General features: G+C 40.8%; 7 protein-coding genes and 1 pseudogene across 10 annotated transcripts; 4 read left to right on the forward strand and 4 right to left on the reverse strand.

Moving 5' to 3' along the window:
• Positions 1-14826: 14826 nt before the first annotated feature.
• Positions 14827-48302, reverse strand: Heatr6 (HEAT repeat containing 6). Of its 2 annotated transcripts, none has more exons than XM_076870154.1 (20): positions 48051-48302; positions 45618-45725; positions 42903-43043; positions 42346-42461; positions 41469-41583; positions 39880-39981; positions 38808-38945; positions 36599-36897; positions 35561-35738; positions 29814-30020; positions 29318-29417; positions 27033-27388; positions 25973-26095; positions 25580-25666; positions 23046-23180; positions 21785-21907; positions 20982-21106; positions 19746-19842; positions 18451-18655; positions 14827-16847 (listed from the first exon to the last, which is right to left on the reverse strand). In XM_076870154.1, the coding sequence occupies exons 1-20, from the start codon at positions 48267-48269 to the stop codon at positions 16276-16278; spliced, it is 3546 nt and encodes a 1181-aa protein (XP_076726269.1). In that variant the 5' UTR covers positions 48270-48302; the 3' UTR covers positions 14827-16275. The 2 variants fall into 2 exon arrangements, with proteins under 2 accessions (XP_076726269.1, XP_076726268.1); XM_076870153.1 differs by having other exon boundaries at positions 38811-38945; positions 48051-48269.
• Positions 48303-53851: 5549 nt separating this feature from the next.
• On the reverse strand, positions 53852-57102 carry LOC143410416 (protein Wfdc21-like). Its single transcript, XM_076871278.1, has 2 exons — positions 57006-57102; positions 53852-53946 (listed from the first exon to the last, which is right to left on the reverse strand). The coding sequence occupies exons 1-2, from the start codon at positions 57100-57102 to the stop codon at positions 53852-53854; spliced, it is 192 nt and encodes a 63-aa protein (XP_076727393.1).
• A 27177-nt stretch (positions 57103-84279) lies between these two features.
• On the reverse strand, positions 84280-85654 carry LOC143410495 (WAP four-disulfide core domain protein 18-like). The gene is made up of 3 exons (XM_076871372.1): positions 85567-85654; positions 84843-84991; positions 84280-84366 (listed from the first exon to the last, which is right to left on the reverse strand). Exons 1-3 carry the CDS (start codon positions 85652-85654, stop codon positions 84280-84282), a joined length of 324 nt encoding a protein of 107 aa, XP_076727487.1.
• Positions 85655-103033: 17379 nt separating this feature from the next.
• Positions 103034-104397, reverse strand: LOC143409849 (C-C motif chemokine 4). 2 transcript variants are annotated; one of them, XM_076870407.1, is made up of 3 exons: positions 104322-104397; positions 103701-103813; positions 103034-103108 (listed from the first exon to the last, which is right to left on the reverse strand). In XM_076870407.1, exons 1-3 carry the CDS (start codon positions 104395-104397, stop codon positions 103034-103036), a joined length of 264 nt encoding a protein of 87 aa, XP_076726522.1. The 2 variants fall into 2 exon arrangements, with proteins under 2 accessions (XP_076726522.1, XP_076726521.1); XM_076870406.1 differs by having other exon boundaries at positions 103034-103121; positions 103699-103813.
• Positions 104398-111154: 6757 nt separating this feature from the next.
• On the forward strand, positions 111155-112517 carry LOC143409781 (C-C motif chemokine 3-like 1). Its single transcript, XM_076870287.1, has 3 exons — positions 111155-111298; positions 111997-112111; positions 112427-112517. Exons 1-3 carry the CDS (start codon positions 111223-111225, stop codon positions 112515-112517), a joined length of 282 nt encoding a protein of 93 aa, XP_076726402.1. The 5' UTR covers positions 111155-111222.
• A 3593-nt stretch (positions 112518-116110) lies between these two features.
• On the forward strand, positions 116111-117651 carry LOC143409752 (C-C motif chemokine 3-like 1). Its single transcript, XM_076870243.1, has 3 exons — positions 116111-116246; positions 116888-117002; positions 117342-117651. Exons 1-3 carry the CDS (start codon positions 116171-116173, stop codon positions 117430-117432), a joined length of 282 nt encoding a protein of 93 aa, XP_076726358.1. The 5' UTR covers positions 116111-116170; the 3' UTR covers positions 117433-117651.
• Positions 117652-123346: 5695 nt separating this feature from the next.
• Positions 123347-124721, forward strand: LOC143409805 (C-C motif chemokine 3). Its single transcript, XM_076870366.1, has 3 exons — positions 123347-123492; positions 124178-124292; positions 124631-124721. Exons 1-3 carry the CDS (start codon positions 123417-123419, stop codon positions 124719-124721), a joined length of 282 nt encoding a protein of 93 aa, XP_076726481.1. The 5' UTR covers positions 123347-123416.
• A 12770-nt stretch (positions 124722-137491) lies between these two features.
• LOC143409687 (C-C motif chemokine 3-like) lies at positions 137492-139293 on the forward strand (annotated as a pseudogene). Its single transcript, XR_013092671.1, has 3 exons — positions 137492-137685; positions 138340-138454; positions 138796-139293. The product of XR_013092671.1 is annotated as a C-C motif chemokine 3-like (transcript).
• The last annotated feature ends 4026 nt before the right edge of the window (positions 139294-143319 follow it).

Raw genomic sequence — 143319 nt, forward strand, 5'->3', positions numbered from 1 at the left:
CTTCTAGAAACCCCTCATAACACATCCTGAGCTCCCAGATGCTCACACATGTGCCCACCATTCACCCGCCATGCTTAGCCACACACACTTTCCCAAGTGCCAGCTGGTCCCTGACTCCATGCCTTGGGAGACCACTCCCCCAACCTGAAGTGTCTTTCCCCATCTTTTCATCCTCCGCTAGGAGGTCTTCCTGGCTACTCTCTCTTGGTGGGCTGGGTGGGATGCTCTGTCTCCTTAGCCCTGAGCCAGCCTCTCTGCCACCCCAGGGTTAGCCTCACTGAGCCTCACAGCCTCACTCTCAAGGCCAGGCCCATGTGTTATCCATCTTTCAAGCTGCAGACCTGCAGGTGGTGCTCCTGTTCACTGGTGGTGTGTGGGGGTGGGGAGGGGGAGGGGGAATGAATGGCCACTGGTCTACCTGGGAGCAGGGACCCCCTAGGCAGCCTTATCAGCTGTTCACTCACACTCTTCTGAGCTCCCAAAATAATCCTAGGGGATGCAGCTGGCCCCAATCTCCTCCCTTCCCCTGGACCACAAGTTCTAGCACATTCCTGTCCCAGGGTGACCTCTATCTGCAATTCCCCAGCCTCAGCCAGGTGCCAGGAGGTGTTGGCACTGCGGGGGGTCAGGGTGGGGCAGTCTTCCTGAAGCTAAAGACAAAGGCCCCAACCCAGACATATGGTGTACAAGTCTACCTTCAAAGGGCCAGACTGAGGTGAACGTCCTTGTCCCTTGGTCCACCATGAATTTCCAGGCTCAGGAAGACAATTGCCCTCCTCACGACAAAGCTGTAAAGAGCAGATATGAACATGGGTAGAGTGCAGACTGTCCCTCCGGGCGGGGCGAGGCCCACCTGCTCACTACCCATGGGGCTTCCTCTCCCCTGGCTCCCCACACTGATTTCTCTGTCTCTGGAGGGAGTTGGAGGCTGTAGGGTCCAGCTGCTGGTGTTGGAGGCCTCCATGGGTCTTTGTCCTGGAAAGCACTAGGTTCCTCCCCGCTGCTCAGCCCACATTGATGACCTCCTTTCCCCAAGATCAGAGGAGCACTGTGAAGGGAGTCCAGCCCTGCTGCCACCATGTGACTCTGGTGGACTCACTTCCCCTCTAGGACCTTCGTTCCCTTGAGGTTTAGCGGGTGGGCTGGGCTGGACAGCCCTGGAAGGCTTTGCTCCAGTGGAGAGCGCAGCTGAGTAAAGGTTCTCCTCTCAGGTCTGAACTAGCAGAAGAACCATGTTTGGGAAGACCAACGTCAAACATGGCCAAAACCAACAAGCCTGGCCATAACTACTCTTTGTATTTTGATTTCTTCTGTGTTTGGCCTCGACATAGCATGGTGGCAGAGCCGTGCAGGGGACAGCATTGGTCCAAGGAAGCTCCAAGACCCGAATTCATGCCTGCTCCACCCTCGATGAGCAGTGTTATCAGGGGTAAGCCACTGTTTTCTCAGAGGCCTCAGTTTGCTCATCCCTGAAAGGAGACATTTGAGCTGTGTGTGGTAGGGCATTGGCACATGCCTGTAGCCAGAAGTTGAGGCAGGAGGACCGCAAGTTCAAGACCAGCCTGGGCAAGTTGGTGATACCCTGTCTCAAAATAAAAGGGAGCTGGCAATGTAGGTCAGTGGCAGAGTGTACCTGGGGTCAATCTTCAGTACTACTGAAGAGAGAGAGGGAGAGAGAGAGAGAGAGAGAGAGAGAGAGAGAGAGAGAGAGAGAGACTCTGATTGATTTAGTACTTTCCCAATTAATTCGACAGATTTCTCAGAGCCTTCGGGGTGCCTGGCCTGGGCCTGGGTGGGAGATAGAAAGGTGAATGGACAGGAGGAGCTACTTGAGGCCTGGTAGGAGACTGCCAGGTAACAGGCATTTGTGATGTACTGTTGCAGTATTAGTGTTCTATTTCATTAAAAATATTTTTTGTAGTTGTAGGTGGACAAAATGCCTTTATTTTATTTATTTTATTTTTTTTAACATCAGAAATTTATTAGTTGCTCAAAACATTACATTGATCTTGACATATATTTTATGTGGTGCTGAGAATCAAACCCAGTGCCTCATGCATGCTATGCAAGCGCTCTACCACTGAGCTACAGCCCCAGCCCCAGTATTGGTGTTCTTAAGGAACACAACTGGAATTATTAAGAAGGGTTGGTTCTACAATCATCAATACCCTCTTTCTTCTTGGCTAGAAAATGCTTGCTATAAAATTCAGTTCTAGGGCTGGGAATGTGGCCCAGTGATGGTCACTTGCAAAGCATGTTCAAGGACCTGGGTTTGATCCCTAGTACCACAAAAATAAAGAAAGAAAATTCAGCAACAAATACCTACAGCCCACGTTCTCAAGCAAAAGGTGGTCAGACTCTATCCAGTCCAGGAACCAAATGAGACCAGTCTAGTATAAATTGGTCACCTGGCCACTGAGATTTCTGTTAGGATGTTAAAGAAGTCTGGGGCTTGTATGAGAATACAAGTGCAGTGGAATGATCAGAGGGGGAAGGCCCACACAGACCTGCAGGAATGAGCAGGGAGACATTCCCAAGCCATGCGGAAAGGAGGGTTTGGGTATTAGATCAGCAGTGCAGACAGCTGGCCAAGTGCTTGGGAAGTGATGAAGTCACATCTCGGCCTCAAGTCCCTCATTCAAGGTGCAAATATGCTGGGAGCCATCAGCCAAGTAGGTATGACAAATTCCTTGCCAGCTTACTCCCATGCTGTCTAGTGGAAGGACTTCTGAAAGGTGACCTTGCTCAAGGACCAGGGCAGGATCCGTGTTTAGGGTGTTCCCCCTTTAGAATAGGGCAGTTTAGCATAATAGGAGAGTAGGGTGTTTCCCCTTTAGAATAGGGCGGTTTAGTAATAGGAGATTAGGGTGTTCCTCTTTTGGAATAGGGCGTATCCTGCTGCTGAGTTCCTCTTGAGTGCTTAGGGTCAGACAGTATATTTTGGGAGACAGAAGCCCATGCGGAGTGGATTTAGGCAGGAGTGGATTTGGGCGGATTGGATTTGGGCAGAGAACGTGGATTCCCCCAGAGCGTGTTTGTAGACGGCCGGTGTGAGTTCGGGAATAAAGAATTGCTGTTTGAATCTACAAGCTGTGTGGAGACTCGTGATTTGTGCCCAGCCGAGAGACTGCGGCATCTGGTGGCCCGTACGCGGAACGTCTGAAACTTGGAGGTAAGTGAAATTGCTCGCCCCTGAGGGAAGGCGAGAGAATGGGTGACCATTTCAGAAAACAATGTGTTCTTCTTTTGATTTATTTTGTTTTTCTTTCAAGCTGCCTATCCCTAGAAATTTCTCAGGCAAACTGGAAAAAATGGTTGACTAAAGGTTTGAAGTTTGTCGGCCCTGAGGAAGAGAAAATTGATACAACGATTTTTTATTCTGTTTTTGCTTCATTCAGTTTCGGTTTTGTTTTGTGTTATCTTATTGGGTTGCGTTATCTTTATAGTAGATTAAAACAAACTGAAAAGATGTTAAGTAAATTGTTAGAGGTTCAGAACATGGTGAAAGACATTTTAGATCAAGCAAAAGAGAAGGTCTCTCCAGCTAGTCAGACAGAGGAAGAAAATTTAAAGGAAAAGGGGTTGTTAGGAAAAAGGCCACAACAGGAGGCTGTTACTAACTCCGTTTTATCACAAGAGGGTTTAATTCAACCAACAGCCCCACCGATAGAGACAGCTGAGTGGCCCTCAAACCCCGTAGTTGATAAATGGAATCCTGAGACAGGACCTCAAAGATTAGCATGCCCTGTACTTGAACAGGTAGGAGGGCAGCGAATTCACCGTGCTTTAGATTTTAAAACAGTGAAGCAGTTAAAAGAGGCTGTAACAACCTATGGTCCCCAAGCTCCCTTCACGGTGAGCATGGTCGAGTCCATTACTAACTTGGACATGACGCCAGCAGATTGGGCTAGCATGTGTAAATCTGTGCTAAATGGAGGACAATATTTGTTATGGAAGGTTGCCAATGAGGAATTTTGTGCAGAGACAGCTAGGAGAAATGCAGCAGCCGGTTACCCTCAAAGAAATTTAGAAATGTTGCTAGGAAAAGGACCTTATGAGGGTCAGCGGCAACAAATTGAATATGATCCTGCTATATATGCACAAATTGCTGCAGACGCAGTTAGGGCATGGAAGACTTTACAAGGACATGGAGATTTACAAGGTCAGCTATCTAAGGTAATACAGAGAGCTAATGAACCTTACGCTGACTTTGTAGATAGGCTAATTCAAACGGCTGCCAAAATTTTTGGGGATACGGAACAAGCAATGCCATTAATAAAACAACTGGCTTATGACCAAGCAAATCGTTGCTGCAGAGAGGTTATTAGACCATGGAGACATGAAGATTTAAACACATATATTAAATTATGTAGAGATATTAATGAACAAGGGCAAGTCTTGGCAGCTGCAGTACAACAGGCTTTAGATACCAGGCCAAAAACATGCTATGATTGTGAACAAACAGGACATTTTAAAAGGAGTTGCCCCATAGGAGGAGGATTTAACAAAACTAGGTATCAAAGAAATAGAATACCGGGTATTTGCCCACGATGCCGTAGAGGGAGACATTGGGCTAATGAATGCCGTTCTCAAACTACCATAGAGGGTACTCCCTTACCAAAAAACGGAAAAGGACCAGGTATTTACCCACGATACCGTGGAGAAAGGCATCAGGCTCCGTTGCCAAAAAACGGACAGCCGGGCCCAATGCTCCGGGGCCCACAACCACAAATATACGGGGCAGTGGAGGAACCCAGCAACACCATCAGAGTAGTGCCCAGGACACATTGTCCATTAAATCCCTCATCAGACAAACCCGAGGGAGCGCAGGGTTGGACATCTGCGCCTCTGCCAGAGCAGTACTAACTCCAGAGATGGGAGTTCAAATCATTCCCACAGGAATAAAAGGACCTCTTCCCCAAGGGACAGTAGGCTTATTATTGGGACGTAGTTCATCTACATTAAAAGGACTTATGATAAGTCCCGGGGTAATTGATCCCGATTATGTAGGTGAAATAAAAATTATAGCTAGTTCTCCAAGAGGTATATCAGTAATTTCACCTGGAGATAGAATAGCACAGTTGTTAATAATACCCAGCCTACATAATAAATTTCCTAGTCATAGTGTAAAAAGAGGTTCCAGGGGATTAGGCTCCACAGGTGTAGATTGGGCTATGTTGTCTTTAAATTTAGATTCTCGCCCAATGTTAAAACTAAATATTCAAGGACACGACTTTAATGGGCTACTGGACACAGGTGCAGACCTTAGCATCATATCTAGTAAGGAATGGCCAAAACATTGGCCATTACAACAAGCCACTCAAACGCTTCGAGGCCTAGGAGTGGCTACTAATCCCCATAGAAGTGCAATGATATTAGATTGGAAGGATCCTGAAGGTTGTGAGGGAACTATACAGCCCTATGTATTGGATCATCTTCCTATAAATTTATGGGGACGAGATGTCCTAGATCAATTAGGTTTGACATTAACAAATAACATCAATCCTAATGCGCCCACTACTAGGGCTAGACAAGGTTTTAGGAAAGAAAAAAGATTAGGAAAACAAGGACAAGGTATAGCAGCACCAATTCAAATAGATCAAGGAACAGACAGACATGGGTTGGATTTTCAGAAAGGGCCACTGAGACAATCAAAATTACTTGGAAATCAGAAAGACCAGTGTGGGTTCCTCAGTGGCCCCTGACTAAAGAAAAGATACAAGTAGCCCATGATCTGGTCAAACAACAATTAGCGGAAGGACATATACAACCTTCCATATCTCCCCATAATACTCCCATTTTTGTCATTAAAAAGAAATCTGGTAAATGGAGATTATTGCAAGATTTAAGAGCCATTAATAATGAGATGGTTATTATGGGACCTGCTCAATCAGGGATTCCTCAATTGTCTGCTTTGCCAAAAACCTGGCATGTTTTAGCCATAGATATTAAAGACTGTTTTTTTTCAATTCCAATTCATCCCGAGGATAGTCCACGTTTTGCATTTACTATCCCTGCATTAAATCATGAAGGTCCTGATCAGAGATATGAATGGAAAGTACTCCCTCAAGGGATGGCTAACAGTCCAACTATGTGTCAAATATATGTTAATAAAGCAATCCAGCCACTTAGAAATCAAAATCCTGAACTACAAATATTTCACTATATGGATGATGTATTATTGGCACATAAAGATAAAAACATATTGCTGGAATGTTATGCCACACTTACAAACTTATTAAAAAATTATAATCTAGAGATAGCAATAGATAAAGTACAATTAAATTTTCCAATTAATTATTTAGGAGTTCTATTATCCTCAACCATGGTCCGTCCACCAAAAATTCAAATACGAGTAGATCAACTCAAGTCACTTAACGACTTTCAAAAGTTATTGGGAGACATAAATTGGATAAGGCCTTATCTAGGCATACCAACAGGAGAGTTGGGACCTTTATTTGATATTCTAAAAGGTCCATCAGATCCAAACTCACCTCGCATGTTAACTCCTGAAGCAAGAAAGGCATTGAAAATTATTGAAACATATATGGAAAATATACATTTGGATAGAATTGATATAAGTTTGCCTTTATTATTTATTGTACTACCAACAAAAAATATTCCTACAGGAGTATTTTGGCAAGAAGGTCCATTATTGTGGATACATTTATCTTATTCTCCTAACACTATTCTTACTAGGTATCCTGAGGCTGTAGGACAATTAATACTCAAAGGAATAAAAGCAGCGAAGGGAGTGTTTGGAATTTCTCCCAATAAAATTATTACTCCATATACTATGGATCAAATTGATGAGTTAGCTAATGAGTTAAATACTTGGGCAATAATCATGTGTAAATCTAATGTTTCATTTGATAATCACTTACCATCTAATCCTTTGTTGTCTTTTTGGTCTAAGCATCCTGTAGTTTTTCCAAAAATGACAAGAAAAACCCCTATCATGAATGCTCCAAATATATTCACTGATGGGTCAAATAATGGTACAGCAGCAGTAGTTACCCCTGATCAAACTTTTACATTTTTAGTACCCAAACAATCAGCTCAAAAGGTAGAGCTTAATGCAGTATTACAAGCCTTTTTAATGTTTAAAGATTCTGTATTTAATTTATTTTCTGATAGTCAGTATGTAGTTAATGCTATAGTATCTCTTGAAGATGCTGGTAGGATTTCCCCTTCTTCTACTGTTTTCTCTTTGTTTTCCACTATACAAAGTCTAATCTGGGACAGAAAAGATCCATTCTTTATAGGACATATTAGAGCACATACAGGATTGCCTGGAGCCCTTAGTTTGGGCAATGATTTAGCAGATAAAACTACACATGACATACATATTTTCTCTACACTAGAAGAAGCTACGAATTTTCATAAAAAATTCCATGTTAATGCTAATACTTTACAAAAGCATTTTAAAATAACTAAGGAACAAGCCAGACATATAATAAAACAATGTCAAAATTGTGTGACCTTTTTACCACAAGTTAATCTTGGAGTCAATCCTAGAGGACTGATACCTAACCATATTTGGCAGATGGACGTCACACACTTGCCAGAATTTGGAAAATTAAAATATTTACATGTTACAGTTGATACTTCTTCCGGATTTTTGATGGGCTCCCTTCATGTCGGAGAAAAAACTAAAGATGTTATAGCTCATTGCTTACAAAATTTTGCCACTGTGGGTGTTCCTAAACAGTTAAAAACCGATAACGGTCCTGGCTATACCTCTACCTCTTTTAAACAATTTTGCTCATCATTTGGTATTACTCATATAACAGGAATTCCATACAATCCACAGGGACAAGGCATAGTTGAAAGAGCTCATCAAACTATTAAAATGTACTTACTAAAACAAAAAGAGGGAATTGGAAAGGGGTATATATCCCCCAAAGATAAACTTAAAATAACACTTTTTACTCTAAACTTTTTAAATTTGGATTCATCAGGACTTAGTGCTGCGGAAAGGCATATGTATCCAAAAAATGTGCATAAGCCTAAAGTTCTTTGGAAAGATATTCTAACAGGACAATGGAAAGGTCCAGACCCAGTGATTGTCTGGAGTCGGGGCTCTGTTTGTGTGTTTCCACAGGGAGAACAGCAGCCGATTTGGATTCCAGAAAGACTAACTAAAACGATTTCTACAGATCGAAAAGAAGATGATTTGACTCAAATCCATAACAGCTGATATCCAGAACTCCAGCTTGGCCATTCTTACATCTGCAACAGTGATTAACAAGGATGCTTTTTTCAATATCTATTTTATTATTGCATTTTTCCCACATCATAAGGTTCTATTTTTATTTTTTGAGCTCATACAAACCTAGGTTAATGTTTTTCTGATCAGTTTTATTTTTTGACTGTGGAGTTTTTAAACATTGCAATGGAGATTTCACCTAGGTAAAGCTACAAGGCCTTTATTATTATCTTATGTGTTGTACGTTTGTTTGCACATTTGTGTTTTGTGTTGTATGTCTGTGTGTGCGTATTTCATATATGAGGAGCGCTCATGAGAAAATGGATCCAAATTATTATTATTTTTTTTTATTCACGTGATTTAAATGGCTTAATTTAAATTAGGTAAACAGCTGTTAAAGATTGTTTTTAAAGGTGCTTAACATATCTGCTTGTTTACTAATTTAAATCAGGTAAACAGCTGTTAAGGATTGTTTTTTAAGGAGGTTAACAGATCTGTTTGTTTACTTTCACCTTTCCTTTTCATTATATTTAATAATTCTTTTCAGGTTAATGTCTTTTTAGCATCATTGCCAGAATTCCTATCTTCATCCCAATGAATATAACTCAACAAGTATGCTCAATCAAGGAGCCAACTTACTTTGGGAGGCAACGGACTTTGGGAGGAGATGGACAGATTGATAGATTCCTCCACTTTGAACCGCTTGCAGAACTTGCCTGGACTATGTAACTACGTTTAGTGCAGCTATTGTGGTAATGCTGGCATATATTTGCTGATGGTGTCACCAGTGATCTTTGCTGATGGTGTCACCAATGATGCAATTTTTCCAAAGGAACTGTCAATTGGCTTGGTGTCGTGGCATTTCTGTATCCTCCTCCCTTCTGCTAGTGATGGTCTAAATTTGGGGGCCAATGGCTATATGCTGGACCGGCAGTCAGTGACGGGTATGATCCAATTGCAATGGTATCAACCTAAGACAGGAGGCTGACGCCTAAAGGTCAGTTACCTAAAGGTCAGTTTTCCGATGACGGGTAAGAGCCATATGTTGAATTGGACAACCTACCAGGCGCGGTCCTTAAGCCACATTAACCTCACTCCCCCACTGGCACCAAGGCCAAATTTGGGGGCCAACAGAGGTGAGGCAAAGAACCTCACCCCCCCACTGGTGCATAGACCTATCCACAAGTATGGCTGTATGCTGGACCGGTAGTCAGTGACGGGTATGATCCAGTTGCAATGGTATCAACCTAAGACAGGAGGCTGACGCCTAAAGGTCAGTTACCTAAAGGTCAGTTTTCCGATGACGGGTAAGAGCCATATGTTGAACTGGACAACCTACCAGGCACGGTCCTTAAGCCACATTACTTGTTGTTTAATTAATCAGAAGGGGGGAGATGCTGGGAGCCATCAGCCAAGTAGGTATGACAAATTCCTTGCCAGCTTACTCCCATGCTGTCTAGTGGAAGGACTTCTGAAAGGTGACCTTGCTCAAGGACCAGGGCAGGATCCGTGTTTAGGGTGTTCCCCCTTTAGAATAGGGCAGTTTAGCATAATAGGAGAGTAGGGTGTTTCCCCTTTAGAATAGGGCGGTTTAGTAATAGGAGATTAGGGTGTTCCTCTTTTGGAATAGGGCGTATCCTGCTGCTGAGTTCCTCTTGAGTGCTTAGGGTCAGACAGTATATTTTGGGAGACAGAAGCCCATGCGGAGTGGATTTAGGCAGGAGTGGATTTGGGCGGATTGGATTTGGGCAGAGAACGTGGATTCCCCCAGAGCGTGTTTGTAGCCGGCCGGTGTGAGTTCGGGAATAAAGAATTGCTGTTTGAATCTACAAGCTGTGTGGAGACTCTTGATTTGTGCCCAGCCGAGAGACTGCGGCACAAATAGAGATTAAAGTGTTACATGGTGGCACAGGAGGCTGAGGCAGGACAATTGAAAGTTCAAAGCCAGCCCTAGCAACTTAGTGAAGTCCTAAGCAACTTAGTGAGATCCTGTTTCAAAATAAGTAAAAAGGGCTGGGGATGCAACCCAGGGGTTAAGTGCCTCTGGGTTCAATTCCTGGTAGCCCAAAAAAAAAAAAAAAAAAAAAAAAAAAGAGTTACATGTAAATCAACTGAAAATTAGAAAACAGCATCCAACAATAGAGAATTGGTTAAATTATTGTATATCAATACAATGGACTATTATGTAGTTATTAAAGCCATGTTTTAGTAGAATCACCAATGCTTACAACCTACCATTAAGTAAAATAGTAGATTACAAAAAATAAATGTCTTATGACCACAGCTTTGTAGTTCAGTTCCCCATGAGATATATGAGATTGTGTGCTTGCACAAACACACATTTGAGGTGTTTATAAGGCCACATGTACACACATACAAAAGTCTGTAATAAAACATTGAAATGATAACATTGATTTTTCTCAGGAGATAGCAGGTAATTTTTACATACACACACGTCTGTGTTTTTCCCCAAGTATTCCACATTAAAGACAATCTACTTTTATAACACTGGAAAATACATGTTATTTAGAAAATTGTTTTATAATAGTTCTAATATTAAAATAATTAAAACACTTTGATAAAGGAAAGTGAAGACAAATTCAGGGAGCAGATCCTGTGAAGACCAGGAATCCACTGGATTGAGCCTCCTATTTTTCCCAGGACTGTTCCATGGATCAACCAAACACAACTTTGTAATTGCTCTGGCACCTGACACCTGACACCTGATGCCTGGCTTTCTCTGGAGAGGAAAATCCTGTCCCACTGTGGGAAAACCACCGCTGTGCCCAGAAGATAGTCTTGTATCCATTTCCAGAGGAAAAATAAAGCTGATGGTTTGTGTTCTCTCAATTAAGACTTTTCTCCTATAATATTTTTTTTTGAGGAGCTGGGAGTATAGCTCAGTGGTAGAGTATATGCCTAGCATGCAGGAGCTGATGTCCACCCCCTACCCGCCCCAAATTTCTTTAAAACATATGATACCTAATGTTAGTCTGATATGTTAGAACTCCATATGAGACTCAGACTTAGTACTGATTATGTATTTAACTATCTTAAGTTCTCTGTATCACCATTTCAGCAGACACTGTTTCAGGAGAATAAAGACTACAACAACCTAGGTCTGTGTTTCAAAGTTCCCAGGTGATTCTGCAACACCTCTGTGCACACAGGTTGAGACCACCATTGTAGCATGTTCCAAAGTGGCAGTTCTCAGACTTTGCTGCCATCAGAATCACTTGTGCAGTTTTAAAAACTTCCAATGGCAAGGCCATATCTCAGACCACTAAACTCAGAGGGCACCTGCCCATCAATGGGCCTTAAAGGTCAGGCAAGGTGGTGCATGCTTGTAATTCCAGCAGCTTGGGAGGCTGAGGAAGGAGGATCATGAGTTCAAAGTTCAGCAATTTAACAAGGCCTTAAGCAACTCAGTGAGACCCTGTCTCTAAATAAAACATAAAAAGGGCTGGGAATGTGGCTCAGTGGTTAAACGCCCCTGGGTTCAATCCTCGTACAAAAAAAAAAAAAAAATTCACTTGGATGATTTCAATATACATCTGGATTTGAACTAATGTTTTTAATGACAGCAACCCAATAAACAGCTTGTAAAAGCAGAATCTGAACTACTTTGTGTTCTCTGTCTCCCTCTGCTGCCTTTTCTACCACACTGCTGAAATTTACTGCCACTGGGTATCCAAGTGCTTGCTGGTACTTTTAAAAGTTTGCTAAGAAAATTAAAAAGAACCAAAGAGGACTGAAATTTTGAAGGAACTAAAAAGCTATAAAGTATATTCTTGTCTGTCACAGGATGTTCTAGGAGTTTTAAATGCATTAAAATAGGGCTGGGATTGTGGCTCAGAGGCAGAGCGCTTACCTAGCACACGTCAGACCCTGGGTTTGATCCTTAGCACCACATAAAAAAAGTAAAATAAAGATATGTGTCCACCTATAAGTAAAAAATAAATACTTTAAAAAAATGCATTAAGATAAAGCAGCTAAGGAAAACTTTGCAATATTTGGCAAATAAAAAGTAGCCAATAGATATTAGTTATGGCCATTCACAGTAAAGTACAAATTAGAGCCCATCTTTTGAGTATCAGTGATTCATTTTTAATGAATGGTTTTAATTCATTCCAAAATATTCTTAGTCACTTAGTCCTATTTGTCCCTGGCATACTGTTGGCTAAGGGTGACCAGTAGTGAGAAGAAAGACTGGTCTTCTGGCTAGAAAGACAGTTTTGATTTTCCTTCTTTGACTGCCTCGGAAAGCTGTTATGTTTTACTGTTTGTTTCTATTCATTCTATTATTTTCTGAGTTGATTTACTTTCTTCATTTCTGCACATAATCATCTGTGAATTCAGTCTCTCAGGGTGGTGTTATGTAATGATAATTTGGAATTGCTTGAAAAAATTTTTTAAATTTTATTTTTGGCTTATTTGATCACATTGGCTATTAAATTGTGTACAATATTGGGAGACAGTGATGATACTTAGGTTTGCTTATTTTGATTCTGAGTTTTTAAAGGAGAAGTCACTGCTAAGATATGTTTTATTATATTGGTGAAGTATCTTTTAAATTCCTTATTGTTTTAAAAGGAATTTTGCTTGGAAAAAGACACTATTTTTTATACTCTTGTAGCATCCATAAAAATGACTGTTTGGCTTTTTCAATTTGGTGTGATAGCATTTTTAAATTAATGTGATAGCATTTTATTAATAGAACTTGCCTGCATTTCTTTAGTAAATCCTAGCTGGACATGGGGTGGAAGAGAGCAACAGCTCTTATGACACTCCCAGAGAGGGTGTTCCACCAATGTCCTCCTCTCCCATTATAACCGTAAGCCTCTGCTCCTGATGGTGGTGGTGATCCTCAGGGATGTGGACAGAAATGACAAATGCACATACACTCATTATCTGATACTTGGCCCCCCGCTAACCCTGGCACAATGTCATCCAGTGGAGCTGAGGACCCTTTAGCACTGGCTTGAGGACTCAAGGTGTGCACTGGAAGCAGCCAGACCTCCTTCCTTCCTCAAGGTTCTCCGCAGTGTGCAGATGGAGACATCCCAGCCCAAGGACGATGCCAAAGAGCGAGCAGCAAGGGGCCCCTACCAGGCCTGAACGAGGTGCTTCTCATGTTGTGTGACTTGCTTCTGAACAACTCTGTGAGAAACTGTTAGCCCCACTTTAGAGATACTTGCCAGAGGACATAGTTACTAAGTAGCACAGCTGTCCTTTAAAACTGGGTGTAATTTTGGAGCTTGTACAAACTGGATCTGTAGATTCTGAAGACTGGCTCTTGGGATGGGTGAAGAGGCAGAAGCAGAAAAAGGGTCAATGTGGCCTATCCCTTGCTTCCCCTTGAGGAACTTGTGGGGACAGTACTGAGGCTCTTGTTGGCAGACTGGAAATCCTGTGGTGGCGCCTCTCCACTGATGGATCCAGGTTCCCCAGGCATCCCAGCTATCGCCTCACCTAAAAGTACAGCTGAGGGAATCCAGCTGTTGTCCTCACAGAGACTGCTGGAATGTTGGCAGTATCTCTGCCCAGGACACCGAAAATGCAAGGAAAGAAATGTTTGATATTTATTGAGTGCCAGAGATGTTCTAAGAACTTTCCATGTATTAATTAATCTAATCATTTTAACATCATTACAAAGAAGATACCATTATCTCCATTTCACAGATAAAAGATTAAGGCACAGAGGTTAGGGAACTTCCACAGACAGAAATCTAGAGAGCCTGGGTTTAAGACCAGGCTCTTCATCATTGCCATTTTAATGAAGTAAAGGCTGAATGAACCAAAGTAACTCACTACGCTCTTAGGTTGGAAAGATGGTGTGGTGTCACTTTGGTCAACATTCACCTATGACTACCAAAATCAAGGAAGCCTTTGTCTCTATGTTCAAGAGGAGGTTTCGATCTGCTCTCATCTCTGTAGGACACCCACCTCACTACTGACTAATATCACAGAGCGGGGTTACATGGATGTCTTTCTGGAATTTTAGAGGCAGTTAGCAGGTTTTATACTGATCTCAGAAAAGGTTCGAAGATGAGTCTCAATGCTGTTCATCTAATGAAGAAGGCTCCAGCTATTGTATCTCCAATTTTTCTTTTAAATATCAAAACGAATTTCAGAGTATAACATTTTTAAAAACTTCTTTATGGTGTTGGGGATTGAGCCCAGGATCTCATGCATATTAGGCAAACTCTGAATCACTGACCCACATCCCCAGCCTAGAATTTAATGTTTGAATTAGAATTCTGAATCAGCAGGGCTTTTTGCATTGAAGTAAGTTCTAACTCTATTTTCTGGGTGGCTTCAGTACTAGTAGTGTTACTGAGGCACCAGCCCAAGGTGTTGACAGGTGTCTGCCCTCTGATGCACACGCAGGAGGCCTCAGTAAGAAAAGCAGCATCCCTTTGAGACTGACGCCCAGACCCAACTCCTGGAATTTCTAGAGATGCTTAATCTTTTCTTTCCCTTTATGTGAACATTAACATCCATATCAGGCCTGGAAACCTTTGTAGAAACTACAGGTTCAAAAAAAAAAAAAAAAAAAAAAAAAAAAAAAGACTTAAATAAAGGAGATTTTGTTTGAGATAAGCAAAAGATAAAAATGACATTTCACAAAGATTTTATTAAGAAACCCACCAGTAAAAGCTCAAAAAACCCCCAGGCCATTAAGGTATATAAGCCACATTTTTACTTTTATGAAAGTGCAAGTCAAGAAGCTGCCATTTAATGTATTGAAGACAAAGAAGTTCCAAGATTTGAGAAGAATCAGAATTCCTGTAGGTCAGGACAGGTTTGATTCAGTTTCCTGGGTCCTCTACAGCAATCCTTATTCAGAATCATCTCCAAAGAAGGTTAAGTTTGAAAAATGTTCTTTGTGTTTTCACTGTGCCTGTGGTCTAATTCTTTGGAAACTAATTCTCTACTAGTGGAAAATGAAGACTTTAGGAAATCTGGATGCTGTGTCCCCTTGTCACTGCCTCGACAGCAGTTTTGAACAACATATTAAAGGACAGAAAAGAGCAACTCAAAGGCAAAGAGAAAAACTGAAAACATAAACCCTTAAAATAAGTATCTAAATGGTAATTAAGTACTAGATCACCAGAGCCCATTCTCTACATCTTGATTCTTATTTATCTAAGGTCAAAAGTAATTGTGGAATATTTTAATTGGTTCTTAAATGTCCTAAGTTCCTTATTGAAATAAATTCTAATAAATTGTTGGCAGGCAAAAGACAAATGCAAAATCTTAATGTAAATAATTGTTCTGTGAGAAATGACTTTCACCACTACTTGGGCATTATCAAAATATAGTTTAAAAACCCTTCTTTTCAACCACTGAAATTACACAAGTGATCATTTTTGAAGGCACAAATTAAAAGGTGGAAAAACCACTCATAAATTGAGGCTACTCTTCTCAAAAGATAATCTGCATAGGAGTCGGTGTTGTGGCCTAGGCCAGGGCTCCTGCATGCTAGGAGTTCACTCTGGCTCCTGAGTCGTGGAGAGGCTGGGGGGATCCTTGAGGTTGGCACTGGGGGAGCCTGGCACAGCAACTACTTACTAAGAGGAACTTTTTCAGGATTTTATCAGCTGATGCAGTTGTTCCAGTGCAGACTGACTAAGCATCTGATCTGCTCAAAGCTTTCTCTAAGTGTGACCTGACCAGAACAAGAGATTGTGGCCACACTATTTTCATTAGCTTATTATAAAAGAAAAAAGTTCCTGGAGATACACAACATTCTAATTCCTTCCTTTTTCTGGGACTAAACACCCTTCACAACTTCCCAGTGTGCTCAGCCAACACTACAACCTGACGCCTGGGGTACAGGTTGCCCAGGTTAGAGCTTTCAATACCCTGACATGACCAGTGCAGTGCAGCCACTCTCCAAAGCAGCTGAGCCCTTTGAGAAGACGTCAAATGGCTGCTAACCTATTCTAAATAAATAGTGGATAAACTGTTCCTGTCTGTTAAGATTAAATCCCACATAACCTATGCTCAAGCTTGCATCTTCCTATGACCATGTTTGACATCTGGAAAGTATGGTGAAATAGTCACCGATCTGACAACTCTAGAAGTGTCACTTGTGACCCAGAGGTATCAAAATAAATAGTCAAAATATTTTCTAAAAAGTCCATGATGACTCCTCTGGCTGTGTCCCCAGTTAGCGCCTGTATACTGCTTATATGCTTCAGGGCCATTTTGACCATCTGGTCTCTTTCTTGTGGGCTATGGGCTGCTCCAGGATCATCTCCCTCTGTTCCGGATTTTAAAAACTGTAGGAGATAGGACCGGATCATATCTCCATTCAGTTCAAGGGTGTCTTTGATGCAGGGCAGGTCTGAGGCGCTGGCCAAGCTTAAGAGGTGAATCAGGGCCTGGCAGATCTGGGTCCGTAGGCTGGCACAGTATTTGAATTCAAGAAAGTCTGTGGTGTCTTCACTCTTCTGCAGGGCAGTGACCAATGCATTCCAGATCTGAGCATACTGCTCTACAGACCCATACTGCTCTCTCTTGCTCGGGATGGAAAGAGCAGTGGCAGATCTGATACGCACTTTGAAGTTCTTGCATGATGTTACAACAGACGTCAGGGCATGGTAGGCTTGGGAGGTCCATGGGGCTGTCCCTAGGAAGAATATCGTCATTAAAACCACTAAAGGTATAGAAATAAGTTGGGGGGGTGCAGTGGAGAAGGCATGCACATTAATGCTCCTGACAGTCACCAAATGTGCCCATTTCTTTCTTATAATAATCCCATAAGATCAGGGTGGTGAGTGAATAATGGTGGGATCCTAGGTAAGTGACTGGATACTGACCCCCAAACCTCCCTCTTCACCTAGCCCAGCCTGCAGCATGCTTAGGACTTCTGCTACCCAACACAGGACTTTGGCTGATTTAGAAAAAGGTTTCTTCTCTAGGAAGATTTTCTCCAAAGGGGCAAGATTTGGAAGGAGCATGGAATGAATTGCAGCCCTACCTGTCCTCTCAGTTGGACGTTGTTGAGCAGTATACAACCCATACAACTGTATGCAGCAGCCCTGTTCATGCAGTTGTTCCAGTGCAGACTGACTAAGCATCTCGCCCAGATTAGCATACACACACTGCTTTGGCCACAGCAACTTTTGCATTTTATTGTGAAGAAAAAGAAAACTTCTAATTTCAAGATTTCTTTCTTCTATTCCCATAGGCTCAGAAAAATCTCCCTGCTTCCCTCCTCCCCAGTTACCTTTGCTTTGGGGTGTCCTTATTCTTCAGCCTGAAGTAGAATTAGACTTAGCTTCTTTAAGTCTCCCAGCCCTTCCTTATTCTTTGTTGCCTCTGAAGACAGGCAAATAGGCCCTTTCCAATTTGTGGATGCTATTGCTATTTACAATGGACCACTGTTTGAGGTCCTTGAATCTCACCATCCCAATGCCATCTCTAGTCAGTTTCCTGTCTCATTTTCCTTTTGTGGCTGCTGATAGCTCTACCTCCTCAATGGAAAATGTCATGAGGCTACTTCTCTACCAGCTCCCTCTGGTCCCTACTTGATGAAGGCTCTGCAGGCCCAGAGGATTTCCTCCTCTTTAGGAACACATTTTTAGATTCAAGTTTTGTCAGAGAGACAGACATATAAGGCAAATGCTGGCCTTCAAAGTGAGTGCTGTCTGGGGCTATAATCCATACACCTAAGCAGCTGCTGGCCCTGAATGGTATTTCCTGCTACATGTCATGTTGTGATGATATGACTGACGGACACCCTCCTTAGATGAGGCATCTACCTCTGTTCCGAGGGCTCACAGGATTTCATATTTGTACCTTTTTTCCCATTCCATTTTTTTGATATTTTTCTTGACTGTTAAAACCATATATGTTCATTGTAGAAAACTTAGAAAATGAAAGCAGAAAACAAATCTACTCATTATTCCATTCAGAGGCAACCAGTATTCATAATTAGGTCAATTTCCTTTTCATCTTTTCTCTACCCATCTGTTGAGATTTTACTATAGAAAGTATTTAATATTCTGCTTTAGTTTTTGTTTAAAAAACTTAGAATTATTTTCCCAGTTTATAAAAAAAACTTTGAAAATATAATTTTAAATGGTAACAAAATATTCTGTTGAATATACATACAATAATTTATTTTGCCATTGTCCCAAATTTGGGGTTCCATTGTTTTCTAATACTGTGACAAAAAACATTGTGAAAAAAAAGTTTGTCTGCTAGAGTGAAGAGGGTAACCTTCTTACCAAGAGGAAGGGCAGGATTTTTAAACACATTTCCCATGGCGTAACAGGCATTCCATCGAACTTTCATGGCAGCCTCGATCAGAACAGTAGATATCAGAGCCTGGATAGACTCCTCAATAATTTCAGCAAATATGGGTTTTTCTATATGAGAAGGTTGCAGAAAATGAAGCAAGTTTCCAAGGGCCCGAACTGCATTGCTTTTTACCTACAATAAAATGTAAAAGCCTTAGAAATCTGTTTTGCCAGAGATGTTTCAGAAAGTATAATTTTTGCTTTAAAAACCCCAGGAGACACTAGGTTTCTCAAAGCAGGAAGACTAATGAAATGTACCTCCTGTAAGGATGCAAGTCCTTGGAACTCTGCAAGGTCACATCTGGTTAATTTTCTGAGCCATCAGAAAGATGAGGTCTATACAGCTCCTCTCCTAGATTGCTGGTGCTAGACTGCACCTCAGAGAGGTCTGTCTTCCCTTATAGAGATGGAGCACCAGGCCCAAGACAACAGGACCAGGCTGCTTTGCAGCAAGGCTAGAAGGAGAAGCTAGGCTTCATCACTCCAGCCCAGAATTTTCTATTAGATCAGAATGTTTTAATTTTTGCAACATACTAGAATCATCCAAGGTTTTGTTTTTGTTTTTAATACCTATTTCCTGGACTCTAACCCAAAAATTCTGATTGAATTACTTTGAGGTAGGGCTTCCCAGGTGGTTCTCAGAACCACTGTACTAAATAAAGCATTGGTCTGGGTCAGGTACTATGCTAGGTGCTTTACCATAAGGCACCTCAGAGTCTAGTGAAGTATATGCAATGACTCCCATATTCCAGGTGAGAAAACTGAACTTCAGAGAAGCTAAAGAACACACCAGAGTCACCTACTATAAAAGGGGAAGCCAGGACTTGAATCCATGTCCACTTGACCTAAGGCCCAGGCCTATGCTTTTTAAGTTTATATTATGTAATAGGAGATATTCAAAGCCAGGGGCTCCTCATCTTTTTGATTTGTCAATTCCACTTACAAATGTTTTGGGAAATAATAATATTAGAAAAACTATGAGTATATTATGTAATATTACAATGGGCTCTGATATTTTTCATGACATTAGAGACAATAAAAAAACTGTACAAGGGTAGAGGGGACCTAGTTATATCCTGAGTATACTTTCCACCTCCTTTGAAGATGAGACATTTGCTGTGACAGTTTGAGGAACTTCACATCACACTGAGCTACCAGCTATGGTACGACTATAAACACCCAAGTATTTAAACAAGAAATACTAGGTGTTGTTCTGAGTCTACCTTGTCCTTGTCCTTGGAGGCTTCTATTGCTGACCGCAACATTTTTAAGAGCAGGAGACCAGAGAACTCTTCTTGGAAACTTGGGTCTGGTGTTTCCCTGTACCACCCAAAGCATACAAAATAGGTTAAAAGGTAAACCCCACTTAAATATGTACATATAAAAATATACTCACTTAGTATAACTACAAAAACTGTAGGAAAACAGCTTAACAAAGCTGTTCAGATCACAGCAAGAACTTACAGTATGTATGTATCTCTCTCTTGCTCTCTTTTTTTCCTAGTGTTACTATGGATTGAACCCAGGGGTACTCTACCACTGAGCTACATCCCCAGCCCTTTTTAGTTTTTGAGACATTGCCCAGGCTAGACTTGAACGTGTGATCCCCTTGCCTCAGTCTCCTGAGTAGCTGGTATTACAGGCATGTGCCACTGTGCCTGTTTCAATATGTACTTCTTGACTCAGCAGTTCGATACCAAGGAATGTATCCAAAGGAAATACCTCAAAAGGGAAATTTTATGCACAAAAATGTTCACTGTGGACAGAAGCCTACAAACCTAAAGTCTAAAACAAATGCTTAGGCATAGTGGGTTAAAAATTCATCACATAGCAATGACCAAATAAAAAATAAGTACTTATTAGAAGCCAATAATGAAGAATGCTTATACATGTGACTTACACATCACTTTTACAGGGTTAAGAGATAAAAAGCAGGATACCTGTGTACAAATAACAACAAATATTTCTGAGAAGGGGGATGTGGGTGTTCAGGTAGGAGATAGGTTTTATACTGAATATGCCTTTGTACTGTTTCAAACTTTTTTAACTTGTGAATATATTATTAAAAAAAATATAAACATTATATTTTAAAAGTAGAGCAACCATTACTAAGGTTTTAGATTTCTATTTTTATATTTTCTATAATGTGCATATATTTTTTTATATCAGCATACAGTATTTTTATACATGTAATTTTTTATGTATATAATTAATACATATATATTTTATACATACAAATATATATAAAATATTATGTATATTTTGTACATAGAAATCCCAATATGTGTTAAGAGCAGCTAATTAATCTTATTATTTAAAGGAATATAAAACAAAATAAATCAGTAATACCTACTAATATGGGGGAATTACTAATAATTCTCTCATAGTAGGGATAAAAGATACTCTCTTGGGACCTCCACCTTAGAAGTCACCCAGGGAAAACAGGCTGAGACACCTACATGTTGACAATCAGAGTGTCTGTCAGGTTGCCCAGGGACCAGGCTGCTTTGGCACGGACATTCAGAGACTTGTCTTGAAGTGACATTAGTATGGCATTTGCTGTGTCTGCAACAAATATGACATCCTGTAAGATGAACCAAACACCACATTACTTTGAGTTCACAATGCTGCTTCTGAAATTCTCAAATTTATTTTACACAAAGTTACAACCTTTATTGCAAATTTTGATTCAAAATCAAAATTCATTTACTCAATCAATTCATTTACTATTTTATTAATATTACAATTTGGATACTCAAGATACCCATGCCATGGACACCCAATCAGACTTTGGTTGAGCTCTTGTGAATGCCTTACAACTTGGCCTGTGACAGTTATCTGTGAATTCTGTTCTTGGGTTGATTTCCACCTTCAGGAAGCGTTGTTCTGACAATAAAATACATTTCCAAAACACACCCTATTCACTAGACACTTCTCAGTGAGAAGATCACAAATAAGAGTGAGGGAGAACTTCATTTCTTTCTTAGTAAAACCATCAGCTTTCTAAATTATTACTATCACATGATATTGTCTCATAGCCACTCATTAAGCATTCACTGAATACCTAGGTCCCAGGTGGTGTGCTAATTAATTTGAAATAAACGAACTATAGGCATTACCAAAATTTTGTAGCAATTAAAGAAATCAGATTACAAAAAAAGTTAATTTCCTTTACTGCCCAACTCAGGAGATTTGTATCCACAAACAAGTGGTGATATGGATTATAAATAGAAAAAGAAGAGCTAAATGAGCTCACTCTCACCTGTCTGAGACAAGGAAAAAGCACATAGACTCCAAGGGCCCGTGATGTCGCAGCTTTCACTAAACGGTTCTTGCTGTCATTCAGCCCGAGTAGCATTGTAATGCACAAAATCTGCCTGTCATTCTGCAATGAGAAGGGTGACAAAGGGAAAAGCAAAATGAAATAATTATGAGCCAAAGTTTCCCCAAAATGACTATGAAGTACCTGTTCATATTCAGGAGCTGAATGCACTGTGATCTCGGGGCAGGCTACCCTGTGTTAGCGCAGGTTCCATTCAGACTCAATGTTGACCTGAGAATCCACTTTGTGCAAGGCACACACAGCATCTCATCACATCCACACTTTCTACTGTGTGAATTAGGTAATTTTTTATCCTTTTATTCCATTAAAGTTGCATTTTTTATAAGAGCTAATTTACATGAATAAAAACAGATGCAAATTCTACTGAAGATTAAAGAAAAGCAGCAGTTTGGATACTGCTATGGTCTAAATGTTTATGCCCCTGTCACATTCATATGTTGAAACCTTACCCAAAAGGTGACAGTAATAGGTCCTAGGGCCTTTGGGAGGTGATCAGGTCATGGGGACAGAACCTTCGTGAGTGGGATTAATGCCATTTTAAGTGAGGACCTGAAGAGCTGTCTTGCCCCTTCCACCCCATGAGCTAGACAGGGCCACCTATGAATCAGAGATTGAGCACCTAACACCACCCAACTCTGTAGATGCCTTGATCTCAGAACTTCCAGCCTCCAGAACTCTGAGAAATAAATTGCTGTTTTTTAAAGTCACCCAGTTTATGGTATTTTATTTTAGCAGCCCAAATGGGCTAGGACAAATACCATGTGTTGGCATCATATCTAAATATTTTCACCTACTCTTATGTTATTTTTCACATGACTCCCATCTTAAGATAATAATATTAAGTTCTAGAAAAGTTAAGTCAGTCCCAGAGCTACAAAGACCCAGCATTTAAGCCCAGATCTTTTAAACTCTGGCAGGAAATCTTTCTGAAATCTCTTTGCCTTTGCAGCTGTGCTGACTCTTCTACCACCCGCCTTCTAAAGCACTGGGAGAAAGAGCTGTCTGACAGATTAAAAGTTCTTCCGTTTGTTGTTCCCACTGCCCTATGCCAAATTCAAATACAATAATCTCCTCTTCCTTACAGATAACAAAGAAAATATTTCAAAATTAAAAAAAAGAATCAAACTTGAGCTGTGATGCTCAGGGCACAGTTTGAGAGGAAGAAAATGGCTTGAGTTACCGGCAGACTGCTGAAGGCCTCGGGCAAGATGGAAGACAGGGCGTCACAGGCGCTCGCCTGAAGAGTTGGGTGCTCTGAACTCTGCAGGGCTCGAGGTAAAGGACCTTTTAGCATCACAGTCCAGAACATCACTACCTGAAAGAGGCACAGTTAGAACTGCAGCCTGAGATGCACAGTGGAACCAAGTGAAGCTAAGCTTACCACATGTGGCCTTCGCTATGACATGTTTCCTTAAGGTACTGGCTTTCTGTAAATGCTTCATTGGTTCTTCCACAGTGATAAAAAGGACTTTAGAAAACAACTAATCAAATCCTCGTATTTTATTGACTAAGAAACTACAGTGTAATGAAGTCAGACAGCCACGGTGACAATGAGGAGAAGGATGAAGATGACAGTAAAACAGCTAATGGTTTTCAGAGAGCTGATCACATTCTGGGCATTGCTCTAAGTGTCTTAAGTACTTCAACTGATTTTAACCCTCAGCATAACTTACATCTCTTCACACAAGGAATCTGAGGCACAATGAGATACTATAACTTGTTAATAGGCAGCAGAGGTCAACTAGAATCCAGATGAACTGACATTTAGTTAGGGCTCTTTCAACCTGATCCCCTGTAACACAGGGTGTCAAAATAGTCCAGGGGCCATGTATTCTAGATCAAGGAGCACAGGATCCAGAGGCTGAGTTGCATAAGTCCTGCAGCTGCTGCTTCCTGTCTACAGCCTTGGGCAAGTGACTTAACCTATCTAAACTTTGGTTCTTCTTCAATAAAATGGGGCAAAGATATCTATGTTGTAGAGTTTGAGATAATGATACTGTGTGCAAAGTTCCTTCCACAGGACACTCTTTTAAAAGTTCTTACACAGTGGATACTCTCAAATTGGGCAGTAGGCTCTTTTTTTAGCATTTCAAAGAATTATATCACTTCAAAGTCCCTCAGGTAGGCATCTGAATGCTTTTATTTCCATGCTTTATAAAAATCCTGGTATTTCACATTCATTTGCAAATCCACCTGTGGTTTTGGTAACCCCAGTTTCTGTCCTATATATATGGGCCTGGGTTTTGCTGTATATTCATGCAATAGTCATATCTTCCTCCTACTCCAGCTCCTGGAGTCCAGTCTGGACCTTCTCTACTCCAATCCATTATAATGTGGACAGGTGTGGTTGCCAGCCTCCAAGGTAACCCAGAGTTATTCTCACCTACTAATGTGTACACCTCTGTGCAGTCCCCTCCTACACTGAATACAGCTGACCTAGTAACCAATGGATGCTGTGAAGGTGACAATGTGAAGCTTTTGAAGCTAGGAATAAGACACACTGCAGCTTCCATCTTGCTTTTCCTCTTGGATCATTTGCTGTGAGGGAAGCAGGCTGCCATTTAACAGGACAGTCAAGAAGCCCTGTGGAGGGGTCCCCATGGAGAGAAACTGAGCGAGCCTTCTGCCAAAAGCCAATGTTAACTTGCTGGGTACATGAGTAAACCACTTTGGAAGAAGAGCCTCCAACCCTGGCAAGGTTGAAGTTGACTGCAACCCTGGGTGGCATCTTGACCACAGCCTCATGAGACCTGGACCAGAACCACATGGCTACATTAGACCGTGTGAGAGAATAAACGTATATCACTTAAAGCTGCTACATGGCTAGGGTTGATGTACTACTTAGTAGTAGATAAGTAGTATAGAAAGTCTGTCTTCTTTAGAGATGAGTGTGAACAGTTAAGAGGCCATCCAAAGCCACTTTCTAGCAAGGAGAGAAGTTTGGCTTCCAACCTAGTTCTGTCTGATAGCAAACCTCATCTCATCCCTCTGTGAATGGTTACATGAAATCTTTAATGACAGCCCCGAGAAGGGAGGAGGATTAGACATTATTAAAATACTCGAAGGATGATGGAAATTGTAAAGGGAAAAGAAGGAGCAGGATGAAGAGGGCACAGGGAGAAAATATCACTAACATTGAATTGATCTTGCTTTTGGCACTGTATAGAAACCTTTAATGGTGGCCTCATCCAAACAACTGGCACAGTGTAGGGACAACAGAAACAACCTGAGATCACAGGATTTTTAATAGGAATCATGGTTTCTCCCATAATTGGGGGTTAAGGAAATTAACATTCACTGAGCACCTACTATGTGCCAGCATCTTTACATTTCATTCACTTTTTCAGCAATCTTATGATTTAAGGATTATCCTTCCTCTTTATGATGAGGAAACTATGCTTATAATCCCACATCCATTAAGTGATGCTTTCTAAATCTGATCCTATGCCTTCTGATTCAAAATCTTTCCACCATTTTATGCACAAGAAACCCTGATTTTATTATTTTTGGTTGTACCTTAAGTATAATCCTACTACATACTAAATTACAAATAAAAACTATTCATGTTAGTTTCATGTCATGCTAGATTATAAACCATAGCTTGTGACACTGGAAGAAATAATATCATCTATTCCACTTTATCACTGAGGTGCCAAATAAAAGTATAACTGAAGCATTAAGAAAAGCAAAAACTATGAATAGATATGCATTTACCAAGAAGACTGGTACTCTCTGCTCAGGTGCTATGGTAGAATCTGGTTTATATTGCTGTATTAAGCCTGTGCCCAGTTCTTCCAAAAGCTGCCGAGGTAAAAGAAATAACTGTCAAAGCAGAGCATTAGAACTACAGAGGTAACAAATCAGCTCACTTCTGTTTGGAGATCACTTCAAATCATAAGGAAAAATAATTTATAAGCGATTTTCCTTCTTTTCTCATTAACTCTTATAAAAGAGGCATTCTTTTGAGGAATAAAATCAATAGCTATATGTTGTTAATTTAATACCAAAACAATTCTTTGGGTTTATAGGTAAGAACTGAAAATAGAGGAATGTACAGTTCCTTTACCTGACGACTCCTTAAGAAATCTGGCTTTTAATGAAAATTACCTTGGCTCCATGAAGCTGAATGGATGGATCTGCTTCTCCCATGCACTTGCAAATCACCTCGCCAAGTTCCATCAAGTAGACCTGAGCCACAGAAAAGTAGCCCCTTGCCAGGTGAGCCAACACCTACGCAGAGAGCAGGAAATTAATCTCAAAAATCTGAATGCAAGGTTGCAGTGTCTAGAAAACAATTTCAATATTTGAGAAATCACTTACACTTATCAGGTGACTGAAATCTGATGTGAATGAAATGAGAAACAACCAAAATCTTTATTTTATTGCTAACGCCAAGTAACTATATCATAATTCTATGATGCTTTATAGTTTATGATTGTTTTTCATTTAATATTATCTCATGTCTCTGAGTAATCCTTTGAGGTAGGTATTAACTCAATTTACAGCTGAAGAAACTAAGGCTGAAAAGGTTAAAGGATATATTTAATATTATCCAAATAATCAGCAGCAGTTCTAAGCCTATGTCTTAGACTACATCTGAGAATAGAAAGAGCAAATACTTTTATTCAGAGTTAAAAGTATATTCCTTTGAAGGAGCATTTATTTTGTTTCATTAAGCAGATGCAAAATGAGAGAATTTATTGAGAATTAAAGATTTAAGTTGCAGAATCCCAAGATTAACCGTATAATTCCTTTCAGAACTATTATACCTATTACACCCACCTGTCCCACCTATCATATAATACCTGAAATAACTACAATAGCTTTTACAATATTTTACAACCAAAGCCGCCCCCGCAACCTGATCAAAATACCAAAATAAACCACCCACAGCTAAAACACAACTCCCACTAATGTCATGTGGCTTTTTTTTTTTTTATATTTATTTTTGGGTGTAGATGGACACAACACAATGCATTTATTTTTATGTGGTGCTGAGGATCGAACCTGGGTCCCGCCCATGCTAGGTGAGCACTCTACCACTGAGCCACAATCTCAGCCCCAATGTGGCTTGTTTTTACAATATTTTATATGCCTACTTCTCACAGTCATCCTATGAAAGGGGAATGACCACCTCCTTTCAGAAAGGAGGAAATGAAATCTCTACCTGTAGGGCCTCCAGTCGCATGGGAGATGGTTCAAAAGTGCTTCCTGCTGCAGAGCCAGTATCCCCACCTGAATAGCAATCCTCTTTGGGCAGTACAACAGTGGAAATACAAAGTCGAATGAGCCAACAGGGCTCTAAAGACCCCTTTGGTGAGCTAACTGATGTTTCTTCCACAGAGGATCCTGCAGGGGCTTTCTTCCACCAATCAGCAGGGCTGAGGTGAGGAGTTGCTGAATTGCTACTGCTGAGTCCAGAAGAACAGGGCTGTTGCAGAAGTAGCTGGACTTCAGGTAAAGGTGCATGAGTGGACACTATAGCTCCCAAGAGTGTGAGACTTGACACACGGACATTGACATCTGTCAAAGGAAAGTCAGAGCCTATTACCTTAGGAACTACTCTCATAAGGATCAGTTACCTCTGCAGGTAGATAAGAATTATTAGATCCTTGTTTTATTAGGTCTAATTAAACTTCCAGACCTAATTTCTTTTTTTTTTTTTTGACTTTATTTATTTATTTTTTAATATTTGGCAGACACAACATCTTTGTTTGTATGTGGTGCTGAGGATTGAACCCGGGCCGCACGCATGCCAGGCGAGCGCGCTACTGCTTGAGCCACATCTCCAGCCCCTCCAGACCTAATTTCAAGTTCATAAGAAACACATGGGACAACATCATAAAGAAACAATCTGACACTGAGAAAATATTACATAATCCATAAGACAACTAACTGGGAATCTTCAAAAAAATCAGTATTATGAAAAACAAACAAACCAAAAAGGGTGGAGGGACCACACAATTAACGAAGACTAAAGTGATACAATAACTGAATGTAATGCACAAACCTTGAATGAACCCAGAATTTTTTAAAAAAAGCCATTAAGGCTAAAATGTCCAGCACCATTTGTTGAAAACAATATCTCTGCTTACTTTGTCATAGAGAGGTTGATTATATGAACATAGGTTATTTCTTGGCTCTCTACTCTGTTCCACTGATCTGTCTATCCTTTCCCAATTCTACACTGGCTTAGTTACTAATGTTTTATAATAAGTTTTGAAGGTGGGTAGTGTCAATCCTTCTAACTTTGTTTTCTCACCCAGTGCTATGTGGCTACTCTGGGATTTCTTCCTTTTATAAACTTTAGAATCAGTTGACATGAAAATAATGACTTGGGATTTTGACTGGGATTGTACTGAATCTATAGATAAGTTGAAAGAACTGACATCTTGATAATATTGAGTCTTCCTATCCTTAAATATGAAATATATCTTACCATTTGTTTAGTTCTTGAGGAAATTTGGGTTCTTTTAATCTTTTTGCCACTAAAAGTGATGAGAGGTCTTAAGGTAGGAGGAGTTTATTTTATCTTTCTGAGTCCTGCTTTACATACTGGTGTAAGGAGTGGACTGAACTTAGTTTACACAGCAGGATCTCACTTAGGCCTCATAAAAGTCTTATGGAGGGCTGGGGTTGTAGCTCAGTGGTAGTTGGGCTCACCTAGCACGTGTGAAGGCACTGGGTTCAATCCTCAGCACTATATAAAAGTAAATAAAATAAAATACAGGTATTGGTCCACCTACAACATATGTAAATCTTATAGAGTAGGTATAATTCCTGCTGTTAGGAATTTCAGGCTCAGTAAGGGCCATGGCAATGGAAGTGTGCTGCAGACTCTCAGACTGACTCTAGAGCCAGTGTTCTTCCCATTATGTCACAGAAAACATCTGTTTCCTTCTTGCTCTACAATTCTGACACAAAAAATCATCTTTTCCAAATGTGTTCTGATCTGAAAGCTTGCAAAACTTTCAGTTTAACAGAGTAAAATAGGAAATAAGAAATAAGACTCTGCACTTGGGATCTGAAGTTCAGGGATGTTATCTGAGCCTTCAGAAGAGATAACATTAAAGAAGTTATGTTCTGTATTCCAATTTTTGTTTCCAAGAAGATGATGATATCTGCCTGTCATTTCATCCATTTTCTACTTATGCCTAAAGCTAATAATCCACTTGCACTTGGCTCATTCCTAATTCTAAAGGAACACTCTAGTCTCTGCCATGAAGCATCAAAGGGGTATTAAACTTTACAATTCATTCTCCATCTCATTTTCTTCTTTAGGGGTTTGAGGGGGAAAAAAGTAGAACATCATTGGTAGCTGTGAAAAGCTGAAGAGAAAAAGTAGAGATCTCTTAAGAGTCGCAAAAATGCTCTGAATACTTTTTAAAAAAATTTACTAATACTTTCCACTTGACTAAATAAAGAAGTAATTGGTTTTAAAACACTACCAACCTTTGTGGCGGATATAAGGTTTTATCTGGTTCCAGACTTTGGTCAACAAGCTGAGTTTCAGACGGTTGTAAGGGGCATTTGATACTAAATTTGCAAGGCACTGTAAATCATAAAAAAAATAGCTCATCAATAGGCCTGACTAAATCACAGCATAGAAACAAAATTTCATAGCATTTAGTTTAAAAGGTCTTTATGCTTAAGGAAAATCCTTTTCTTTTTTTTTTCTTTAAAAAAATAACTTGTTTAAAATTTGATACATTGGTACAACTTAATACTAAAGCAAAAGGAGTATTTTTAGCAAATCAATTATTTGGACACAGAGATATTATAGATTATATCAGACAGGTAGGTACAATCTTCCAAATAGGATATCTTTAATAAATTTATTATTTAGTTATATTCTTAGGTTAAGTTACTTTTGGACTATGTAAGACGTTATACAACACTGAACCAGAGAAACCTTTTCTGGAACTCACAGGTATCTTGGAACATTTACCTTAATTATCTGAGTTAGGGTCTGTGAAGACGACTCTGCCACCAAAGCTAACAGAAGACATCTGTGCAACTCCCTAATGCTGGAAGCAATCATAACAGAGAAGGGAGTGAAAGCCCTTTTGTGGTCACTGGTATCTTCAGCAACAGACAGAAACTGCTTCGAGCCTTCCAGTATAGCAGATAACACTTGCAGAGCACAGGCACGTGTCTGAAATTTCAGGATGACCACACTCGTTAGTTAAAAAACAGGAGCCACAGTCTCTTTTTCCCACATATATTTAATGTTCAAAGTATTTAAGTCATCTTAACAAGAAGACTAAAGGCAATGAGATTATCTATCAAGTCCTGAAAGCAGCCATGAACTAGCCCCTTTGTACCCCACATCTAAAAATGAACCTTAAATCACATTGCTATTAGGTTTTCTTATAGTAAGGCATAAACATAAGTAACACTATAGCACAAAACCCTGAAATTTTAAACATGAGAATAATTTAAAGGTAGAGGCCTAGTTTATTCAGCATACAGCCAACTAAAAAGAGAGAACTAAAGAACCCTCAGGGTAGGAAAAATATGCATGACCTAAAAGCCTATTTTGTATCAAATTTCCTGAGAACATTCTGCTTTATATTCTATTCTGAAGCATCTAAGTGCTCTAAGTTAAACAAGACGGCAGGATCTAGTGTACACTCAGCAAGCACCATAAGTGATCCAACTTTTAGAAACACTCTCATGTGTAAGAAATAATATTGCTTGTAGTGAGAATATCTGATAAACAAATAAAAGCAGTCATGGGCTATTGTATGTCAGGAAAGTGTAAGAGAATCTTGACCAATTAAAAGTAATCTGTCCTCAGATGATTTTGTGGTACTAAAAATCAGACATGAAAAAAGAAATGAAAGCCAATTGAACCAAAACAGAATATAGGTAACAAATGCAGATCTATTACTACAGAAAAGATACTGTGCCCTCTTTGGCCAGTTCACCCCAAAATGCCAATTAAACACTTTTGGGTCACATTTGTTTTCAAAGCAGAGAATCAATGTTACAATTCTAGGATGTAATCTAAATATTGACTCAACATGAAACAAACATAATCTGAATTTGGAGTAAACAAAAATGTTTTCCAGAAAGCCTTCAACTATATTATCTTCAAATAACCAAATAATAAATCACTTCTGCAGGTCTTTTGAAGAGTGGCATCATAAAAAAAAATCTAAAGATTTATTACTCTGAAAACAAATATGAAATATGTAGCAAACAAATGTGAAATATGTAGCATGAGTCTTCAGAATCACATATGTCCACTTAAGTTAGGGGACTGAGGATGCATTAGAAAACTGTGCTTATGTGTGAGGAGCAAGACCATGAACACAAATTAGCTGATCCAAAACCTGAGATCAGGTGCTGGCAAACTCTTTCTGTAGAGGGCCATAGTCCATATTTTATATTTTATATTTGTAGGTCATACTGTCTCGGTCACAACCACTCAACTCCGCTCTGGTAGAATGGGCACTATGTAAAGGACTAAATGTGACTGTGTTCCAATTAAACTTTACTTACGTTACAGATAATGGAATCTGAATTCCACATATTTTTCACATATCATGAAATTTTATTCTCCTTCTAATTATTAAAAAAACATTTAACAGCATCTAAATCATTCTTAGCTTGTAGATCATATAAAATAGGTGGTGGGCTAGATTTGGTTTGATTACAGTTCATAGTTTGCCAACTGATGATTGGATAGCTGGTCTGTCCTGAAAAAGATAGACGTTATACTAAAACTTCATTTCTTTGGAAGGTAATTAAAACTCACAATTACAGAAGCTCACAAACCAAATGAATTAAAAATCAAGTTGTGAAAAGAAATGAACTGATGTTCAAAAAGACAAAAATTGTCGCTCAATTAACTTCAGTTATCTTAAGGAGGAAAACATCCATGATTATCACAGATGGAAACAAAAGGGATGTTATTGAAACTTGTTCATTTTTTTTCCCACTGAGGTATAAAAAATGCATAGAAAATTTGATACTTTTTATAGTTCTGAGTTAATTTCCTTTAAATCCTGTTTAATGTATCTTTGTTATCATAAAATTGTTACTTATGATACTGAATTTGGTTCAAGTTTTGCTTCATTTATTCTCACATCAATACATAATATCCTGTTTACCAGTTCCAATCAGCACTTCCAGCAGAAATTACTGGTGTACAGCAAATCATAATAGGTACAACTCTCCAGAGAGCTCATTTTGTTGATTATACTTTACTGTCTGAATATTTACAATGATGGATGACTTTTCAATCTTATAAACATCAGTGTGCATAGTTCTGCCAGTGTGTATTCACCTCCTTGGACATGAAGGCTTGTCTAAAGTTGATGAAATAAAAAAGTGTCACCCCCCTTTTTGCTTTTAGAATATAGCAGAAATGTTTGCTGAAATAGTTTAGTCAATCTTAATTTTCTTCCTTCTTATGTTTGTAAGTTCTCAAAATACATCTGACAAAGAAGACGACTCTCCTGAGAGTAGGTCGTATTAAGGTTTCCATGCAGAGAACCTAGCTATTCTCTTCTTAGGCTTTGTCCAAATATTAATTTTTTTTCAGTGCTACAGACTAAACCCATGGTCTTGTGCATGCTAAACAAGTACCCCACCACTGAGATATAGCCTCAGACTCAAGTACTAATTATTATTCACATGTTTCAGGGTTATTTTATTATGGATTACATTTCCAAAGTTGGTTGTCTTGAAAGTGAATGTACCTGAACCTTGTGACAGGGCTAGTAGATTTGGAGACATTCAAGTAAAGTTTAATTGTTCCTAGTTGGGCATATAAAAGTAACCTGATTATTTATTAATCCATAACAGTTAAAATTCTAACCTTTTCATTTTCTTATCTTGTTATGCTATTGTCTAGACTTTATTTGTATCCACTTTTCATAGTTATTTCAAAGAGAAATAAAAATTCATGATGGAATTTGAAAGTCAGGATAATTCCCAAGGTATTAAAAGAAAGGTCTGCCCTTTAGTTTGTTCTTTAGGTCAAACTCTTGATGTGCCTCCATAATATGCCTTTATAATCCCTGAGAAAATTGTACAGAAGAAATTCTTACATTAGTCATGTTATTTTTATTGATAATTTGCTCTGTCTCTGCTGGAAACATAAAATGTGCATTCTGAAGCACATTTCCTACACGGAAACATAACTTCCCAAGTACTATCACATTACCAAATCCTAAAGAAAATTTCTCAATTTTCTCCTTCCCAATTAACTATTTAGCATTTCAAATTCCAATTTCCTGAAAGTAATCTATTGTTTGTATTCCAAATGGAAGACTCCAATCACTCTTTCTTCTATTTCTCACTAGAAAAAGATTTTCAGCACATCTGTTTCCATTTTTTCCTCAAAGTTTCTAGAAGTCTAAGAACCTCTCTCACCAACATCAACTACTGCAAACCTTTTCCAGCATGTGGCTTGGTGCACAATTAATTACACTCTGATCAGTTTGCAGAGTTATGCTGCAAACCTCATTTTGGACAATAATCACCACTTATTTAGACCCTGCCAAGCTAATATTTTATAAAAATCTCGAGTATAACCATTTGCCATTACACTAAACTGAATAATTTCCATTGTCTTTTCTTGGATGGCTTGTTATTTCTGCTTCTCCAGGACTTGCATGGGGCTTTAAGCGGGACCTAGTACATCTCCAGAAGGAAGAATTTCTTCTGTACATTTTTCTTATCATATTTCTTGTGTACACTGAACATAAACAGCAAAAACATGTCTAAAGGGGACCCAAATCCAGGAGATGGATAAGTCAGACCACTGTGCCAAATGTAAAGCACTTTAAGTCAAATGTAAATTTTTTTTTTTTTTTTTAACTGAGTGCTTAGCCACTGAGCCACATCCCCATCCCCTTTTAACATTTTTTTTTAATTTTGAAATGGGATCTTGTTAAGTTGCTTAGGGCCTAAGTTGCTGAGGTTAACTTTGAACTTGTGATCCTCTTGCCTCAGCCTCCTGAGCCACTGGGATTATAGGTGTGAGTCACTGCCTGGCTTAAATGTAAACATTTAAAAGATTATAAATTATTTCAATTAACTCAGTTTCATCAGATATGACCTCATAGCCTTTTTGTATTCATCCCCTAAGATTGAATGTTTCTCATTCCCTTAGCTGGGCAGTTGGAGTGTGAGTGGTTAACTTGGCTTCTACTTGCCCCACAGCACCATCTCCTTGGCCACAATGGCAGTTACCCCAGTGAAAAGCATTCAAATATGCATTTAAAATTCCGTGTAGTAGTTTTCCCTTTAATTACGAGAATGGCTTCATTACTGTTATCTTTGCTACCATTCATTTTTCATTTTTCTCCCATTTTTATTGATTCAGGTGAGCTGCAAAATTTCTGCTAATCTAGTTACTTACAGTATTTGAAATGTACCACAGAATTTTATTGTGTATAATTAATGCTAACATAAGCTTTCAAAGGATCATATCGAAGTTTTTTTTACACAGTAATTAGCTATTCAAGGAGATGATCATAAGATGTTCCAATCTATTGTGGATTACTACCCATTTTAAGGAGAAACCTTAATTAAAATTATTCACTTTCAATGGGTAGTTTAGTTCTGAGGATGTCCAGATGCCATTTGGCATAACTTTTTAATATACTTTATTGTAAGGGGACTCTAAATAGCAGGCTACTTTCCTTATTTGATTGAGACTAACTTCTAGAGAGAAACTTACCTATTTAAGCAGAGGCAGATATTTGAAACATCAAGATATCATGAAATATCTTGTTATAGCCATCCAGGCTAACAAAACCATCTTTTTCCTTTTAAAAAAATAATTTTTTCTTATTAAAATATGCAAATATTTATAGCTAGGCATGGTGGTACAAGCCTGCAATTGCAGCTAATTGGGAGGCTGAGGCAGGAGAATCCCAAATGCAAGGCCAGGCTGGGAAATTTAGTGAGACCCTATATCAAAGTAAATTTTAAAAAAACACTCACTTGGGGCTGGGGTTGTAGCTCAATGATAGAGTGCCTGCCTCACATATATGAGGCACTGGGTTTGATCCTCAGCACCACATAAAAATAAACAAATAAATATATAACAACAACAACAAAAAAGCACTCAGTTGTAGAGTGCTTGCCTAGCATATGTGAAGCCCTGGGTTTGATCCCTACTGCCAAAAGAAGGAAAAAAAAAATTAAAAAAGAAGCAATATTTATTATACATGATTTTTTTTTTAAATAAGAAGAAAATCAGTGGGATCCTACTACATACACAATTCTATGTCTTGTGCTTTCACAAAACACTATGAGCATTTTTCTGAGCATTACACATCCTTTATAACCATATGTACCATAATAATTTCGTTGAGTTGTTTAAGTCATTTCTGATATTTTGCTATTATAAATTCCATGATAATAAACATTTTCATAAAGGGGAGACACAGCAACTTCAGTGGAACTCAAAGGAGATACCCAAGTTACAACTCTGTGTGCTCAGGTTTCAGAAAGCCCGAGGGCAAGAAGTGGCCTCTATACAATTCCCCTCAATGTGCTATTCACCCAGCCCATTTCCTATCCCCTCTTATCTGTCCAGGAGTTCTCAAGTCAGGAACTGGGTCAGGATTACTCAGAGCAGTATTCAATTAAGATTGGATGGTGCTGAGATAAAAAACAAAATGTGTAAATTTTCTCTTCCTGTTATAAAGCTTAGAATTTAAATGCTCTTACCTTGGGAGAAGGATCTTTTAATGCAAGTGTCATTAAGGACACAGATTGTGGGCTTCCAAGCTCAGGCGTATCAGGAACAAAGGCCGACCAGTAGCCATACAGAACTTTTTTTTCTATTGATTTTATAGTAGAAAGAAAACAAGCTAATGCTCCTTGGCGAACTTTGGCTTGGTATGACCTTTCATATCCAAAATAAGGAAGAAAAGTTTTTAAACAGCTTTTTAAAAATGCAACATTAAATGCTATTTATTCTAGACAGTTTTAACTTTTAATGTATGATTTTAATCATACATTGAGAAATTAAATCTACAATAACCCCTAAAGATGTTGCCATGATATTAAAAATTTTTTAAAGATATGATCAAAAACACGTTAAGACAATTTGCTTATCTAATAAGGTATTAAGGCTGACAAAAACCACAAGTCGATAGAATATAAGAGGGCAACATTTTGATGTTAGGAAACTAGTATTAGATATGAAACACTGCAGAGTATCTATCCACCCATTCAACAAATATCCCATGAATGACCCCATGTAAGAATCAGACATTATGCTGGGTTGGAGGACAAATGAAGCCCCTGCCCATGCTAAGTGGAGGTGATTGATGGAAAGCTCAAGAAATAATAACACATTTGAAATACACTAGGGCAGAGGTTAAGCCAAAGGGTCACACAGAAGGGGCTCTTAAACCAGAGTGGGAGGGATTGAACAAGTTTTCCCAGAGAATATGATTTTTGAGCATATTTTGAAGAAGAATAGTTGTTAAAAATACAAAATGGCCAAAACAACAACAATAACAACAAAACCCACCAAGAACAACAGCAACAAAAAGAAACAGAGAAGAAAAGACTTTACCAGGGAAAGGAACATACAAGGACAGATCAAGTGAGCAAAGCGAGTTCAGAGTAATGCAAAGCTCCACATAAATGAAAATTCTCAAGTTTCATCCCGGGCAGCAGTCAGGTTTTTAAGCAAAGCTATAAACTGACATGCAACTCAGGATATTAAAGTATAAAAATATAACAAAATACTACTACCTCATTTTACCCTGTAAGCCTCCTTCAGCATCAGAATAGTCTGATTCACTACTGCTGACCCTTTTCCAGATGGAAGTGGTGAAGGGTGAGGAGACCCGCTCTTTTCCCAGAGTTCCACTTCCATCTACTGGCAAACCTTGGACGCCCTGGGAGGAGGAGCATCGAGTGTTCCTGTCATGCATGTTCACTCTGCTTGTGCCAGGGCATGGGACTACTTCCATCTCACTACTAGATTCTTCTTCTTCTTCCTCTCCTTGTGGGGTTTTCTTTGGCTTAATTTTGTATTTTTTCTTTTTATTCTGATTTTAGGAGCAAATGAAGACATACATATGATAATTATGTATAAATAACTTTTAACAAAATCACTGGTACTTCCTCATTTGAAAATGACTAAATATGTTTCCCAACACATAGTTTAAAGAAACAAGAAATAAGAGAAGAAAAGAAAAAAGTAACACTTACTTAGTATCTATGCATCAGACACAATGCTGAGTACTCACACACACCAACCTGAACTTAAGAAATAAGGCATGAAGTCCATGGGTCAGAGCAAGACATGTGGTTTGGGTTCAAATTCTACCTCTGTAACTCTGGGCAAAGCACTTAGCTTCTCTGAGCTTGACCTTCCTGATCTGTAAGTATGAGGCACCTACCTTGAACAGCATAGTGAAAGTGTTCACCTTCTCAATAGAGATTACCCAAAAGAATTAAAGCCTATGGAAAAGATGCTAGTGCCTATTTTCTCAGCTCTCCCAATTAAGATATGCAAGATGGTAATCCATTACACACACTGCTGGTACTAGGGCCCTGGGGCTACACAGAAGAAGATGCTAAATAAAAGCCAGTTTCTTTTTCCCTACTTTCTTCTTTCTGACATCTAAATATCTTTGAAACCTGTACCTTCTTTCAAATTCTCAAAAGTCCTTATCTGTAAGAGGGAAGGTTCTTATCACTTCTACCTCAGACTACTGGCTGTGGCCCAGACCCATACTCTTTTATTTACTACCATGGTGGTTCTCTCAAGATGCAAATTCAATCACATCATTCTACTATTTAAGATTTTTTTCCTCACCTACAAGATAAAAATCCAAATTCTTAGCGTACTATACAAGACCCTTATGATTTGCCTTTGCTGCACATTTATTTGCCCTCCCCTTTCCCTTCATGAACCCGAATCTCTACCTTACAGTTAACATATAAGCTATGCACAATCATTCTCTTATGTACCTTTTGTTCCCTCAGAACATTCTTTCCTCTGTCTGTACTGTTATTCACTCCTGAATCTTAGTTTAGTCACTACAGCTTTTAAAAGCTTCTTTCTCCTCTATTTGGACGGGGTATCCTGCATGTGTTTTGAATACTCTGAGAATATTTTGATGAAAGAAATCCTAATATTACTGTGAAGTTTATTTATGCACCTTTGCTTCCCCCTCCAAACTCCTAAGAATAGCCAGTGTTGGTATATTTCACAATGGTATATTAGCACAATGTCTGGTGTTTGGTCAATGCTGAAAAAGTGAATGAATGAAAGAATTCTTAATTTTAAGCTTTTTTTTTTTTTTTTTAAATCAGGTATTACATTTTGGATGTAAAATCTTGGCCACATATCTGTATGCTATAGGTTCTCCAACAGAAACATGAAGGAGATAGCAGCTATCAGGGAAGGCTGAGAAATGTGGTAAATGTCAGAAGTGTAGAGACATTGTGCGGATTGGTAGGTGGTCTTCTAATGGTCTACAGAAGGGCTACCAATTTATGGCCCATTGTCTGTTTCTGTGAATATAGTTTTACTGGAACACAGCCATGCCCTTCCATTTACACAGGGCATCTCTGGCTGCTTTTGCACTATGACCATGAAGTGGGTAGTTGCAACAGAGAGCTAAAATATTTACCAGTCAAGTCCTTAACAGAAAAAAATTTGTTGATCCTTGGTTTTGAGAAATCTGGGGATGAGAATGCTTGATTTTGTATATAAAGTGAATGCTCATTTTTGTAAGGTGTTACACTGTCTGGACCGCTTAGAGCATAAGGTGCTTTAAATTGTACTTTCAATAGTCTGATAAATTTAAATTTACTTTACTAAGTACCTTAAATTGAAATCAAGTTCAAGGTGGGCTTTTGGGGCAGTGGCAATGCAAATCATAGAAAATACACAAAGCAAACTATTCAAAACAATCTGCAACTTAAATTCAAATAGACATAAATGTACCACCGTTGGTCGAGAAGCAGTGGATTCTGACTGTTGTGGTTTGACCGGTGGTCGCCCATCATACTGAGGAAGTGGAGTGGGGTATAACACCATGGGCATCTCTATGTTTAGTCCAGGAAGTCCATGAAACATGGCTTTCTAAAAAGTGATGAATAAGGAAAACACACACATAAATATAAATCTTACAGCAGAATTATGCAGCATGATCTGGATCAGGACACAAACAGATTAAGATTTAAAGACTATTAAGTAATAAAAATGGGACAGAACCTTGACACCTTGAAAGTTTAAGGCTTAAAGAAGAGCTTAATCTCATCTATCCTAAAGCTGGATCTGGTTTGGCCACATCAGATTAGGTTTGATTTTAGCATACCTTTATTTAATTATTTAATCCCATCATCTTGTCCAGTTATTTTTATCTATCCACTAATTTTTAAACTAATTTATCATTTTTATTTAGTCATCTGTCTCTAAATCTAGCTGTCTGTCTCTATTTGAGGGTAAAAGAAATGGCACATGGGAAAAGTTAAAATTTTAGTTTTAATAAAGCTATATTGTCACAGATAGCAATGACTTCAGGTGAACACAAAGGCTCCTTTTTTTTTTTGTCTCAGCTGGGATAGCTGGATCCCCAGAGTGGTGAGTTCATGTCCCCCTGCTTGGCAGGTTTGGAAGCTAGCGACAGCAGTGTGCTGACACATGTCTTAATTAACCTGCCTTCTACATGACAGAGGATGCCAGCAGAAGCCCTGGCTCTTTTCTCAAGTACAATAAGGTAAAAGCTGGTTCAAGATAAGCTGTGATTAAATTATCTTCAGATCTTATCTCACAACTTGTTCCTTCCTAAGATTCAAAGATAATTTTTACATTTTGGTATATTTATTTAAAAGAGGCTATTATCTATTCTTAATATTAAGTATGCTTATATATATGAACATTGTATTCTGCTCTCTTAGAATACATGAGAACTTTTGATACCTTCGAAGTTAGCCTTTGAATGATGATATGAAATGGTACTCACATCTGGGGTTTAATTGGGAAAAACACGAATCATAATGAAGAAGTGCCTTACCTTTAGTACAGCTAGAAGAGCTCCAAGTTCATCAGTCTGTGTTAGTTTCATTTTCCCACCATTTAGAAGTGACTGAATGCCTTTTAATGCATTTTGTAACAACTAGGGGGACAAAGAGAGACTTAGTTAGAAGGCAGAATAAATTTTGGTTGTCCAGGGATCTACTCTTCAGCATCACTTAAGATGGAAGAGGAAAAGTCTCTAGATGATGAAAAAACCTTTTGAAACACACAAAGCAGAGGCCAAGATCCAGAAAAATGACCTGATAAATCACTTTGAGCTGTCTTCTAGAAGAGTACTCTTGAGAAATCTTATAATACAGACTTATAAACCAGGATATATAAATAGTGGACAAGGAAAATAAAAAGGAAGAGATTTAGTGGGAAGACTGTGATAAGAAATGAAAAAGTAATAGTAGAGATCAAAAGCAGGGAAGTTCTCCAATATGGCAACTTCAGCAGCTCTTAAAGTCAAAGGTGTAAATGTAGAAGCAGATGGTAAACGATAAAAGATGATAAATGATAAAAATGTAATCTCTAAAGGCAAATTCTGGATCAAAATTGATTTCTTGATTCAGCAATCTCACTTCTAGGACTCCATCCTTACTCCCTAGAGGGGAGGATGTGAACTGTAGCCCTGTTTGAAATAGTGGAAAAACTTTTAAAAAGCAATTTTTACCCATTATGATGATCATGAGAATGATTACCTAAGAAGCTAACCTCCTAAATGTGAAACTCAGCAACAACAGTTGCAGGTACTCTATCAAGCACTTTAAAAGCTCTATTTTTATTTATATTTCACATGAACCCTACAATGTAGTTACATTAGTACCATTTCAGCAAGGAACATGTAGGCTCTAACCACTTAAGTAATTTGCCCAAGATCTCCTAGCTACAGAAATAAGAAAGCATGAGGTACCTTAAGAGGTACTGAAAAAACGTACCACAGACATTAAGATTTAAAAAAAAAAATACAGAAAGTTTCAAAACAGCATATTAAACATGATTTTATTTTAAAAAGATAAACATACTCATTCATATATAGAAAAAAAATCTAAAAGCACAGATCATCTCCAGTGATTATATCTGAGTAGGGGACTATAAGAAACTTTTACTATCCTGGATCTGTAATGTATGAATATGTCAACCTGAATTTAAAACATGTTAAGAAACTACCATACTTGCACATAATTCTTTTAAGAAGAAATAAAATAGTACAGATATTATTGAAGTCTACTTTCTTCCCTTTCATCTTAAACGTCAGGTACTAGTCTGAAACTAGAGAGTTTTTATACTCATGAGGAAAAAGAATGAGAAGAGCTTTCTTTTAAAACCTAAAATGCCAAACAAAACAAATAAAAAAGGTTTCTTGTAATTTAAACCCAAAGATATGGTTCAGTCTTTTTGGCTTACAAACATTCTATGTATATGTGTGTGTGTGTGTGTATATATATATATATATACACACACACATATATACAAAACTAATATAGCAGCCAACAAATAAACTTGTTGGTAACAGCCTCAGTTCAACTCTTGCTTCTAGACATATCTACATCAATTTGTAAGATCAGCAATAGTCCTACCTACCATGCAAAATGTTATGTCATCCATATCTGATGATTTTGGAGACTGTAAAGTGGTCAAGAAAGCTTGGAAGCAAATATTTTGGTAGGGCTCCTCCAGGTATGGCTGTCCTGGCACACTAAAACACATATAGAGAAAACAACTCAGGCTGTGTCCTTTGAAATGGTGTCTTCAAAAGAATAATAGCAGTAATAAAAACTAATAGAGTTGTAATACACCCCTGAATGTGACTGTACTTAGAAAAACTGTGCACTTTGGCAGTTAGTTACTGCTGTAGGACAGGCACAGTCTCCAGTAAATATAAAGAAGGATGAATGGTTTCCATAGGGAAAAATTACAGAAATTTGTAGTGGAAGAAGTATGGACAAAAAGAAATTTTGATTTCTGCTTTTCATTTCTAAGAGAAAAATAATGCAAAGAGGTTCTGTTGAGTTAGAATCACATGACTGAACCTGTATTTTTAGCCACCATACACCACTGTGGTACCTAGATACAAATTCAAGTTTGTGTTGTTCATTTTCTATTGCATATTGTAGACTAATTACATCTTCTTAAGAGAGAAGAAACCAGCTTTGACAGATAAATCTCACCAGAGCTTAAACTGGTACGACTATACCCTTCTAAAAGACAATATGACTAGAATTCATACCAATAGAAAACAAAACATTGACTATTACTTTTAGCATATATATTTTTTCTTCATTATGAACTTTATTTGATTAAAATCACATCATATAATGACCTTATTAAATAACCTGGGAAATGCAAATTGGGATATTTTTTCTAAGTTGCTCTTGTTTCAGACAGATGAAACAATCTATAAAAGGGCCCGAGAGACACTATATTCTAACTACTGGGAAAACTGCCTGGATCCACATACCTGAGACATAAGTTTGCCATGCAATGCACTGCAGCTCTCCTGACTTCAGGGTCAGACTGAGCCAAGTCAATCAATGTTGTTAAGAGGCCGGTCTTGCCTAGCAAGTCTGGGAGGTACTAAAACAAAATAATAATCAATGTTGGTTTAGGAAAAGCTTCCAGGAAAATATTACTATTTAGACAGATTTTATTTTTTTATCTAAAGGGCAGTTAAATGTCAAAAGACTAGCTATTAAAAAAAAAAAAAAAAAAAAAAAGACTAGCTGTTAGGTAAATCTTTCAGATGGGTGTAGTAAATATGCCAAAAAAATGGCAGAAGGATCATTACTAGGTAGTTGCTAAAGCTTTTTAGACATGGTTGTGCAGATGATGGGTAATGATAATAATGATGGTTAACAGTTAAGAGTGCCAAGTATTTACAAGGCTAAGATTGTAAATCAAAGCTACATATCCAATTAATGGCAGGATAAAAACCTAAAGATAGGTCTGTTGACTCCAAAGCCTCTGCTCCTCATCTTTCAAAAAAAAAAAAAAAAATCAGGACACAGTTAAAATTACCTTTTGACATTTTGAGCCATTGCAGTAAACCAGAGCTGCCAGGGCTTGAAGGATTTCCATGTGTGTCCAGGAACTACACTGATGAATAGCTGAAATAGTATATCCCATCAGGAAATCCAAGTTCTGTTCATCAACAATCACCTACCGAGAGAGGAAAAAATACAGTTGATCTAACTTCTTAAAAATGTTTTTGTCTTTTTAGAGATTATCTATGCTCACCTGAATCAAGTTGTGCAAGGAGTATATATCCACCTTTTTGGGGTCGAAAGGATCACCTCTAAATCTTTGAAAGTTTGATCAGGTTAGAGGCCTTTGGAATGTCCCAGGGTCTCGTTCACTTCTTTCCCTTTAGTCCCTCCACTCAAAGTAAAACCTTGTAAATTTTCCTTGAACTAACTATACACTGATAGCTGTAAATACTAACCTACAGGACTTAAAACACTGAATTGTCTTAATTCAATTAAACTACCTTATACATAGTAATCACTCAATATATGGTGAATAAATATGCCTGCTAAATAGCTACTGTGTTGCTAGCATGGTGTGGGGAATACAATGAGAAATGGCACATCTCTGTCCCCCCTTATTTTATAATCTTCTTGGCACAGATCAGGCTAATCCAACTATCAATTTATGGACATGATAGGACAAATAGTCATCAAATGCCAGAAAGGTGGTTATGAACTATAGGTGTCACAAGTACACCCCTGAGACTAGTCAATATTTGGAAGCCACCTCCCATCAGTTTGAAACATTCTAAACTTGAAAACAGCCTATCTCATGTAGTAGACATTGTTGGCTACCTATCCATGTTCTCCTTCCCTCATGGCAGAGTTCTGATTCTACTCAAACGCCCATTTCTCTCACATAAAACCTCTAGCAAATCCTAATTAGTTTAGTAGTTCTCAACCAGAGGCAATCTCGACCACCAGGCTACCTATCCATGTTCTCCTTCCCTCATGGCAGAGTTCTGATTCTACTCAAATGCCCATTTCTCTCACATAAAACCTCTAGCAAATCCTAATTAGTTTAGTAGTTCTCAACCAGAGGCAATCTTGACCACCAGGGAACATCTGGCACAATGTTTGTAGACATTTTTGATTGTTACAATTAAAAAGGTGCTATTGACATCAAATGAGTAGACGTGATGATTGCTGCTAAACATATCCTACAATGCACAAGACAGCCTCCATAATAGAGAATTATTTAATTCAAAATATCAACAGTTAAAAAAAAAAATCAATAGTGTCAAGGGTCAGAAACCCTGAAGTAAGTCCACTGTGGCTGCACAGTGTAATCATTTAGGAAGCTTATGCCCTCTAGGTGATGCTAATGTGCAGTCAAGGTTGAAATCACTGTTTTAAGCCACTCATGGTAATTCCATTCCCTTTTTTCAGAGACTGGTTTAGAGAGATGTTTATATGACTTAAGTCTCCAATGAGATATCAGGAGAGTCTACTGGAGAATTTATGGGACAAATTTCCTCATTTGTAAATAAAAGAGACACAAAATTAACAGGGATAATCTGGCTTCTGTGGAATGTTATTTAGTTATTTTGCACAGGATGCCTAGAATGGAGGCAGCCATCTTATGACTATCAGAGAGGCTGAGTATAACACACACTAAGGACTGCAAAATCTCTTATTATTAAGGGACTCTAGAGCTGCTTCCTTTGGGACTTGAAATGTGGCATTAATTGTTTCTTCCTTTTTATTGTTTTGGTACTTTGGATTGACTTTTCTGTTTTTTGAACCCTAAGCATCCTAGTAGACATATGCTAATTGATAATGCTTTTCACTCTCAATTACATTCATGTACTCATGTGTAACAGTCTTAATCCTAAAAATCAAAGTGGGTTTATCTAGCAAGTTGGAAAAGGTTCTAGAAATAGGTAGGGAGCTGCAGTTTAGATCTTGATATAAATAACTGGTGTCTTTTTATCCTGGTGTACCCTCTTCCCCAAGCTACTTCTTAGATTTTATGTACATAAAAAATAAATAACAAAAAATGATAGTTTGAGGAAAGAGAAAAAATATTGGTAGGAAAGAATTCTGGGATCATTTCAATCCTGAGATGTATCTTGGTCAACCGTACATACCACGAAAAAAAAAAAAAATCTAAGGTCAGGAGGCCTGGTTGACACAGTGGTTACTGAATCAATAGGAATACTTCTAATATGCTTCTAATAGACAAACTTCTAGAATTGTGCAGAATAATGTTCTTCTGGTCAGAGTAATGTTTGTTTTAGTATCATTTTTATTTTTTTGGTACTGGGTATTGAACCCGGGGGTGATTTCCACTAAGCTATATCCCCAACGTTTTTACTTTTTTTTTTTTTTTGGTGGTGCTGGGAATTGAACCCAGGGCCTTGTGCGTGTGAGGCAAGCACTCACTCTACCAACTGAGCTATATTCCCAGTCCCCAGTATTTTTACTTTTTATTTTAAGATAGGGTATCATTAAGTTGCTGAGGATCTCCCTAAGTAGCTGGGGCTGGCCTCAAACTGGTGATCCTCCTGCCTTAGCCTCCCAAGTTGCAGGGATAACAGATGTGCACCACCATGCCTGGCTTGTTTTAATATCATACTGAGGCATTTGCTTTTCCTAGTGTCTCAAAAGATTAGTTTATCATACCTACCATGGATATAGTATTTCAAAAGCATTTGCTTATTCTCAAAGTTCATGATCTGAATCCTAAAGTTACATACATGATTACCTGTAATCTGTTTAGTAAATGGTGGATCAGCTGAGACACTTTGCTGACAAGATGATTCTGATTAAGAGGCACCAGTCGGCAAGCTTGGACAAGAAGAGCACTGACATCCTACCAAGAAAAAAACAATCAAACAAACAAAAAAGCCACACAAAGGTAACATTCCCATTAATCAAGTGAAAGCCACCCCCATCCCCGTACCAATCACAGAAAAATGGGATTAAAATGAATGTTCATACTGAAGAATAGGGAAAGATGACATCTGAATAAAATGTGAGGCAGAAAAAGATGAAATAACAGCACAAAAATAGGGTGTGCTAAAAAAGGAAAAGTATAAATGTCATTTTTGTCAAACTAAAGACTCCAGAGTCTCTACCATGTATAGACAATAGAATTAAATAACCAAAGAAAGGCTTCCAGCATATAAAAGCAAATAATGAAGTTAAATACACCAAAAAACGTAAGCCAACTACATTTTCAATGTCATTAGGAAAATTGGAAACGACACATAAATTTTATGTAAAATTGGAGAATTATTAAAAAAAAGAGGAACCTATTTGTACATCATATCATTCATTTATTGGTGTTTACTGAATATAAAGGCTCTGAGCACCTACTATGTGCCAGGTAGTAGGCTAGGTCCTTGGGCTCCAAAAGTGAAGCAAACATTTTCCTGAACCTAAAGAGCTCAGAGTCTAGTGAGGGAGACAGAATACACATAAATAATTAAATTAAGTGCTGAAAGAATTAAGTACAAACATTGTGGGAAAATAGTGATTATGCAGTCTTGTGTACAATTATATAGAATCTGGAATGAAATGAAGGATGAACAGAATTTTTGCAAACAGATCAACTATCAAAAAAACACTTCAAGGAAAAAAAAAAAAAAGGAACTGTGTAAAGACTTGGAAGATGCGAAACACCAGCAGCAAGAACAGTACCTTCGAAATGCAGACAAGACACAGAAGGAGGAGTGATGGGAGAGAAAACTGGAAAAGCACATATTTTTGCAAAAATATCAAAGCATACAAATAAATCAAAAGTCTTCCTGACTTCTTAATCCCACTCACACTATTATTTTGCTGTGCATTCTTCTGGATTTTTTCTGCATATATAAACATATGCATATTTTAAAATTCCCCTCCTTTCTTGAACCCCATATTGACTTTTTTTTTTTTTTTAAATAAAGAGAGAGTGAGAGAGGGAGGGAGAGAGAGAAAGAGAGAAGTTCAACATTTATTTTTTAGTTATTGGCGGACACAACATCTTTGTTTGTATGTGGTGCTGAGGATCGAACCCGGGGGGCACTCATGCCAGGCAAGCGAGCTACCGCTTGAGCCACATCCCCAGCGCCTCCATATTGACTTGTATAAATTGTTGGGCAATTTTGCTTCAACCATTTACCAATATGTATAGATATTCCCAGGTCAGGTTTTCATTTTTATAGGCAGTTTTTGTTTTTTTTTTTTAAACCAAAGAAAAAATCACTCTGGCAGCACAGCAAAAGGGTTGGACCAGAGGAAGGCATTCAGTTTAGAGAAGACCAGTGCAACAGTCCAGGCTAGAGTCATCTTGCCAAAGGCACTAGCAGTGGGAACAAAGAGAATGGTATGGACTGAGAAACACGTTTGAAAGAGATTCTGAAGAATCTGGATTGGACAGGCTCCAATCAAAGGAAAGGGAAAAGAACAAGGGTTTGTGTTTTGCATGTCCTGGAGGATGGGATGGATTGGGAATGAAAGTGTGTAGAGGTAACATCATTTTTAAAAACTGTCAAGCTTGACTTGCCTGTGAATATGAGAAGGCTGTGGCTCAAGTGTTTAGAAGATTATTAAGTGAGATCCAAGACTTGATGTGTATAAATAAGATTTCTCGGATAGCGAAAAGAACTTCTAAAGAGGAGGCAGAGGGGGTAGAGGAAGAACGGAAAACAGGGACTTTGTTACAGACTGAGGCTCCACTTCTAGCTGTTGTTTGCCAACAACGTGATAATGGATCTTTGTGAACTTCAATGTTTCCATCGGCGAAAAACGACCTAATAATTATGCACACTCTAAGATTCCTGGCATGGTTCATGGTAAAGTACACATTAAATAAACAGTAGTTATGAATTTAATTGACAAAAGGTTTGGGATGCACAGAATGGAAGTGGAGCGTGAGAATGGAAAGGTGGTGCCAGATGCGAGGTGTTAGAGCAGAAATCATCAAACTGGGCTTTGAAAGATGAGAGTTTGCCAACCACTGCAGAATCTTTCAGATGGAGGGCAGCAGAGAATATGCCAGGATCAGAGGGAGCAAGCCGGCCTGGAATTAAGTCATCCGGGGCGCGGGGTGAGAACAGCCAGGAGAGGCAGGCTGGAGTTACCAGCTGGGTTCCCTGAGGGTGGGGCCGTGGCAACAGCGCGGCTCCCCGTCTCCCACAGGCGAGGCGCCTACCTCTGCGGCCACGCCGCCGCCCTCGCTGTAGTTCTCGGAGATGAGCTGGTCAAAGAGCAGGTGGATCTCGGTGCGGGCGGAGCTGCTGTCATCCGGGCGCAGGGCGCGGAGCCTGGCCGACAACCGGCGGAACCCATTGTCCTGCTCAGGGGGCGGCTCCCGTGGCGCCTCTCGTGGCTGCCCGCACGACGGCGAGCCGGCAACTTGCACCGCCGCCATCTTCCCTACGTAAGGCCCCTGGAAAATACTTCCGGGGCATTCCCGGGTTCTGCAATCTAGTTCCGGAATGCCTAATATAGACCAGAAAGGCAAACGAAGAGGTTCCCACGACTGCTGTACCCTTCAGCCGGGTACCCTGCAGGTGCTGTCTGAAATCAGCTTAAAAATATTTCGCCGCCAACCTCTTCTGAGCGCAGACTGAAAAGTGGGTTCTCTATTTGACCTCTCAGAAAGTTTGTTTTGGGGCACGGCTGACAGTTCTGTTGAGTACTAGAGTTTCAGATTAGGGCTGGAGTTGGAGAAGGGTTGCTGTGAATGGCAATGGCGGAAACTGGTGGTTCTCAGAAGTCCTTCTACTCCCCTTACAGCGTGTTAGAACCCCTGATTTTTCCCCAAGCACAAATGCACCCTGACTAAAGATTACATTACCCAGTATTCCTTGCAATTGATTCCATCTATGTGATTAAAATCTGGCCAATAAAATATAGGGCAGCTTTCCAGTATTTTGGTGACAGCTGACTGTTTCTTTGTTCCCTTTGCTTCTCTTCTGACAGTGAGTGTTCTTGTGGGTCATGAGCCACCTCTCACCACTAGGAAAGTAATTTTGAAGTTTAAATTGAAGTATAGAAAATATAACCTGCCTGGGGGTGACCTGGTTGGGATTGCAGACCCCAAGATTTTCTGAAAGCTTGGAGGCAAGAAATTGGGAAGTAAAATAGCCATTTAAACAATTTGATCAGTTTTCAGTCACCCAGGAGGTGAAGACTGGACATTCACATTTGGGTAGACTGAGAAAAGCATCTTTAGGACTTTTGAGTTCTATAAATCTTCACCTCTGGCTCCTGGAAAAATCTTGAAGTCATCCGAATATACATGTTTTATCCTGAGAATAAAACACTGGTCATCATTGAAAATTGTGAATGTGCTTTTTAGCAGAGCTAGTTCTTTGAAGAATTTGAGCTTCTTTGGGGAAAAATGTTTATTTATTTTTTTGTTTGGATTTAGATTCCATTATTCATGTTCATTCTTGGAATAAGTGTATATAAGTGTTATATATGTGCATGTATGCATGTGTATTTGTGATACTGTTCAAGCATTTTCTCAGAGAAGATCAAAAGTTGAAACCTAGTCTCTAGATGTTTTAGTTGGGACTCCCTCAAAATAGAGCCTCAGGCAAGATTGGTATGTGAGTCATTTATTCAGGAATAAACAGGGAAGGAAGGAGAATCAATACAAATATATGCTATTGAATTGGGCATTGTGAGAGATGACTTATTGCTCAATCTTTGGAGTTTTTTTTTTTTGTTTGTTTGTTTTTTTTAGTTGTAGGTGGACACAATATCTTATTTATATATATGTGGTGCTGAGAATCGAACCCAGGGTCTCACACCTTCAAGGCAAGTGCTCTACCACTGAGCTACAGCCCCAGCCCAATCCTTTGGAGTTTCTGAGAAATCTTATGGAATGCTCTCAGAACTCCCTCCTGAGGAATGGAGGACAGAAGCATATATCTGCCAGCTTTTGACCTCTATTGTCAATTATCACCTGGCTAGGCATTAGCTCTGTGGTTAACATGCATCAATGTGCAATGTTTCCTAGAGGAGTCTCCTGTTGCATAGTTAAAGCAGCCCTGAGGCAAAACTGAGATGGTGTGGGATATAGAGTATATGTTTGGGGCAAGGTTCTGACAAGTTATATTTGACAACCACACTAAGTAGTTTACTGAGGTAAATCATTGCTGAAAGTATGATTCTAAGAGTTTAAGCCAAAAGTATTTGAAGTAGTGCTTAAGAGATGTTCAACACACTAGGATAGAAGGATGTAAGGCCTGGTCCTTACTATACTGGAGTTGGTGTGAAGAGACTGGGAATAATCTGGGTTTAGAGGAGTTTGTAGTAAGCTACAACATAGATTACCCTTATATAGTGTTATTTAATATTGAATGACCCAGATATTGTAAAGTGTACCAATGTCAATCTGTTGAGATTGACAATGGTATACTTAGATTATATCCTTGTGGATAGAAATGAATATTCCTACTTCATGGTGATCATCAACTGAAGGAAAAATTTATCAAGCTCTCAGGGAGACTTTTGAAAGCCCATTTCATTGACTTGAGGTTAGACAGTAGCACCCCAACACCCACCTCCAACCCTTGAGACTATGAAAACTAACAGTTTCTCCCAAGAAAATTTCCTCACACATCTTTGATCTTTTGCACTCTCAATATTTAAATAGTCTTATAGTGATTGAGGGGCTTTAAGGAGTGTTAGACAAGTTTATAGCCATTTCTCTTTTAACTTCTTCATTGGCTGATCTGGAACCTTATTCTGGAATTGCATTTCTTTCACATTTGCAACATAAATCAAGCTTGCATACCCCCACTCTAGTTCACATCCTTGTTTATTTTTTCAGAACATTTATGATAATCTGTAGTTATTGTTTTTGTTTGTTTGTTTACTTACATGTTATCTGTTTCCTCTTCTAGAAAGTGAGTTTCATGAAGGCACAAATCTTGTCTGTCTCATTGACCATTGTATACTCAGTGCTAGCAAGCACATGGATGCAGTAGGTGTACACCTATACTTATTGATAAAATGAGTAAATTCACTGTTTTAATTGTTTATTCAGGGCCCTCTAGTTTCCATCTATTGGGTGATGTGAAAACCAAATGGCACTTTTTGTGAAAATGCTTTGTAAACTATGAAGTTTTATGAACTTTAGCATTCAAATGATGAAATATTATTATTTTCTCTCTTTATAGTGAATGAAATGATGCTAGAGAACTTAAATAGTTTGTCAAGGTCCACATTAACAGCATTGGTCAAAATCAGACTTTAACCTAGGCCAGCTAAGTCTTAGGTCTGTGATTATGAAGAACATAAACAAGAAATTATTAGACATTTTTACCTCCCATATTTTTTATAATGGGGGGAAAAAACAGAAATGAGGGGCTGAATTTTAATATCCAGGTTAAAATTAGAAACTAGAGACTGGGAAAGAGAATTGGCCTTGTGTCTTGTTCTAGATTCTTATAAAATTAAGGGTCAACAGTTCATCTATTTGGTAATAATAATAATAGTAATAATAGTAAACATTTATTGAATATAGTTATCTCTTGGAGTTCATGATTCATTGGGTTCTAGGACTCCCCTGAAGATATAAAAATCTGAGAAGGCTCAAGTCCCTTATTTAAAATGGCATAGTATTTGCATATCACCTGCATACATCTTACCATGTAGTTTAAGTCATTTCTAGATTACTCATAATGTCTATTGCAATGTAAATGTCATGTAAATAGTTGTTATATTGTTTAAAGAATAATGAGAAGATAAAAAGATCTACACATTTCATGGCAGGCACAATTTTTTTTTTTGTCCCACATGTTTCATCCTGCAGCTGGTTGAATCTATGGATTCAGAACCCGTTTGGATATGGGGAACCAACTGTTGGGACCACTATGTCAGGCACTATGTCAAGCACTCTACAAGAACTAAACTCTTTGTAGGTCTATGATGTCTATACTACTGTACAAATGAGGAAACTGAAACACAAAAATGTCAGGATATTTGCTTAAGGCCACACAGCTGCGTGTGTCACTTGGCTTGAAATTCAGAGTAGATGGTCCTAATTACTGTGTTATAATGCCTATCCCTAAGAGTTTGACACGGGATAAAAGTGTAGGCCCCAACTCCTATCTTATGTAATTATGTAATTAATCTTATGCAAATTACTAAATTTACCCAAACTCATTTCTTACATATGAAATGGTCATGATAAGCATAGTCAAAAGATAGTTGTAAGAATAACTTAGAAGTTGGGCATAGTAGCATATGCTTGTAAACCTAGCAGCTCAGGAGGCTGAGGCAGGAGGATCTCGAATAGAAAACCAGCCTTAGCAATGGTAAGGTGCTAAGCAACTCAGTGAGATCCTGTCTCTAAATAAAATACAAAATAGGGCTGGGGATGTGGCTCAGTGGTTGAGTGCCCCTTAGTTCAATCCCCGGCATTTCCCCCCTCCCCCCAAAAAGAATAACTTAGATAATGCTTGTGAAGAATTTAACATATTCCTTGTCGCATTGAAAATATTCAACAAATGTCATGTATCTTCCTCCACACCTTCCTCATCTTCACTGTCACCTCTCACCAAATAACTCAAGTAGTGTGGATGCTTTTAAAGTGATTATTTATTGAAACAAACACCTCCTCTTCCCTTCCCCCATACTACTTGTAGTCTCCATCCACAGGTCCCGATTTTCATTTCTCTTTCCAGTCAAGAAGCTCCAGAAAGTCCCATCACTGCAGGCAGAAAGTACAGGAAGAGATGAGCAGTTATTAGAGAAGATGGCCCTTAAGATAACTCTTTGAGAAATGGACAAAAAATTTATATGTGAGACCTACTGTTTTGGGGACCTGGATCCACAGAATATAATTCTGAAAATCCATAGCAGCTTCAAGTGGCCAGCAAGGTCTTGAGCATTCCAAGGATTGCGGGTGGATTGGACAAGTAATATGTTTTGAAGACAAATGGTTTGTTTTAAAAATGTATACTGATTCTATTGTGTTTAGTACAACTTAATTTAGATCAAAACTGAATCATGGTGGCTTTTTACTATGCTTTCTTTAATTAATAGCTACTGAAAATAAAGAAACTACCACATGTGTCCCCTGAAATATCTTTTATAGGAGAGGGATGCTTATAGGTCAACAAGGCAATAACTATCAAATGGTCAATAATTATACTTGGTCAATAATTATGCTTCTTAAAATTTACCCCAAGAGAATTAATATGGGCATGTTTAATTCACTATTCATTATAGTCATATTAATATTATAAAAATAAGAGCTATCTTATTTTTATAATATTAATTATAATATTACTATTATTAATATATTAATAATTATAATATTAGTAATTATTAATATAATTAAGTACATCATATATGATGGGCTTAATGCCAGTAGAGATGATGGGATGGAAGACTCACTTTTAATACTAAAATTTTTCACTAGTGATTTTTAAGTCAAATAATTGAGAAATTGAAATAGGCATAAGATTCTCATTTTAAAATACATATTATATATTTATGTTTAAAATATGCACCATCATGTTAAGCAGACATTTTGGGGGGTTGTGGGATTATGGGTTATTTTTTTTTTAAGAGAGAGAGAGAGAGAATTTTTTTTTTTAATATTTACTTTTTAGTTTTCGGCGGACACAACATCTTTGTTTGTATGTGGTGCTGAGGATCGAACCCGGGCTGCACGCATGCCAGGCGAGCACGCTACTGCCTGAGCCACATCCCCAGCCCAATGGGTTATTTTTATCTTCTTTTATTTTTCTAAAAAAAAAAAATAGCCTGATTTTTTCCCCCCAGGATATACTGGGTAAGGAAATTATTTTAAAAGTTTGGAAATCACTATCTTGTGATGGGATACAACTTTTATTGGGAGTGAAGAGGGAGAGGCTACTAGAAGACAGGCTTCTGTTGCACCCAATTTTGGAAAGTCTAAAAGGGAGCCATGTGTACAACCTGCTTGGGTAGGGCAAGTTTGGGGAAGCAGGATGTTTTTACCTGTATTTAGTCAGAAGCACAATCATGTCCACACCCGGTGCTGACACAATGCTCCCCTGGTCCACAGTCCCAGTCACCTCTGCAGAGCTCAGCACAGGCCCCTAAGTTAGAACAGACCAGCTGAAAACCACTGTGCCTGAGGTTCACGCACTGGGGATGACAGTCCAGGATTAAGGAAGAAGTTCCACTTCTTTCTTTCAATTTAGTATTATAATTTATAAATGATTACTGGCAGACTAATACTCATTAACGTATTGTATATTTCAGTTAAATAACCTCAATAAAGTAAAGCCTAACTTAGAGATGGGGAGAGAGTGTTTGTGTTTGTGGAGGATAAGTGCAAAGAGGTCCCCTGAATGTCCTCACTTCCCTACACTGCAAGGAAGGGGAGACTCACATTTACTGACTATCTTCAAGGGTCCCCTGCAGTCACCTTGTGCGATGAGTCTAACTATCCCCATTTTATAGTTTTTTGCAGCTGGGGTTCACAGATGTGACTTGCCTGCTAATAGATACAGAAGTGGGATTCACCCCTGACCTGCCTGGTCCCTTGGCCTTCTGCTGGCCCACATGGTGAAATTGACCTGACATGAAGAGCACATCTCTAAATGTCAAGGAGTCACTCTTGACCTGAGTGGAGAGTCCCCAAGTTCCCAGAGTCCCAAGATTGGTTTTTGGAACCAATGAAGTAGGACTAAAGATCTGGTTAAGATCTCACAGGGGCTTCTAGCAAAGTACCATGCAGTGCTGTAGATGAATGTATGCTGTGCCTAGATTGGCTACTTAGCTGTTTTCAGGAATTGCTCTACCTGATTCTATCTCTGGACTTCTCTTGGCCTTTGTTTCCTCCTCTGTAAAATGGGGCCCTTAGATCTAGCAGGAAAAAATAAAGCTCGTTCTCCATTGTGAACTCCAATCAATGGAGATGGCTCTTTGGTACTATGCTGAGCAGGCTCAGATGCCATATCCATGTTCAGAGAGAAGAGAGTGCCATGATTGACTAGCAGTATCTGAGGGATGTAACAAGGGCCCTGAGGGATGTCTATGATGTACTTTACAGGAATTAGTGTGATCCCTCCATGTTCTCAGTAGCTGTTGTTGATTTGTTGTGAGGACATCAAAGATCCCTTGTCCCCCCTGATGGCAGTTTAGTCACTCATAAGTACTTACTGTTGATTTCTTATTATATATCAAGCATAGAGGAAGTTATTCAGGAAATATAGAGATGTAAGACAAGCAGCTCGGAATCTAACAGTTGAGATAAGACTTACATTCCAAGTACTAAAAATAAAATAGCAGGACTGGTTGTGGCTCAGTGGTAGAGCACTAGCCTAGCACATGTGAGGCACTGGGTTGGATCCCCAGCACCATGTAAAATAGATAGATAGATAGATAGATAGATAGATAGATAGATAGATAGGTAAAACAAAGGTAGTGTGCCCGTCTACAATTAAAATTTTTTTTAATGTTAAAAAAAAAACCCAACAATATTTCACAAGTGTCCCAAGAGAGGTAGATCCAGAGGACTCAGGGGGCTCAGAGGAAGTAAGTTGTTATTTCCATTAGAGTAATTGTAAAAGGTGAATCTTGAAGAGCAAGGATATTTTGAAGGCAGAATTAATGGGAGGAGGCAGGTGGAGCATTGTGAGAAAAGAATTACTAGCAAGAATTCACAATGGGAAAATGCAACCGGGTTGGAGTGAGAGGGAGGTCAGTGCCCTGCATAGTGTCCAAAAGTTAAGGAGGAACTTGCACAACCTTGCGATCCAGTGCAGCTTTCAATCTTGAACCCTAGGCACCTCATCGGTCTCACTCCCCACCCTGGAATAAGAGGAATCCAGGAGGAATGGCAAATGGAAGTCTGCATAAGTATTATGAGCAGCTGGAAGCTAAGCAGGAAACGGAAGCAGGGGAAGAAAAAAAAAGGCAGATGTCCAGGACCTGTGGACTTGGGATTTCATTTGATAGGCCAAAAGAGGCTATTCACTCAGGAAGATCATTCTGGTGTGGGAGCATAGGATGGAGCAGGATTTAACACCCATGCAACCTGCAAAAGGAAAACTCTAGAGTCAGGGAAAGGTGTTAGAAGCTGTTGAGGTGGAGCAATCAGGCCAGAAACAGTGGGGCAGCGAGAGTTGAAGGAGCAGGTGAAGAAACAGTTTCAAAGAATGGACCAAAATAGGATGGGGTAGGAGGAAAAGAGCAAAGAAGAGAGAGGAGTAAATCGAATCCTCTAATATTTAGGGAGAAGAATAAGATACAGTGAAAGATAATCCAGGAGAGAAGAAAGCTTGAGAACTAAAGGAGGGCAAACAATATTAGATGCTGTGGAGGTTGAAGACTTTGCAACTGAGAAGTCAGGGGATTTGTCATGGGACCACGGGGAGAAGCTTCAGGAGAATAATGGGGGCAGGAATCCACAGCCTGGATTCCTGCCCCCATTATTCTCCTGAAGCCATTATTCTCTTCAAGCTGTTAGGAACCAAGTTACAGAGAATTAAGAATACTCCTTTGTGGGGCTGGGGATGTGGCTCAAGCGGTAGTGCGCTCGCCTGGCATGTGTGCGGCCTGGGTTCGATCCTCAGCACCACATACAAACAAAGATGTTGTGTCTGCCGATAACTAAAAAATAAATATTAAAATTCTCTCTCTCTCTCTCTCTCTCTCTCTCTCTCTCTCTCTCTCTCTCTCTCCCTCTCTCCCTCTCTCTTTAAAAAAAAATACTCCTCCTTTGACAATGGTGGTGGTAAAGGGAGAAGAAGTCGTGATGGTTCCACGTTTAGCATCCTAAAGCAAATATTTTCTCCAGATAATTCAAGAAAGAAGCTAGTGAAGAGGGAGATGGAGGATGGCTGATGAGGGGACAGAAGGAGAAAAATAGAGAGTCCAGATGGCGGAATGAACCGGGAGAAAGAGAGAGAGAAAGCAGGGGCAGGAGAGAATTCCTGCTCAGGGAAGATGCGCGGTGGCTACCAAAGTGTGTGTGTGTGTGTGTGTGTGTGTGTATGTGTGTGTTGGGGCGGGGGGGTCCTTTCAATGTCTCTTTAAGGAGACTCTTTCCTCCTTCTCCCCCTTCCTCCTGCACACACTGGTACCTGAAATTCTACTTTCTAGAGTTTTCATTTGAAGAAGAATAGGGCCGCTTTCTGGCTGGACTCACCCAAAAGTTGCAATGGTCTCACCGCAGCCTGAAGCTCCTGTAACTCAAGGCTGAGGAAGATGAGTGCCACAAGAAGAAGGAAGCCTCCCAACTTCATGTTGCTGTTGGAAGTCTTAGGTGCACATGTGGCAGGGCTCAAGAGTAGCTGAGATTTATACCCTTCCACCCACTGAGCTGGCATGCAACCAGGGCCTATGGACTGTGGAAGCCTAAGCCTTGCCCAGAAACTGGTGTTGCAGGAGACCACCCCATACCTGACCCAGGAAACACCATGTTATTTAAGCAAGCTTCTGTGCCAAGGGAACACCCTCCTCTACCCAACAAATAGGACTCCTAAACTGGGAAAGCTAGGGTGGGGTGGGTGGGGTGGGAAGATGGGCACCAACCTTCATTATGTGCTTTCATTCAATTTTTCATCTTCAACATTAATATTAAATGTCTGCTGTGGGCCAGGTATGTACTACGTGTGTGGAGTATGTCCAGAGAAATTCCAATCTAGGAGCTGGGTACCAGGTAGCAAGGGTGCCACCTGCTCTTTGCACGTCTCCCCTCCCTGATCCCAACTTTCACCTCTATAATTGAGAGCATGGGGAGCTATCAGAGATGCTTCCCTATCCCTTCTGGTGACACAGTGGGCTACCTTATTCTCCCTCTGCCTTCGTCTGATGCTTTCTGCTGCTGGGCACCTGGCAGGTACAATGGGCTTTGCCTGAATATATGTCATTTTCTTGAGATAGAGTTCCACTTCACCTTGTTTAGAAAGTAGGGTGTTTCATGTTTGAGACCCCAGATTTCCTATATACATGTTACTCTCCTAGGGTGCCTCTCATCCTGCAGGCCTGGAGTGGGAGGTGGGATGGGGTGTAGAAACCAACCAGCTTAGGAGTGAGATTTCATTTCCTCCTTCTTGCAGAAACTTCTGATCTAGATGAGTGATTTTCTAAAATACTCTTTCCTTCCCCAGTGATTCTGGGGGGGGGGAGGGCATGTACAACTTTGGCCACGAATTGTGTCTCACAAGATATATTAATGTAAGATAAAGAAGATGTTTGGGCTGGTTAGAGGTAGCAGGATCAGTTTGCAGCCTCTTTATAGGTTCCTGGGGAAATGGTTGACTTCAGTTTAGAAAGTAGGGTATTTGAGTTTCACTGGGTTCCTAATTCTCGGACTACAGGAAAAGACCCTCCCTATTATAGTTCATTTGTCACAGTTCCTGAAATGCTGCCAGCTGTGGTCCTTTGGGTAAACAATCCTCATAAATTGCTAGTATTTGAGAGAGTTAAGAGGTACAGTTATAGACCATGCATAAAGCAGTTTGCAAACTGTCTTTACTCAATTCTGCCTAGCTTAAAACTGAGGTTAGTTAGTATTTAATTTTTCTAACAGGACTAAAGCCTGATAAATACCTTTAGAGACCCTAAACACTGATAAGTTATGATGATATCTCCATATATAATCCAGATTTTTTTTAATATATATTTTTTGGTTAAACACAATACCTTTATTTTGTTTATTTATTTATTTTTATGTGATATTGAGGATCAAACCCAGGGCCTCGCACTTGCCAGGCAAGCACTCTACCACTGAGCCATAACCCCAGTCCTGTAATCCAGATTTTCTAAAAATACTAAAACTTGAAATAGAAATATTTTTTGAAATGTCACATTATGTTGAAATTAAGCTAATTTTTTTGGGGGGTGTCTCCATGTGATTTCAATTTGAGGGTCCTAAGCATGTGCTTATTTGGCCCTGTGGGTTTCTTAGAACCGAGTGGGACCTTCAGAGCCTTGGCAATGGCTCCCAGCTTGCCTGCTTACCTCCTCTCTTGCTGCCCACACACTCCCCACTGTTCCTGGAATGGTTGCTGCACCTTGCCTAGTACATCACGTTTTACTAACACAGCCAGGCTGTTCTTTGAACTTGAATTTCCTTTTTCCCTTTCTTCTCTGTATGTCCAAATTATTTTTATTCTATCAATTTTTAGCCCCAAATGTAATGTCTGAAACTTTTATCAACTCTAACACCTGGGAGAGTAACTTTCTCTTGGCATTTGTCATAGTTCTTATCATGAATATTAGACTTAATTACTATTATTATTATTATTATTATTATTATTTTACATTTCTCTTCCTTGAGAATCTTGATGGCTGAATGGGGTCTTATTTATCTTTTGTCTTTAGTGCTCAGTGATGGGAATATATTAATCTCAGTAATTATTAAATGAACACATGTTAGAAGAAGAGAAAGAAATGAAGGGGGATTTTGGTTAAATACTGGGGTCCACAGAACAATGGTAGAATGGGTGGGATTTGGGGATCAAGAGAGACGATGGGTCTGCATAGGTGCCATAAGTTGTCAAAGTGGAAGTTTCAGAAAGACACAACTGGCAGGAAAGACAGCTTTGGAGATGAACACGCTTCCATCTGAATCCTGCCCTGAGGTCACTCGCAGGATATGTGATTGCAGACAAGTATTAATATCAGGGAATGAAAAACTGCATTCATTTTTTCAAAAATACTCTTGATGTCTTACTGTGTGCCACAACCTGTGCTAAATGCTCGGGATGTGGTGGGAGCAGGACAAGCACACACTTGCTCTCATGGAGCTTCTACTCTGAGGAAGAAGATAGAGTAAACATACATTCTTCAGAAACCATGTTGGTATAAAAGACAGAGACTATTGTTCGCATAAATTTGAAGTGCAAAGCAAATCCCAAGACTACCAAGAGAAATCCCAATTGTATTTGCACAAATGACTGGGCTTTCCACCTACCCTAGAAAGAATCAGCAACCCCCAAACAGTTCCCCAGTTGTTGATGCATGATTGTCCTACCTGGATTTAATTGTACTGCAGCTATTTTATGCTGCCAGTTAAGTAAACAGTTAACTGTGGTTAAATAGACATTTCTTGGTCTATAGCACCTCAAGATTTTTTTTTCTCTTGTATCAACTAAGAAGCCTAACAAGACCCATGCCTGAATAAAAGCCCATCCCAGATGTGAGCCAAGGGTGTAACAATCCATTAATGCTCACTTTATTCTAGGTTAAACTCTTCACAGATGTTCTTGTGTTTTTTACTCCCAACAAGATAGTTAGGTGGTTTGCCAGGTAAGACTCCAAATGCCAAAAAGGAGAACTTAGCATGAAGATGCAAGGGGGATATTTCTGCTTTACTTTCACATCTATTTAGTCTTTCACTCTCTGCTGAGCTTCTTTCTCTTTCTCAAGCCATTCGGTGGGAGGAAAGTGATCCTCAGAATGAGGAAGGAGAGAATTTGGTTGGCCCAGTTTGAGCTAGGCATCTCCTCTACTGTTCATACAAAACTGCTGAGAGCTCTATGTATATTTTGTTGGTGGGGAGCATTCAGGGAGCCACTGTAATTAGAACCATATTCTAAATGTTTTTCAGTACAGACAGGCATCCCTACCATTATTGACATTTTACAGTTGAAGAAACTAAGTCACAGAGAGATTTGGTAACATGCTCAAAATAATAGTTAAGTGGCAGAACCAATAGTACACATTATTTATTGTCAGACTAGGTCCAAATTCTTAGAAAATAATTTTTGACTCTTCTCTGGAGTCAAACATTGAGGTCATAGAATTTTGCTCCATCTAGCATTAGTTCCCAATAATGATCAAGATTTCATTAGAAGAGGAAAACCACTTTGAGTTAAGCTAATTGCTATAGAGGATTTTGAGTACTCAATCAGATCAAAGGTAGATGATGTCATCCACCAAAAACTGTAACTATGGTTTTATGAGAGCAGAACATGGTCCTATTTTCTGGCTGTGCATAAAGGACATGGGGTATGAAAATAAGACTGATGCAAAATAGCATAGTGGTTAGGATTCAGGGCTCTGGAGAGGGAAGATCTGGTGTGCACTGGGTTCTACCACTTGCTAGCTGTGTGACCTCAGGAAAACTAATTTCCTTTTCGGATTCTCACTTCACTCATCTGTAAGCTTGGATCATAGTCCCTACCTTGTTGCTGGGCAGGCTGAATGGAAATTAAAATACACATTCATGTTTTTGGCACAGAGTTCTAAAAACTGGCAGATACTATTGTGAATTATTTTTATAAAAGGGAATGTGTGTGTTTCTATTCCCTGGTGTAGGACACATAGCTTATATAAAAGTGTACCAGATCATTAAGGAAATCCTACAAAATAAATAAAGAGGAATCAGAACCTGTACGTTATTTTGTTCTCCTGAATACTCAAACAGAGCCATGAAGGGACCCCAGGGCTTAAGCTAGTATTAGTGTCAGCTCAACAATTGTTGTGGGTTAATGGATGTCCATATGGAGATCAAGAAGCTCAGCAAGTAATCATCAATTTCTGACAAAATAGTCATTAGCCAAGGTAGAGTCAATAAAGTCACAATCAGTCTTCTATAAACTTTCCACAAGGTGACAAAGAGCATGGTAATTGTCTAGGGAGACTCTCCCTACCCAAAGGGCTCCTGCTTCCAGTGAGAACTTTCACGGGGTGAGGGCGTTGTTGCCACAATGACTGGCAAGTACTTGGCTGTTCCACTTTCCACTCCCCTGCCCCCTACGCTCTGAAACTAGAGCATGAGACCAAGGCTGAAGTTGCTGGCACAGACTTCAGGATAAGATCTGGACACCATGAGAATGACAGGCATGTCTTCCAGCCTACACCTCTTTATCTTTTACCAGACCTAGATAGTGTAGCAGTTAAAAACCCGAGGTCAGAAGCCAATTTACCTGGACTCAGATCCTGATTCCAACTTAGCAGACACCTGAGTGATTGAAGACAAGTTATTTTACACCAATATCATGTTACTAGGTGAAGTCCCCGTTGATGATAATGTGGTTGGGCAGAGACAAGGTAAGATCAATACTCTTCCTCCCCCTGAGCTGGACCAGCATGTGCAACCTGGGTCAAGACACAAGCATTTGGAAATCAATCACAAATAGATAGCTGACCTTTCTGTATTGCATAGAAATTTGTTTAGCATTGAGTAATGAGGATCTTTTCAAACAAGCTCTCTGAATTGAGGAAAATGGCTTCTTCTGCCTTATCATCAATACTCCTAAAGAATGGAGATCATTTTGGAGGAAAGAAATGGGTGAGGAGAAAGGAAACTGGCCTACTTTGGACACTTCTATGCACCACATTTTTTTCCCCTTGCAGTCACTATGGCATGTGACAGTTCTAGCAGATGTGATATACCCACATCTAGCGTGAAGCCTTTGACTCCCTCCTCTCCAAGATCTTCCTTTTGTTGCTGGATGAAGCCCATATGCAAATTCTCTTGGAAATCACATGTTGGAGTTGGTGAAGACCCTAAGTTGAAAGTAAACAGAGTTCCTGAATTACCACTTGGATGAAAGCTGCATGCTCATTAGTATGCCAATTTTGGATTACTGGGGAGGAAAAAAACTTCCACTGAGTTAAAACAATAAATCAGAGTTTATTTGTTGTAGCAGCTGAATAATGCAATGTGAATTCTAATTATCAAATCACTTTCAAGAAACCAGTTTGACTTCTTCCTTTTATCTGCCACCACCATCAATCATCACCACTGTCACCACCACTCACTCTCCTCTGTGCTCCTAAAGAGAGTTATTTTTACACCAACTTTTGAGGATTCCTAGTTTCTTTTGGGGGTACTTTTGGGGATTCCTAGTTTCTTGGAGTCACTATTAATTTTTTCTGAGTAATGGTAGTGGCACAGATGGTAAGGAATACTACATTGTTATTACATCTAAGTAGTGCCAACCCATACTGTAATGCAGATACAATTTCATTCCTATGTTAGTCAGATTTCCATCACTGTGACAAAACATAAAGAGGAAAGGTTTATTTCGGATCAGTTTCAGATCCTAGTCATTGGCTCCATTACTTTTGGGCCTGTGGCAAGGCGGTACCTCATGGTTGGAGCATGTAGTGGAGGAAATGGCTCACCTTATGACAGCAGGGAGGCAAAAAAGAAAGAAGGAGTGTGTGTGGTAGCCCCCAATATTCCCTCAAGGGCATGCCCTCAATATTACTTCCTGCAGCTAGGCCTCACCTTTTAAAAGTTCCACCTCCCAACAATGCCAAAGGCTGGTGACCAAGCATTTAGCATGTGGGGCTTTGAGTAGGGAGTTGGGGGGAACTCTCTTCCAAACCATAGCACTGCCTATAGTCTGGTGAGGCCCAAAGACTTTGGTGTTACATCATTATGCATTTTGTTGAAACAGAAGAGGAAATATTTTTGACCACTGGAATTTCAATATGCAACTGAGTGAATGAAGCTCAATGAAGAGGAGAAGGGTAGGGTTGAGAAATGTTTTGCAGTTTGACCAGTCTGAAATGAGTACAGATTTCTAGGCCACCAATGTCCATTGCACAAATGTGCCAGTCAGAAGGCAGTTGTTCTCCCATTGAGCATCTTGTGTCTTTAGACTGTAGGAACTTTGCCTGCCTCTGTCAGATGAGATGCTATTCTCATAGCTCAACTCACAGGTCCCCTGTGTGTCTACTACAGTTTCGGAAGGACTGAAGCCACATAGGGGCTGTTTAATAAACTCAAGCCAACATTTCACACTCTTAGTCTCCCCAAAGTTAACCAAGATCCTATAATGAGTCACTAACTGGGCTTCAGGAGACCCTCCAGTGTCAATTTTTAAGCCCTTGATCCTCTAGAGCTTCCTACTTCAGATGAATGGCGAGTGCAGCTTCTTTCAAAGGGGTTAACTGGATTCAAATCTCCAGTTAAACACACACCTTCAATTTTTATTTTTGGTGTTAGCATAGTGTAGAAAAAAGAGGGGGTTTTGGAGGCACTAAGCCCTGGATTTAATGGCAGGTGCTACTATAGCCTGGTGATGTGACCTCGGTGATCTTTCTAGGTTTTTTCATTAAGAATTAGAGTCTCATAATATTCAACTCATGAGGCTGCAATAATAAAAGGAAATAATGTAGGGAAAATATCTAGCACCCCATAATATATCAAATAAAATACTCTCCTTCTCATCTGCATGTATTTCTTATCTTCAGTTAGGTGTTAAGATCCTAAAGATAAGAGGGTAATCTTTAAAACCTCTGTGGAACACTGAATAACATAATTAGAATCACAATTTTATTGTCACTACCTTAGGCATCATTCTCCAGACCAGAGGACCCATAAGGCTCTCAGCTACTCTACCAAATCCCAAAGTCATCTGTGTTGGGTGTGATAGCTCTGGGGATTCTAGTATGAAGTGACGTTCAGGCTCTGTGAGTATCATTAGCCAAGTTTCAATGTGTGCAGCAGACAGAGAAACTTGGTTGGAGTGTTGCAGTGGGGTGAAGGTGGGGGTTGGAGCCAATCACAGGGAAAGGGAGATATACTCTCTGAGGAGGGAGAGGGTGGTAGAAGGGTGAGAAAATGGACCAAAAAGTTCAGATGGACAACTGTGTATGGAATGTCAATGGTAGAGAGAGTGGTTGTTGGATTGAAACATGGATTCAAGGTATGATGATTACAGTGACCCAGGAGCAAGACAGATGTCATAAAACAATATATAGAGAGAATAACTGGAGTGAAATGTTTGAGTAAATAAGATGGGGTATTATCCAGGATATAAGTGGAGACGTTGGACTTAAATAGGAGTAGGGATAGTTTTTTTTCTTTTTTCTGTTATCACAGAGGGCAAAGCAGAGCAAACAGGTACAAATATCGGGGAATAAAAAGGGAGGGGACTTTTGCCAAGTTGTGCCTATTTTCTCAGTGAAGAACATAGTGTGATAGCTGGTGAAAACTGATAGTATATCCTGGAGTGAGAGGAGATGAGATGGAGATTTGAAGAGGGAGAAGTGTGAAATAGTCATCTTGAATCATGGGAAATAAAATGTAATAGAGATTTACAGGCTGCATTGATGTGAGATTTATAGGCTGCATTGATGCCTCTCTGGTCTGTGGTGGAGAAGGATGACCTACATGGAAGAGAGCCAACCTCCTCAGCAAGACTGTTCTAATCAGCCTTGAGGTATGAGTGAGTGTAGTCAACATAAACAGAACATCACAGTTGAGCCCAGCCTGTCAGTGACCCCCTGGCCAACCTACGGATTCATCAGAATTATGTTATGTATATATTTTAAAATATATTTTAGTTGTAGATAGACACTACACCTTTATTTTATTTATTTATTTTTATGTGGTGCTGAGGATCAAACCCAGGGCCTCACACTTGCTAGGCAAGCTCTCTGCCACTGAGCTACAACCCCAGCCCTGATTATTATTTTTAAGCCACTGAGTTTTGGTGTATCTTGTTGTACAATGCTGTTGTGAATATAATATCTGATAGAAGGAGTCAATATAATATCTGATATGAGGAGTCAGGATCTGGCTTGAGGCTGCCTCCAGTTCCTGGAGTCCCAGCGTGAGGAAATGCAACCTAACCTTGATATACCTAAGTTGAAAACCTAACTTAGAAATATATATGTGAGATTTAGATTTTTTTTTCAAAAAACTAAGAGCTCATAGGCTGTGTTCTAGTACAACTACTCAAGAACTCCAGGATTTATCGTAGGTTCAGTGAAACATTTTCGTGAATGCTATAAAGAGTTGAACAATTGTTACATGTATTTTAAATCATGAATGATGTTGTACAGAACACTTTGGCTGCAATCTTGGTAGCTGTTTATGTTGATTTGCTAAAAGAAGATACAGAATGCCATGTCAGATTTAAAATTCCCGAGGATGCTCAAGCAGTAATGAATGCAGATACTGAAATTAAAAAAAAAAAAAAAAAAAAAAAAAAAAAAAGAACATTGCTGGAAAGTCGAGGTCCTTTTTGGTGATCATGAACAGAGATATTGGCAGAAGATTTTGGTAGACAGGACAAATTTAATCATCCTCAGGAAAAGAAAAGAGCCACTGAGAAATTAATCAAAAGCTGAAAAGATCAGACTAGCAAAGACTCAACAGTAAGTTAACACGTTAGATTTTCTAAATATGATTGAAAACATTGATGTTCAACTCTTAATTTCACTGGATACTTAAGTGATTCTTAGAAAAATCCATTTATATTATGGTAGTACTACATAATGAATGTATTTCTAAAATCTACATTTAATTTTTAAAATACCTTTGTTCCTTAAGTTGTAAATAAGACTTTTTCTCTAGAGAGAAGTGCATATATACCACAATTTATTATTAAATACTTTATTTGTTGAAATTATATAAGTCAACCACAAGTGGTTTCATAAACATTTTGAACATTAAAAAAATAAAGAAGTATATTTGTGGGAAATAGCCGAGTGTCAGCCAATCACAGGCTACCTACTAATCAGATTATGTCTAACTAAGGCAAATGCACAGACACGTCCAATAATGCTGATTCCTGTGCCTCACTTCCCTTCTCTGTCTACAAATATTCCCATCTCACTTGCAGAGCGTAGTTCTATGAAGATCTGGTTCTGAGGGCTGCTGGATCTGTGAATCATTCCTTGCTCAGTTCAACTCTGTTGAATTAAATTTGTCTAAAGTTCTTTTTTGCAGGAGAAAAGAGAGGACAAGTGTTGTAACGGATAAGGAGGTCAAATATTTGTTGGAGGTGTAGTAGTAATGGAGTTGAACTAGCATCTTACTTAGAAATAATAGCTCAGGTTGAAAAATGCCACAGGAATAATTTTGTTCAGAAGAAGGATAATTTTAGAGGCAATCACCCCATAATCCACCTAATAATCACCAGAACGGAACCCTTAATCTCAAGTTATTTTAGATCCTTAGAAAGCAGCCAGAAAAAGCAGCTGACTTTGGAATAAAGAAGACATTTGGGAATGGTCATGGGAGGAGTCCAAGGTTCGTCATTATCCCAATGGATAAATCATCATAAAATGTCTGCTGCAGCCCACTGAGTGGGTGAACAGTTAACTGAATGCAGGCTGTGAACCAGCTTGAGAAAATAAAAGTGAAAAGAAATAATATTAAGAAATAAAGACAAAGGACACAAAAATGGAGATGCAGCGGGATCCAATGAGTGACCCAAGCTCTGATGGAGACTGGATCTAACAAAGGAACAAAAGCCCACACATTTATTATATAGGTGTGAGCATTAAAGGGTTTCAGTGTGAAAAACTTCCTGACGTAAGCAAGAAGTTGAGAAAAACAACTTGGCTGGGGCTTAGCAGTTTACACCCATCTCTTCTACCTTCGGGCAGCTGGTCTTTGAAATTAAGGCTTTTGAACTACTAAAGTCCATGACAAGCATGGAATTCTCCTACCAACAGGAGTCAACTTGCAAATGGGTGTTACCCTGGCACTCTTGCACCACAAGGTTCCCAGAAGCAGCATCACACTGCCCATGTTCAAAGCAATCTGCTCACAACACTAAAGCATGAAGATTATATTTACACTTTCCAGACAGTTCTGGTCTTTGCTGTCAAGCAGCTTTCTCCACTTGCCACTCTGACTTCAGTGGGCAAGGGGCAGGTGGAACCCCTCCTACGCCTGCAAAGGCCAGTGGGGACTCTTCCTCCTCTCCATAAGCAGCTATCTTCTACACACAATCTGAAGAGTGACCACACCTGGTAGTGCAGCATTTTTGTCTCTTGGGACAAGATCCATCTCCTGTGTTCATTTCATCACAAAGTCCCAGCGGATCCTGTAGGTAACCTTGGATAATTTCTGGGTCTTTGTCCAGTTGAAAAATAAAACAGTCTATTCAAACCTGGCTACTCTGTAGAAGAGTGGACCAGTTGCCAAGAGAGAGGTCTGAGTGCCCCATCTCTGAAGGACTGTGAGCATCTTCCCTTCTTAACACCCCAAGAGGACACATACCCATGACCAGAAACTGTAATATCCTGGAGAAAAAGCAGGTAGCATTATCACTAACTCCCTTATTTTTGTCTCTTTGGGACTAGATAGTTAAATCTCAGATCACAGAGCCAGCATCCCACCAATTCTGTGTGTTCTCAGGTGCCAATCAAAACGGAATCCTACAACCTACTGGTATTCTCTGCCTGAAAGAGAACCTAATACTATACCCAGAGCGGCTCAGATGGAGTCCCATGAATCAGAAGCATCAGCATCCTATAAAAGAAGTGCAGATTATTGGGTTCTTGGGCTACACTCCAGAAAAGAACTGAAAACCAGAGTCTGAGGATCAGAAGCCTAGATTTTAATTATCGGCACCTCTTCCCCAGTGATTCTTATGCATGCCTATGTTGGAGAACTGTTGTACAATCAGTCCCATCAAATTAGGGGCTGGAAAATGCAGGCTGGATATTATTATACTTGCAGATCAAGTAACATAGGTCTGGTAGGTGACAATTCTCTACTTGGTGCTTCATCTGTGGGAGAGACCTCCTTCATCTGTGGGAGTCCCTGACACACCCTCCCCAGCTCCCAAAATGCCTAAGCTTGGCCCATGAGCCAGAGATAATGTGAATGTGTGTTAGAAAACTTTATTTTTGTAGTCACATGTAGTCTTAATTCCTCTGATCCTAGTTTCCAGTCTACTTTGATGCATGTACCAGATTTGCAATGGCAACAACTGATCCTAGCCTGTCAGTCAAGAAAGTAAGGGATGTGAAGATTCTGTGGTGAAATAGCATCTGTCAGGTATAATGTTGGTAGAATGAATGAATGGACGTGGTGTGTGTGTGTGTGTGTGTGTGTGTGTGTGTGTGTGTGTGTGTTTAAGAGACAGAGAGAGGGAGAGAATTATAGAAATTTTTATGTAGCATGTCAAGGTTAGGTGGTTATTTTGGGGAGGAGATTATAGATAATTTACCTTTTTATTTGTGGTATTTTCGAGTTTTCTATAATGAGCATGTATTACTTATACAGCAAAATAAGAGAAGAGTTCTGTGTTCAACAAAGTGGGGACACACAGCTCTATGATGTGCTTTTCTGTTGAGATGCACTAGCACGAAAGCAGAGACTAGGGGCATTAGTGTCTTAAGCAAGGAAAGTTGGGGCTGAGCCAAGCACACTCTCCCTGTGTTGTGTGGGGTTTGGGGACTGGGAGAGGGTTTGTTGCTTTCACCTGTTTCCCTGGGCTGGAGAAAAGATGCAACCACATGCCTTCTTGACACACCATTCTCCAGGCCCGCCATCCCAGGTTCCTCAGCAGGGGTCCCACCAGTTGCTCACAGTAGAACAGATTCCGTGAGCATAAATAAGCCTCAAGGATGGGTCTCTAGAAGTGTGGATCATTTCTATGTGTTGGGAATCTTCAATCTCTTCTTTTCTGGTTATTTTGAACTTTATAATAAATTGGTGTAGACTATAGCTACCCACCACGGTATAGAACATTACAACTAATTCCTCCAATGTAACTGTACTTTGGTTCCCATTATCCAGACTCTCACCCAGACACCCTTGCTAGTTTCTGGTAACCACTATTCTACTCTCTCTTTCTATGAAATCAAACTTTTTTAGTTTCAACCAATGAGTGAGAACATTGGGTGTTTTGTCTTTCTATGCCTTATTTCACTTAACACAGGGCCCACCAGGTTCATCTGTGTTGTTACAAATAGCATTTCATTTATTTTATGACTGAGTAATATTCTTTTGTGTATATATAAGGCATTTCTTCCTCCATTCATTCATGGAAACCTTGGTTGATTCCATATCTTAGCTAATATGAATGGTGCTGCAATAAACGTGTCTAGGAATCCCATAGATATAATGACCTCATTTCTTCTGGATTTATAACCAATAGTGTGATCACGGATCATGTGGTATTCTATTTTCAGATTTTTGAGAAACCTCTTCTCATTTTTCATCATGGTCATACTAATTTACATTCCCACCAGCAGTTCCTGCCATGAGGGTTCCCCTTTCTCCACATCCTCATCAGCATTTGTTATTTTTGTCTTTTTGATAATTGTCATTCTGTATGGAGTGAGATCATGTCTCATCATGGTTTTGACTTGCATTTCCATGATAATTTGTTTTCTGGTTTCTAGATGCCCAGGAGCTGCCCCACTCACTGTATTACTGGCAGCCCCTGCTTCATGGGGAGGTACAGTCACCTTGAATAAAGGGGCAGGGATCAGCAGAGAGTTTCAGATTAGACTTGGCTGAATTAGGCATCAGTAGGTTTTACTGAGCAAGAAAGGGTTTTCAAAATTTCAGAAGCACAAGACTTGGAAAGCTGAGTCACTGCATAGAAAGGATGCAGGATATGAAGTGGGCTTCCTAGTTGATGAGAAAGAGGGAATAGTTTATTGGAAGCCAGTCAACCCAGTCATCTATGAATTGTCTAAGGCTTCTTTCCCTGCATCAGCAGCAGCAGCAGCAGCAGCAGCAGCATTGAGTAGTTGCAAAAGGGACCTCTGGTTACATAATTTACAATATTTCCTCTTTGGCCCTGTATTGTCCCTAAAGAAAAAGGGAGCAGTAATACTCCATGTCTCTGAATGCTCTCTTTCTGTTCCTGAAAACCTAGTCATGTTAAGGGAACAATGAGAGCAAGCCTGGGCTGGAAAGTCCAGATACATATTATCTTGAAGGACTCTGGCTTTCTCTTATGGACGCCAGGAACTAGGGGGAGTTAGTGTTATTTGTAGAAAGCTACTTTCTTTCATGTACCTCAAGGCAGTCGCTCCTTGGGAGGCTGGTCAGACAGCAAACTTAGCAAGCTGATGATATTGCTGCAGCCTACCATACAAAACTCCTCCGTGAGTGGAGATGGGTGTGGAGCTGAGAGCACTGTGGGAAGGATACCTATCACTCATCCAGCTGGCCACCACTGGACAGAACACAGTAAGGGAGAGGAGGCACTGCTTGGCAAAGCACCGTGAGGGACTGAGGTGCTATCTGTCAACCTGTTGCTGCTGAACTCTTCTTGGAGCAGTCTGTGATCTATGTAAGCATTTCCAAAATAAACTGTGTACCTCCCATGCAGTCTGCAGGTATTTCTTTTGGCCTATCAGCAATGTACCCCATTGCTTGGTCATGACTGGGCTGCATATGAGACAGACACTTTATAGAAAAAAATCCCCCAACTGTTGGAAAAAGCAAACAAGAGAATACAGAAAGAAAAAGAAATGGAGACAGACCTCAGTAAATCAGCAATGCTTTATTAAGCAGCAGAAGGATACATTTTCAAGAGGGTAAATGGCAACTGGCTACAATAAAGGTCTGAGTGTTATAGGGTTTAGAGGGGCTGAGTCCTACAAGGAAATATGTTGGAGGGAGACCTTGGGCAGTTGGGGGAATGGTTGTAGATAAGGAAAATTGCAACAAGTTCAGAGCCCATCTCTCCTTTTCTCCTTGGGGGTTGTTTTTCTCCATATCCTTCCTTCCAGACTCTGAAGGGGGACAATGAATAGGGACATCAGTATCATATCTGGATGCTTTCTGCAGAAAAGGGGTGAAGTAGGGGGACCTAATCCCCTTCAGAGATCCAGGAGAGAATACAGAGGGATGGGGTGTCTTATGCTCTTGTAGGATCCCTGTGGTTGAGGCTGAAGAGGAGTGTACGTGGAAGGAACCTTGTGGTCATCATAGGCGTCTTTTCTTTGTTGTGGTTTCAGGAACTCAGATTGTAAGCGCAGAAGGAAAATGGCTGGGAAGCAGTTTGAGCTAAATGGGTCACCTAACTAAGAAGCTGTATGAAACTAAGAATACAGGGAGGAAAGGTATTATTAAAAAGATGAATATTAAGGGGGATATAAGAGGGAGTTACCAGGAGATCCGTTGTTTTAGATCCCCCAGTGAGGACCACCAAGAATCAGCTGGTTCTCATCTCTGCTGTTCCAGGCAGTGCTGGAGCTATTGAACCTTGTCTCTTACCAATCCTGATTGGTTTACATAGAAACAACATTCTCCCTGAGGAAGAGGCAGAGTCCACCATGATTGGCGGTGAGGAGACCTAAGCCCCAACATTTTTGCAGTACAACAGATGCCAAAGAGTCCAATTGGTTTTGTAAAGTCAGTACTGAGTCAGCCACCTGCTGGATGTCTTCAAAACCTGTTATAACAATTTTCTTATAGTAGTGAATAGAGGTCCCTAATCCTGCTGCTCCTGTGCCAATTCCAACAGATATCTCTAGCCCTATGAATAAGGGAATACACTGAAGGACTCTCTTGTGTCTGGGGTGCACTTTTATCTGGATAGGCAAATTTTGGTTGTTAGGTAAAACATCAATTTGAGGAGTGAAAAAGACTAAGGTAGAGAGGCCAGTCCAATTTTTGGTAGGCAGGGGTAAATATGAGTCTTGCAAAGGAAAAAATGCCTCAGAATTTGGGGGACACCATAGCTGTGGGAAGTGTGTGTCTTAAGTTCCATTAAAAGAGCTCTTGTCTTTTCTTTTAAATGCTCATGTATGACTGTACTTTTGTTATAACTGTTTTTGTTAGGTGTTTAAGACGAAGCTGGTCATATTGACCTTGTTCCTACTGAGTTCCCACAGGGGGTTACTCTTGGGAACTTGAGAGCAGCTTCTTATCTCCTTTAGTGCCATCTTCCAGGATGGGTCAGGGTATCCTTGACCATGTGGTTTCCCTTGGAACCATCAGGGAGGTTGCCTTCTCCAACAATCCTCCTCATGTGCACTGGTCATCCTTCTGTTCTCCAGGGTCTCATTAATCTCCCTGATCAGGAGGTCTTGTGCCCCAGAGTCACAAAACCCTTAGAGAAGTCCCCTTGTTCCCCGGGTTCAAGCTGACCTCAGAGGGCAAGAGCCAAATGTTGCCTATTTTCTTTCTTGACCCCTTTATTTCTTAACTTTACTCTCCAAGTTTTGGTCTGAAATATCCAGCAAGTTGGTTTTACCAGTCTTAAAGTAAGAGTACTGGGTTTTACTTTAATGTCTACAACTTTAAAGTTATTTACTCCTTTTATTTAATTGGGGTCAGTAGTAGTGCTGAAAGGACAATGATGACAGCCCCAGGAATAGCTGCCCCCGGTCAGAAGCCCTCGTGGATGAAGCCATGGGGTCCTGCTTGGGGGAAGAGAAGGGGTTTATGGAGGAAGTCCAGCCAGCCAGAGGAGACCCATTGGTAAGAACGTGCTGGCCTCACTGGACTTTGCAGAGAGCAGGAAAAGGTGACTCTGGGCAGAAAGAAATGGACCCAAATAGAGTGTGGCTGTAAGAATGAGTCAAGAATGGTCAGCAGCCACCTGCCTGGACACACACTTGTGGTCTCTTTGTGCAAAGATGCCAGGTGCTTTTTTCTTTCTTTCTTTCTGGTAATTGGTTTAGAAAAAAATTCAGAACCATGTAGATAGTAGATATTCATTATTAGTTCATTTGGGACACAGCAGGTTTGCTGGAAAGTGTTTTGGCTTTGGAGGCAGAGACAAGCTTTGCAATTTTCCAACTGCCTGATGTGAAACAAGCACGTTTTCTCTCTAAGACCAAATTCCCATGCATCTTAAATAAGGATAATAATTATTTCAAAAAGGTGTTATGAAGATTAAAGGTAAAAGTATGAGATTTACAGATACTTACTCATCTGCTCTGGCGTGGATTCCCAGTATGAGTGGAAAGGTCATGCACTGGAGAGTGATAGCCAGAAGATGGCGCAATGGGGCAGGCTGCCATCTCTGCTTTGCTCCTGAGCCAATAGCCTGAGTTCTGCTGGAGGGAGTGGCTGGCACCAGTTCAGCCCAAATTGAGGGACATTGTTAGGTATGGTTAAAAAAATTCAGGGGGAAGCCATTGATTTGAACTAAGATCCTACGCTAAACCTAACAACCAAACCATTATGGAGTTTAGCTATAGTAGTTGAGCTTTAGTAAATTGCTGGAGACTCTAGAAACAAATTAACCAAGGAAGTTGTAATCAGTTATATTGTTTCTACATGGTGCTTCCTGCTTCCTATCAATGCTATCAGAGCACGGTTGGGGTTGGGGTTCTCTGAACCCACTTTAATTTGTGAATACTTTTGTTTTGTTCTATTTTGTTTATAAATGCTCAAGTAAACTTTATTAATCTAAGATTTTTCCTTTGGACACTACAGTGTTCTCCTGGTGTCAACATTTGCAGTGCAGACCAGGTGACTCTGGGAAGAGAGTAGAATGTAATCATAACAATGTAAACAAAAGGAAATAGCATTTGGCTTATTCCTCAGTTTCCTCATCAGAATAATGGGGTGATATGAATATCCATATCATAGAATGTCCTCAAGGTTAACAAAATAATGTTTTCAAAAAGATCTAGCACAAAGAAGTTGCTTGATATGTATTCTTTCATTCTTTTCTCAGTCTGGGGGTGCTAACTTATTGCAAAGGATTGTTGAAACATTCCCTAAAAATAAGTAAGTATTTCATGAATATAACTGAAGTTTTTTTTTTAAAGCATGTGTTTTAAAACTGTAAACTTATATAAAACTATTATTGTCATTAGTGAAAATTAAACTTTATTCAGCATTTGAGGGTTGAGCAAACTTTTGGCATGAAAAATATATCCTCATAAAAAGCATTTAGGCAGTTTATCTTTGGATGTAAAACAAACAAACATGCATGCTCGTGAAGCCAGAAACATTTCAAGGAATATTCCCTGAGGTAACAATCATGGATGCATGGAAATATTTTAGTTCTATGAGAATCTCTTGATACCTAAGTTATTAGAAAAGCTTAAATGTGCATTAGTTAAGAATGCACATAAAATCTTCCAGGATTTTTTTTTTTTTTTTTTTAGGGTAATGGGTATTGAACTCAGGAGCACTTGATCACTGAGCCATGTCCCCAGCCCCATTTTGTATTTTATTTAGAGACAAGGTCTCACTGAGTTGCTTAGTGCCTCACTTTTGCTGAGGCTGGCTTTGAACTTACAATCCTCCTGCCTTGGCCTCCTGAGTTGCTGGGATTATAGGTGTGTGCTACCGTGCCCAGCCTCTTGCAGGATTCTAATACTTGAAAATGTTGGGTAAGAGTCTCATGAACAGGAAGTGCAAGAGCAGAAGGAGAGACCTCAGGCATCTGGATATATTTCTGTCACATTTTTGCATGGTCACACAATTGTGAAAATCCAAACCCTTAATTAGTTTCAGGTGGGTTTGCCTCAATGGACAGGGCAACAATGAGGCCATAGTCCTTCCTGTGACTCCATTTCTTTCCCCTATAACCCTGTTTTTTTCTAGACTAGTGTACCAGGTGCCTGACACAGGGAAAGTTTTTAATTTCATTAAAAAACTTTTAAGTCTTTTCTTAAGTATAAAATAAAAAATTTCAATATGTTTTATAATAACCCAAACCCATCAATTACTTAGGAATAAATTAGCAAAATTGTGCAGATTTGAAGATTCAATACTATAAAGATTTTGGTTTTCCCAAAGCTGAACTATAAATTTCGAATAATCAGCCAAAATCTTAGAAGGATTTTTTTCATGAAGTTAGGCTGATTCTAAGATTGAAATGAAAATTCCAAAAGGCAATAATAAGACAATCTTAAGCAAAGTTGCAGGACTCAAGTTGCCCTTTACTAAGACTAATAATGAGACAGTAGATGGGGACAGTGTGGTGTTAGTGCATGATGGCAGACTAACCAATGTGTCAAAAACATGAAGTCTCCTAATTTATGACAAATGAACCACTGCAAAGCAAACAGATGGGGAAAGAAAGCCCTTTTTAATCAAGGTGACTGGATTAACTGCATTGTCCATATAAAGTATATCCACACAAAAGAACCTTGACTCCTACCAAACAAAAATCTGTTCCCAAGAGATCATGAAACTAAATGTGAAAGATAAAATAATCTAGAAAATAATGTAGGAGATAGTTCTAGTCTTAGAATAGGCAAAGATTTCTTAAATATTACAGAAACACTATTCACCATAATAATAGATAAACCAGATCTTATTAAAATCAGGGAATTTTTCTTCATTGAAGGACACAATTAAGAGAATGAAAAGGGAAGTCCCATTGGGGAAAGTGTTTGTGGTTACAGGCAGACTACACTAGTTGTATCCAAAATCCCTTTTAAATCAGTAGGAAAATTATAGACAACCTAACAACAAAAAATGTGCAAAAGGATTGAATGGATACTCCACCAAGGCAGAAGGTGGAAGTTGTTAAAATATAGAGAGTCTGGGAAGACAGCTTTGATTCTGCAATGTGGGCATAATTTTTGAATCTTCTAAAATCCCCTCCCCTATTAAAAACATACAAAACAATTAAAATAACAAAATTCAGAACACATAGACAACAAAATTAGAGGTATCTTCTCAAACTCCAAATTATGAGTGGTGGGCAGGGACAAACCACCAGCGCCCATCAGAGCCAAGAGGTCTCTACTCGGGGGAAACTTGAGGAAGAAATGAAGTGGTATTGGAGAAGACAGGGATAATGTTCCCATGAGAACTTCCTGAAGAATCTACTGGACACTGTGCTTCAGCCAACCAAAGCAACTGGTGGGAGATCAAGGGGGAACCAGTAAGGCCTTCAATTGTATATTTACTACAAAAGTAAGACCAAATAATGTTCTAAGCACAAAGTATATGCAACATCTGTATGTTCTGACGATCTAACTGCAACATACCTATCAAAAGGTGGGGGAGCCAGGTGTAGTTGTGCACACCTGTAATTCCAGCTTCTAGGGAGGCTGAGGCAGGAGGATCACAAGCTTGAGGACAGTCTTGGCAATTTAGTGAGACCTATCTCAAAGTAAAAAATAAAAAGGGCTGGGGATATAGCTCAGGGGTAAATCACCCCTTGGCTTAATCCCTAGTATCTAAAAAAAATATTCTTCTCACCATGATTTTAAGAGTATTAGCTTCCCCTGCTCAGGTTTGACTTCTGGACACAGCTGCTGGGAACTCTCACAATTCATGGCGACTTCATCTGACTCCATTTTGCTTCAGTCAACTGTTTTGTTGCACATCTTTCTTGACCACATTTGGATGAGAAGGGACATGTGCTCCTGCTACAGGGAAGAAAAAGTCATGGGGTGAGTTAACCTTGTGACAGACTCTTGGGAAGTTCAACTCTATTTTTCCATTGAACAGAAGCCAACCCCAAAGAAGGAACCGTTGTTCTTTTCTGCATGTGTGTTGGGGGTTACTAGGGATTAGACATGGAGCTTTGCACTTGCTGGGAAAGCACCCTACTATTGAGTTACATCCCCAGCCCCTATGCCTATTCTTATATGAGGAATTTAAACCTTAGAAAATATGTTCAAACTGACCATGATATCAAGAAAGAAATACCAGAGCTAAGATTTTTATTTTTATTTTATTTTTATAATTTTTAATCGTAGATGGACACAATACTTTTATTTTATTTATTTTTATATGGTGCTGAGAATTGAACCTGGTGCCTCACACATGCCAGGAAAGCACTCTACCACTGAGCTTAGATTTTATCTCTTATCTGTATTACTCCAAAGTCCATGTAACATGGCCTTTTGAGTCCAGTTGAGGAGTAGTTATGGGAAATACCTGCCCTCTCAATAGATATTTTTGATTAATAAACTTTTGATATAAAACAGTTTTAGATTTACAGAAAAGTTTCAAAGACAACCCAGACATTTCTCAAATTCCCCACACTCTATTTATAGATTTTTTGACAAATTCTATAAAGCAATTCAGGCAAATTTGATTATTAATATTTTTATTTTATAATAAATCAAAATCTCAGTTAGGCATATCAATGTTCCCAAATTGTGTGTCTTGGAGCATACACTGGGGGTAACAGTGACCAGGAACTTGAAGGGTGCTGGATGGAGAATTCAGTTTGATGTGGCAGTTTGACTTCCAGATTCTTCCACATTTCAGGTTTTCTTTTTAAGTATTTTTTTAGTCGTAGATGGATACAATACCTTTATTTATTAGTTTGTTTTGTATTTTATGTGGTGATCAGGATCGAACCCAGTAGCTCACACGTGCCAGGCAAGCACTCTACCTGGCATTCTCCCAGCCCTCCCACCTTTCAGTTTTTAATGAAAAACTTTCAGTTGGCCTTTTCCTTTTCCCCAGGGCCTCACTAACTCAGGCATGGTCCACAAAGGCTGGGACAAATCCAGGGTGCAGCCTTCAAACCTGCTCAGTGTCCACCCCTCTAACCCCAAGGTCTCATTGCTGGGCTCAGTTCCTCTATGGAAATATCCTCTTTCCTTTGGGTAGATCTATTCCCATTTGCTCCTCATTCCCTCAAGTCTAAACAGCACCTGGCAGAACAACTTGACTGCCTACTTTGAATGAATTGGGTGAGGCTTCCAGGGAGAAGTAAAGGATGCCTAGGTGAGAAACAGAGAGAGATGGAAGACGTGGTTTTCTGCCCGTGTTCTCTAGCGCATACCTCACACCTCAGAACTCTGTCAGAGGAGGCATTTTGTCTCTCTCAGGCTGTTTCTTCCCAGGAATCATGTGACAAATAGAGTGAAGATTGATGACAATCAGTGCCATCATTGCCCTTGAAGGGTCTTGCGTGTTGGTGAGCACCTGGAAAGAGTGTGCTGGGCTTGAGCCATTTGAGTAGACCACATCAGGTCGGCCATGTGGGAAGGACATGGGTTGGTCTGTCGCATGCCACGACTAAACACTCAGGGTCACTCGAGGTGAACTGGGCTGCATGAAATAACCACGCAAGACAGACAAATACCTTTTTCTTTGAGTCCTGTAATGTCTTCTCTGACTTTAAGGGTCCATAGAAAGAGAGAGAGACAGAGCACGTGCTGAACCCTTTTACTGAGGAGAAGCCATTCAAATGAAGCAAGGGGTCTGGTTTCAGGGAGATGAGTCTAGCTTCATGATGTCTGCTGTCAACAGATGAACTGACATCTAGGGAGTCCATGCCCATCTCATGAGCTGTGTGGAGATCATGGCAGAGCAAGTGTAAAGACCAGAGCAAAGATCACCCAAACAGAGGAGCAACGTTGGTTCAGTCCACTTTGTGTGCTCAATGCTCATAGTTCAGACACACACAGCCCATGGCTGGCTTTCCACATCTCCACATTCTCATCACTCAAGGCTAAGAGGTGCTTGTTTCCTATGTGGCATCTCCCGACATTGGTCTTGTTCCTGAACCGTCCTTAGAGATGCCCAACATATAGGTGTAAGAGTAAGGGGTTAAGGAAGGGGCTGAGCTGGTATGAGATGAGAACTACTAACCACAAAATGTAAGTGTGAACAAATAGAATGCAGCTCATTTTTTACCCAGTCTACAGAAGCTAAAGGACATTGGGGTTACATAGATGTGCATGCATATGTTGTTAAGAGAAAGAAAAAGAGATGAACCCTAAGACTTCAATCCCCACAATTACATATGAGAACTTGAGATGGAGAACTTGAGTATGGAGATTCCTCAGAAAACTTGGAATGGAACTACCATCTACCCAATTATCTCACTCCTTGGTATGTACCCAAAGGGATAGAAAGAGAATATAATGAAGCGGGTATCACTTTTGAACATGCTGGCTAATCAATGCCCAGAGTACATCTGTTGAAAATCCACCAGGCAGAGAGTACAACTCCCCAGGTGGAACTCTGTAATGAAGACAAATTCTCTGGCTACCATGAAACTGTTCTCTCCTATTCTCAGAAGTCAAGAGCACCACGGATAGTTGGAGCATTAATCTCCAGGATGTATAAAGAACTCAAAAACTTAACACCAAAAAAAAAAAACCCCAAAAAACCCAAATCCAACAAATAACCCAATCAATAAATGGGCAAAGGAATTGAACAGGAACTTTACAGAGGAAGAAATATGAATAGTCAACAAATAAATGAAAAAATGTTCAACATCTCTAGCAATTAGAGAAATGCAAATTAAAGCTATTTCAAATTAAATAATTAATTTAATGCAAATTAAACTATTGCATTAGATTAGATAGAATCTCACTCCAGTCAGAATGGCAATTATCAAGAATACAAGTGACAATAAATACTGGCAAGGATGTGGGAAAAAAGGTACACTCATATATTACTGGTGGGACTGCAAATTGGTGCAACCACTCTGGAAAGCAGTATGGAGATTCCTCAGAAAACTTGGAATGAAACAACCATCTTGCCCAGTTATCTCACTCCTTAGTATATACCCAAAGGAATTAAAATCAGCATACTACAGTGAGGCAGCCACATCAATGTGTATAGCAGCTCAATTCATAATAGCTAAGCTATGGAACCAAGCGAGGTGTCCTTCAACAGATGAATGAATAAAAAAAAAATCATGGTTTATATGCACCATGGAATATTACTCAGCCATAAAAAAATGACTTTATGACTTGTGGGTAAATGGATGGATCCTAAGACTATCATGCTAACAAACCAAAGGTCAAATGTTCTCTGATATGCAGATAATAACACACAATGAGGATGTGGGGAGTAGAAGAAGAGTAGTTTGGTGGATTAGACAAAGGGAAATGAAGGGAAGAGGGGGATGGGAATAGGAAAGACAGTTGAATAAACTGAACATAACATTCCTATGTTCATTTAAGAATACACAACCAGTGAAACTCCACATCATGTACAACTGCAAGAATGGGACCCTAATTAGAATAAGCTATACTCTATGCATATGTCAAAATACACTCTACAGTCATGCATATCTAAAAATAACAAAAAAGAAAGAGGAAAAAAAATAAAAAGAGAGAAGAAAAAAGAATTAACCAGAATTTTAGAGTCTGTTTGAAAGTCTCATATATTGCCTTTTGGCGGGGCAGAAGAATTCTATTTATTGCCATGTCCTCTTTCTCTTCAACCTTCAAAACTTTATGCCATCACCTCTAGTTGTCAATATAACCCCAAAAAGCTAACAAAAAAATTCTAGGAAATATAGATCCCCAGCTCCTCCCTTGTGAACCAGGAGAAAGAAAAAACATTGGTATAAAGCAGAGTTGAAAACAATCTGGAACAGCCCACCCACAGTTAATTCACCATATTGTATTTCACTGAATCTAAGAAGCAATTATAAGATGAACCATTAAATTCTTGTGCAATTAATAAAGAAGAGATTTTGCCAGTTAAACTTTGAATTGCCATTTATTGTATTTTACCCCGATTTTAAAGGCATCTAAATGTGAAAAAAAAAGTATGTGTAAGTAGGTGGAATGCAGTAATTTCCAAAATGTCAATAGTAGCCACCACATCACACTTCCACCTGACACTGTGATTATCCATTGCACAACTGTAGACAAGGATTGCTTCTCCTGAAAAGGGGAAAACCCAAATCCCACTAGGGACCACGTGTAACTCTGTAACGTTCATGTCTCTTCGAGTCATTCTACCTTTATTAATCTACAGACTAAATTGTAAAGGCAACCATTATTTTTAAGTATGGTTGACTTGCTTTGGCCAATGGGACAGTGAGAAACGTGAAGCAAACAAAATCGAACAGGTCATGCACACATGTATCTTACTCTTTGATGGCTCCTGGAATCCTGCTACTGATATCTAAAGAGGCTTGGCCTAGACTGATAGGTGATAAAACACGTGTGGCCCAGTCACCTTTATATGGCTTTGTATCTTCCCCAAACTCCGGTGTTAATGCAGGAATGTTCAGAGGTGTGATAACTGGATTGCAAGAGCTGTAACCTAACCAGTCTATCCTAGTTTAAATGGACTCACTGGGTGGTAACTATAGGCAGGTGGAGCATGGCTGGAGGAGGTGAGTCACTGGGGCATGCCCTGGAAGTATTCATCTTCCCTGCAGCCCCTTCTCCTTTCTCCCTCTGCTTCCTACCCACATGAACTGAGTAGATTTTTCTCACTGTGCCCTCAGCCATGATGCTCCACCTCACTTGAGTCCAGAGTGATGAAACTGTCTGATCATGGAATGAACTCCTGAAACCATGAGCCAAGATAAAACTTTTCCTCCTCTAAGTTGTTCTGGTCCAGTATTTTGGACACAGTGATTAAAAAAAAAAAAAAAAAAAAGACTAACGTACACCTTAATGATCAACCCATCAACCACCAGACATGTAAGTAAAGCCAACCTAGGCCTTTCATCTGCCGTCTGAAAACCCAGGTGACTCAAGATTCAGGAGTGATCCATCAGAGATCCACTGAGGTGGATCAAATCAGACTTCCCGGCCAATCCACAGAGTTTTGAGTTAAATCAGTGTTTGGTTTTATTCTTTAAGCCTTAAGATTTGGAGTCATTTGTTATATAGTAGAAACTAACTCAAACCCAAACAGGTACTGGCAGTGAAGTTGCTGCTATACCCAAGTCAGAAATACATGGTGTTAGCTTTGGGAACAGGAAGCAGGTGGAAGCTGGAAAAGTAGCAAGGAAATTGTTGGAAAAGTCTAGAAAAACGATGGGGGCACTAAGAGGATGGAGAAATAGCAAGTCCTGTTATGTACTTATGAAATGTTTGGCAAAACTGTTGCCTGTCATAACCTGGAAATTTTAAAATTTACTTAATGACCTTATAGACTTCAGCAAGGTGATTTTTAGAAAGCATATTGAAAATGTCAGTTGGCTTCTTTTAGCTGCTTGTGATTATTTATGGGAAGGGTATGATCTGAATGTTCACGTCTCCCTAAAATTCAGTTTAACATCTAATCACCAACATGATCATAATAGTAGGTGAGGAATTTTAGGAGGTAACTATGAGGGTAGAACATATATGAGTGGGACAAGTTTCCTTATAAATTGGCCCAAAGGAACTAGTTCATTCATTCATTCCACCATGTGAGGACACAGTGAGAAATCAGCAGTCTGCAACCTGAAGGTCAGCCCTCACCAGAACCTGATCAAACTGACATGTTGGTCTTGGATTTTCCATCCTTAAAACTGTGAGAAATAAATTTCTATTGCTTATAAACTACCCAGTTCATGATATTTTGTTATAGAAGCCTGAATGGACTAAGAAAGAAAGAGAGATAAGTAAAAAGAAGGAATTGTTTAATTTTTAAGCAGTAACAGGAATATAGAAAGACTAGGAATTTTGAGGTTAGAAAATAAAACTTTCTCATTTGTGGTCTCTCAGACCAGTAAAATAGTCTCAAAATAATAAATAGCTTCAGAGTAAAGAGCTAATAAAAACATCACAATAAGATGTTTGTTAAGACACTTTGTTAAGACCTCTGTAAAGGAATGTTTGATAGAAACTTTGAAGTAGATAAAATAGCTTCTAAAATTTTTCGGGTTTTCTCCAACAGAAATGTAAAACACTCAAAGTAGAGATGGACATGTTTGCAAAAGGGTTGTGGTAGAGGCTTTTGGAACATAGAAGAGATTTGAATTAGTTTCATTGGAAACCCTTGAGGTTTTTAAGAGAATTGCATTGTTAAAAGCTCTACCATTTGGACATTAAGGCATAGGATGTGTCCGTATGAGAAGCAAGAGCAATGTTAGGGATAGAGACAACAGCTATGGGAGGCCAAAGCTACGCAGGATAAATGGGGGGATCTAGGAGTAAAGATAACAGCAGTGAACAAGAGCTCTGGAGGTCAAGTGTTTTCTGGTTGGATTTTCCCCTGAGAAGTGTTTACTTTTCTAATACTGATTCCTCATGAGCCATGCTGCAGTGTACGAAGATGGTGCCGATCTGGAGGGTGGAGGGAACGCCTAACTGGGAAGAAAGACTCAGCCTGACTCATGCACAGATTAAGTTTATTTGGGACACAAGAGCTTTAGAAAGCAGTCACCCCACCATTGTAGATTTTCCAGGGATAGGGAATAGCCGAGCACGGGATTCATGGATTCACAAGAAATCTTCTGGGCTGGTCACCAGGTTCGCTTGTCAATCTCCATTCACCTTTTGAGATTGGTATTCCTTTAAAATTAAATGGGATTCCTTTAAAATTAAAAGCCCCACATTATTATTTTTCTTCACCATTTCCTCATAACCTGTATGTCTATCCCGACTTCCTCATGCAAAGAATGGAAACTGAGGAATTACTCCCAAATCCTGGACAGTCACCAGCAGAGGTTAAACAACCAGAATAATATTCTCAGGCTAGTAAGGCCTGGTAACTCCCTGGCTTTTGTTCCAATAAGCTGTGTTTCTGTAAGACAAATGGATACAAAGTAGCTGCCTTCCCAGTTTGGGCTGAATGGTGATTACATTCATTGTTTTTTCTTTTTATGTTTCCTCTTATTTCTGATACAGGGGGGCAACTGAATTCAATGTACTAGAAACCTAGCAGGACCTCTGGCTGGGGAACCGGTGACAACATGGCTGCCAGAGCCACTCTTCTGAAACACAAGTTTGATCAGGACATTTCCTCTGCTTAGAAACTGCCAGCTGCTTAGCACTGACACTGTGGTAGGCATGCTCACCGCTCTTTGGACGAGGACTTGTTGTAGTGTCCCTCCCCACAACCTCCACCCCCACGGTGACATCTACCCATTACCATCATTTTTCCATCTTCCAGGGAAGCTCCTTTCTCCCACCAGCTGGACTGCCCTTCCATGTCTAGCAGATTCTGTGCATCTTCAAGCTCTCGCTTCGATGTTCTCCACTCTCTGACGACTGCCCCCCACACCCCCACACTCTTTGCTCCCACAGAACTTAGTAGACATCTAAACAAAGCACCAGGTTGTGATACGGGTTTGTTCCCCGATGTGGTTTACGTTGGCCTTTTTGTCTCAACTCCAGCCCATGCCTGCCTGACATAGGAGGTACTCAAATACACTGGTGTTCCCATTTCTTCCCTTCTTCCTCCTAGGATCACCTATTTTCCTGGAAGAGATAAGGTACTTCGGTTGGGGTAGAGGAAAGAGAGTGAGAAATCCTGGTTCATGTCCTTGTGAATCTAAGGTCACGGTTACTTGTCTCACTTGAGCTCCTTGGGGCTGTCATTGAATAGGGCTTCTCTTCTAGGTCAGGGCAATAGATAACGCAACCAGGTTGTCTTTCTATCATTTTCTTCCAACTTCTCTCTCCTGGAGTCATGCAGACTTTTGAGAGCAGTGGACAAGGTGGCATCTGTCTGCCCTAGAAAAGCCCACCAGGAACTGGTCTGCCCGCATGGAGCCCTTGACTGGTTTATACTCACTTTGAAAACAGCCTTCAGGCAGACATGACCACAGCCATTGCTGCAGCACTTCATTCCCCTGGGACATGAATCATCTCCTGAGCACCTTTCAATACAAGTCCCATAGACTCCTTCAGGCACTTCAGGGCATTTTCCATAGTGTTGCAGTTCTGAAATGAACAATGGTGTTTTTGGAACCTGGAGCAATCACTAGGACAGAGAGGAGAACCGATGCTGGAGGTCTGAAGCCCTCGTCACCACAGGACTCCGGCTTCTTCCTTCCCTTCCTTGGTGCTCCTGGACCCCTCTCAGATTCATCAGCACCACTGTCACTCTTACGTCCTTATGCTCACAGTCTAGCCCTTGAGAGAATGTTCTTGGAGCTCTAAAGCCTGCAGAGACTCAACAGGAAAGGAACCTGCACTGTCATCCTGGAAAACCTCTGATGGAAGACAGCCACCTGCCCACCCTGCACAAATCACCTCAGAGCAACTGCCCCTGGGAGTCACATCTAGGGCACATCTCCTAGCTAGGGAGACCCCTGCCCCATTCTCTACACCCAGCTTCTGTTGAACTCTACTCACTCTCATAAGGATGGGAAACGCAGGGTAATCTCTCCTACAGGTCAAAGGAAATAAGTCTGATCCATGCAGTGGGCATGTGCCTGCCTCCCAGAAACCCCCAGGCTCCAGACTGGGCTCCCAGCCTTCTCTCCTCTCAATTGGGATCCCCTCAGCATACTCACCCTGGGAAGGAAAATAAGTTCGGGCACAGACCATGTCCATTCCCAGGATGACAAAACCCACCAGAACCAAGACTGTGGCTGCCTTCATGTTGGCTTCTGCTAAGCTGCGCACACACACAGCAATTTATACTGTGCCACCTGAGAGGAAGGCCGTGAGCAGGCAGCAAAGTGTGGAAAAACACAAGCTCTCCAGGGAGTGCCCCCGGGGGATCTAGTTCCTTTGTTCGCAAGAACTTTCAAATTAAAGTGTTGTTTCTTGGCCGGTGGAAATGCCAAACTTGAGATACTCAAGAACACATCTTAGCAGGTTGGCACTGGTTTTCCCAGTGACAGGAAATGGTAACAAAGGAAAGAATGGTGTAATTTAGAATCTTCAGAGTGAGAACTTAAACTCTGAAACCAGGTGTGGACTGGAAGGCTGATCTGGGGCCTCCTGGAGGTCCAGTTATGTTAGAATGTGACCAGGATCCTCCTATTGACGTCTGAATCTGGAGGGCCCCCCCAAAACCAGATCTGGCCACTCTCCCCCTCAAAATAAAGAGGAAAGGTAACAGTGAAAAGCGGGAAAGGAACATTAATAGATCCAGCAGCTGAGCGCTGTCTTCACATTGTCTCTAAGTCTATAGCTCACGTGAGTCTATAGACTTAAAGAGAGTCCGATTTGGGCCCGGGTGGAAGGGATGCAACATTCAGCAGATGTGGCCAAACTGGGGTCAGGCTCATTGTTATTTCAGTTCTGGTTCTGCGTCTTTATTGCTTGAGGACAGTTTCCACTTATTACTCAGGATGTTTATCTGTCACACCTGTGACCCAGGAAGGTCAATTCTGTTTCTATGAGATGATTGTTCCTGCTTAGCCGGGCAGCCCCATCTTGGGGTGATTTCCTGGCAGGTGTAGAGGACAGCTACTGAAGACTTCCAAGGTGCCACGTCAGGGATCTCAAGCGGGATGCTGTAAAAGGTGACAGTTGAATGTCCCTGCAAATCATGAATTGGTCTTAAAGTTTGGGGGGCGAGCTAGGTGAGGCCAATTTAGGGTTAACAAACCTTGTATTGCTAGTTTTTAGATGAACAGTCCTTAGATGATTAACATGCCCTCATGAAGAGCTGAGCAGAGATCTGGGCCAACATTAGGGTAATGAAGGGGACGGATATTAAAAATGAAGGCAGAGATGCCAAGTTTTATCCTGTTTTTATTACTCATTGGCTAGGTCTTCTCAATGAAGAATTGATGCTTTTAGCAAAAGGCAGCCTCTCTGAGTCCCTGTTATAAGAATTTGACACGTTTCTGGGAAATGGGAAATGTGTGCTTTGAGATATTGACAAGCCATAAGGCTGAGTTCACAAAGCAGGGCTGAGTGGAATACAAGCCACCTGCCGAAGGAGTGACAGGAGGGAGTGAAGTCAACACCTGAGGGGATGGATGCTCAAAGATCACAACCTGCCGGTTAGTGTTCTCTGACCTACTCTGCCCTGTACTGAGAGGTTCCTATGGAGGAGGGCTGCACAGGTAGCTACCAGGGGGCTGAGCTACAGGAGAATATAGAATGTCCCAGAAACTTGAGCAGCAAGCTTGTTCTTTCCTACCCCAATCATAGAATCTCAAAGAGCTGTAGAAATCCCCATGGTTGTGGGAGAAGGGAGTGAGTAAAGTTGGCTTTGTCCTTTGTGGTCAGAACTTGGACAAGTACTGATGACCACCAGTGGACAGCCACTGTTGGAGCAGAGAAATACTAAGAAAACCAAAGGGAAGAGCTCTGAAGGCCTCTTTTGAACCCCTACGCAAAGAAAAGGCCACCAACTCCAATTTTAAATCACATTAAAGCAAGCTTGTATTTGTGTATACAAAGAGAGATGATCAGCAGCTGTCTCTCCTAACACAGGCTAGAGACCAGCACCCTGGCTCTCCAGGAACAAGGTTTTATAGCACAAAGTTGCAAAGGGGGTGTCTTGAGAACTTACAGCTAACAGGATTTTGACAAGCATAATACAAAGGCAGATAGAAGGTTAATGATCTACATGGCATGATATTTCGAGGTAGAGAGTAAATTCAGATCCCAACATTAGAATTTATGAGGCACCACTGAGGTTTCAGAAAGGGTTGTTATTGAAAGGAAAGTGACCACAACACTCGTAACGACCAAGAGATCTTTATTGCAGGAGTGTAACAGAGGAGAAAAGAAAGAAAGAGAAGTGGGAGGGGGCAGGGGAAGGCTTTATAGCCCTTCTGTTGTGTTACCTAAATCTAACAGGGTCTCTGGGTTTGCAAGCTGCCCTGTTGGCACAAGGCGGGTTAAGTGTTCAGCTTTGAGCAGGGGGGTGAAGCATTCAGCCTTGAGCAGAGGCTTGGGCATTCGGGCTTGAAGCAAACAGGTGATAAAGAACCAGACAGAGGGTTTGAGTGGCCAGGTCATCCTGCAGCTAACTTTGTTTGGCATGCCCTGCAGACCAGACTGTCCTTCACCTAACATTCCTCCCTTTTTGTTTTCTAAGTGACGTGGGGGACTGCGTAAAATCCTCTAGCTACTTCCTGCTTAATGGTGGGCAGCGTGGGACCTAGAAGGAAAAGTGGAAGAATGTTCGGGGGACAGGTCTGAGAAGACCAGGGTAGCCAGAAATAACACCCAGTGGCTGTAGACAACTACTTTGGTAGGGGTAAAGTCCATAAAAGTTCCTTGAAGCCACAAGTTGTCGATGGCATCAAACCAGTCCTGGATGGAGGAGATTCTTGGTATCAGCCACTGGTCCTGTAGCAGGGACCCTAGGAAGTATTGGAGGTGGCTTGGTTGAATCCAGTAATGTTAAGGGTGACAGCCCGATTGTAGCCAGTGGAAGGACAATCACCTTGACCATAAACTGAGAGTGGGTGGTGGCATTCTGGTGCCATGTCGCTTGGATGTTAATGCGCCATCTGTGGTTGGGATAGAAACTTAAGAGAGATTAATGATTAGTAAAAGAAGACTAGGGTTGGTGAGAAATTTTGAGTTTGGTGGGCGTGGTGTGCCGCAGTCTGTCTGGGCACAAAATAACCGAGCCACCACAAAGCCTTGTAGATTCAAACAGCAACTCTTTATTTCTGAACTCTCACCGGCACTCTACTCACACTTCCCATGAACACACTGCCTCCACCGGGCTCCGCGTGCCAATTCTCTCAGAACCCCGCGAGAACTCAACGGGAACTCCCAAGGAGCGGGCGCCTGAGGCAGCAGGATATGCCCTAATCCTAGCAGGATCCGCCCTAATCCTGGAGCCACCCTAATCCCTGAGCAGGGTCACCTTTCAACCCAAAATGCCATACTTGGCTATGGCTCTCAGCATGGTGGAAGTCCAGGACTGGACATTTGTAACAGGTACCTTTTTAAGGTAGGAGAAATGGTACCAGAGAGAGTATCTAAATGCTTGGTCACCATTGGGGTAGTAAGTATGACCGTATGGGGTCCCTTCCAGAGAGGTTCCAATGATTGAGAATGCAGTTCCTGAAGTAAGACTGAGTCACCCAGTTGAAGAGGGTCCAATTCAGTTTGTGGTTGTGCTGGGATTGAGGCGATGAATGGCGCAGGAAGGCACTGGTCTGCATGCTTCCTTAGGAGTTTGTGTAGAAGTATGAGATAGGACAGGTAGGACACAAGGGGAGGAGGAGTGATTGGAAAGCTTTGGGTGGTTAAGAAAGGGCATCCATAGAATTGCTCAAAGGGGCTAAGGCCTGAGGGGGCCCTTGGGGCTTCCTGAATTCAGGTGAGGGCCAACGGTAGGAGATTGGGCCAGAAAAGCCTGAGTTCAATAGCAAGTTTAGTGAGATGATCCTTGAGAATGCCGTTAGGCCTCTCAACTTTACCCAAGGATTGGGGTTGGTATGGGATGTGGAGCCTCCAAGTGATGTTGAGGCCTTTGGAGACTATTGAACAACCTGAGAAGTGAGGGCCGGACTGTTGTCTGACTGGATGGAGGCAGGAAGTCTGAATCTGGGAATGATCTGCTGGATCAGGATGGAGGTGACGGTGTCAGCAGTTTCCCTGGACGTAGGGGAGGCTTCTATCCAACCTGAAAAAGTATCAACCAAAGTAAGTAGGTAGCGAAGCTTTTTGTGCCTAGGCATGTGAGTGAAGTTGATCTACCAGTCTTTGCCTGGCTAGTGGCTCCTCATCTGATGTGTGGGGAGTTTAGGTTTGATGCTTGCTTGTGGGGATACTGTAGAGCAGACTGAACAAGCAGAGTGGACCTGCTAGAGAGTAGTTCTCATTTCTAGGAAGTGAAAGAGGGGTTGTAAAATCTGGAAAAGGGGTTAGGGAGGGTTTTAGGTGGGGGCAGAGTCTCTGGAGCTAGAGGAGTTGGTCATGAGTCATAGATCTCTGTCTTGGGCATCAGGGGCTGGTAGTTTTAAAGAAGTAGTTGTTTGACTGACTGGTTGGTGAATTTGTGTATCTGATCTTGCAGGAACTTCTGTAGGCAATTTAATAGACATGGTCCTATTAGGAGAAACAATAAAGAGGACTAATAGGGGTCCTGTGAGGGGGAGGAGCCAAGACCATACTTGACTGAACATTCCCCATGGAGCCTGTTGGCCTAATTGCTGTCTCCTCTTTTCTAGCTGTTTTTGTCCTTCATTACTCCTAGGAATAACTGTGTTTTGGCTTAACTGTTTTTGGTAGGTGTTTAAGATCAAGCTGATCAAAATTGACTTTGTTTCTATCTATTGTTAAGAGTCAGCCAAGTTCCCATAGGGGTCGCTCATGGGGGTACTTGAAAGCAGCTTCTTAGTTCTGCTAGTGCCATTTGCGCTAGGATGGGTCTAGGTCTTGCTTGACCATGTGGCTTCCCTTGGAAGCACCAGGGATGTCTCCCTTCTCCGATGACCCTCCTCTTCATAGCAAATGCACTGATTGGCTTTTCATTCTCCAGTGGTCTCATTAATCTCCCTGATCAGGAGGTTATGTGGCCCAGAGTTGCAAAGCTCTTTAGAGAAGTTCCCTGTTCCCTAGATTCAGACTGACTCAGACAGCAAGAGCCAAATATTGGTTTTCTTGGCCATTTTAATTTAACTTTAAGTCTTGATCTTAAACATCCAGCAAAGTCAGTTTCACCTTAAATTAAGGGTACTGGGCTTTAGCTGAAGTCTAACCTACTTTGGAGTCATTCTGACATGTAGTAAGATGGAAGGCACAGCCTTATCTCAGGTAAGGCAGGGCTCTTTATAAATCTTAGGTAAAGTGTTCTAGTATTGAAGCTGATCTTTGTTTTTAAATATCATTTTATAAAGTTTACATGTATTGTTGTTCGAGGTCACATGAATACTAGCTCACACAATATATTACATTTAAATTGTATTCATTTTATAGAACTTTATATTAATCTTATTGATAACAGGTCCAGTTATAGAAAATTAAATGATATAAATAAATCTCCAATATGTTATTTTTATAAGCCTAAAATTACCATGCAACCTTTTGGAGAATACCAGCTTGATATAATTTTTTTAAAGACTTATATAAAGACTTATATACCTGGAAAATATGAGCACATTTAATATACAAAGAAAAGTAATAGTACCACAATTACATTGATGTTTTTATATTAATCAAGTTTAGCTCTTAAAGAAATAACATATTACAATATTGCAAAATAACAGTTGTTGTTTAATCATAGTTGTATAATCCTTAATTCCTTCAAGATTACTTGCTCAAAAAACTTACATATATAATCAACATACACAGACCTTCTTTATCACTTGCTTAAACCCTCTTATTTACTTAATCACATAGACTCTCTTATCCGGAAACATCTTTTCCTTCTATTAAATCCATACTTAGAACCTTCTAATTTCTCTTTCTCATCTGTTAACTCCTTCTTTATTCACATTTGAACCAATTCTTGTAAATTTCTGAATTTAGGCAAGTTATTCCATTTCAATAAGAGATATTTTGTTATTTGCAGCACACAATTAATCACATTTGTTTACCATTTCATGAAAACATAAACAATGTTTAAGTGTATAGAATTATACTGTTGTAGGGATGGACAAGGCAAGACACCTAAGATAGCAGTGAAGATAGGGAAACAGTCTTATTTGGTTGCAGCCAGATTCAGAGGACACAGCTTCTGCCGTAATCAATTAATCCCCTGAACCCCAAGTTTAGGTAGTTTCAGAATTTTGCACCCAGCATGTAAATGGAGGGGCTCAGAAGTTCACAGTCTGCAGAAGTTCACAAAAAGCAGGGTTTTTTGTTTTTATTTTTGTTTTCTCTCTGTTCTGGGCAAGTTAACCCTTCAAGGACACCTGGGAAGGGGAGAGCTTTTTTTTCTTTTTCTTTCCTCCCTGCCAGCTGTTACCATGGAGCCCAGTTAGTAATTCCCTTATCTTAGAAATGTAGTCATCTCTGTGAAGCCCAGCTCAAGGCCAGAGGCCTTGTTTACATATTTTTGTGAAAAACTGGTAAAGGGGTGTCCAGCACCTGGAGTGCTGATTTTCCAGCCAGTGGCCAAGTAAAACAGGGCAATATGAAAAGAGGAAGATTATCTACATTAAACTCTTTTGTAGAGATTCTTTTGCTGAAAGTCCTAAAATCAGCCATGGTGAAGATTTCTGGAGAAGGTCAGTTAAGACTTTTCTGTGGGCCTGGGTAGGGATGGGGAAGAGGGGAAGGCGGCTGAGAGCAGCTTGGTGGATCTGAGAATGAGGAAGGAGATGTAAAAGAATAATGGGAAAGGGGTTTGGGATTTTCCTAGCAAGGAAAACTTGAGCAGCAGAGCAGGTAGAGCAGAGGGGAAGATGGGAGTGAATATCTCAAAAAGCCTGTAAGGGACTTTAATTCTTAGTAACCTGTTTTCAGTGATGACAAAGCAACTTTAAAGGCCATTTTCACCAGATCTCTGATAGGGGTCCAAGGGCTCTCCTCAGCTTGTTTGGGCTTTGGGTTAGCTGGTAAGAGGACCTGGTGGGACCGGGTGTGGGCACTGACAGGAGAAGAGAGGAGTGAGTGAGTAAGTGAATTCCTTCAGTAACTGCTACCTCAGCAAGGGGGCAATGGTCTGAGGAAGGGTGGTGGTGTAGGTTTTTGATCTAGTACTTGGAGGGAGAAAGCAGGTTACTGAGGTGGGAGTGACAGCGGAGAGTCTGTGGCAGAAGGCTGAGGGTGAGGACCTATTCGAGCCAGGTGATAGGATGGAGGTTCATTAGCAGGGTCAAAAGTAGTGGATGAGTCTGGAGGAGGAGAAAGTTGGGGATCGGTGGTTGGGGGACTTGGTTTGCAAGCTAGAAGAATTTGTAGAGGTTTGCAAGAGGTGCAGAGAGCAGGATTAGATCAGAGCAAGAAGAAAGTGATCTCTACCCATTTTTTCGAATGCTCACAGTAATTGTAGAGATCCCTTAGAATGGAGGGATCCAGGGACCCAAAAGGGGGCTATCTGTTTCGGTTGTCTAAGGGATAAGTGGTGCTATATTTGATCAATTTTTTGGGTTTGATGTCTGGTGTCAAGGAGAGGGTTTTGAGGTTATCCAAGAGGCATTGTAGGGGAGAGTCGACCGGCAGAGAAGACAAATTACCCATGTTGCAAACGTAGTATAAGGAGGAGGGAAGAGGACACAAAAGTAGTATAGGGGAGAAGGAAGGAGACGCAAATGTAGTATAAGGGAGAGGGAAGGAGACACAAAGATAGTATAGAAGAGGAGGAGGAAACTGAATTATTGGCAAAAGGGGTGTCCCCACTAGAGCCAAAAATCAGGAGTGCCTTAGTGGCAGGTTCAAGCTGCAGAGATTGGTTGTCACCGAATCTTGACAGTCAAAGCTCTCGTCCTGGATGGAGCCAGAGCCGTGGGAGACCTTGGCCAAGGCTTTTCGGGACCCCTCCTGGAGAGGTCGGATACTCCCAGGTCCGGAAAGAGGGGAAAGAGAGAGACAGGGGAAGAGAGAGGAAGGGGAGGGTAAGCATCTCTCTAGCGGCCGAGTCTTGAAGGTGAGGACTAGGACTTTATTGAGAGCCACCAAAACCGTGAAGGTCTGGGTGGGGTGATGTTCAGTTCTCTGTCTTGTGTTCCTGGAGATCTTGTGTTCTTGTTCCTTTGAACAAGACCTACAAAGCCTATGCTGGTAAACTACCAGCTGGGGAGGGAAGGGAATAATTTTGAACCCAGGAGTCTAATCTGCCCAAAGAAGGAGTCCCTGAGGGCCACTGTGGCCTTGAAGGCTGTGGTGGGGTGCTTTCCTCCCTGCAGGTGGGCAAAGAGGTTTACCGGACAATCAACGGTCATATCCTCCTGACACCACCATTAGGTTTAGGGCTTCAGGAAGGGGAAACTCACCAATTGAAGGTCAGTGGTGGATGGAGTTCTGGTGGTTGAGAAAATGGGTTCAGGCCATCCGGTGAGTGGCACTTCTGAAGGAAGAGGGACTCAAAAGTGGGTTTTAACCCTCTCCCGGGTTTCGGCACCAATGATAGGAAAGTGACCACCCAGAGCAACCAAGAGATCTTTATTGCAGCTGTGCAACAGAGGAGAAGAGAGAGAAAGAGAGAGGGGGGAAGAGAGAGAGAGAGAAGAAGAAGCACACGCAAGAGAGAGACAGAGAAAGCAAGAGAGAGAGCAAGAGAGACAGAAAGAGCAAGAGAGAAGAGAGAGGCCCAGCAGGAGGGAGTTTTTATAGCCAAAATCTAATGGGGTCTCTGGGTCTGCAAGCTGCCTTGTTGGCACAAGGGGGGTTAATTGTTCAGCCTTGAGTGGGGGCTTGGGTGTTTGGGCTTGAAGCAAACAGGTGATAAAGAACCAGACAGAGGATTTGAGTGGCCAGGTCATCCTGCAGCTAACTTTGTTTGGCAAGCCCTGCAGACAGCTTACTCAGCCTGTCCTGCACCTAACACAACCCATCCTGAGAAAGTGTCTACTAGAACTAGTAGGTATTTAAGTTTGCAGACAGGTGGCATGTTGGTAAAAATCTAGCTGCCAGTCGGCAGCTGGAGTGTGGCTCCGTGCTTGATGTATGGGGAAGGTTCCTGGTTTTAAAGGGTTTTGAGGATTTGTTCTTTTACAGATGGAGCAATTAGAGGTTAGCTGTTGCAGAAAGTAGACATCCTCGGGGCTAAGTGTGAGAAATGAGCTTGTAAAAGCTTTGAGGCTTTGGGAGTTAGTGTGAAAGATGGAGTGGAGATATGAGAGTGGAGATATCAGGTTGACACTGGGGATTTGGGTTGGGGTATAACGGGTGCTAGGGTACAATATGGGGCAAGGGCTGCTAGTCGGGCTTCCTGATCAGCCCTTGAATTGCCTTTTGTGACAGGTGAAGAGTCATCTTGGTGTGAGCGACAGTGTGTGATCCTGATTTTAGTGGGAAGGAATGAGGCTCTAAGGAGATCAGTGATGTGCTTAGCATTGGTGACTGCAGAGCCCCTAGTTGTAAGGAGTCCTCTCTCTTTCCATATGGCAGAATGGGAGAGGATTATGTGATAAACATATTTAGAGTCTGTGTATAAATTTAGGGAATGGTCAGCTACCAGGTGGAATGCCCTAGTAATGGCTGTTAATTCAGCTTGCTGGTTAGTGGTGTGCGAAGGTAGGGATTTTGCCTCTGTTGTAGAAAATTTTGTGCTGAGTGGGTTAGTCAGGGAGATAACAGAGTATCCTGCATAATGATGACCATCTAGTGTGAGGGCACTGCCGTCAGTAAACCAAGTGTAAGTGGCATCAAGCAAAGACCCTTCATGGATATGAGTGGGGCAGGGCATGGGAGGGAGGTGTTTCAGTTTTGAGAAGAAGAGTCGCTGGATTTAAAGCTGAGCAAGCCCTAAAAGAAATAGAGGGATCGTGGAGGAATGAGACCAGAAGGGAAAGGATGTGGCAGGGAGGAAGGGTCTTTAAGCTTTTGTAAGTGAGAAGATCCTCCAGAGTGTGAGGGGAAATGATAATAGTTTGTGCTCCGAAAGTCAGTTTCTTTGTCTCCTGTAGTAAAACCTGTGCTGCAGCTAGAGCATGCAGGCATGGGGCCCACCCCCTAATAGTTGGATCTAGTTGTTTGGAAAGGTAAGCAACAGGAGCAAAAGATGGGCCCTTCATTTTGTTTGGCATGCCCTGCAGACAATTTATTCAGCCTGTCCTGCACCTAACAGTTATCTGGTCAGGGGGAGCCAGGATTTATGAGGCACCACTAAGATTTTTAGAGAGGGTTGTTATCTGGTCAGGGAAAGCCAAGCATAGGTGAATTCAAGGCACGGGCAGGAATTTCAAACAAGTTTAGAAATCTAGTAATTTACAGTAAAACAGAAATGAACTTTTCATGACTTTGTGATGAGATGGCTCCCAATCCTAAAGTGGAATTAGTCTGAGTTCATCACCACACCCAGCAAGCACCTCAGAAACTTCGCAAGGGCAAAAGTTGCAAACACCTGGGCACTCCTCACCAGGGCACAAGGAGAGAGGCCCAAGCAGCTCAGCCCAGGATGGAGAGCAATGACTTCGGACAGCACAGAGGCCAGCAAAGGGCAGGTCCAAATCCCAGCCCAAAGTGGCTGGTTGGATTTCAGTTGAAGAGGAGGATGACCTTGATGACAGTGACCAGGGCAGGACAGCCAAAGAACTTTCAGACTAACCCTCTGGGAACTGCTGGCCAGGGAAGCTCTCCCAGATCCCTCTCTCAAAGTGACCTAAGCATGACTGTTATAACTCAGCTAACGTGATCTTTAAAAGCTCATTTTTTTTTTTTTTTACAACAAATACTGAATTAACTCTTAGGATCAACAAATGACATGGACATACAGAGTAACTTTTGGGGAGGGCATCAACATTAGCAGTTTGTTGTGTGTTTTTCTAAGGCCCTTTCCCATGACTTTACATGCACATATGTGCATTTATAAGTATATGGGGGATTTTTTTGCAGAAATGAAGCTATATTTTATATATATATTATTTTGCTTTATTCACTTAACAATATGTCTTGGAGAGCTTTCTAGGTTAGTATCTGTTTTTTAAAAATTACTGCTATCTAAAAATTCTTTTATATGTATAGTTCATAATTTATTTAAACAATCTCCAATTCTTGCACATTTTGTTAGATTCCAATAGTTTTTTTTCCTATCATAAACCATGCTGCAATGACCATATTTGTATATGGTTCTTGTTTATGTACATCAGTATTTCCCCAGAATAGATGTGTGTACTATAGAATTAGAAGATATTGCCAAACTGTTCTCCAAAAGGTCTATACACTACTAACTTACACCTTCACCCCCAGGGAAGGAGAATGATTTCTCATACTCTGATCCAATACATTTGTTACTTTGTTTTGTTCAGGGCTGGTGGGCTCAGAGGAGCTTAGGGTGGGATAAAAGATATGGTGCCACAGACCTGACCTGGGAGGTAATAGCAGGACAAGTGACACAGCAGTCGTCTATGACATGGGCCAGTGACCTAAAAGACTGATATGCACCTCATCAGACACTAACCAAGGAACATCAGCAGGGAAGACCAGAGAAGGAAGAAGGATGGGAGATGGAAGATTCTCAGAGAAAAACATCAGGAAGCAACTGTGTTCATTTTGTTGGACAGATGAAATTTTCTGCCACCAAAATAAATGGTGACTGGGGAGTTGTGTTCAACCGGGGAAAAAAATGAAGTTACAGTTTTGCACATCAAAGTCAGTGTCTATGAAATGCATAAGCCCCTCAAGAAACAGGCAGTTTTATGGAGCTTTCTTAGGATGTTTCTAGCAAGTCCTTGTTTTGAGAATTGAATAAAGAAAACAAAAGGTAACATTTTTTATATCTCAAATTAGATTTGTCCCAGAGAAGGACAGACAAGAATTTTGTAAATCCAAGCTTATGGGAGGAAAGGTTTCATGCTGTTATGGTTTAGATATTAGGTGTCTCTCAAAAGCTCATGTGTGAGACAATGCAAGGTTTACAGGAGAAATAATTGGGTTACAAGAGCCTTAACCCAAAGAGTGAGTTAATCCCCTGATGGGATTCACAGGGTGGAAAATGAAGGCAGGTAGGATGTGCTGGAGGAGGTGGGTCACTGGGAGCGGCATCAGAGGTGGATAGTTTATTTCTGGCAAGTGGAATCTCTCTCTGCTTGCTGATCATTATGTGAGGGGCTTCTCTCCACCTCACTCTTCTGCCATGATGTTCAGCCTGACCTCAAGCCCCAAGGAACGGAACTGGCTGTCCATAGACTGAGACCTCTGAAACCGTGAGCCCCCAAATAAACTTTTCCTCCTCTAAAATTGTTCTTGTCAGGTCTTTTAGTCACAGCAGCAAAAAAACGCTAACTAAAACAAATGTACGTCAACATGAACTCTAAAAACCAATCAAAGGCCCTATTGTTCCAGTTCCTGACACTTTTTAAAGGCCATTGAACCTCTAAATGAGTTCATGAAAGAGCCAAAGCCATCAGTCAGTTGTTGCTTCTGGGAAGTAAAACTGGATAATTTGAGTGATGAGACCAGGAGGGAGGCTTAGTTTTGTTTGTTGAATACCTTTTTTATGCCTTTTGCATTTTATATTATGTCCACTGTTCAAAAATTCTTAATTTTAAGACCATGGTGTAGATGACATCAAATGACTTGGTGAGTGTTTAGTCTGTTGGGAATTCCAACAGTTCCTCAACCAGTGAATCTGCAGACCTCAGAATCACAGGTGCCACAGCCTCCTCCACTGACAGCCTAAAAAATTCAAGGATTTGTTCTTTTCAACAAATAAGGGGGAAGAAGAGGACAAGGTCTTCCAGCCTCCCAAATCAAGGAGATACAGAAAGGCAGGAGGGGAGGGGGAGGGGCTTAACTGTTCCAAGGTCAACACTTAGGAAGGCTGTAGAAAAGAAGAGCTAGTTTAAATCTAATTGACCTGAAGAGATCACAACTGAGAAGGATAAGATAAAGCCAGTGTCTCCACACTACAGATCCACCTCTTGACCTCTCAGAACCTTATTTTTCGCCTCTTTAAAATGGGAATCGTATTGACTCAAGTTTTTCCAAGGGTCAAAGAAGTCTATACACTAAAACTCATGTGTAGTATGGTGCCTGTGACATTAAAGCGTTTGTTTAATGCTTACCCCAATTCTTCCAGCCCCATATAGAAGGAAGAAAGACCCATGAAGGAGATGAACTAGGAGTCACTATAAGTAACCAGGCCCTTTTTGAGAAGCACAGGGGGCACATGCATCCTGAGATTCAGAAGGAGTTAATGTAACCCAAGGGAAGGATTTTCCTGTCCTTTTCCCAGTTGGGAGGAATTTCATAGAAAGAAAGGGTCCCCCAGATGATCCCATTACTATTAAATATATGTTCTCTGAGGGAGAAAAAAAAAAAGATTTTCTCTTTTCTTCTGAATTTATATGTTTTACACACGTATCATATATCTAAAAAATGAAAGTATTTAAACAGGACAAAAATGTAGTCACAATATTCTCTCTCCATTTCTACACATTTTGCTATTTTCCCCAGGAGGAGTTTGGAAAGGAGAACAGGTGGGGACAAGTAGAAGAGGGTGAAGGTAAGTCCTTCAGGTCCGTGGAGGGCTGGTGTGAATGCAGCTCAGGACTGTGTGACAAGGTTGCTGGTCTCGATCACCAGGAAGAACTGTGGGGTTTTTTGTTTTGTTTTGTTTTGTTTTGAAACCATCTTCACTTAAACTTCCTTTCTTAGTCCCTGCTCAGCTCCTGGCCCTCCAGAGAAAAATGCCCATGTCAATGGGAACATTATAGAAGGTTCTGGAGCTGGGGTGGGATAAGGAGAGAAGCATAGAAAGTTTATATGCATAAGGAAACAGGCTTCCTCCCATCTAGAGAGTGAAACGTGAAAGGAAGGCACTGCAAGAGAATAGAGACCCAGGCCTGGTGTCTAGAGCTTGCTCCATAAACTCCCTTTGTTACTGAAGTCCTAGGGCAAAGGTCCCTGCTCCAGGGATTCCATCAGGCCAGGCTTGGCCACCCATCTCAATATGCCAATCAAAGAGATGAGCAGTGGTGAAGGGTAAGAAAGGAGCTGTAATCAGTGTGTCCATTCTGGGAAGAACAAAGATCTGTCTTTAAATGTCTGACAGAAGCTGTAAGATGGTATATATAGAAAAGGAGAACAAAGTTAAGGGTTGGGGACTTGAATGGCTGTGGGGTTTGCATAGCTAGCAGAGAAGGTCATCTTGACCTTGCCAGGGTGCAGCCTCGATTCTGTCAGGGGGAGATTGGTTGTTCCTGCTTGGGAGGGGCAGTCTCATCAGGGGTTGGTCTGTTCTGTCAGGCTGGTCATTGCTTGGTGGTAGATTTGGTCCCTTATAAAGATGCTTATCAATGAGGTCTGTTGTTCCTGGAACCCAAGGGAGCTGCAGAAGAAAGTGGCTCAGAAAAGAAGAGGCGAATGGAGTCAGAGAGGAACACAATGGAGTTGGTTTGGTCGGTGACTTTGGACCCTCCTTCACCTTCGCTTGTTTTGCCTCATTTCTTCTGGCTCTGTCCCCCATCCAGAAACCAGGAGAAACTGCAGCTGAAAAATCAAGTAAGCAGATACCAACTCTCTGACCGTAGGGTAAGAAAAGGAAGTAGTGTGGCAAGAGGAGAAAGGGAAAAACACGGTTTCACATTGTGCAACCCACAAAGTCCCACATTGCCCCACGGCCAGAGTTCCACACTGTCGTTTGCAACTCCTGGGTGAAGCCTTTCCTCACGAGACCGTCCGGGCCTCCTGCAGCATTTCTCATGGTCTTGCTCCTATGGAGTTGACCTCCCTCCCGACTTGTCCAGGGGCAGGCAGATATGGGGAAAAGGACTTCACCTCAAGAGAGGAGAGCCAGATTCTGCTCCTACCCCAGCTCTCACTGATGATGAAACCACAGCAGGTCAAGGGACTCTTCCAGCTAGAAATCTAGGACCCCTGGAGGGCCATACCAGTCTCCAGAGGAAGCACACTTCTTGGGGGTCTTGTACCCTTGCTGAAGCCTCAGGCCTCACGCTCAGCTGCTGAAGCAGAGCCTCTGCTTGAGATGCCCGACTTTGTTATGGTCCATCACTCACTCGAGGTGTCTCCTTGGGGAAGTCTGACGTCCTTTCTAGAATCTTCCATTCCATTCTGCACTGACTCTTCAGTCAGTGATTGTTTTCGTTTTCTATGACTGCTGTAACGAATGGCCACAAGCCACCCATCTTAAAACAACGCACGTTTGGTGTCTTAAGTTTCTGGGGTTAGAAATCCAAAATCATTTTCACTGGGCTGTACTTCTCCTGGAGGCTCTCTGGGAGAAAACTTGTTTTGCTCTCTTCCTTTTCCAGCTTCTAGAGCTGCTGCCTCACATCTCTTGGTTCATAGACTCTTTCTCCATCTTCAAAGCCAGCAGATAACATTTTTGCTTCAGTTGTCACATTCCCAACCCCTCTTCTATTGTCATATGTCCTCCTGCATACCTGATAAGGACACATGGCAAGATTTAGGGTTTGGTCAGATAATCCAGGATAATTTCTTCATCTCAGGATCCTTAAGGAAAGAGCCTATCTGCAAAGTCCCTTTTGCCATGTAAGGTAGTGCCCACAGGTTCTGGGGATTGGGATATGGACACCTTGAGGGACATTGCTCAGCCAATTAGAGTGACATGTACCTTGTTTCAGGCCTGGGGATCGTCTATTCTCTCCCATTCCATCCCCTTGGAATAGAGTTGTGTATCTTTCTCCAAATCTTCTAGGCCACCCCAACTCTCCCTCTATTCACTTCCCTTGAGACGATTCTAGGATGGTTTCACATCCAATGGAACGTTCTGTGATGACAGATAATTCTATATTTGTGCTGTCCAACCCGATAGCTACCATTGCATGTGGCTATTGAGCACTTGAATGTGCTTTTGTGTGACAGAGAAACTGAATTTTAAAATTTATTTCATTTAATTAAATTGAATTGAAATTTAAATAGCCACTCTGGCCAGTAGCTAACATATCAGAGAGCTCAGATCTAGACAAATAAAAACAGAAGGTAACGCCAAGAGGGTCCTTTGCTGCTAGCCTCTCCTCACACCTGTTTCAGATCCGCTGTGCTCTGACCCTCCTTCTCCTGGTTCCTGCAGAATCTGAAGAGGTTTCCCCAGGGGCTCTTGAGTGATAGGGTGACAGAGGGCAGAATGGGACTGTGTCTACTAACTCAGAGAAGTAATCAGCCCTGCTTCTGCTTTTTCACAGAGCTAAGAACACTCAAATTATTCTCAAGGTAGTCTCTTCCTTATCTACCTTACTCAATGGTCACCCTTTTGGGGACCACAGAAATGTCTCACTAGGAAAGGTGCACAAGAAAGGGTACTAACTGAGAACTGACACTGGCTGGAGTCCTGCTGTGCTGACTGGCCTTTGGCAAGTTACTTCCTAGCCCTTGGCTCTTAGTTTTCATAAGCTGAGAGGGTTGGACCACATGGTCTAAAGGTTCCTCTCAGCTTTAACAGACTGTGTCCCACAGATCAGGGTTTATTGTGTACATAATTCCACTTCATATCCAGATTCTCTTTGACCCATATGGTATTAAGTTCTAATTAGGCATTACTAAATACCCATGACTTTAAGTCACTCCCACAGCACTTCAGAACCGAACCAGACACATATTCTTTTGTCTTCATGATGCCACTTCACATTGGCTTTGGATTCCAGAGTGTAGTTCCTTGAACTGATCTGATAATCCTCATGACAAGGACAGACACTGAGGCTCAAAGAGGGAGGGAGAGAATCTTCCACAGGTCAGGTCCCATGATGGGCACTTTGTACATTGTCTTACAACAGCCCAGGGAAATATTATTCCCCATTTCCCAGGCAGGAAAATGGAGATCCAGTAAGGCAAAATGATTTTCCCAATGTTTTGCTGAGAATAAGATGATGAAGTTGCTTTTCTGATTCCGAACGACTTCCTGTTCCCCTACAGTGTGCTGCTGCCCCTGTCCACAATTTCCCCGTGGGTTGTTAAACTCCCAACCCTGAACATCACAGCTGTCCTTTGGGGTCATCCTTCCATGGTGCTCCCAGAGCTGACCTCAACAAGTCACTCTCCCCACTCTGTGCCTCTCTTTATTCACTTGTAAAACAGAGGACAACAGAGCCTTAGACTTAGTAATTGTTAAAGACTTCATAATGGCTCAGACTGAATTATTTTTTGAAACTACAGTTTGTCCCAGCTAATAGAACCAGGCAATCCTCTTCACCACAAATCAAATCAAAACTCACAAAGCAACTGCTTATATGTTTTTTTAAAAAAATTTTTATTATGAAAATTCATGGAATCAACTGTATCATCCATGTATCCACAATAGCAGAGAAGTGATGGTGGACCGTCCCCATGGGGGACACGTTTCCTTAAATAATAGAAATAACTCCACATACAATAACAAAGCATCCAATACAGATTAAATTAAGAGAAGGGACAGGGGTTCCTGAGAGGAGTCAGGAGCATGGAGAATAAGGTGCGTCTTGCTGAGAGGTGCTGGGGCTCAGGGGACCTTCCCTGAAGACATCCTGCCCCTGAGACTGGAGCAGCTCAGTTCAGTTCCAGGTCATCCATGTACTCCTGGACCCAGGACTCACTGGGGTTGGCACAGACTTGCCTGCCCTTCTTGGTTTGGAATCTGTAGAACAAAGAGTGGACACATTAGAGTCCTGTGGGACCATTAAGGACATCTGATAATATCCCCCTTTGTCTGTGGTAGGAATCTTTCTCTGCTTGACCATGGCTCACATTAGGCATCTCTAGTGGAATGGATCTCTCTAGAATGACGCTGGAACCATATTTCTATAACTTCCACCCACTGGATTTATCTGTGGCCCCAAGGATTTCCCAGATTAGGAACCAGTGGATTTTGCAATCAATGTGGTTATATCTTTGCTTTTCCTAGCAAAAATGACTTTTCCATGTTTTTCTGGTCTTCTTCAAGGAATCTGCTTCTATCTCACGGTATTGATTTTTCCTGACTTTCTGGCCTCTGGATAGGTTTTTCCCCAGGAAGCACTTTCTTGTCCTTTGTCTGCCACCTAGTCACTTCCAGGACTCAAAAAGTGACCTCATAACCTGCTTACTCACTGCCCTTGACAGAGCATCAGCCCTGAGAACCTCTTCCTCCTGCTTGATCACCTCCTGCCCCAAATGGCTCCTTTTTGCCTCCCTTCACCCTTGCCTCCCAGAGCTGCCCAGGGATTGATACTCACACCACGGCAGGCTGGGAGCAGAGGCTGCTGGTCTCAAAGTAATCGATCACAAAGTTGCGTGGAAGCTTCCGCAGGGTGTAAGAGAAGCAGCAGGCAGTGGGAGGGTCTGAGCCCACTGGAAGGAAAGGTTCATGTGAGATCAAAGCTTGAAACTACCCAGGAGCCATACATTTTTTGATCTTACCTCTGGATCTGCATTGAACTTCCCTGGGGAGCTATCATAACCCCAATTATGGTCCAATATATTCATGCCCACCCACACAGAGTGGGACTCTTATTCTAAACAGAGAATCCTGAGCAAAGGTAACATAGAATTCTAGCGGATTGGGACTGGATTGAGTCTCAGAACGTGTCTTACTCCCTTTGTCTTACAGATGGGGAAACCAAGGCATAGAGAGGGACAGGCTTAAACCAGTAGTCAGAGACAGAGCCTGTTCAGGTGTCTGACTTCTGCTCCATCCTTTTCTGTGTTGGCTGTTAATTCCTAAGAAAACAGGAGCTTAAATATCCTTGGCTGTCTACTAGACTCTACCTTTAATAGCAGGCTACTTGGAAATTTTCCTAGTTCCCTTTCGACCCCTCCGCAGCTCCTACCTTGACCCTAGAAGTAACAGTGGACTTACTTGGTGCAGAGAGTGCTGGAGAGCAGAAGGCAGCCACAAGCACAAGGAGAGGGAGGGCAATCCCACAGAGCTTCATGGTGTTGGTGGAGGAGAGGTTTGCCTAGGGCTGAGACTGCAGAGCTCAGAAGCGTCAGAACCTGGCTGTGTCCTGTACTGATCTGAGTTGCAAACCCACTTTTATAGGGACTCTGAGGCCTGGAACAGAGGTGGAGGTACAGAAAAGCAAATGGAATTTCCAGGGTAGAGATGATGTCATGGCACCAGTAAGGAAACCGAACCTAGCCAAGAGTGAAGAGTTCCTCACAGCTTCTCTTCCCCAGGGCTATGTCATCACGGAATAAAAGAGTTGAAGGGGAGAAGAAGTGGGCTGTGCCCTAGAGGGAAATGGTACACCAGAGATAGAGACCGAGACTGGAGAGAGCTGAAACCAGAGAGGAAGGATGACACATTGACACTTGATAGAAAGGGTTCAAGGACAAAAAAAACAAAAAACAAAAAAACCCAACGCTGCTCTGGGTGGTTTGCCCCTGCAGAAGCTGTTCACATCAGTCTTTCCAGGTTGGCAGTGGTCTGCAGAACAGACATAGGGTGTGAGCACAGAGAGAAACCATTGTCTCCCCCACCCCACCATGGGTTCTTCCACACATATCTGATCAGAACTTCATTCAGCAAAGGGGTCAGTTAGCCAGTCGTAGAACAAGGAGGGAATGAAAGAGAAACCAAGATTTCAGGGTATTTTCTTGGACCAATAAGAGAAAGAAAGCAGTAAGAATTAAGTTTGAAAGACCCAGGTAAAGACTGTGCCAGTGTATGAATAGGATTGGCGACCTAACAATGTTTACCTGTGTGACAGACAGACTATGTAACCTAGGCATTCCCAGTCTATAGGGAATGCCTCGTGTCCCTGTCAACCCCGGCTGACTTCACAATGCTGGGGACCTCTACAGAAGAAGCTTACCAAGGGCAGGGATGCAGAGATGCACAGAACATGGCAAATGATGGGAATTTGGATGAGTGGACAGAGATCTCACTCACCCTTAGCTCAACTATTCTGACCTGCCTGCTCACCCCTAGCACACCATTGCCCTCTGCTCTGCTCTGAGAAAGTCAAAAGACAGAGCCCAGCCTGCTGGATGCTTTTGATTATGGGACAGGAGCAGCATCCGGGGGCACTTCAGGGTCATTTGATAAAGTACAAGGTCGTTTACTTTATCATTCTCTTCACCCTCTTCCCTCCAAAATTGCACTTAACTCTTTCCCTCTGTGCTTTGTGTGCTTGCCCTTTTATTTTTGGGATGGAGCTTGCCTCAAGTGTCAGAACATTTGGTTTTCAAAATGAAGTCTGCAAGACAAGTCTGTGACTGCCGCACTCCAACCACTGAACCCAACAGCCTCATTCTTTCTAAAGTGAAAGTGGACCTTCCTACCTGCCACAGTCTGCCCTTTGGCTGTTAAGGGCACAGGTAGTGACTTCTGGGGACATTACATTCTGGACATGTTACATTCCTGAGGGAAGCATCAAGCCTCACTGGGCTTTGGTGGGTCTGAGAATATTTTCAATCTTCCTTATGAAACATCTTTCTTTAATAAATGCTTTTATGCTTGTTTATAGCCTCTTTCCAAGCAGGTCACAGGGAATACTTGAGCAAAAGAAGAAAATAATTCTGTAAAGTGTTTACAGAATTATATTTCTGGCTATGTGACAGTCTGGGTCAGATGTTGGGGGTTCATGATGGTGGGTTCAAGAAAGTCTCCAAAAAAGGTAAGGCTTTAATTTTTTTAAAAAAAATATTTTTATTTTAGTTTATTTTTCTTTTATAGTAAATATACATGGCCTCTATATAAAAATTAGAAAATATAGGAAAGTATAAATAAAAATTTAAATTATGCTATCATTCTTTACCCTTTTACATTTTACTATTAGTATGTAATATTCCTTCTTGAATTAACATATTATTGTTACTTAATATTCTTCCATGTTATTAAAAACCCAAACATGAATCAAAGATAGCATTAATGAATGTGTGAAAATTCCATTGAATGGATGTGCCAACATTTACATTTAACTATTCTACTGTTTAGTTTGGTCCATTCAAATTGTTCAAGACTTTTCTCTAAGTTGAGCTGAGACTTGAATAAATGTGTACAATTTTCATATGTTGATTTAAAAATTTTCTTTAAAATTTTTGAAAATTAAAAAATATTTCAATGATAACGATAAAAGCAGCTAGCATTTATCACAGCACTTACTATGAGCTTGTTATTTTTTTAAATATATATATTTATTTTTTAGTTGTAGTTGGACACAATGCCTTTATTTATTTATTTTTATGTGGTGCTGAGAATTGAACCCAAGGCCTCGAACGTACTAGGTGAGTGCTCTACCACTGAGCCACGACCCCAGCCCCTGAGCTGGTAAAATTCTAAGCACCAACATTAATGTATTTAACCCTCACCGTGAACCTCTACGGTAAGTATTTTATCCCCTTTTACACGTGGGATGCTGAAACATAGAGAAGAAAGTAACCAAATAAAGAGCACATAGCTGACAGACAGATTTGGAAATAAAACCAAGCAAATGTGGCTCTAGAGACTAAATAAATCAGAAAGGGAAATGTGCTTTATTATAAATTTAAAAGCCAACCAGCCCAAGTTCTGTGATTATGATGTAGAATGTCTTTCGGTTTTGCATTTCATAAACAAATGTTTTATTTTTGAGCAATAGAATCCAGGGACTTCCCTTTTTTTCCTTTAGAAAATTTGGGGAATTAAATAGTAATTTTTTCATATTTATTCTAAATTTTAACCCCTGTGGCTGCCACAGGATGTGCCCATGCATAGCTAGCTGACTCTGCCTGTGGTTTGCACCAAGGGGAAACTGCTTTGTCAAGTTGACACCTCATTCATTAACAGTGGGGGAAGAGACACTTTTAAGGAAACACAGGTAGCTCAGAGGGACTGGAGTCTTGGTCATCAGGAAGTCTGAAGGAGGCAAGCTGTGAGCCAAAGAAGGCGGTGGGTGTCAGGAGTCAGGTCACAGAGAAGCTTCCAGTTCATGCTGGACACAAGGCAAAGTATTTGAAAAATGTTAACAGAAGGAGACAGAGACTGGTTTGCACTTTGGCAAAAATCACATTGGATGCTGTGGGATAGAGTAAACAAAGAGGAGAAAGTGGAAAGAAAAACCAGTTGCTAGGACAGGAACATGGTCATAGTGAGAAACGGAGGGCCTAACCTCAGACTGCAGCAGTGTGGGGATGGTGACAGGTGGATGCACCTAATTTCAAATACAGACTAGAGCTGGAGATTGAGCAGATGTAGGAGATGTAGGGAGTACGGGTGGGGAGGTCAAGGGCAACTCCCAGTTTTCTGGCTTGGAAACTCAATAGGAAAGGATGCTTTCTACTGGGTAGAAAACACAGGAGACAAGGGAAAGAACAAAATCCAATACCAAGATATGCGCCCTGAGGTACTGCTCATACACACAGTGGAGAAAATGACAAGGACTCAAGACAGGAAATAAAGGACTGACTCCACAAAGAAGGGCTTCATGATAGGATGTTGACTGTTGGCCACTTTCTGTCACCACCACCTAAGCAATCTTGGGTCTTCCCCCAAAGAGCCAGACCTGACACCGTGGCCTTTCTCAGCCTTCCCTTCCCATTAAGTGTTTCAACTCTGTAATGACAGGACTGGACATATATCGTTAGTTGATAGTCAAATCTGTGATTTATTCTTTTACCAAATATTTATCAAGCTGAACTGTGTTCTGGGCATTATGGTTATGCTTGGAGATACATTGGTAATAATTCAGTCAGTGAAATATCAAACTGGTCATTTCCATCTGTGTAACTGCGGGCAAATCATTTTAATCCTGGGAACATCAATTTGTCACCAAGGAATTTTCTAAGACTCTTCCAATTCAGCCATAACTCAGAGCTTCCTTTCTTTACTCATTCAACATGTGTATTAAGCACATACTCTGCGCACAAGAGTGTTATGTTCCAATCCAAGTCCAAATACATGGCAAAGGGCTACTTCCTGGCTTGGGGACTGACATGGAAAATCTTACCAATATATAAACACTTGGAATCATATATTCAACCATCACTTTTATCGAAAACAAGACTGTGAGGAATGGAAACTAGATAGAGATTCTTCCTGTAACCATTATGTGCTAGGATTTGTTTAGCTAGGAACAATCAATAAGACATGGTCTGAATTCGGTTGAAAATCATCTAAATTTTTGAAATAGAGCTTACATAGATGACTAATCATACACTGGTGAGTGCTGTAATCCTGGAAGTAGATAATGCCCATTATCAGAAACATGGTTGATTCAGCAGTTTCCACTTCCTCTTCTCACCCTCCCCAGCTCATAGATGCCAAACTCTCAGAAACTTAATCATGAGTATGAATGTGATTCCGCCCTGGACCGATGGCCGGCAGGGAGGATGGGCTGAGTCGAGCGCATCCTCTGTGATATTGTTCCTAGTGAAAAAAGGGACAGTGACTCCCTTTTTGGAATTCATAGCAATTTGGGGAAATACTGGGATTGCCACCTCCATTGTGAAACCTCCATTGCCCTTGATCTTCGCTTCACCTCCCTCGCTACCAGCATTAGCATCACAGGAAAGCAGGGTAGAAACAGAGCCCAGAGCCCATGTGTTTTTAAAAATGTGACTCTAAAGACACTGAGGAAAGACAGAATTCCTGAGCTGTGGTCTTTCTCTTCTGTTTTCTGGCTCTGACAGAGCAAGTCTGATTCCTGTGGGGAAGAATTCAGGACCCTTTGGACTGGTTGGGCTCCAGTTGAGCTTCGTTATACATTCCCTGCACATCTCGCCGCCCCATCAAACTCTGCCCTTAGAGCTCAGGAGCCCTCAATGTCACACCTGTGACTTTGTATCATTGGAACCTCCACCTCCCATCCCATCTGTGCATGTTCAAGTCCTGAAGAGTTTTCAAGATCCAACCAAAACTCCACCCCTTTCATGAAAACTTCACCTGTCTTCCCCTGGAGGTTCATTTCTCCCTCCTCATAACTTTTATTTCCCTTCTAAGAGTCCTGGCACTTTCTTTTTTCTTCTTCTCCCCGCCACCCTTTGGTACCAGGGATTGAACCCAGGGGTGCTTTGCCACTGAGCCACATCCCTTGCCCTTTTTTATATTTTAATTTTGAGGCAGGGTCTCATTAAGTTGCTTAGTGCTAAGTTGCTGAGGCTGGCCTTGAATTTGTGATCCTCCTGCTTCAGCCTCCCCAGCCGCTGAGATTACAGGTGTGTACCACTATACCCAGTCTAGCACTTTTTGCTAGTGCTGTGAGTACCTCTCATGTTATCTACCTGCTCCTACCAGACTGGGAGCATCTAAGGATAAAGGCTATTAAAAAGAACTCAACCCATTTCTCATAAAAGATGATGTGTGCTTTTGAATTATAAAAGAATAAAGAATAGAAAAGAAAGAACATAGGTTTGGCTGAGAGGGAAGACTCTTTTTTACATCACTCTTTTTTTGCATTGAGAGGAATATAAAAAGAAAACTGCTTCAAGTTTGGTGATGTTTATCACAGTTTGGTGAGTACCACACAGGATGCTGCAAACTGTTCAGAGAAATGAGAAACCAAGACTGTGTTTTAGCAAAGGTCCTTGGACAGAAATGTTCAATTTAACATAAATTTTGATAAATATACTGACATTTTCAACCAGAGATTTAAACATTTTTAAAGCAAAATTTGGGGCTAACAAGCAGGTAAACCAGTCTTGCTGAAGAAAATGAGAAAAATCTGAACAAAGAAAAACAAAAGCCAAGAAAATTAAACGCCATAGGCCCATCACACAAACATGAGCATTATTAATTCTTTAGGACTTTTAATTCCAAGATTTTTAAAAAATTTTCCTATACTTGGGGTAGGCACAAAATTACAGATACATTTCCATATATTCATGCAATTCTTCTTGAACAATTGTACAATTTTTTTATCTTGCTCTTTTACACTGATGTTATATTTATGCCCCTCCTCTCAGTTTTAGGGCTTAATAATAAATAATTCAGTAAACATGCCATAACTTACTTAATCATTTCCTCATAGAGGAAAATTACAAATGATGCCGTTTTTTTGTTTGTTTGTTTGAATTTTGACAATACTTCCATATCTGGCTTGTTTCTGTAGAACTCTTTCCTAGAAACACTTTTTCTTGGTTAGTGGGCATAAATATTTTTAGGCTTCTGACATATTGACACCCACACCTAAAGGAACTTCATAATTCACAACTAGAGTTTGTGACAGAGTCTCCTAGTCATTCTATGACGGTTCGATAAATGGACAAATGAAGCGTGACATCACACTTTCCATTCCTGTAGCTGGGGATTCCTTAATTCAGTACCAGGATTTGGAGGGTGGGGTGTTGCTGCCATCCACATGACAACCCCATGTAGTTACAGAGACTAAGAAAGAGTTTCAGTTCTGTAGAAAGGAACGGCACTGGAGAGGTCATCCATAAATAAGTTCTTATGAGAAGGGACCAGCTAACAGCAGTTCTGGGCAGACACACACCCATCTCCTCCCTTTCACAGGGAAACCATCTCCCCAAAAACAACCAGAGCAGGTCATGGGTCTATAGCTGAGACCTACAGCTCAGAGATGCTATTCTTAGATATCCTGAGTTCCTGTGGTCACCAAGGACCCCAAGTTGTGTAACATCATGACAACATTGCTATGCTTAAAAATTTCCCCATGCACCCCCAGATTCCACTTCCCCACCTGCCACGGCTGCCTATAAAGAGAAGGCTTATAAAGAGATGGCTTCAGATGCCAGAAGGACACAGGCAGCAGGGAGGACCCAGGCCCTTCTTGGATCTGCTCATACTTGAGACCACACTCCATCATCCACTGAACGTCATGCAGGTCTCCACGGCTGCTCTCGCTGTCCTCCTCTGCACCATGGCTCCCTGCGACCAGATCTTCTCTGCACCATGTGAGTCCACCCTATTGTGGTGGGTGTCCCCACACTCTGGCCCTGGGGAGACCACATCAATCTTTTCTTGTGGTCTCCAGAACCCAGGAGAAAAGAGAAAACTTCTTAAAGGGCTGCAAAGCACCTTGAGCTTTCTCTTAAGGACTTTTCACCTTTACAAGGGAGCTTAGCTCTCCTAGTCCCCAGCCCTGAGAGTCAGCGTTGGGGCAGGGGTTCCTTCTTTCTATAGATGAGGGGGGTGGAAAATGGAGCCCTAAACCACTGAGTTTGCAAGAGGCAGAATGCAGACCTGGTTACTTCCTTCCCAGTGATGTGGTTGCTTTACCAGCTCACTCCAGGCCTCCCCAGGAGCTCTGCCCACTGGATCTTAAGGTAGATGTCCAGACCTCTCTTTTTGCTGGGGTATGACATCTTGAACCAAACAAAATTCCCTGAAGGAAGAGAGAATAGTCTGCTTGGTTTTCTGAATCACACAGACAAAGAAGAGTCAGAAAGCAAGGAGAACAGAGACAGTAGGAAGACAGAGACATGAGGTTTCTAGGCAGAAATGCCCAAATGCCTTCCCGAGGCCTGGTCTCTAGTCCCCACCCTGCGCAGGACCCTACGTCACTGACCTTCCTCAGCCTCTGAGGATGTGACAGCTGGTGGCCTTTCCTTCTGGATGATGACCTGGACTCATTCTGTCCCTTTCTCCACAGTGGGTGCAGACACCCCGACGGCCTGCTGCTTCTCCTACGTGGCCCGGCAGATTCAACGCAAATTCATAGCGGACTATTTTGAGACCAGCAGCCAGTGCTCCCAGCCAGGTGTCATGTAAGTGCCACTTCCCCTGCCCACCCTTGAGGACAGCCCCACACGGGCAGAGACAGGCCAGGAGAGCAACCCTGGACAGGCCACGTATATAGGATTCAGCTGTTAAATGTGACCTGACTTGGTCGGGAAGGTGGGACCCCCAACTCAGAGAGGAGGGACAAGAAGAAGGAGGTGGCAGGGTACCCTGAGACACTCTTGAGTTGGTGAGAGAGCCTCTCTGAGCTGCCCAGGGCAGGGAGTGGGATGGAGAGACCACCATGGGCCCAGATCCCCTGTAGGATTCCTCAGTGTTTGATCCTCTGCTTCTCCCCACAGCTTCCTAACCAAGAGAGGCCGGCAGGTGTGTGCTGACCCCAGTGAGAACTGGGTCCAGGAATACATCACTGACCTGGAGCTGAATGCCTGAGTGGCCTGGAGGCAGCAAGGAACCCAGTGACCTCCGTGGGCCCTGTGGGGAGCAGGGGCCTGAGTCTTGGAAGCATCCCTGTGACTCCATAGCTACCTCTCCTGTGGCTGGTTGTTGCTGAACAGCCTCACTCTGAACTTAGATTTTATTTATTTATATTATTTAATTTTTATAATTTAATTTATTTTCATTTCATTTTGTAACTGTTCCAAAATATCCCAGGACAAATTCTTTGCCACTCATCCCCTCCCACTTTGCTCACACTGGTGACAGTCAAGTGGCTGTCATCAGCTTATTCTAGGCAGACATGGTATCAAAGCCACCAAACTGACAGATATGGAGTGGGTCCTTTTGCACTGACCGACACATAGCAGCTCCTTGGGCTCTCTGCTGTGTCCAGCCTGGTGAAATAATAAAGATGCATTTTTTATAACAAAACTTGCATGGAGTTTGTTTTTGTTTTTCCAGAAAATCAGAATCACTGGTTAAGAGGAATAAAGGCAAATAATAGGAAGGTGTGACATGGAGGGACTTGGGGGAGAAGAACAGGGCTACTATAGTTACTCCACTCTACACCGGAGGTGCAGTTCTAGAATATTTCAAGCTACAAACATTTTACAATTCTTAATGTACCTGCTCTAGGGAAATTCCCTTCTTGAATGGATACCATAAGCAAAATTAACCAAAATGGTTTTTAGCACCAAAGTGAAAGTACAAATAACCAGTATGGGAGCAGACTTCATGGACCAGCTATGCCTTTTATTTAGTAGAAGAGTCAGGCATCAGAGGACTCACTCCCTGGATGGAAAATGGCCCTGATCACAGGGGAGGTACAGGTTTATATAGGTTACACACTGGGAGATGAGTTAACCATTGAAGACTTTATCAGAACATATCAGTTTGGACATTCAGAAAACAGGTTCGAGAATTTAAAATTTGTATCTACTAGGCAAGGATGGAGGGTTCAGAGTTCAGCATTCAGCACTTACCTCTTTCCCTCCAGGATCTATTGTACTGTCACTGGGAAAAGATCCATTTGGGAAGGATCAATGTTTTGGATTCTTCCCAGAGACTTTCATTCTAGGCTTGGGGGAGATCTCCTTCCCAGGGATTGTCTTGTCACTGAGAAAGGATGTATTGGGAAAGGATCAATGTCATCAATGTGATGGCTTCCTCCTCCCTCCCTCCTGTCAGGACACCCTGTTTTGAGGGTTGTCATTTCCATATCCTTCAGATACCATTAGGCAGAGTATTCTGTAGTGATTGCTTATGATAAATAAAGCTTTGTTAATAATAAATTGCTAATGTTTTTCAGGCTTACTCAAATCTATGTGCTTTTTATATATATCATTCACTGAATCCTACTAATGCAATAATATAGCTTACCTAGTACTATTAACATCCCATTTGACAGAAAAGTAAATCTCGGCTTGAAAAGGGTAAGCAACTTGTCCAAGATCACACTGCATGTAGATGGCACAGCTGAGTTCCCAAACTAGACCTTCATTTAACTACATACTATGTGCTATTAAACCTGGCCAAGTGATTTCCCCAGGTGTGATATTCCTATACTCAAATCCCAAGAAACAGTTCAGAAGCCACTCCTGCCAGAATGCTCTGGAGGAACCTGAGAACTGATGTTTTTATCAAGTTTACCAGGAGTGCTGCATGCAGGTTAGTGGCTAAGAACACTGACTTAGGTAACAGGATTCAGCACTCCTTCCCAAATGTGGTGTATACCTGTATAGGGTTATAGGTATACCATACATTATTTCTCTAAAAACCATACTCCACAACATAAATGGCTAATGTTGGTGGGGGAGAGGTGGAAATCAGGCTCTATGTGGAGCAAAACTATGTTTATATGTTTGCTATGAAAGGTAAGTTATTTAACAGGTGGATTACTTGGGTTGCAGTTATAAGTACAAGAAATATACACTGAGCTAGGATCCTTTCTTCAGGAGAAGGGGACATTCAAAAGATATGTAGAAATCAAACCTGTATTAATTTTTATGAGCCACAATTATTTCATATTCCAAATAATCTGATTTTTGTATTTAAAATTGTTTAGAATCCAGGAATGGTGCCACTCACCTGTAATTGCAGAATCTTAGGAAGCTGAGGTAGGACAATCGCAAGCTCAAAGCCAGACTCAGCAATGGCAAGGCACTAAGCAACTCAGTGAGACCCTGTCTCTAAATAGGGCTGGCGATGTGGCTCGGTAACACAGTGCCCCTGAGTTCAATCCCTGGTATAAAAAAAAATGTTTAGAATTGTAGTAATCAAACACTTTGAGGTTTATTTAAACACTATACTTAGCAAATACTAAACCACACATACTAAGGTTGGGGATGCAGCTTTGTGATAGAGCTCTTGCCTAGCATGACTGAGGCCTTGGAGTCAATCCCCAGTACTACAAAGAAACAAACCAACAAACAAAAAAACAACCAAAAACTGCTGTTTGATCTGATTCCATTTTCAGGAATCTACTTTATAGAAAAACTGCCAAAGAATAGGAATATATAGACACAAGGATTCTTTTTTATAGTATGGCTAGTTTAAAAAAAAAAAAGGAAAACATCAGTAGAGGATTAAAGAAAAAGAAAATTAAGATCCCATCACATGGAATATTCTGCTGTGAATTCTGCACACATCTCTGCCTATGCAGTGTGTCCATCATATTCAGTGTAAAAGATGTACCTACTTATATCTACTGCATGCATATACACTCTACGTATATGATACAGAACTATACATGTTATTTTGTTTTTAATCCTAAAAATTCTTATATACATATATATTTATATAGGTAAATATTCAAAAAGATGAACATCAAAGAGTTAACTGTAGTTGCTAGAGGAAAATTACAAATGATGCTGCGTCTTTTTGTTTGATGACACCTCCATATCTGGCTTGTTTCTGTAGAACTCTTTCCTAGAAACACTTTTCCTAGGTTAGTGGGTATAAATATTTTTAGGCTTCTGACATATTGACACCCACACCTAAAGGAACTTCATAATTCACAAATACAGTTTGTGACAGAGTCTCCTAGTCATCCTATGACTGTTTGATAAATGGACAAATGAAACGTGACATCACACTTTCCATTCCTTTAGCCGGGGATTCCTTAATTCAGTACCAGGATTTGAGGGGTGGGGTGTTGCTGCCATCCACCTGTCAACCCCATGTGGTTACAGAGACTGAAAAAGCACTGAGTTTCAGTTCTGTAGAAAGGAATGGCACTGGAGAGGTCATCCATAAATAAGTTCTTATGAGAAGGGACCAGCTAATAGCAGCTTTGAGCAGAAACAAACTCGTCTCCTCTCTCTCACAGGGAAACCATTTCACCCCCCAAAAAACTAGAGCAAGTCATGAGTCTAGAGCTGAGACCTACAGCTCAGAGATGCTATTCTTAGATATCCTGAGTTCCTGTGGTCACCAAGGACCCCAAGTTGTGTAACATCGTGACAACATTGCTATGCTTAAAATTTTCCCCATGCACCCCTAGATTCCACTTCCCCACCCGCCAGGGCTGCCTATAAAGAGAAGGGCAGATGGCTTCAGATGCCAGAAGGACACAGGCAGCAGGAGGACCCAGGCCCTTCTTGGATCTGCTCATACTTGAGACCACACTCCATCATCCACTGAACGTCATGCAGGTCTCCACGGCTGCTCTCGCTGTCCTCCTCTGCACCATGGCTCTCTGCGACCAGGTCTTCTCTGCACCATGTAAGTCCACCCTATTGTGGCGGGTGTCCCCACACTCTGGCCCTGGGGAGACCACATCAATCTCTTCTTGTGGTCTCCAGAACCCAGGGGAAAAGAGAAAACTTCTTAAAGGGCTACAAAGCACCTTGAGCTTTCTCTTAAGGACTTTTCACCTTTACAAGGGAGCTTAGCTCTCCTAGTCCCCAGTCCTGAGAGTCAGCGTTGGGGCAGGGAAAAATGGAGCCCTAAACCACTGAGTTTGCAAGAGGCAGAATCCAGACCTGGGTACTTCCTTCCCAGTGATGTGGTTGATTCCCCAGGTCACTCCAGGCCTCCCCAGGAGCTCTGCCCACTGGATCTAAAGATAGATGTCCAGACCTTTCTTTTTGCTTGGGTGCGACATCTTGAACCAAACAGAATTCCCTGAAGGAAGAGAGGAGAATAGTCTGCTTGGTTTTCTGAATCACACAGACAAAGAAGAGTCAGAAACCAAGGAGAACAGAGACATGAGGTTTCTTGGCAGAAATGCCCAAATGCCTTCCCGAGGCCTGGTCTCCAGTCCCCACCCTGCACAGAGCTCTTCCTCAGCCTCTGAGGATGTGACACTGGTGGCCGTTCCTAATGGATGATGACCTGGACTCATTCTGTCCCTTTCTCCACAGTGGGTGCGGACTCCCCGACGGCCTGCTGCTTCTCCTACGTGGCCCGGCAGATTCAACGCAAATTCATAGCGGACTATTTTGAAACCAGCAGCCAGTGCTCCCAGCCAGGTGTCATGTAAGTGCCACTTCCCCTGCCCACCCTTGAGGACAGCCCCACACAGGCAGAGACAGGCCAGGAGAGCAACCCTGGACAGGCCACGTATATAGGATTCAGCTCTTAAATGTGACCTGACTTGATCAGGAAGGTGGGACCCCCAACTCAGAGAGGAGGGACAGGAAGAAGGAGGTGGCAGGGTACCCTGAGACACTCTTGAGTTGGTGGGAGAGACTCTCTGGAGTAACATAGGCAGAGCCTCTCTGAGCTGCCCAGGGCACCGGGTGAGATGGAGGGACCACAGTGGGCCCCAGATCCCCTGTAGGTTTCCTCAGTGTGATCCTCTGCTTCTCCCCACAGCTTCCTAACCAAGAGAGGCCGGCAGGTGTGTGCTGACCCCAGTGAGAACTGGGTCCAGGAATATGTCACTGACCTGGAGCTGAATGCCTGAGTGGCCTGGAGGCAGCAAGGAACCCAGTGACCTCCGTGGGCCCTGCGGGAGCAGGGGCCGGAGTCTTGGAAGCATCCCTGTGACTCCATAGCCACCTCTCCTGTGGCCGGTTGTTGCAGAACAGCCTCACTCTGAACTTAGATTTTATTTATTTATATTATTTAATTTTTATAATTTATTTTTATTTTCGTTTTATTTTGTAACTGTTTGTTCCAAAAGATCCCAGGACAAATTCTTTGCCACTCATGCCCTCCCTCTTTGCTCACACTGTTTGGTGACAATCGAGTGGCTGTCATCAGCTTGTTCTAGGCAGATATGGTATCAAAGCCACCAAACTGACAGATATGGAGTGGGTCCTTTTGCACTGACCGACACATAGCGGCTCCTTGGGCTCTCTGCTGTGTCCAGCCTGGTGAAATAATAAAGATGCACTTTTTAAAAGAAAACTGGCATGGAGTTTGCTTTTGTTTTTCCAGAAAATCAGAATCACTGGTTAAGAGGAATAAAGGCAAATAATAGGAAGGTGTGACATGGAGGGACTTGGGGGAGAACAGAGTACTGCAGTTACTCCACGGGAGGGGCAGTTCTGGAATATTCCAAGCTACAAACATTTTATGATTCTTAATGTACCTGGTCTAGCAAAATTCCCTTCTTGAATGGGTACCATAAGCAAAAACAACCTAATGGTTTTAGTACCAAAGTGAAATTACAAATAACCGGAATGGGAGCTGACTTCATGGACCAACTATGCCTTTTAGTTAGTAGAAGAGTCAGGCATCAGAGGGCTCACACTCTGGATGGAAAATGGCCCTGATCATGGGGGAGGTATGGGTTTATTTATTTTTTTTATTTAATTAATTTTTGTAAATACACAACAGTGGAATGCATTGCAATTCTTATTACACATATAGAGTACAATTTTCATATCTTTGCATATAAAGTATGTTCTCGCCTATTCATGTCTTTATACATGTACTTTGGGTTTTTTTTTTACATTACAATTTTTATTACAAATATATACCACAATTTTTCATATCTCTGTATATAAATTATGTTGACACCCAATTCATGTCTTCATACCCCACTATGGGTCAGCCTCCTTAAATCAGAGAAAATATTCAGCATTTGTTTTTTGGGGGATTGGCTGACTTCACTTAGCATTATATTCTCCAAAGCCACCCATTTACCTGCAAATGCCATGATTTTATTCTCTTTTGATGCTGAGTAAAATTCCATTGTGTATATATGTAACATTTTTTAATCCATTCATCCACTGAAGGGCAATAGGTTGGCTTCACAGTTTAGCTATTGTGAATTGTGCTGCTCTAAACACTGATGTGGTTGTGTTTCTATAGTATGATGTTTTTAAGTCCTTTGGGTATAGTCCAAGGAGAGGAATACCTGGGTCAAATGGTGGTCCCATTCCCAGATTTCCAAAGAATCTTCATACTGCTTTCCATATTGGCTGCACCAATTTGCAGTCCCACCAGTGATGTATGAGTGTACCTTTTTCCCCACATCCTGGCCAACACTTATTGTTGTTTGTCTTCATAATAGCTGCCATTCTGACTGGAGTGAGGTGATATCTTAGAGTAGTTTTGATTTGCATTTCTCTGATTGCTAGAGATGACGAGTATTTTTTTCATTTATTTGTTGATTCATTGTATATCCTCTTCTGAGAAGTGTCTGTTCAGGTCCTTGGCCCATTTGTTGATTGGGTTATTTGGTTTTTCGGTGCTTAGCTTTTTGAGTTCTTTATATACCTTAGAGATTAATGCTCTCTCTCATGTGTGAGGGGTAAAGATTTGATCCCAAGAAGTACGCTCCCTGTTCACCTCACAGATTGTTTCTTTTGCTGAGAAGAAACTTTTTAGTTTGATTCCATCCCATTTATTGATTCTTGGTTTTAATTCTTGCCCTATAGGAGTCTTATTAAGGAAGTTGGGGCCTAATCCCACATGATGAAGATTAGGGCCTACTTTTTCGTCTAGTAGACCCTAATTTCTAGGTCCTTGATTCATTTTGAGTTAAGTTTTGTGCATGGTGACAGATAGGGGTTTAATTTCATTTTGTTGCATATGGATTTCCAGTTTTCCCAGCACCATTTGTTGAAGATGCTGTCTATTCTCCAGTGCATGTTTTTGGCACCTTTGTCTAATAATTGTGATTTTTGTGCGTTAGTTTCTTTGTCCTCTATTCTGTACCATTGGTCTACCAGTCTGTTTTGGTGCCAGTACCATGCTGTTTTTGTTACTATTGCTCTGTAGAACAGTTTAAGTTCTGGTATAGCGATGCCACCTGCTTCACTCTTCCTGCTGAGGATTGCTTTGGCTATTCTGGATCTCCTATTTTTCCAGATGAATTTCATGATTGCTTTTTCTATTTCTATGAGGAATGCCATGGGGATTTTGATCGGAGGTGCATTAAATCTGTATAATCCTTTTGGTAGTATGGTCATTTTGATAATATTAATTCTGCCTATCCAAGAACAAGGTAGATCTTTCCATCTTCTAAGGTCTTCTTTGATTTCTCTCTTTAGGGTTCTGTAGTTTTCATTGTATAGATCTTTCACTTCTTTGATTAAGGTGATACCCAAGTATCTTATTTCTTTTTTGAGCTTATTGTGAATGGGGTAGTTTTCTTCATTTCCTTCTCAGAGGCTTTGCCACTGATATACAGAAATGCCTTTGATTTATGGGTGTTGATTTTATGTCCTGCTACTTTGCCGAATTCATTTACTAGTTCTAGAAGTTTTCTGGTGGAGTTTTTTTGGTCTTCTAGTATAGAATCATATTGTCAGCAAATAGGGCTAATTTAAGTTCTTTTTTTTTCTATACATAACCCTTTGATTTCTTTCATCTGTCTATTTGTTCTAGCCAGTGTTTCAAGAACTAGATTGAATAGAAGTGGTAAAAGAGGGCATCCCTGTCTTGTTCCAGTTTTTAGAGGGAATGCCTTCAATTATTCTCCATTTAGAATAATGTTAGCGGGAGGCTTAGCGTGGGTAGATACTCTTTAGGACGTTGAGATATGTTCCTGTTATCCTAGTTTTTCTAATGTTTTGAACCATAAAGAGGTGCTGTTTTTTGTCAAATGCTTTTTCTGCGTCTATTGAGATGATCATATGATTCTTATCTGTAAGTCGAGTTACAGGTTTATATAGGTTACACACTGGGAGATGACTTAACCATTGAAGATTTATCAGAACATATCAGTTTGGACACTCAGGAAACAGGTTGTGAGAATGTGAAACTTGTTATTTACTGGGCAAAGATGGAGGGTCCAGAGTTCAGCATTCAGCACTTATCTCTTTCCCTCCAGGATCTATTGTATTGTCAATGGGAAAAGATCTATTTGGGGAAGGATCAATGTTTTGGATTCTTCCCAGATTCTGTCATTTTGGGCTTGGGGGAGATCTCCTTCCAAGGGATTGTCTTGTCACTGGGAAAGGATGTATTGGGAAAAGATCAATGTATCAATGTGATGGCTTCCTCCTCTCTCCCTCCTGTCAGGCCACCCTGTTTTGAGGGTTGTCATTTGATATCCTTCATATACCATTAGGCAGAGTATTCTGTAGAGTTTACTTATGATAAATAAAGCTATGTGTTACTCAAATCTATGTGCCATATATATATATATTTTTTCATTCAATCCTACTAATGCAATAATATAGCTTACATAGTATTATTAACATACACATTTGACAGAAAAGTAAATCTGGGCTCGAGAAGGGTAAGCAAATTGTCCAAGATCACACTGCATGTAGATGGCACAACTGAGTTTCCAAACTAGACCTTCATTTAACTACATACTATGTGCTATTAAACCCTGCCCAAGTGATTTCCCCAGGTGTGATCTACCTACACTCAAATCACAGGCAACAGTTCAAAAGCCACTCCCACCAGAATGCTCTGGATAGAACCTGAGAACTGATGTTTTTATCAAGTTTACCAGGAGTGCTGCATGCAGGTTAGTGGCTAAGAACACTGACTTAGGTAACAGAATTCACCACTCCTTCCCAAATGTGGTGTATATCTGTATGGGGTTATAAGTATACCACACATTATTTATCTAAAAACCATACTCCACTATATAAATGGCTAATGTTGGTGAGGAGTGGGTGTGGAAATCAGTCTTTATGTGGAGCAGAATTATGTTTATAGGTTTGCTATGAAAGGTAAGTTATTTAACAGGTGGATTACTTGGGTTGCTGTTATAAGTACAATAAATATACACTGAGCTAGGGTCCTTTTTCAGAAGAAGGGGACATTCAAAAGATGTGTAGAAATCAAACCTGAATTAATTTTTATGAGCCACAATTATTTCATCTTCCAAATAATCTGATTTTTGTATCTAAAATTGTTTAGAAGCCAGGCATGGTGGTGCATGCCTGTAACTCCAGCATCTTAGGAAGCTGAGGCAGGAGGATCACAAGTTCAAAGCCAGACTCAGCAATGGCAAGGCACTAAGCAACTCAGTGAGACCCTGTCTCTAAATAAAATACAAAATAGGGCTAGGGATGTGGGTCAGTGACACAGTGCCTCTGAGTTCAATCCTTGGTATAAAAAAAAAATTGTGTAGAATTGTAGTATCAAACATTTTGAGGTTTATTTAAACACTATAATTAGCAAATACTAAACCACACATACTAGGGTTGGGGATGCAGCCCTGTGGTAGAGCTCTTGCCTAGCATGACTGAGGCCTTGGATTAAATACTCAATACTACAAAGAAACAAACCAACAAACAAAAAAACAAACAAAAACTGCTGTTTGACCTGATTCCATTTTCAAGAATCTATTTTATAGAAACACTGCCAAAGAACAGGAATAGGTAGACACAAGGATTTTTTTTTTTTTTTTTTTTTTTTTTTTTTTTTACAGAATGGCTAGCTTAAAAAAAAACACACACATTAGTAGGGAATAAAAACAAAAGGGAATTAAGATGTTCATCCATGGAATATTCTGCTGCGAATACTGCACACATCTCTATCTATGTAGTGTGTCCATCATATTCAGCGTAAAAGGTGTACCCATTTACATCTACTGTATGCATATACACTCTACGTATATGATACAGAACTATATGCTATTTATGTTTTTAAGCCTAAAAATTCTTATATACATATATATTTACATAGATAAATATTCAAAAAGATGGCCAGCCAATAGTTAACACTAGTTGGTAGAGGAAAATTACAAATGATGCTGGGTCTTTTTGTTTGATGATACCTCCATATCTGGCTTGTTTCTGTAGAACTCTTTCCTAGAAACACTTTTCCTAGGTTAGTGGGTATAAATATTTTTAGGCTTCTGACATATTGACACCCACACCTAAAGGAACTTCATAATTCACAAATACATTTGTGACAGAGTCCCCTAGTCATTCTATGACTGTTCGATAAATGAACAAATGAATCGTGACATCACACTTTCCATTCCTCTAGCCGGGGATTCCATAATTCAGTACCAGGATTTGAGGGTGGGGTGTTGCTGCCATTCACATGTCAACCCCATGTGGTTACAGAGACTAAGAAAGAACTGAGTTTCAGTTCTGTAGAAAGGAACGGCACTGGAGAGGTCATCCATAAATAAGTTCTTATGAGAAGGGACCAGCTAATAGCAACTCTGAGTAGACGCACACAAGTCTCTTCCCTCTCACAGGGAAACCATTTCCCACCCCCCCAAAAAACTAGAGCAACTCATGAGTGTAGAACTGAGACCTACAGCTCAGAGATGCTATTCTTAGATATCCTGAGTTCCTGTGGTCACCAAGGACCCCAAGTTGTGTAACATCATGACAATATTGCTATGCTTAAAAATTTCCCCCTGCACCCCAAGATTCCACTTCCCCACTTGCCACGGCTGCCTATAAAGAGAAGGGCAGATGGCTTCAGATGCCAGAAGGACACAGGCAGCAGGGAGGACCCAGGCCCTTCTTGGATCTGCTCATACTTGAGACCACACTCCATCATCCACTGAACATCATGCAGGTCTCCACAGCTGCTCTCGCTGTCCTCCTCTGCACCATGGCTCTCTGCGACCAGGTCTTCTCTGCACCATGTGAGTCCACCCTATTGTGGCGGGTGTCCCCACTCTTTGGCCCTGGGGAGACCACATCAATCTCTTCTTGTGGTCTCCAGAACCCAGGAGAAAAGAGAAAACTTCTTAAAGGGCTACAAAGCACCTTGAGCTTTCTCTTAAGGACTTTTCACCTTTACAAGGGATCTTAGCTCTCCTAGTCCCCAGCCCTGAGAGTCAGCGTTGGGGCAGGGGTTCCTTCTTTCTATAGATGAGGGGGGTGGAAAATGGAGCCCTAAATCACTGAGTTTGCAAGAGGCAGAATGCAGACCTGGTTACTTCCTTCCCAGTGATGTGGTTGCTTCACCAGCTCACTCCAGGCCTCCCCAGGAGCTCTGCCCACTGGATCTAAAGATAGATGTCCAGACCTTTCTTTTTTGCTGGGGTGTGACTTCTTGAACCAAACAGAATTCCCTGAAGGAAGAGAGAATAGTCTGCTTGGTTTTCTGAATCACACAGACAAAGAAGAGTCAGAAAGCAAGGAGAACAGAGACAGTAGGAAGACAGAGACATGAGGTTTCTAGGTAGAAATGCCCAAATGCCTTCCCGAGGATGGTCTCCAGTCTGCACCCTACACAGGGCTCTTCCTCAGCCTCTCAGGATGTGGCAGCTGGTGGCCTTTCCTTCTGGATGATGACCTGGACTCATTCTGTCCTTTACTCCACAGTTGGTGCAGACACCCCGACGGCCTGCTGCTTCTCCTACGTGGCCCGGCAGATTCAACGCAAATTCATAGAGGACTATTTTGAGACCAGCAGCCAGTGCTCCCAGCCAGGTGTCATGTAAGTGCCACTTCCCCTGCCCACCCTTGAGGACAGCCCCACACAGGCAGAGACAGGCCAGGAGAGCAACCCTGGACAGGCCATGAACATAGGATTCAGCTCTTAAATGTGACCTGACTTGGTCGGGAAGGTGGGATCCCCAACTCAGAGAGGAGGGACAAGAAGAAGGAGGTGGCAGGGTACCCTGAGACACTCTTGAGTTGGTGGGAGAGACTCTCTGGAGTAACATAGGCAGAGCCTCTCTGAGCTGCCCAGGGCAGGGGTTGGAATGGAGGGACCACCGTGGGCCCCAGATCCCTGTAGGTTTCCTCAGTGTGATCCTCTGCTTCTCCCCACAGCTTCCTAACCAAGAGAGGCCGGCAGGTGTGTGCTGACCCCAATGAGAACTGGGTCCAGGAATATGTCACTGACCTGGAGCTGAATGCCTGAGTGGCCTGGAGGCAGCAAGGAACCCAGTGACCTCCGTGGGCCCTGCGGGAGCAGGGGCCGGAGTCTTGGAAGCATCCCTGTGACTCCATAGCCACCTCTCCTGTGGCCCGTTGTTTCTGAACAGCCTCACTCTGAACTTAGATTTTATTTATTTATATTATTTAATTTTTATAATTTATTTTTATTTTCATTTCATTTTGTAACTGTTCCAAAAGATCCCAGGACAAATTCTTTGCCACTCATCCCCTCCCACTTTGCTCACACTGGTGACAGTCAAGTGGCTGTCATCAGCTTATTCTAGGCAGACATGGTATCAAAGCCACCAAACTGACAGATATGGAGCGGGTTCTTTTGCATGACCGACACATAGCGGCTCCTTGGGCTCTCTGCTGTGTCCAGCCTGGTGAAATAATAAAGATGCACTTTTTATAACAAAACTTGCATGGAGTTTGCTTTTGTTTTTCCAGAAAATCAGAATCACTGGTTAAGAGGAATACAGGCAAATAATAGGAAGGTGTGACATGGAGGGACTTGGGGGAGAAGAACAGAGCTACTGTAGTTACTCCACTCTACACCGGAGGTGCAGTTCTGGAATATTCCAAGCTACATTTTATGATTCTTAATGTACCTGCTCTAGGAAAATTCCCTTCTTGAATGGATACCATAAGCAAAAACATCCAAAATGGTTTTAGCACCATAATTAAAGTACAAATAACCAGTATGGGAGCAGACTTCATAAACCAGCTGTGCCTTTTATTTAGTAGAAGAGTCAGCATTAAAGGACTCACGCTCTGGAAGGAAAATGGCCCTGATCATGGGGGTTGTATGTTTTTTTTTTTAATTGATTTTATTTTTTTAAATACACAACAGTGGAATGCATTACAATTCTTATTACACATATAAAGCACAATTTTTCATACCTTACTATATAAAGTATGTTCACGCCTATTCATGTCTTTATACATGCACTTCGGGTTTTTTTAATTACAATTTTTATTACACATATATACCACAATTTTCATATGTATGTATATAAAGTATGTTGACACCCAATTCGTCTCTTTATACATGTACTTTGGATAATGATGTCCATCATATTCTACTGTCTTGCTAATCCCCTGCCTCCTCCCTTTCCCTCCCACCTCTCTTCCCTATCTAGAATCCATCTATTCCTCCCATGTTCCACCTCCCTACCCCACTATGAGTCAGCCTCCTTATATCAGAAAAAAATATTCAGCTTTTGTTTTTTGGGGATTGGCTTACTTAGCATTATCTTCTCCAACACCATCCATTTACCTGCAAATGCCATGATTTTATTCTCTTTTAGTGCTGAGTAATATTCCATTGTGTATATATACCACATTACTTTTATCCATTCATCCACTGAAGGGCATCTAGGTTGGGTCCACAGTTTAGCTATTGTCAGAACCTGATGACAATCTGTAATTCCTGTTACAGCAGAGATGCTTAAAAAAAGACACACGCGCACACACACACATCCATTAGAAAATGAGCACCCTCTTTACTTTTTTCTCTCCATATTTTATACAGCATTGTTTATTAAAACAAGGGAAAAGAAAAAATATCCTTTTGGCAACTTAATCCTTACAAGCATGGATAAACATTCTCAGGAAAACTTTGTTTATGGTCACAGTGCTCCGTATTTGTTATCAATTAACTTGTGGTTAGTTATTCCCAGGTAAACACACACACATACACACACACACACACACACACACACACACACACACATATATATATATATATATATATAAATTTTACACTTGGCAGAACATTCTTTTCTGGTATCTTCTTAAGACAGCAACAAGGACACACTTCAAAGAGTTCATACTTTCTCACAGAACTCCTTGTTTTGCTAAGCACAGCAAAGCTTAACTGTTTTTTTTTTTTTTAAAGAGAGAGAGAGAGAATTTTAATATTTATTTTTAGTTTTTGGCGGACACAACATCTTTGTTTGTATGTGGTGCTGAGGATCGAACCCGGGACACACGCGTGCCAGGCGAGCGTGCTACCGCTTAAGCCACATCCCCAGCCTTAACTGTTTGTGTGAGTGAGCACACAGTTCCCCCTCAAATAACAATGACGAGGAGCTGGGGATGTGGCTCAAGCGGTAGCACGCTCGCCTGGCATGCGTGTGTCCCGGGTTCGATCCTCAGCACCACATACAAACAAAGATGTTGTGTCCGCCGAAAACTAAAAAATAGATATTAAAAAATTCTCTCTCTCTCTCACTCTCTCTTTAAGAAAAAAAAAAAATAACAATGACGCCGATTGCGGTTAGGTTGTGAACCATACTGCAACATTCTTACCCCTCATGGAGGACTTCCATTGATGGAAAATGAAAGCCTCTGTCTTAGGTTGATATGTGCAGTGATTCATCTTACTCGTCATTGGCAACAATCATCCAAACCGTCAGGGGGCATATGAAGTCAAAACAGGAGGACTAGATAAGAGACAAGTGATCATACAACGACCAATGACACAACCAAGTATAGACATGCCAAATATCAAAATCACACATATCATTAATTCTTTTAACCAGGAAATATTAGGAAGCCAAGATGTTAACCATGAAAATAATTCTTCATTTCCTTCATATTGTCTGATATTATCAATCATTTCTTTCAAATGATGAATTTCTGTATCAATAGGAACACTGTTATCTGTCAGATTAAAGCAGCACATATTTTTTACTTGAATACATTTTTATGGTGTAACAATAGTAAATAATCTATAGCAGCTCTATTATCCAAAACTCCTTGTCGTAAAACCTGCTGTTCTTCATTCAACAGGGCTAGAGCAGTAGATGTACGATTAATGTTTTTTGCCATTACACATGCCAATCCAGGGATCCCCACAAGGGAAAAGGTCAATGCATCAAACTCTGCTTTAGATAATAAGTTTATATCGTCCTTACAGTTTGATGTTAGCGTAGCCATTCTTCCTAAGTGATGAGAAGGATGTTCAGGAAGCAAATCACCAACTGAGGGAAGGAAAACTGTGAGACGACTAAGACAGCAACGTGTTTCATGAGTCATATTTGCTGATATGTAGTTTTTTTCCCCAGGAAAAAAACCAGCCTCTTAGAAGTGGAACATGTCCATGAGGGAACCGCAAAGGAATTATTGCATGCAAAGGAAGGTCCCATAGATCTACATTTAGTTGCACAATTGTGAAACTCAGCGCAGGAGTCATTATCTGTTACAATAACAGTAGTGGTTATAACTTGAACTGCATTTTGGAGTAGGCGATAAGAAGGGGTGCGCCAATTAGAGTAATCAGCATAAGTAATAGTTTTATCAAAATTGGAGAAAAAGGTCATATTTTTTATTTCTTCTGCTGGATGACAGACAGGTAGTAAACAGGAACCCAATACTGCTCCCAGATGGACATCTTGTTTTAGGCAGATATTATCAGTCCCTGCCAATGGAGCCAATCTCAGCCATACATTGGTATGATTGAAAGAGGCAACTTCCACAGCTCCGAAAAGGAGAAAAAAAATGAGGGACGGCATCTATAAGATACATAACAAACCAAAGAGGTAAGAGCATTCATGATGTAGTTTTAGAAGAGTGAAACCATATCAAACGAGAAGGAATCCATCAAGGTCCCGGATCATTTTGTGGAAAAACACAGGCAGCTCCTTTTCCCCACATTAATACAGGATCAGGACCCACCCATTGTCCTATTAAAACATCTTTCCACCTTACAAGTGGATGGGCTGTTTGTCCCTTAGCATACCATAAGCGATCTGCAGCTTTCAGTTTTGTAGCTGGGTCTACAGTTAAAAAATTTAATATAAATAATACATGAGCTAAACGAGAGGGGGGACTGCTGCTACTCCCCCCTTTTGTTTTTGACAGATATGCTTTAAGAGTTTGATGAGCTCATTCTACTATACCTTGTCCTTGAGGGTTATAAGGAATACCTGTCGTGTGTTTTACATCATAAGTGTGAAGAAATCTTGCAAATGATGTACTAGTATATGCTAGTCCATTATCTGTTTTAATATGTTTAGGGAGACCCATAATAGAAAAGGCTTCCATACAGTGAGCAATTACATCTTTGACCTTTTCCCCTGAATGAGGAGAAGCATAAATGAAATGAGAGCAAGTATCTACAGACACATGAACATATGCTAATTTGCCAAGAGAAGGATAATGAGTAACATCCATTTGCCATAAATGACCAGGTAAAAGGCCTCTAGGATTAATGTCAAAATTAGGAGAGTGTATCCGTGCAGAGCAGAGGGAGCAATCATGAATAATTTGAGAAGCTGCTTCACGAGAAATTTTACAGTGATGAGCTAAAGAAGAAGCATGAAGGTGAAGTTGAGAATGTAAAGTTTGGGAATCCATAGATAGAAAGGCAGACATTTTGGGGGCTAAATCAGCGGCAGCATTTTTCTCACTAAGTGGTCCTTGTAGAGTTGAATGACCTCTTATATGTTGAATAAAAATTTTGTGAGTTCTTTTCCATAAGAGCACTTGTATTGTTTGAAATAATGAAAAGGCAGCCGAAGTGGCAGGAATCTGGGCAGCCGTTTCAAGATGTGGAATTGCATTAGCAACATATTTGCTGTCAGTATAAATATTTAAAGATACATTGGAAAATGTTTGAAGTACAACTTGTACAGCAAATAATTCTACCAATTGAGCAGAAGTAAATTTTGTAGGTATAGTGAGTTCTAGTTTCCAATGAGGTCACATGAACATTAGCTAACACCATATGATATCACATTTAAAACATGAATTAAAGAAAGGTTGAAAATTTTTAACCATTTGTGGAAAGGTAGCAAAATACTTGGTGCTTTACAATACTAACCTTTACATAGATTAGGCTTTCATTAACTTAAAAATACATTCTAAATTGTTTTCCAATGTAAAAAGTAATATAAAACATTACATATCTTATTGATAACAGGTAAATAAATCCCCAATATGTTTTTTAAGCTTAAAATTACCATACAACCTTAGAACACCAGCTTGATATAATGCTCTTTTAAAGCTTCTACCTTACAGACTTGTATACCTGGAAGATATGAACACATTAATATCACCACAATTACAATTGATGTTTTAATATTAACCAAGTTTAGCTTTTAAAGAAATGACAGTACAATGCTCTAAAATAATAGTTCTTACTTAACCAGTTGTTTAAATTTTATGGTTGCTTATTCTAGAAAAAAATAAAACTTAATAAACACAATGTTATGGGTAAACTTATGTTTTAAGAGATTTTTTTTTTGTCTTTTAACACATATCTGATTGTAAAAACACACTTATACAGACCTTAGTAAATCAATCAATCAGGTATCTAACAAAAGTACTTATGAATGAGTAATCCCATATTAAATTTACTTTACTTATTTTATCAAAATATTAGATAAGTATATTGAACAGTGTTAGTCATTTTTTTGAAGGAAAAATCCTAAAACCAAGGCATATTAGACATTTTGTAGACATTAATATTTTATTAGTTTTTTTAACACCTAGAAAAACTTGTAAGTTTAAATTTAAAGACATTTATTTTTATCTGTTTATCCAATTTAAATTGAACCATTTTAATTACGTGAGTTAAAGATCTTTGGATCCATTTTTTTAAATTTTTATGAGCGCTCCTCATATATGTTAATTTGTATATCATGTATATGATATACGGACATATGTACATATAGACATACAACACATAACACAAGTGTGCACACATAACACAATAGTAAAGGCCTTGTAGCTTTTCGCAGGCGAAATCTCTATTGCAATGTTTTGAAAAACTCCATAATTGGTCAAAAATAGAACTGATCAGAAAAACATTAACCTAGGTCTGTAGGATCAAAATCATGAGCTCAAAAAAAAAAAAAAAAATACAGAATCTAAGAAAAAGCAAGAGTCCTAGAAAAAATGACCCACCAGTAATTAGTAATACCATACAATTTACTTTTTGGTTTAGTCTAGTTTGAGTTCAGGTAAAAGACACCTTTACTCCTTTTTCCTTGGGCCTCAGATCAGTCTCCTACTGAGCTCAAGGCTTCTTTCATTTGCATTTTAACAGTTCTGACTGAGGTCTGGAAGGAGCAGGGAAAACTGTTATTCTGAGCAGACACCTCATGCCTAAGGCATTTTAACTATAAGTTACAATTTTCAGGTTCGAATGTTGAAAATTATGATACAAGTTTAAGACACAATTTACAAAATTTTATATCTTTACATCTTGTTTTGTCAACAGATACCATATTATGATTTACTATCCTTGTCCAAATTAATGCACTGGTACACACAGTGACATTTTTTCAGGCTACCCAATTTAAAAATTGGTGAAAAAACTGAATGATTGGGAAGTTACTTGCCAACTTGGAAGTAGAGTTCTTTAGTTTTTCATCCTAAGTATTTAAGTTCTCTGGCATGAATTATCTGAAATCATAAACTAAACAATTACCTAAACCCAACTTTTAACTGCAAGATTGTGTAATGCTTCAAAAACCCATTCAGATTGTTACAATAAAACATCATCTTTTAGACACACATTTAGCCAAGATAATTCCCAAGAAACAAATTATAATATCAACACATTATTACACATGTCTTAAAGGGCCAAAAACAAACAAAGACACAGGACAGACAGACAGAAAGGAGCTCCAGACTATGGCTGACAGACAGAAACCTTTAAAACAGAACAGATAAGAGAAAAATCTCCCCAAGTTTTCAACTCCCATTTAATCATGACTCCTACATCAGTGACACCATAGATGTCCCCACAAGGGGACCAGATGTTTTCACAGAGGGGCAACCAGAAATGTAAAATCAAGGATCTCGGTGGCGACTTTACTGCATTTAGCGTCCCCTTTTTCTTTCTCTCTTTTTCTTTTCTTTTCTTTTTTTTTTTTTTTTTTTTTGTTTTTGTTTTTAAGTAGACAGAGGTAGCATAATCCTTACAGTGCAGGGAAGGAAGGCGGGAGTTCCCCGAAGCAAAAAAGGGCTTCGACCACTGCTGGGAGTCCCTCAGTCCCTCCTTTTACTTACAGGATTAGCTCCTCTTTTGTAGGTGGTGGATCCTCTGTTTTTAATTTAGAAGCATCATAAATGGAGGCCTCATCATCTGAGGAATCACTTCCACTCACTGAAACTATTGATTCCCTGTCCTGAACCTCCATCCAAGTTCCCTGCGACTGCTGTAAAAATTCACACACTTTTACATCTGGAGATAAAAGTGCATCTTTTACCAACTGTCCAGACCCTTTTCCCTTAAATATTTTTGCAAATCTTCTTTTGCATGTTCCCAATCAGGAACCATTAAATTCCCTGAGTGCAAAAACCAAGGAGATGCAGTTTCAATAGCAAGCATAAAAGCAGAAGCTGTTTTCTATTAATTACAATTCCTTACTCCTTAAGCAAAGCTATAATTGCCTGTTGCATTTGACTTCTTGATATTTCTGATCCCATGGTACCTCTCCCCTTCACTTACCTTTGCCAGTAAGGGGACTCTCTGCTGTCCACCCAGGGACGCCACCTGTCAGAACCCACAGACAATGTGTAATTCCTGTCACAGCAGAGATGCTTAAAAAAAGACATACGCACACACACACATCCAGTAGGAAAAGAGCACCATCTTTACTCTTTTCTCTCCTTCATTTATACAGCATTGTTAATTAAAACAAGGGAAAAGAAAAAAATATCCTTTTGGCAACTTAATCCTTACAAGCATGGATAAACATTCTCAGGAAAACTTTTTTTTATGGTCACAGTGCTCCGTATTTCTTATCAATCAACTTGTGGTTAGTTATTCCCAGGCAAACACACACGTACACACACACACACACACACACACACACACACACATATATAAATTTTACACTTGGCAGAACATTCTTTTCTCTTATCTTCTTAAGGCAGCAACAAGGGGCTGGAGATGTGGCTCAAGCGGTAGCGCGCTCGCCTGGCATGTCTGCAGCCCGGGTTCGATCCTCAGCACCACATACAAACAAAGATGTTGTGTCCGCCAAATACTAAAAAATAAATGTTGAAATTCTCTCTCAAAAAAAAAAAAAAAGACAGCAACAAGGACACAGTTTAAAGAGTTCAAACTTTCTCACAGAACTCCTTATTTTGCTAAGCACAGCAAAACTTAATGTTTGTGTGCATGAGCACACAAGCTATGGTGAATTGTGCTGCTCTAAACATTGATGTGGCTGTGTCCCTATAGTATGCGGTTTTTAAGTCCTTTGAGTATAGTCCAAGGAGAGGGATACCTGGGTCAAATGGTGGTCCCATTCCCAGATTTCCAAGGAATCTTCATACTGCTTTCCATATTGGCTGCACCTATTTGCAGTCCCACCAGAGATGTATGAGTATACCTTTTTCCCCACATCCTGGCCAACACTTATTGTTGTTTGTCTTCATAATAACTGCCATTCTGACTGGAGTGAGGTGATATCTTAGAGTAGTTTTGATTTGCATTTCTCTGATTGCTAGAGATGACGAGTATTTTTTTCATTTATTTGTTGATTCATTGTATATCCTCTTCTGAGAAGTGTCTGTTCAGGTCCTTGGCCCATTTGTTGATTGGGTTATTTGTTTTTTCGGTGTTTAGCTTTTTGAGTTCTTTATATACCTTAGAGATTAATGCTCTCTGTCATGTGTGAGGGGTAAAGATTTGATCCCAAGAAGTACGCTCCCTGTTCACCTCATAGATTGTTTCTTTTGCTGAGAAGAAACTTTTTAGTTTGATTCCATCCCATTTATTGATTCTTGGTTTTAATTCTTGTGCTATAGGAGTCTTATTAAGGAAGTTGGGGCCTAATCCCACATGATGAAGATTAGGGCCTACTTTTTCTTCTATCAGACACAGAGTCTCTGGTTTAATTCCTAGGTCCTTGATTCATTTTGAGTTAAGTTTTGTGCATGGTGACAGATAGGGGTTTAATTTCATTTTGTTGCATATGGATTTCCAGTTTTCCCAGCACCATTTGTTGAAGATGCTGTCTATTCTCCAGTGCATGTTTTTGGTACCTTTGTCTAATATAAGATAATTGTGACTTTATGCGTCAGTTTCTTTGTCCTCTATTCTGTACCATTGGTCTACCAGTCTGTTTTGGTGCCAGTACCATGCTGTTTTTGTTACTATTGCTCTGTAGAACAGTTTAAGTTCTGGTATAGCGATGCCACCTGCTTCACTCTTCCTGCTGAGGATTGCTTTGGCTATTCTGGGTCTCTTATTTTCCCAGATGAATTTCTTGATTGCTTTTTCTATTTCTATGAGGAATGCCATGGGGATTTTGATCGGAGTTGCATTAAATCTGTATAGTCCTTTTGGTAGTATGGTCATTTTGATAATATTAATTCTGCCTATCCAAGAACAAGGTAGATCTTTCCATCTTCTAAGGTCTTCTTTGATTTCTCTCTTTAGGGTTCTGTAGTTTTCATTGTATAGATCTTTCACTTCTTTGATTAAGGTGATACCCAAGTATCTTATTTTTTTTTTTTTGAGGTTATTGTGAATGGGGTAGTTTTCTTCATTTCCTTCTCGGAGGCTTTGCCACTGATATACAGAAATGCCTTTGATTTATGGGTGTTGATTTTATATCCTTCTACTTTGCCGAATTCATTTACTAGTTCTAGAAGTTTTCTGGTGGAGTTTTTTGGGTCTTCTAGTATAGAATCATATTGTCAGCAAATAGGGCTAATTTAAGTTCTTATTTTTTTTCATATACATAATCCTTTGATTTCTTTCATCTGTCTAATTGTTCTGGCCAGTGTTTCAAGAACTAGGTTGAATAGAAGTGGTAAAAAAGGGCATCCCAGTCTTCTTCCAGTTTTTAGAGGGAATGCCTTCAATTATTCTCCATTTAGAATGATGTTAGCGTGAAGCTTAGTGTAGGTAGATAGCCTTTACGACGTTGAGATATGTTCCTGTTATCCCTAGTTTTTCTAGTGTTTTGAACATAAAGAGGTGCTGTTTTTTGTCAAATGCTTTTTCTGCGTCTATTGAGATGATCATATGATTCTTATCTTTAAGTCGAGTTACAGGTTTATATAGGTTACACACTGGGAGATGACTTAACCATTGAAGATTTATCAGAACATATCAGTTTGGACATTCAGGAACAGGTTGTGAGAATTTGAAATTTGTATTTACTAAGGCAAGGATGGAGGGTCCAGAGTTCAGCATTCAGCACATATCTCTTTCCCTCCAGGATCTATCATACTGTCCCAGGGAAAAGTTCTATCTGGGGAAGGATCAATGTTTTGGATTCTTCCCAGAGAATTTCACTTTAGGCTTGGGGGATATCTCCTTCCCAGGGATTGTCTTGTCACTGGGAAAGCATGTATTGGGAAAGGATCAATGACATCAATGTGATGGCTTCCTCCTCCCTCTCTCCTATCAGGCCACCCTGTTTTGAGGGTTGTCATTTCCATATCCTTCAGATACCATTAGGCAGAGTATTCTGTAGTGATTACTTATGATAAATAAAGCTGTTTTAATAAGAAATTGCTAACATGTTTGAGGCATACTCACATCTATGTGCTTCTTATATATCATCCATTCAATCCTACTAATGCAATAATATAGCTTACCTAGTACTATTAACATCCCATTTGACAGAAAAGTAAATCTGGGCTTGAGAAGGGTAAGCAACTTGTCCAAGATCACACTGCATGTAGATGGCACAGCTGAGTTCCCAAACTAGACCTTCCTTTAACTACATACTATGTGCTATTAAACAATGCCCAGGTGATTTCCCCAGGTGTGATCTACCTATACTCAAATCACAGGCAACAGTTCAAAAGCCACTCCCACCAAAATGCTCTGGATGGAACCTGAGAACTGATGTTTTTATCAAGTTTACCAAGAGTGCTGCATGCAGGTCAGTGGCTAAGAATACTGACTTAGGTAGCAGGATTCAGCACTCCTTCCAAATGTGGTGTATATCTGCATGGGGTAATAGGTATACCATACATTATTTCTCTAAAAACCATACTCCACAACATAAATGGCTAATGTTGGAGGGGAGTGGGTGTGGAAATCAGGCTCTATGTGGAGCAGAACTCTGTTTATAGGTTTGCTATGAAAGATAAGTTATGTAACAGGTAGATTACTTGGGTTACAGTTATAAGTACAAGAATATACACTGAGCTAGGATCCTTTCTTCAGAAGAAGGGGACATTCAAAAGATGTGTAGAAATCAAACCTGTATTAATTTTTATGAGCCACAATTATTTCATCTTCCAAATAATCTGATTTTTGTATCCAAAATTGTTTAGAAGCCAGGCATGGTGTGCATGCCTGTAATTCCAGCGTTTTAGGAAGCTGAGGCAGGAGGATCACAAGTTCAAAGCCAGACTCAGCAATGGCGAAGCATTAAGGAATTCAGTGAGACCCTGTCTCTAAATAAAATACAGAATAGGGCTGGGGATATAGCTCAGTGACACAGTGCCCTTGAACTCAATCCCTGGTATAAAAAAAAATTGTGTAGAATCGTATTAATCAACACTTTGAGGTTTATTTAAACACTACTACTCAGCAAATACTAAACTACACATACTAGGGTTGGGGATGCAGCTCTGTGGTAGAGCTCTTGCCTATCATGACTGAGGCCTTGTAGTCTATCCCCAGTACTACAAAGAAACAAACAAACAAAAAAAAAACTGCTTTTTGACCTGATTTCATTTTCAGGAATCTATTTTATAGAAACACTGCCAAAGAACAGGAATATGTAGACACAAGGATTTTTTTTTATTATTTTTATTTTTTTACAGTATGGCTAGTTTAAAAAAAAAAAAGGAAAACATCAGTAGGGGATTAAAAAAAGAGAATTAAGATGCCCATCCATGGAATATTCTGCTGTGAATTCTTAACACACCTCTGTCTATGCAGTGTGTCCATCCTTTTAAGTGTAAAAGGTGTACCCACTTACATCTACTGCATGCATATACACTCTACGTATATGATACAGAACTATATGCTATTTTGTTTTTAATCCTAAAAATTCTTATATACATATATATTTATATAGGTAAATATTCAAAAAGATGAACATCAAAGAGTTAACTGTAGTTGCTAGAGGAAAATTACAAATGATGCTGCGTCTTTTTTGTTTGATGACACCTCCATATCTGGCTAGTTTCTGTAGAACTCTTTCCTAGAAACACTTTTCCTAGGTTAGTGGATATAAATATTTTTAGGCTTCTGACATATTGACACCCACACCTAAAGGAACTTCATAATTCACAACTAGAGTTTGTGACAGAGTCCCCTAGTCATTCTATGACTGTTTGATAAATGGACAAATGAAGCGTGACATCACACTTTCCATTCCTGTAGCCGGGGATTCCTTAATTCAGGTCCAGGATTTGGGGGGTGTGGTGTTGCTGCCATCCACATGTCAACCCCACGTGGTTACAGAGACTGAGAAAGCACTGAGTTTCAGTTCTGTAGAAAGGAACAGCACTGGAGAGGTCATCCATAAATAAGTGCTTATGAGAAGGGACCAGCTAACAGCAGTTCTGGGCAGACACACACCCATCTCCTCTCTCTGACAGGGAAACCATTTCCCACCCCCCGACAAAAAAAAAAAAACAGAGCAAGTCATGAGTCTAGAGCTGAGACCTACAGCTCAGAGATGCTATTCTTGGATATTCTGAGTTCCTGTGGTCACCAAGGACCCCAAGTTGTGTAATAGCATGACAACATTGCTATGCTTAAAAATTTCCCCATGCACCCCCAGATTTCACTTCCCCACCCGCCAGGGCTGCCTATAAAGAGAAGGGCAGATGGCTTCAGATGCCAGAAGGACACAGGCAGCAGGGAGGACCCAGGCCCTTCTTGGATCTGCTCATACTTGAGACCACACTCCATCATCCACTGAACATCATGCAAGTCTCCACGGCTGCTCTCGCTGTCCTCCTCTGCACCATGGCTCTCTGCGACCAGGTCTTCTCTGCATGATGTAAGTCCACCCTATTGTGGCGGGTGTCCCCACTCTCTGGCCCTGGGGAGACCACATCAATCTCTTCTTGTGGTCTCCAGAACCCAGGAGAAAAGAGAAAACTTCTTAAAGGGCTACAAAGCACCTTGAGCTTTCTCTTAAGGACTTTTCACCTTTACAAGGGAGCTTAGCGCTCCTAGTCCCCAGTCCTGAGAGTCAGGGTTGGGGCAGGGAAAAATGGAGCCCTAAACCACTGAGTTTGCAAGAGGCAGAATCCAGACCTGGTTACTTCCTTCCCAGTGATGTATTTGATTCCCCAGCTCACTCCAGGTTTCCCCAGGAGCTCTGCCCACTGGATCTAAAGATAGATGTCCAGACCTCTCTTTTTGCTGAGGTGTGACATCTTGAACCAAACAGAATTCCCTATAGGAAGAGAAGAGAATAGGCTGCTTGGTTTTCTGAGTCACACAAAGAAGAGTCAGGAAGCAAGGAGAACAGAGACAGTAGGAAGACAGAGACATGAGGTTTCTAGGCAGAAATGCCCAAATGCCTTCCCGAGGATGGTCTCCAGTCCCCACCCTGCACAGGGCTCTTCCTCAGCCTCTGAGGATGTGGCAGCTGGTGGTCTTTCCTTCTGGATGATGACCTGGACTCATTCTGTCCCTTTCTCCACAGTTGATGCGGACTCCCCGATGCCCTGCTGCTTCTCCTACGTGGCCCGGCAGATTCAACGCAAATTCATAGAGGACTATTTTGAAACCAGCAGCCAGTGCTCCCAGCCAGGTGTCATGTAAGTGCCACGTCCCCTGCCCACCCTTGAGGACAGCCCCACACGGGCAGAGACAGACCAGGAGAGCAACCCTGGACAGGCCATGAACATAGGATTCAGCTCTTAAATGTGACCTGACTTGGTCGGGAAGGTGGGACCCCCAACTCAGAGAGGAGGGACAAGAAGAAGGAGGTGGCAGGGTACCCTGAGACACTCTTGAGTTGGTGGGAGAGACTCTCTGGAGTAACATAGGCAGAGCCTCTCTGAGCTGCCCAGGGCAGGGGGTGAGATGGAGGGACCACAGTGGGCCCCAGATCCCCTGTAGGATTCCTCAGTGTTTGATCCTCTGCTTCTCCCCACAGCTTCCTAACCAAGAGAGGCCGGCAGGTGTGTGCTGACCCCAGTGAGAACTGGGTCCAGGAATATGTCACTGACCTGGAGCTGAATGCCTGAGTGGCCTGGAGGCAGCAAGGAACCCAGTGACCTCCGTGGGCCCTGTGGGGAGCAGGGGCCTGAGTCTTGGAAGCATCCCTGTGACTCCATAGCTACCTCTCCTGTGGCTGGTTGTTGTTATATTTTTTAGTTTTTGAAATTTATTTTTATTTTCGTTTCATTTTGCAACTGTTCCAAAAGATCCCAGGACAAATTCTTTGCCACTCATGCCCTCCCTCTTTGCTCACACTGTTTGGTGACAATCCAGTGGCTGTCATGGGCTTGTTCTAGGCAGACATGGTATCAAAGCCACCAAACTGACAGATATGGAGTGGGTCCTTTTGCCCTGACCGACACATAGCGGCTCCTTGGGCTCTCTGCTGTGTCTAGCCTGGTGAAATAATAAAGATGCACTTTTTAAAAGAAAACTGGCATGGAGTTTGCTTTTGTTTGTCCAGAAAAATCAGAATCACTGGTTAAGAGGAATAAGGGCAAATAATAGGAAGGTGTGACATGGAGGGACTTGGGGGAGAAGAACAGGGCTACTGTAGTTACTCTACTCTACACGGGAGGTGCACTTCTGGAGTATTCCAAGCTACAACCATTTTACGATTCTTAATGTACTGCTCTAGGAAAATTCCCTTCTTGAATGGATACCATAAGCAAAATCAACCAAAATGATTTTTAGCACCATAGTGAAATTACCAATAACCTGTATGGGAGCCGACTTCATGGACAAGCTATGCCTTTTAGTTAGCAGAAGAGTCAGGCATCAGAGGACTCACTCTCTGGATGGAAAATGGCCCTGATCATGGGGGAGGTATAAATTTATTTATTTTTTATTTAATTTAATTTTTTAAATACACAACAGTGGAATGCATTATAAATCTTATTACACATATAGAGCACAATTTTCATATCTTTGTATATAAAGTATGTTCTCGCCTATTCGTGTCTTTATACATGTACTTTGGGGTTTTTTACATTACAATTTTTATTACACATATATACCACAATTTTTCATCTCTGTATATTAAATTATGTTGGCACCCAATTCATGTCTTTATACATGTACTTTGGATAATGATGTCCTTCACATTCCACCATCCTTGCTAATCCCCTGCCCCCTCCTTTTCCTCCCTCACCTCTTCCCTATCTAGAATTCACCTATTCCTCCCATGTTTCCCCTCCCTACCCAACTATGGGTCAGCCTCCTTAAATCAGAGAAAATATTCGGAATTTTTTTTTGGCGGGGGGATTGGCTTACTTCACTTAGCATTATCTTCTCTAACGCCATCCATTTACCCGAAAATGCCATGATTTTATTCTCTTTTGATGCTGAGTAAAATTCCATTGTGTATATATACCACATTTTTTTATCCATTCATCCACTGAAGGGCATCTAGTTTGGCTTCACAGTTTAGCTATTGTGAATTGTGCTGCTCTAAACATTGATGTGGCTGTGTCCCTATAGTATGCAGTTTTTAAGTCCTTTGGGTATAGTTCAAGGAGAGGGATAGCAGGATCAAATGGTGGTTCCATTCCCAGATTTCCAAGGAATCTTCATACTGCTTTCCATATTGGCTGCACCAATTTGCAGTCCCACCAGAGATGTATGAGTGTACTTTTTCCCCCACATCCTCGACAACACTTATTTTTTTGTCTTCATAATAGCTGCATTCTGACTGGAGTGAGATGATATCTTAGAGGAGTTTTCATTTGCATTTCTCTGATTGCTAGAGATGACGAGTATTCTTTCATATATTTGTTGAGTGATTGTATATCCTCTTCTGAGAAGTGTCTGTTCAGGTCCTTGGCCCATTTGTTGATTGGGTTATTTGTTTTTTGGGTGCTTAGCTTTTTGAATTCTTTATATACCTTAGAGATTAGTGTTCTATCTGATGTGTGAGGGATAAAGATTTACTCCCAGGATGTAGGCTCCCTGTTTACATCACAGATTGTTTCTTTTGCTGAGAAGAAACGTTTTAGTTTGATTCCATCCCATTTATTGATTCTTGGTTTTAATTCTTGCCCTATAGGAGTCTTATTAAGGAAGTTAGGGCTTAATCCCACATGATGGAGATTAGGGCCTACTTTTTCTTCTATTAGACACAGAGTTTCTGGTTTAATTTCTACGTCCTTGATCCATTTTGAGTTAAGTTTTGTGCATGGTGAGAGATAGGGGTTTAATTTCATTTTGTTGCATATGGATTTCCAGTTTTCCCAGCACCATTTGTTGAAGACGCTATCTTTTCTCCAGTGCACGTTTTGGGCAGCCTTGTTTAATATAAGATAATTGTGATTTTGTGGGTTAGTCTCTGTGACCTCTATTCTGTACCATTGCTCTACAGTCTATTTTGGTGCCAATACATGCTTTTTTTGTTACTATTGGTCTATACTATAATTTAAAGTCCTCTATAGGGATGCCACCTGCTTCACTCTTCCTGATAAGGATTGCTTTAGCTATTTTGGTTCTCTAATTTTTCTAGATGAATTTCATGATTGCTTTTTCTATTTCTATAAGGAATGCCACTGGGATTTTTATCAGAATTGCATTAAATCTATATAGTGCTTTTGGTAGTATGGTCATTTTGATAAATATTAATTCTGCCTATCCAAGAACAAGGTAGATCTTTCCATCTTCTAAGGTCTTCTTTGATTTCTCTCTTTAGGGTTCTGTAGTGTTCATTGTATAGATCTTTCACCTCTTTTGTTGATTCCCAAGTATTTTTTTTTTTTGAGGTTATTGTGAATGGGGTAGTTTTCTTCATTTCCTTCTCAGAGGCTTTGTCACTGATATACAGAAATGTCTTTGATTTAGTGTGTTGATTTTATATCCTGCTAGTTTGCTGAATCATTTACTAGTTCTAAAAGTTTTCTGGTGAAGTTTTTTGGGTCTTCTAGGTACAGAATCATATTGTCAGCAAATAGAGCTAATTAAAGTTCTTTATTTTCCCTACACATATCCCTTTGATTTCTTTCCTCGGTCTAATTGGTCTGGCCAGTGTTTCAAGAACTAGGTTGAATAGAAGTGGTAAAAGAGGGCATCCCTGTTTGTTTCAGTTTTTAGAGGGAATGCCTTCAATTTTTCTCCTTTTAGAAGGATGTTGGCCTGAGGCTTAGCATAGATAGCCTTTACGATGTTGAGAAACGTTCCTGTTATCCCTAGTTTTTCTAATGTTCTGAACATAAAGGGGTGTTGTTTTCTGTCAAATGCTTTTTTTGCATCTATTGAGATGATCATATGACTCTGATCTTTAAGTCGAATTACAGGTTTATATAGGTTACACACTGGGAGATGACTTAACCATTGAAGATTTATCAGAACATATCAGTTTGGACATTCAGGAAACATGTGGTGAGAATTTGAAATTTGTATTTACTGGGAAGGATGGAGGGTCCAGAGTTCAGCATTCAGCATATATCTCTTTCCCTCCAGGATCTATTTTACTGTCCCAAGGAAAAGATCTATCTGGGGAAGGATCAATGTTTTGGATTCTTCCCAGAGAATTTCATTTTAGGCTTGGGGGATATCTCCTTCCCAGGGATTGTCTTGTCACTGGGAAAGGATGTATTGAGAAAGGATCAATGACATCAATGTGATGGCTTCCTCCTCCCTCCCTCCTGTCAGGACACCCTGTTTTGAGGGTTGTCATTTCCATATGCTTCAGATACCATTAGGCAGAGTATTCTGTAGTGATTGCTTATGATAAATAAAGCTTTGTTAATAATAAATTGCTAAGGCTTACTCAAATCTATGTGCTTTTTATATATATCATTCACTGAATCCTACTAATGCAATAATATAGCTTACCTAGTACTATTAACATCCCATTTGACAGAAAAGTAAAACTCAGCTTGAGAAGGGTAAGCAAATTGTCCAGGATCACACTGCATGTAGATGGCACAGCTGAGTTCCCAAACTAGACCTTCATTTAACTACATACTATGTGCTATTAAACACTGCCCAAGTGATTTCCCCAGGTGTGATCTACCTATACTCAAATCACAGGCAACAGTTCAAAAGCCACTCCCACCAAAATGCTCTGGAAGGAACCTGAGAACTGATGTTTTTATCAAGTTTACCAGGAGTGCTGCTTGCAGGTTAGTGGCTAAGAACACTGACTTAGGTAGCAGGATTCAGCACTCCTTCCCAAATGTGGTGTATACCTGCATGGGGGTAATAGGTATACCATATATTATTTCTCTAAAAACCATACTCCACAACATAAATGGATAATGTTGGTGGGGAGTGGGTGTGGAAATCAGGCTCTATGTGCAGCAGAACTCTATTTATAAGTTTGCTATGCAAGGTAAGTTATTTAACAGGTGGATTACTTGGGTTGCAGTTATAAGTACAAGAAATATACACTGAGCTAGTGTCCTTTCTTCAGAAGAAGGGGACATTCAAAAGATGTGTAGAAATCAAACCTCTATTAATTTTTATGAGCCAC

The sequence above is a fragment of the Callospermophilus lateralis genome, chromosome 11 (genome assembly GCF_048772815.1).
Source record: "Callospermophilus lateralis isolate mCalLat2 chromosome 11, mCalLat2.hap1, whole genome shotgun sequence".
Taxonomy (NCBI): domain Eukaryota; kingdom Metazoa; phylum Chordata; class Mammalia; order Rodentia; family Sciuridae; genus Callospermophilus; species Callospermophilus lateralis.

Bases quoted from the DNA above. Each gene is read 5' to 3' on its own strand.
- LOC143409781 (XM_076870287.1), top strand. From the start codon at position 111,223: ATGCAGGTCTCCACGGCTGCTCTCGCTGTCCTCCTCTGCACCATGGCT. The intron at 111,299-111,996 runs GTGAGTCCACCC...CTTTCTCCACAG, and splicing joins CCAGATCTTCTCTGCACCAT to TGGGTGCAGACACCCCGACG. The intron at 112,112-112,426 runs GTAAGTGCCACT...TTCTCCCCACAG, and splicing joins TGCTCCCAGCCAGGTGTCAT to CTTCCTAACCAAGAGAGGCC.
- LOC143409805 (XM_076870366.1), top strand. From the start codon at position 123,417: ATGCAGGTCTCCACAGCTGCTCTCGCTGTCCTCCTCTGCACCATGGCT. The intron at 123,493-124,177 runs GTGAGTCCACCC...TTTACTCCACAG, and splicing joins CCAGGTCTTCTCTGCACCAT to TTGGTGCAGACACCCCGACG. The intron at 124,293-124,630 runs GTAAGTGCCACT...TTCTCCCCACAG, and splicing joins TGCTCCCAGCCAGGTGTCAT to CTTCCTAACCAAGAGAGGCC.
- LOC143409849 (XM_076870406.1), bottom strand. From the start codon at position 104,397: ATGAAGCTCTGTGGGATTGCCCTCCCTCTCCTTGTGCTTGTGGCTGCC. The intron at 103,814-104,321 runs GTAAGTCCACTG...CTTTCCTTCCAG, and splicing joins TCCAGCACTCTCTGCACCAA to TGGGCTCAGACCCTCCCACT. The intron at 103,122-103,698 runs GTGAGTATCAAT...TTTGTTCTACAG, and splicing joins TGCTCCCAGCCTGCCGTGGT to ATTCCAAACCAAGAAGGGCA.
- LOC143409752 (XM_076870243.1), top strand. From the start codon at position 116,171: ATGCAGGTCTCCACGGCTGCTCTCGCTGTCCTCCTCTGCACCATGGCT. The intron at 116,247-116,887 runs GTAAGTCCACCC...CTTTCTCCACAG, and splicing joins CCAGGTCTTCTCTGCACCAT to TGGGTGCGGACTCCCCGACG. The intron at 117,003-117,341 runs GTAAGTGCCACT...TTCTCCCCACAG, and splicing joins TGCTCCCAGCCAGGTGTCAT to CTTCCTAACCAAGAGAGGCC.
- LOC143410416 (XM_076871278.1), bottom strand. From the start codon at position 57,102: ATGAAGTTGGGAGGCTTCCTTCTTCTTGTGGCACTCATCTTCCTCAGC. The intron at 53,947-57,005 runs GTGAGTCCAGCC...GTTCTAACTTAG, and splicing joins GAGACCATTGCAACTTTTGG to GGGCCTGTGCTGAGCTCTGC.
- Heatr6 (XM_076870154.1), bottom strand. From the start codon at position 48,269: ATGGCGGCGGTGCAAGTTGCCGGCTCGCCGTCGTGCGGGCAGCCACGA. The intron at 41,584-42,345 runs GTATGTGGATCC...TATGTGTTTTAG, and splicing joins ATGGCAAACTTATGTCTCAG to TGTGCCAGGACAGCCATACC. The intron at 21,908-23,045 runs GTAACTCAAGCC...TTCTCATTGCAG, and splicing joins AGGCCTTCAGCAGTCTGCCG to AATGACAGGCAGATTTTGTG.
- LOC143410495 (XM_076871372.1), bottom strand. From the start codon at position 85,654: ATGAAGGCAGCCACAGTCTTGGTTCTGGTGGGTTTTGTCATCCTGGGA. The intron at 84,992-85,566 runs GTGAGTATGCTG...TGTTCATTTCAG, and splicing joins AACTTATTTTCCTTCCCAGG to AACTGCAACACTATGGAAAA. The intron at 84,367-84,842 runs GTGAGTATAAAC...TGCTTTGTTTAG, and splicing joins GCCTGAAGGCTGTTTTCAAA to ATGTCTACTAAGTTCTGTGG.